This window comes from Haliotis rubra, unplaced genomic scaffold (assembly GCF_003918875.1).
Source record: "Haliotis rubra isolate DU_JTF1 unplaced genomic scaffold, ASM391887v1 Scf11, whole genome shotgun sequence".
In the NCBI taxonomy this organism is placed as follows: Eukaryota; Metazoa; Mollusca; class Gastropoda; order Lepetellida; family Haliotidae; genus Haliotis; species Haliotis rubra.
Window position 1 is genome coordinate 2,667,332 of NW_025765003.1, and position 144,179 is coordinate 2,811,510.

Genomic DNA, 144,179 nt, shown 5'->3' on the forward strand with positions numbered 1-144,179 from the left:
AGATCGTGCTTCGATGGACGCCAAAATGTCTGACCACTTCATTTTGGGCCAATCCAGTCTCCAGCATACCCACTGCACGGAGACGCTGATTTTCTTTAAGCTGTGGCATGACGTACGCGCAGATTATGTTGAAATAAACGTGTTTTCCAAAACATTCAGAGGCTAGAGAATAATCAACCGTTCTTCAATTTTCTGTCATCGGTTCCCATTTGTGCAGGTCGATGCTCATGCTGTTGACCACTGGATTGCGGCGTAAAACTAAACTCACTCATTCACTCTTCCATTTTCAATATCAGGTGTGTGAACTTCAGGTGTTAAAAAGCATGCAAAAAGTGAGTAAGTCAATTGTGCACAAAGTGCACGTGCCATCAAAGTTCTTGCAAAGTGCCTTGCTGCATGTTTATTTAGGGTTATTTTTATACATTTTCAAATAACTTTTATTTTATGCAATGCTATGTTATGCACAATTATATTTTCCCGTTAGTATGTCCTCACTCAAATCTGCTTTTTTTTCTTAATTTCAAAATCATATGAGGATTTAAAAAACTACATATTTAGGTCAAGAAATTCAATTTAGTTTAAAAATTCAGTTTGTATTCTCACTGTCGTTATGTAACTATAACATATGAAATATGTAAATGACAATATTAGCATTTTCTATTATATATTTTTTTATAGTGTGTCTTTAATTGATAAAGACGAGTATTTAAGTAACAAACTGTCTCTCTCAAAGTTCTTAGAGCTTGTCAGTGTCAGAAGTAGGATTATAACGATCAGGACATCTCAAAAGCAGGAATTTTATCTGAGTCAGTCCACTCTCCTTGAAGTCAGGTCTGACGATATCAAAACTGTTGCTGAACGAGTCGTGTGGGGCTATAGCCCGGGGGTAACAGCGTGGCTTGTCAGGGGTGGGACTGACGGCCTCTGAGATGGATGCCTTGTGTACTACGAGGCACACGCTGTAGTTCTATCACAAAGGCTTGTCCCATTAAGTCAAGAGGGAGCCGTAGGTAACGGGCGTATATGTGCATACCTTGATATAGGTGAGATTAGCTGGGAAATGGGGACGGAGAAGCCTGCCGACTCGAGCTCTGTGGATATGGGAGATTCTAACAGACGTAAGTGTTTATATTTACATATAAATAGGCAATCTACGTTTAAGTGTTTGTGTTTGTACATTGATCCCGTGATGAACAATCACATTGCATGGATGATGCTGTATGATAAATCGCAGATGAATCGGACAGTTTGTTGGCCAGGTTTTTTCAAACATGGGACATTCTCGATCTCTGTCCGTTTCTTTTATTTGAAGGCCTGAATGGTCTAGTATGTGTATATTTACCAACTACGTTTGAACTCTTCCTTTGTCCAAACTCTGAATCAACAACACAGCTACAGTGAGCATTTATATTGCCTCGGTTCAAAAAGCCGGAGTTGAATCGGAACATGTTTGTTCCGTCGTTTGAACTTCATAGGGTTTACGGGATGTATGCTCCGGTTTATTCTCAAACACCATATAAAGCCGTTATTCGTTCCGCCATAATCGTTCAGTCATTCGTTCAGCGTTCAGTTATTCGTCCAGCCATCATCGGTCAGTCTTTCGTACAGACATTCGTTCAGTTATTCGTTCAGCTATTCGTTCAGTCATTCGTGCAGTTATTCGTTCAGTTATTCGTTCAGTCATCATCGTTCAGTCATTTGTTTCAGTCATCATTCAACATCATTCTTCCACTGAATGTGTATATACTAGTACCACTACTGCATGTGAATATTTATCTTTTCATCGCTGATGCGGTTTAGGTATTCCTAAGTGAATCGGAAAGTACGTGTCTTTTCGAATTTGTGACCATCTTGACCTCTGTTTGAAGGTAAAAGGGAGACTTTCCCGTGTATTTAACCGCCCATGTGTGTCGTCGTTCATCCTTCAATCCTTGATTGTTGGTCAGCTCACAGTATATGTACACCTGTCAAAAATGGCTACATGCTCACGTGAATAAGGAGCACGGCGTTATTGAACACCGTAGTTAATGGGATAATCATCTTAGAACATAAATACAGGAAATACAAACTCTCATATTTACAATAACGCATCATGTATCATGTTGATATTTTCACAGTACATGCAGATGCTCGTTTGGAATGTTTAATAGCCTTCGGTATGTGCTTGCGGTAAAACAAGAATGACTGGTTTTCTGACCATGGAACGCAACCAAACCACATAAACCAAGTTCATTCAAGCAGAAATAGTCACGCAATATTATAGTGAAATAAATAGGGAATGTAAAGCCTTAAGTCGGATTTGCAAAGGATAAGTTGATAATAGACTCGTTAACTGACATCTGGATTAATGCAATTATATCTTACTTGATAATAAAATAACTACTTGAATGTGACCAAAATAAATTTTCATGAAGAAATTATTTATCGGGTCATAAACCTAAAACCCCAAACGCTTGTGTACATAAACATGGTACACTACCACGTTTTTAAAGAAATTAACATGTAGGTTGTCCATTACAAGTCGTAAATTATGCCTTGACACGACACCTGTCAAACGAAATAGCCACCTGCAAGATGGAAAAACAGACCAGTGTTTTATTACAGATGTTTGTGAATGAATATTGTTTTGTTTCCTTATGTATTTGTGAAGAATTAAATTCCGTGGTTAACGTATAATAAACAACGAGGTTAGCATATTATCTAAAGACCAATCGTTGTGTCCATGTACAAGTGTTGTGTTTACGCTTGCTCGCTTCAGGTTACTGATAAGTTCGGCCATAAATGCCTCGGTGCTTTATCGTTGTTGCCTCGGGCGCCGCTTAATGTCCATTTCAGAATGTGGGTGACAAGGACAGGGAAATAGAGTCCTTGTTTATAGAGTAGGAATCCAGCCTGGGTTATGTCGATTCATCGTCTGGGGCTTTGGGGTAGCCGAGTGGTTAAAGCGTTGGCTCGTCACGCTGAAGACCCAGGTTTGATTCCCCACATGGGTACAATGTGTGAAGCCCATTTCTGGTGTCCCCCGCCGTGATATTGCTGGAATATTGCTAAAAGCGGCGTAAAAAACATACTCACTTACTCACTTACATCGTGATGCTATTTTATCCTTATGAACAGAATCCTTATTGACACCACTCATAACGGCACTCGGCTTGAGTCGAACCACCAACATATCTATGCATATTTTCGATAATATCGAGGACTTCGTGTTAACGAGGTGTTACTAAACTGTATGAGAAAATTGAGAAATATTGCTTGTAATTAAATAGTTTACAATAGAAAATTAAAAGAATACAAAGAAGTAGTACTAAAATGCCGAGAAAAATAATGAATACATATACACTTGAAACTTGGATTCGACAAAATATTACAAACGTTATCAAACTGTAACTAGGCAAAAAAAAGTGGCCGAAACACTACAAAACTTAGGTCTAAAACTTAACTAGAATATCTGTATCAAATACATGACCAACTGATGACCGTTTTTGTTTGTTTCATCTTAAGCTGCCCTTTAACACGACTGTATTCCTTACGCACGTTGGTTCATGGGCGTCGTTGAGCATCCCCAAACCGAAACATTATTTTTATGAATTTCATAAAATTCAACCGCCTAAAGGGAAGTAGTGTGTCAAAACAAACCTATTTCATATCTCAATAAAAATATTTCCATTTCTTCACTTAAAAAATCCTTTTGCGAGAAACTATTAACATTGTTTTAGCAGTGACAGTCACGCCCTCGGGTCACGATGTCACATTCCTCAAGTCACGCTCAAGTTGTTGTGGTAAATTGTGACGGCACCGCCTGTTCCTCTGGACTGCGTCACATCTATCTCCCTCTGTCTTAAAGTATACACTGTGTAATCCTTCTCTGTCGTGGTCCAGTGAGGAACAGCGTGTGGCTCTTTCAAATGCATACCTGCCTAGGTTGAGATGTTTCTGTTGCCCGTTCGGCGACACGTGAAAAGTTAATGACTTATGGTTTTAAGACATCTTTTCCCGTAAGAGAACAGTTCCACTTCTGGTGTATGAGTATACGATTCAGAATTACCTTCTTCCTCATCATCGCCATCACCATATTACCTCCGTAACTTCGGGACCTCCTCCCTTATTAAACAGACACGCTGTGATATGAAGCGGCCTTAAACCAAACTCTCTTACTCTCTCGCTCATGACCATTGTCGTTCGCATCGACACCAAGAGCAGTGTAGACTGTAAAGGCACATGGAGAAAAGCTTTCATATTTTTGTCTGGTTTACGGATTGTGGGAGAACAAATTAGTTGGCAAAAAACCCCAAAGAAATCTTCTCTTCCAAGTCGTTATTCGTCACCGTTTCTTTGGTATTATTACACATTCTAAAGATAACGTTTAAACAAGTGTTAATCATTCCATTTTAAATAGTAAATTATATATATCAGTTACTATACATATACACGACATAAACATATATACGTACATTGATGGCTATAGTAAGTGATTTGTGGGTAACATTTCAAAAAGACATATCAATGGTTGGCGAACTCATTTTTGGTACAATCGTAAATTACATTGTTTAAAAATAGTCTGGCCTCATGTGGAAGAGTGCCTCAGTCACTACAAGCATGGTGACACGACCAATCAGTTAACACATTTGTATCAACCTGATGCACAGTATAGTATAGTAGCTCTAAAGACGGACACTAAGTCTGCCTCGGGCCCCTACGGGGTCTGCTAGCAGCAAGGCAATGCAAGAGATTATACGGTTCTTTATGTTGAGCGAGTTTGGTCTTACGCCGCTTTTAAATTAACGCCACATCCATCACGGTTTCATATACACCAGAAATGGGCTTCACACATTGTACCCATGTGGGGAATCGAACCCGGGTCTTCGGCGTCTTTATGTTGATGATGGGTTTGTCTTCTATTGGGAATTAACGCCATTATCATCAGTTTATATGTGACGGCGGTCTCTAAATGACTAGAGTGAGTGAGTGAGTTTAGTTTTACGCCGAACTCAGCAATATTCCAGCTATATGGCGGCGGTCTGTAAATAATCAAGTCTGGACCAGACAATCCAGTGATCAACAGCATGAGCATCGATCTGCGCAATTGGGAACCGATGACATGTGTCAACCAAGCCAGCGAGCCTGACCACCCGATCCCGTTAGTCGCCTCTTTACGACTGAAGGTACATTCTAGCCCGGACCTTCACGGGTCCTAAATGACTAGAAATTATGGTGATCTACAATATTATGAACATCGATTCACGCAACTGGAATACGATGACCAATTGAGTCAGCGAGCCTGACCCTCCGATCCTGTTAGTCGCCTCGACAAGCATGGATTGCTGAAGATAATGCTTACTACTGCGTTCAATATGCATGCTATATACACAGTTTTTCTCCACCTGGTGATATGTTGTATTCTTTCGATTCAAAGTCAAACAATCTCGGTCTTCGGGGAACATCTGAAAGATAGGTTGGTGCTGCTTTGTATACTGTTCTTCTATCTATTTCCATCAGTATTTGGGTCATCGAGATTTTCTGGTCTTATTTATCTTCCAAAACTCGCTTCCACAGGAGATAACGCTTTATTTGAATCATTCCAAGTTTCCTCTATGATATCGCTATCACTACAATGAAATTGCATAATAAATCATTGCAAACCCGTCGTCATCTGTTATTGCCTGAGGAAGTGGATACAGTGGATTTCAGCAATCGGTATCTTAAGTCAGCCCAGTGGTGAAGGTGTTTGCCCATCACGACTTTGGCATGAGTTCTATCAACCACATGCTTACACTTTACACTGCTGCAAGATTACCCACATATGACACCTGGTCTCCGGTAAGGTTGTACACAGGGCGCGTATAGCCGCCTTCAGCACAAATACCACCCCCAGATACACGGTCTCGCTATTCACCCAGGCACATACTCCATAGGCTCCGATAAAGCATTCAGTAGTAGATAACATTCCCGAACCAGGTCGATTATATTTGCTCCTCTGTATGGAGGAATGGATGCAAGCCTCCATTGTTGAAGTCACGACACACCCATATCTGCTACACAAGTAATACAAACCTACCTCGTCAGACACTGCCACCCGTCAATGCTTCATACACAGGTCGGACATACCCCAGAATGTAACGAATTCCTGTATGAATAACTATCTATGTTCAATATGTTTTCTTATAGGTTGCAGAGGTTCGAGTTAAGGATTAAGAATGTCGAGATACCTGAATGGTAATGGGAAGGTCGAGCTTGATCTTGGTTTCAGTACGATTTTTTAATCCTGTTTTGTTTTCCTCTCTATTTCGATATTCTATCGCATTTAGTCGGTTGTTTGATTCTGTAATCCTTAACTGTTTTTTATGTAGTCTGAATCTTGTTTGAGATCCTAATATGTAACTTTGTAATTACTTATGCTCCTCATGTACATTCATTGGTGAAAATTGTAATTTTAGTAAAAACTGCTTCTCATGTGGACATTCTTGAGAACACGTTGTAGATCTTAAGACAGTAACGGACAACCAGGCCCGACCCCCGGGGTATATCGTGAGGACCATACTATGGTTTATTGACCCCATAAATACAGCCAGTTAGTCAGGCGAAACGAAACAGGCGTTATGGCTTAGAAAGGTATCCAAGTGTGTATGTCACTTTTGAAATAAATCGGATTGATTTCAATTACTGTATAGCTGATATGTAATAAAATGTCGATATATGCAGACGAGGAAATCATGATAATTTTGTCAAAGAAAATGTTATAACCGTGAGAAACGAAGCTGAAAAAGCAATATTGATGAAAAATCTAATGCCTAGCTGCTTTATACAAAACCGCCACGATTGTACATGTTAGGGGACAATCAGATAAATGCTGAAGATGTTTTAACTGAATATCAAAAACATTTTCTGACTATTGCCAGAATGAATGACATGTACCATGGCCCAAAACCCTGTGAGAACATGTGGAACTGGGCGATCTGGGTCAAATAAGATGCAGCACGACTTGGACAGAACGAGTTACGACCCTTACAAGCAAAACACACACACACACACACACACACACACACACACACACACACACACACGCACGCACGCACGCACGCACACACACACACACACACACACACACACACACACACACACACACACTGGATCCTGCCTCCTATCATATTTAGTTTGTTCATCATTGACCTAAAATGCCAGATCATGCAAAAGATCAAAGCGCAGAAATTCTGCTGATTCCACAATTCAAGAGGAACGGGTTATTTTTTTTGATTATCAGGTAACAATACGGCCTTTGTATAAAGGTTGTTATCTATGATTCGTGTAACTATGGCAACCACTAGTCGTTACATTAACACTTATTATTGGCAAACAAACAATTATAAACTTGTGTGGGTCAGGGAGTCTTTATAAGGACATTTACAATTGGTCACCAGCACAGGAAAGAGAGGATCCTGCGGAAAGGGTGGACTGCTGAGTTCACTGCACGCCATCGTACCCCGACAGTGTGAAATATTACTCGTAATATTCAACCACAATCTGGTCCTGTCACGACTATTTAGTGTCCAATGTGATGTAACAAGAATCTCCATGGTTATGGTGTACAGCTGAGTGAGTTGGGTTTTATATCGCTTTTAGCAATATTCCAGCGGCGGGGGACACCTGAAACTGGCTTCACATGTTGTACCCATGTGGGAAATCGAACCCGGGTCTTCCGCGTGACGAGCGAACGCTTTAACCACTAGGCTATCCCACCGCCCCTGCAAAAACATGAAGAAAACTCACAAGTGTGGATTTGACCCCATTCAAGTCAACCTAATTGCTGTGCACGTGGAAGTCCATTCATGCACACTTCTTTAATAGCTACTGGGTTATATAAGCGATCAGCTGTTTCTGTGAAGTATATACAGGTGACACTTGCATGCACATCTACTGTCAATACAGAATATTACACACGTCAATGGGCAGGTCCAATCAACGTTCGTATATCCAAAAGTACTACATGGTGTAGCAAGACGGAACCACATGTCTGTGTCGTCATTGTGTATCATTCAATTCCAATCAACATTCTTCAAGTTATGATTTATAACTGTTACTCAGAACTGCATGACAACAAAGCATTGTGACGTAAGATGCACGTCTATGTCAGCTGGAGGTGTTGATGTACCTGTCAGATCAAACATCAACCGTCAAAGCTGATTGATCACCAAGCTCAATTAGTTCCAGTGAGTTAGTATGGTTTTTCGCCGTTCTTAGCCACATTCCAGCCAAAATCGCGACAGGGACGCTAGAAATAGGATTGACACATTGTCCCATGAGGAGAATCGAACCCGAGTCTTCGGCGTAAAGAACGAATGCTTTAGCCCTGCCTCGATAAAGAAATTATTGTTTAAATTTTCTTTTTAACTAAACATTTACACAAGTCAAAACATTGATTACACAACAGTCTCGTTTCCTGCTGACTGGGTTCCGTCCTATTGCGCAACCAGTCCAGAAATTTGAGACCAACTCATTCAACTTAACTTATATATATTAATCAGTTTTATTTGATACATCTAAGCAATTGTATATTGCAACACTACGCTCCTTCTTATCCTTGCAAACACGTCGTGCAGCGCGCTCTGTCGTACAGCGTGCTCTGACAAACGGACATGTGGAAATCGTGGAAATCTCAAAACAATGCACGACCGCTAGAAACGTTTGGCGGTCTGGTACGGACTAGATATTATATCAATCACATTGTACGTTACAAACATACACTTATAAAAGCGCAAAGAACACGTAACAGGTGTAACCAGTGAGTCAGGTGAATTGTGAATCATTGTATGACCTCTTCAAACAGGGGCAGTCTGTGACGTATTAGTTAACGACATGCTACCCAAACCTCAACATGATATATAGAAATACGATTTTTTTTTTAAACTTTAAAATTAAAATCAATTTGTAAATACCATTTTCAAACAAGGAAGTGGAATTTTGTGTAATCATAGTTGTTTGTAGTGTATATATCCTTTCACTTTCATACGACTGAAAAGTAGTTCATTGTCTGAATTGGTTAATGAGACTCATGTTTCGGTTTGGTTGCCGTTATTAGAATAAAAAATGAAATACAGACCATCTTAGGTGCAAAACACAACTAAACCATCGAATAAAAAATGTATTTGGTACATGTGTAGCTATGACATGGGTGTATGCTATATTTTTGTCAGTTTATGATTTTGGACCGGCGGCTTCCAGGGAATAATACACGCTGTCTTCAAATACATGATATAATTTACATAATAACATAATAACATAATGAACATAATAACTGATTTAATGTGGGAAAATATGGCAAACTAGCGATTCAAGTAAAGGTTTACATATACACAGTTTCAGAACAATTAATTAAATCATTTACGCTCCGTAACCGTATTAGGTACTGTGCGGTAGGGTAGTTCAGTGGTTAGGGTGTTGCCTCCCAAAGCACAGGTTCGAATGTGGTATGTCTCCGCCAATGAATCAGATAGTACACATCTATAATCTAATTAATCTATAATCGGTGTTGTAAAGGTGACATCGCTGTAATATTACCTCAAACAGAATCAGTCATAACTAAAACGGGTTTTTAAATTATTTTTTCAGGTCAGTTGTCTCCCGATGAACGAGGTTACGTAGCAGGGCAACATGGCAATACGTACATGTCTTATGACGTCGTCACGAATGAACAGTCGCCCAGATCGTCGCCACAACCTCTGGCCGTCACTGATTGGCCAGTCAGGCCATATCCAGACCTCTCACAGGAGCCGGTGTGGGTGGTGCCACCATACAGGGAACCGGTCATCATGGGGTATGGTCCTACGTGGGTGGCGCCTGACGGCTCCATGACAAAACTGTATGATGATGACTGGTCGGGAAGAAGACCGAAACGGGTAATAATACTTTGTATATAATAATAGCCACATAAAAAGTATTCTTGTTTCTCATTACTTTTTCAAAAAAATATGGGTCGGGCGAGCGGATTTATTTATGTCCAATACCCCTTGATTTCTGTGGACATTTACACCATTTCTCCGATAGAAAATCAAAACTTAGAAGTTTGAAAAATCCATGCACATTTTGAGAGTCAGAGTTGCATTTCTTCTTGTGTAAACAATAAAAGAATCTTATGGTCAGGTCGAATTTTTGGGTCGGGCGGTAATGTGAAACAATACTATTTTTATATATGGCCTATCTAATAAATTTTACATTTGGTTTTTACTTTATTACTGTGTCTATTACTATGATTACTGTTTGAGTATGTCACGAAACGTACAGTTGTGAGTAAACGAAACGGGCATACAGGTTTGATGACTGTACAATATCATCGTCGTTGTCGTCATCGTCGCCATATCATAATCGTCGTCGTTGATGGACATGAAGATGTCCGCAGTCGAAGTAATATCATATTTCTCTGTCTTATTGAAATCTGATCGTTAGCTTAAGAAATATAGATCTTGGTTAAAATCAGAGTGAGTGAATGAGTGTGGTTGGTTTTACGCCGCTTTTAGTAATATTCATGCAATATCACGGCGGGGGACACCATGGGGAATCGAAACCGGGTCTTCAGCGTGACGAGCGAACGTTTTAATCACGAGGCTACCCCACCGCCCCGTTAATATCAGAGGTCACGTCAGTTGGAGGGCGCATCTATTGGAGTTTAAAAAATACATATTGCTTCGGAATAAAAAGAAAAATTGATAATAATAATAATACTAATATTACTCGCATATGCACGCACACACACACGCACATCTCAATGTCCCTCACAAATCGCGTCCCCATTCACTCCTTCTTTGAAGCTGTGCCCCATTTATCAGATGTCAGAAATTCCTTCTTTCTCATCTCAAGGGTCGCCGGCGATTGATACGAAACCCGGAATCAGATGACGACCCCCCCACGATCGTGTTTACGCGAGGTTGTTGTCTATGTGGGCGGATTCGTCGTGCTCGCTGTCGCCCTTGCTGCTATCATCGCCCTTGTCTACACACAGAACTCATAGTGACTCCTGCTGCACGTGCTTGTATATATCACCTGTCCATCATTGTCATTGTCAATAGCGCACCTGTCAGCCTTCGTTTTGTTGAGACAGTTGATGTGACAATTTTTGACGTTTTTATTTTAGGAGATACAATTACTGTACTGTATTTTATGTCTTGGATTAATTCCTATTAAGTCTCGCTGACATTTTTTCATGTAATTAACTAACCTGCCTTTGTTTAAAAGAAGTTTATTATCATGAAAACCATTCATTGATGTTATAATCTCGTTGATAAGGTCTGTTTATTTAGGAACATTTCTTGGGTACAAGAACTGCCATAGCATTGCTAAATTGTTTTAAAGAGCACAATAGAGTTCTTATTCCAATTATAAAAGGTAAACTAAGGTACAAAAGAAAGTAAAACCAGAAAAGTGCTTTGGGGATTATTTTCCTCAAAGCAGTGGAAATTCCTTGCAAATGTCCTGATTACGCCAATATGAGTCCCCAACGTTCGTGGCCTGTCATCATCAAAACTCTTTTCAAAATATTTACGTTATTTTGGAGAAAAATATTTAAAAATCAAACGTATACTTTCTTTTGTACGTCAGTTTATGTAATCTGTAGTTAAAAATAGCAATGACATATTTGTACTAGAATCACGTCCAATGTATAAGTTATTGTTCGTGTTATCATTGCAAAATGGGGATAGTGTTGCCAGAGTTCGCCATGGCTGAATGGATGTGAACCGACTTTGGGCGGCAGTTTATTTGCTGGTACATAGCAGTACTTGGGATGTTTAATGGCCTTGAGGCATGTATCCAATGTGGTGTTTCGTCATGCATGTGAGAGAAGAACGCCAGAATAGGTACTGAGAAAATATGCATCGGTAACATCAATTGTAAATATCAGATGCATGTTATTGTGGTTTGATACCCCAGTGCCAACTCAGATCCGAAGCCACAGGGTAGAAAGTAATTTCAAATGAACACAGAATTAGCACATTTCCGTATTTGGTCTGTAGAAAATCCATCGAGGCGTGCGTAGGGGCAAGCAATGTAGTTTTGTATGCAATTATTCTGTCTGTAATATACAGGTGTTTGACTTAACAAGGTTGTGCTTTAGATGTCATGTTAATGTTATAATGTAAAATATTAAAGACAAATGTCAGTCGTTACAACCTTGTACGTTATGTCTAAACACGTGAAGATCCGTTTTAGAAGTGTTCTTCAAGAACCCACGCATGGCGTTAGTGGTGACGAACCGCATCTGGTGGTCAGGCAACACAAAAGCCATTAGTTACATCCGTGTATGTCTAAAACCGTGAAGATCTGTGTTAGAGTTCATCTTCAGAAACCCATGCTTGTCGTAAGAGAGTCTGGCCGTCAGGTTCGTTGACTTGGTTGATGCATGCCATCGCGATCGTATGAATGAGTGAGTGAGTTTGGTTTTACGCCGCTTTTAGCAATATTCCAATTTAGCAATATTACGGCGGGGGACACCAGAAATGGGCTTCACACATTGTACCCATGTGAGGAATCGAAACCGGGTCTTCGGCGCGACGAGCCAACGTGTTAACCACTAGGCTACCCCACCGCCCCTCCTCCGTATGAAAATTGCGTAGATCGATGTTTAAGATGTCAGTCACTATATTATCCCCAGAACTTATGTTTTCGCGTTGATTGCAATAAACTGTCGGTTTTTATTCTGAAAGCATTCATACATATCGAAACTTACCGAAAGGTTTATGTTAAAATGCATCAGGAATATGTATTGTAAAAGCCAGTGCGTAGTCACATGTCATACATTGTAAATCATGAATCAATATTTATACTTTGTCTTCTTGTTAAACATTGGGTGTTGATAGACAACTGAAAGTCATTGTATATTTTATGTATATAAATGATAATCCCTGTACAATGGGTTTAGCTCATTATGGTATTTGTACGTGCAAATGAGTATATGTATCTTAATTAAGAAATTAAAATATTTTAATATATTCCACAAATGAATGGTATTGTGATGTTTTATTTAGTTTGTGCATATGTTATCGTTGCAAACAAACATTTTTGGTGTTTCTTTCATAGTAGGTAGCATCAGTATTACACACACCCTCTCCCTGAGTGAGAATGGTTTTACGCCACTTTTAGCAATGTATACCATTTGGGGAATCGAACCCTGGATCTTCGGTGTGACGAGCGAACGCCTTAACCACTACGCTTCCACACCGCCCTTCACACCTCTGAACAAGCCCATGTATCTGGTATAGAATTTGCAGAACTTAAGATTCTTTCATATTACTGTAGTTAGTCCGCCATGTAATGTATTTGAGTATAACGCTTTAACTGTACTTCACCAGTATCACAGTGTATAGCCCGGCGTGGACCGAACGCCAGAAGGGATGCAGATTTTAGACGTGTTCGACTTGTGTGACAAATCTGTGCCAGACTAGTGAGTGAGAGCGGTTTACGCCGCTTTAAGCAATATTCCAGCAAGATCACGGCGGGGGACCCCAGAAACGGGCTTCACACATTGTACCCATGTGGGGAATCAAACCCGAGTCTTCGGCGTGACGAGCTAACGCTTTAACCACTAGGCTACCCCACCGCCCCTGTGCCAAACTTGGACACCTATGAACTTGAGGGTTCTCGGATTAAATACTTAAGGGTTAGAATTTGTCTTCAGCAACCTTTGCTTGTCGTAATAGGCGACTAACGGGTTCCGTGGTCAGGCTCACGTGGTGACTTGGTCAACACATGTCATCGTATCCCAACTGTGTAGATCGATGCTCATGATGTTGATCACTGGATTGTCTGGTTCAGTCTCGATTATTTTCAGACCGCCGCCATATTGCTGGAATATTGCTGAGTGCAGTGTTAAACAAACCAACCAACCAACACATCATAAGTCTTGAGTCTCAGGCTGAGGGTCACAACACAACACAGTACAGCGAACCGCATCCATCACCGAACAGTTGACACTTTGTTTTCAACATGGTAACCTTCCATTTACCTAAGACCGAACATGAGCGCATGAAAATCTTGTCATACACTATTATAATAAACAAATCACACTTTGTAAAATAAACTCTGTCAAAAAAAGAAACGCAACCCCTGTCCTCAGATATGAAAAATTCGTTTGAATGAAGTTATTGCTTCCAAACTAAATTTTATTCGAATGTATTGAAATTATACACGTAATTAATGAAGATTACCATCCAAACAACTGCATTTGTACGCATAAGTGTATTTTATTGCTTATTCCGTCACAACGCATGAAATGACCCTCATGGTGACTTCGCACAAAAAAAACACATGCAAATTCAATTTGACCAACGATCGCCCGAGAAGTGGAAGGCCAAGAATCACGACCCCCCTTCAAGATCGGTACATCCGGGTCCATCACCTGCGTAATCGGCATGCCCTACCAACCGTGACTGCCACACAAATACCAGGTTTGAGGAGAGTGTCAGCTCAAACGATTAGGAACCGTCTGAAAGAAGCGGGTTTACGTGCCTGTAGACCAGTTGTTGGACCTGTACTACGCCCCCTACATCTCCGCCGACGACTCAGGTGGTGCAACAACGTAAGGATATGGACTTTACAAAACTGGAGGCGCATCTGGTTTTCTGATGAATCCGTTTTCTTTTGCAACATCACGACGGAAGAAAACGTGTATAGGAGACGTCATAAACGTTTTGCGCACATCTGCGTCCGACAGGGGGACAGATTTGGCGGAGAAGCGTTATGGTTTGGGGATCCATCTCATACAACCAGAAATCAGACTTGGTGATCGTTGAAGGGAACCTGACAGCCCAACGTTACATCAACCACGTATTACAGCCTCACCTTCTCCCGATTATTGACCAACAGACACCGATTTTTCAACCAGACAACGCCCGGCCTCATACTGCACGTGCAACAATGAACTTTCTGCAGAATTCCAACGTCAATGTCTTGCCATAGCCCTCTAAATCACCAGACCTCAACCCTATTGAACACCTGTGGGATACTCTGGGTCGACGCGTACGTCAACGTCAGCCGCCGCCACAGACGCTGCAACAGCTCGGCGTTGCACTGCAGGAGTGGAGAGCCATTCCCTAGGAAAGAATCCGGCGTCTTATCCGTTCTTGTCCAAGGAGATGCCGTGCAGTGATTGCAGCTCGTGGTGCTCATACGAGATACTGAGAAAGACGCCCCCCTGGTGACAAACTGGTGTCTGTGAGATGACTTTTGAAATGACAATTTTAAACATGCCCATCTTGGTTATTATTCTGCCAAATTTCAGACTTCTGTCTTAAATAATAAAAATGCTGTGTCGTCTTAAAACTTCAGATCAAAATCTCTAAAATACAGGGGTTGCGTTTCTTTTTTGACAGAGTTTATTATAGAACGATGGTCATATTTATACATCTTCACAGTCTCTTAAATATATTTGCGTAATATATGCAAATTGGCTCCCTTAATGAGACGTCTATTTCAAACTTTGATCATTTACTAGCATGCATAAAACGTGGAAATACTTTCCATTCGTGTAGTGATGAACATCTGGTGAAAGTGAGTTTAGTTTTGGGCCGCTTTTAGCAATATTCCAGCAATATCACGGCGGGGGACACCAGAAATGGTCTTCACACATTGTACCTATGTCAGGAATCGAACCCGGGTCTTCAGTGTGACGAGCGAACGCTGTAACCACTAGACTACCCCATCGCCCCTCTGGTCACTGACATTTGCATACATTTCCGAAAAATACCCGGAATACGTTCGGATTACGTTCAGGCATAGGAAGCCTTTTACTTTCATAATGCAGCACTCGATCAGTTCGCAATGAAATGTGTATCAATTCCAATTAATTTTCCAGTCTGGCAGAATCTGCTTCATACGATAGAAAACGATTCATCGGATGAAAAATAACGTTGCTCCCGTATAATTTTATCGAGATACTATTTCATTTGCTGATGGTTATACACTGCATATGATTTTATACACTGCCGATCAAAGACAATATACACCTATGCTGATTTATACACTGCCGATCAAAAGACAATATACAACTATGCTCAGCGGGGGTGTAAGATAAAACTATTTTATGGCGAATTTAAATAGGGAAGTATTTCGGATATTTAAGTTCGCAATTGTTCGGCAACAGTTTTCAGGCTAGAAACATTTTGCTAACATCTGGGTCCAGTTTCAGAAAGCGACTGTCGTAGCTCCTTTACTGTAACATAGACTTACGACAGTCGTAGCGCTACGATAATTTTCTGAAACGGGGCCCTGTACTGTGTTGGTCAAATACAATTTCAAATATATACGTTCTTTTGTCTGTTAGTCTATATGGACAAGCTGTAAACTGACTGAATACCAATCCATGTCAGGTTTCACTGCGACACAAAAGCAGCCCTTAACGAGGATTTAAAACATCACGTGTCAAGGTATTCAAACCTTTGCCTTGCCGTTCCAAAATTTGCGTGCCTCATGGCCGATATTAACGACTACAATTCAATACCCAATGCATCATTATCAAACAGTGCTTTGCTATTTCATCTCTTTTTTTTCTTAGCGGTATTAGCTTAACGGGCGAGAACGCTATTCACCGAACTCAGTTCAAATAGGGTGTCGCTATTCACAAACACTGCAAAGGAGTACAGCCATGGCGGCCGTCACGGGTGACCAGGTCTCACGACAAGGTCAAAAGACGCTCATGCATAAACACGTAGTTTCAATGTTATGATAACAAGTGTTCATCCACCCGAATGTTTTGATCACGTGACGACCTGGTGACGTGGACCGAGGTTGACATCGTTGTCATCCCGTCATTGAAGACTGCGACGACTACGGAGGAGCACGGTGTGAGACATGGACGGTATTTTCGGCATTTAAGGTAAGATATATATTACTGAGAAGAGTTCCTGTAAATGCAAAGCAGCAGTGACGTTTATTTCACAAAATGATACCAAAACGTCATGCTTCAAATGTTCAATAGATTACCATGTATGTTAATTGACATAGTTTGTGAACTCGTACAACGGCTTTTCCCCATGCTAGATGTAGGTATTACAAATCGTACAAATACTATTTAACTGTGTCTTTCTATCAATTTACGAAGATTTATGCTGACTCATCTTCATCAAAATGGATAAAATCAACTTGGTCGTTTGTTAATCTTAAATGAAACTATCGGATTATTGTCTTTGCATAGCTGAATGTACAATGTTACTGTAATAATATTTTGTTATAAACAAATTTATCTCCAAAATTTATCAATAAATTTATCTCGAGTGACTGTCATCATTTTGCATGGAGAGGTATAACACCCTCTCTGAAACCCTTGTTAAAAAATAGACTGTGGAAATCATTGGGTCTGATAGGGAGTATATTGTCTTGACGGTCCAGTGTTGAAACAGGTGCCTGTGTTTAAATATTGTATTTCCAACCTACAGGTTTGGAATGGCATTTGCTCTCAAAACAGTATTGAAGCAATGTAGCAAATATGATATTTGGAAAGTCCTTTGACCTTTCACAAACGACATGGTGGCAAAGTGGTATTCGTCTATTCCTATAAAACGGGGCGATGGGGTAGCCCAGTGGTTAAAGCGTTCGCTCGACACGCCGAACACCCACATGGGTACAATGTGTGAAGCCAATTTCTGGTGTCCCCCGCCGTGATATTGCTGGAATATTGCTAAAAGCTGCGTAAAACCCGCTCGCTCACTCACTATCCATAGTGGGGTGGATGGTGGTACGGGGGATTATACCAACCAGGAACTGCTGTCAGGGAGTTCAATTCCCAGATTTTCCCTGATTATGATCCTTCCATTCACCAGAACGGTAACCGTTTAGCCGTTTTCTACCCATCAAGCTGACACGGTCTAGTATAACGGAAATACACTTCCAAGTGATGTACAACGTATCCGAAAGCCCCGGAAGAAATATATACCTGAACTCGGACAACATTCTACAAAACACATCACTAACCTGCAGAAACATCGACCAGTGTCTCTCGATGTCACCGAATATTTGTGTCATATCAAGAAATGTATACTGAGAGAAACAAAGAAAGGAACACAGGAAAATTCAAGTGTTCCTTTAATATTTTCCAGTGTTCATCACCAGCCTTGAATAGCGCTGTGGGAGGAAATCTGAAAATAAATAAAGGAACACTGCCATGAAGTGGTGTTCCGTTATTTGTTTCCCTCAGTCTACATTGATATCGATTTCAGCAAATATACCATGATCTCAAGAAATATACCTATCAATCAATCGTATCGTTGCACAACTGTATGTAACTGAGATACACAGACAAGGATGTTACTGACAGAAGGAACAATGAATACTGAACATTACACTGTCCAAACTCAGAAGTGTTCGCAATGGGGAATTGTGTTAATTTTCTGAATATAAAGTTCATTTCACCTCAGTAAACAAACAAATATTCCTACAGACAGAATCACTCCGTGTGCGCCAGATATTGCAACCGTTATTGTCATATTCCACCAACCTTTCAGCAGCAGATGCATGTTAGTTAGTATGAGCCGCTGGATCTGTATTACCAACAATCTTTGTATCCATTGTGGTATTATTGCAGCCTCGCTTCCGTTTCTCGAAATGACGTCACATCCGGCGGCATACGACGACGACTATCACGAGTCCGTATCAGTTCAAGCCCCTCGAGAATGGGCATCAGGTATGTCACTTGACATTGCTTGAAGCAAAACCATTTGATGTTTGGTGAAGCATTTGTTTCGTATGAACGAAATGAAAGAAAACGAGCATGTGTCAATGAACTTTTGTCAACTAGTGATGACTATAATTTTAGCGTATTCTGCTCCAACGATGGCACCCGTCAAAACACGCAGAAGCCAGTTGTTTGTCTAACAAATCATGAAAAGATATGGTACATTCACGAAATATGGAACATTAAAAAAAAACATTTATGAAAGCTTCGCAAAGGCCCTAAATATTGTAACCTATGAAAACCTATGCCAAATCATTCAAAAGGCTGCCCAAGAGCTGCTGGAATATTGCTCAGCAAAATGGGACAGTTGAGTGTATGATGATAATTATATATAATATTTAGAGAGATTTGATTGGCGTAAAGGGCAATACAGCTGTGGAAAACAGTAATGGTGTTCACGAAAGGCTCATCCCTTTTTCAGTCACTCAAAATCTTCTTTAAGTGGCATTTACAAGCTGGTATGAACTTTGTTTTAGGGGATACACAACTCCTTTGTTGCAGTAGATCCGACGTTTCGGTGTAGACGTTAACACCGTTATCACCTGCTTGTTAGCATCTACACCGAAACGTCGCAACTGTGGACGAAGTTGTCCATCCATAACAAAACGTTACTCTTTATATCAGGTTGCTTGATACCGGTGCTATCATCTACGCCGAAACGTCGCAACTATTGCAATAAAGAAATTGTCACCCCATGACAAACTTGTTCCTCTCTAAATCTTCACACGTAAATCTAAACATGAAACAGACGAGGCGGTCTCATTGGTTTCTTATATTTCAATTTCACTTGAGTATAGAGGAGCGATACTGCCTATATTGTATTTGAATACTGAAAATATATCCAGCACTATTTCGCATTTTCGTATTGAGTTGATGTCAGTGGGAGTGAGTGAGTGAGTTTAGTTTTACGCCGCACTCAGCACTATTCCAGCTGTATGGCGGCGATGTCAGTGGGTCAACTTATATTTATGACTATTATTTCATAATAATTATACTTTACTTTTAGTGTGATCTCATTGTATATATGAATACAGTAATCTATAGCGAGGCAGGAATATCATGTTTCAGCTTCCGGTAGAGCACATCCTTCTTCCGCTGGACCGCTACCATGGCGATATACCCGGGCGCACACCGTACACTCTGGTAGCAGTGCATGGGGCTTTAGGGTAACTATCTTAAATATATGTTCTGTCAATTAATTTTCAAACTTTTAAAACAAAAGCAATATATACTTTAGGAAATTCTTCATTTCTGGATTTTATTTCTGGATTTCTTCAACCATGAGGCATTTGTCATCATTCATGAAGTTATTAGAGGTCTGGGTCAATTGTTTAAAAGTATCATTCAGATTTATGGGAAAACAAGACTTCCTCATAGATAACAGCTGTGTAAAATCGGTCAATAGTAGGCTTACCCTTGGGCATCAGTTTGCCTTCCTTCTTGTTGTCTGTTTTTAATGCAAATGAATCTTAATTTTTGCTCGGATTGGAAAAATAACGGAATCTGGTCAGGACGTTTTCCTTAAGCTCTATGTGTATAAAAAATCTGATGTCGTTCAATAATGGTCAATGCCAATTTCCAATAATGTACCAGCCTTAACTAAAAATGTGTCACATGTGACCCTTGGGCGGTGGGGTAGCCTGGTAGTTAAAGCGTTCGCTCGTCACGCCGAAGGCCCGGGTTCGATTCCACACATGGGTACAATGTGTGAAGCCCATTTCTGGTGTGATATTTCTGGATATTGCTAAAAGTGGCATAAAACCAAACTCACTCACTCACTGTGTCACCTGGCTACGTATGACTTGGATTCCACAGGAACCGTACCTGCTGAGACGAGAAAACGACGCCGATGTGACGTCGACACACACCACCAGCTGCCTCCACGACGTCGTCATTGCCATCGGCATCATCACGCTCCTCTCTATCATCGCCCTGGCTTTCATTGCAACGGTCGGCCTCAATAACCAGGCGCCTGTCACGTGACACGTGAAGACCATTCTCCCATGTAGGGTGTTCTTAATGCCTGAATCTACCTGCTCAATGTGTTCAGTTATTCGGTGCCTACATTTTCTGTGTTTCAAAGTATGCTAACTGGTTGTATATGTCTATATTGTTCGATTAAAGCATTCTCTTTATCTCAAGTTCATTTATAATGCTTGAAGTTTTCACTGGAGTGATTGAGAAAGTTTAGTAAACCGCCGCTTTGAAAAAATGTCACGGCCTGTCAGCCTGGTATGTGACAAACACTATCGTAATGAAAATTTTAATACGAATTTTAATAAGCTTCTTCAATCGTTGTGATAACAATGTTGAGGTGAGGTAAAATTGGGTTTAACGTCGTGCTTGAGAATATTTCGCCCATATGACGACGTGCATGCGTGTGTATGTGTATGTGCGGCTGCTTGTACTAGCCCAGACTGAAGCTGGTTTTATAGTGCTAGCCCACTGAGATACCTTGCCGCAGTGAAGCATGAATATCCCACTCAGACACATTATACTGACTCCGAGCCGACCAGTCCTTAATGTACCCATTAATGCCGAGCGCCAGGCAGGGACCAACAAGTACCATATTTTAACGTCTTTTGGTATGATGCGGTCGGGGATCGAACCCGTGACCTTCCGCTCTCCGGGCGGACGCTCTAACCACTACACCCCGGAGGCGGCCTGATAACAATGGACTTGTGTATATGTGCAGACTTGGTTTCAGCCCTTTATGGTTGAAATAATGCCGACGTGAGTCTAACTCATTCAGTGACTGGTGTGTGACATTGAAGCCGGCGGTGATGCAGAGTTCAGTCGTTCACCACTTTGGTAAATCCCAGGAACCCGGTACAAGGCTGAAACGTTGTTGGCTAAAACGCTGAATAAGGAAAGACATGTTTCTGAAATGTTCAAACGAGTGCTGTTCACAGATAACACTCAGTGTTTCCTTACATGTCTAATTAATATTTAACATTTCCGGAACTACCAACAGTTTCATTTTCTTCTTTGTTGTTCAATTATAAGACAACAACAACAAGATTCGATAGTTATGTTATTTCAAATATGGCCCAGGTTTTGGACTGTTATGGAATCTGTTGGAGCGTAAGCCACAAAACGAGCAGAAAGATCAAGATTAAGCCGTTGAACCAGTCACAGGGGGCAACTCAGTGTGTGATGTTGTCATTGGTCGAATGCACAAACAGTGAAAAGGAAACTGAACTGGAATAAACGTATTCTAACCCAGTCAGCGGTCATTCAAAACCCGCCTGCTCTAAACGAACATGCCTCAAATGAACTCAAATGATTGTTATAGTAAGCGTCACTACATAAATCGTGCGATCTAATAACTTGGAAGAATTGGCATATCAAACAACACCACGTATAACTCCTGTCAGTTAACGTAGAATGAAATCTGCCCAAACCATGCCTCAGAACTATTCGTTATACAACATACATATTCATTCCTTGACCCACTTGGCATTTGGCATAACATGTGGTGACCATAAGTCTACTTAACAATCGATATTCAAAGCTTCAAGACAACTTGTCCAAAATGAAAGCCAGTGTTTACTATACTATTCACACTTTGCTAAGGATGAAATCATTGATTCAAGAGAAAACTATGATGCGGGGTCTAATTTGGGTTAAATATCTAAGCTTGTTGTCAGCATGGATCCCTGGTTTCTGTATGCCATTTCATCTTGTGGATCTCATACCTGCTATTGACAGGTGTTATGTACTTGTCAATGACTCCTTCCATGATTTGCAAAATGGTTGATTGGTGCCATGAATACCATTTTTGTGGTAACTCATGTATCAAGTGCATAAGGTTAGATTAAAGTGGCTGTTTGCCTAAAGAAGGGTTACTATATTATTATTTATCCAGTTTTAAATGCATACAATTTCAAATAATAAATCTATGTTTAAGTAAAGTTGGGAAGTTTTGTGATCCTTAGCAAAGTGTGAGTAGTATATGTGAAGTAGCTAAAGGCATCTCCAGGCGTACAATGGTGCTGCCCTTTGTATCTGATCTGTTTCTATATTAATATGAGCCCGAATGAGAACAAACTTTATGGATAAGAACCTATTCTTGTTCCGTTGTCAAGCAGGAATCTGTATAGAAACGACGCACTCACGAAATAAAAGAAGTTCTTATCCATAAACTTTGTTCCATATTGTACTTCTTTACCTCTAAAATGCCACTCAAAGAAGTTATGAACCAGAATTTCTGTACTGATCATGATTGACCAAATATAGCACACACAAGAATATAGCCAAAACGGTTTTGATGCATCGGTAAGTTGATATAGTTCAGTAATGGTCACATGGACACGTCCGTTCCACTGATTTACACATCTGAACTAGACTGAACAGACACCAGTGAAACACCCACTTCTGACAACAGACTATCCACACAACTGTATCACTAAAGAGAAAACTCCAGCTCTCCAATAGTCGTTGTTGGCCTTGTTTGGCACCAAACCGTGAACTGCTGTGACCCACATCAGATGGAAGTCCGAACTGTTTAACTTGAAGAAGAGGCCCACTCACAAACAACAATGCATCAAAACGACTGTTGAAACAGGTGCCCTCTCAAACAACAATTCACTCAAAACGACTATCGAAACACTCGTCAACCATGAACCAGTCCCAAGGGCCCTTCCTCTCACGAAGAACACCTATATTATCATGAACCAGCCCATTGTGCGAAATAGCCACTGGTCCGCTAGCCCGTGGGTGGTGAAAATCCAGTCGGGCCAGTAAATCTCCACAGTGACTGGTCCGACTGGCTAGTGAATTTTCAGGGGGTCATTTTGTAAATATGTCACTCTCTGCGACTTGTTAAGTTATAATACATTTTTAAATCATGCAAGATTATGGTCTGGTAAAAATGTTCATCATATTAGCAGCTTAATGACGACTAATTTGAGCATAAACAAAATATTTCAGACACGTGTTTTCATATTTCTTTTTGATTGTATTTTACATTTTTTGTAATCTTTGTTTAGTTTCTACATTCAAATGTCGGGCTAGTGAATTGTGTTGTGGGCTAGTAACTTTCAAGCATAGCTAGCCCGACTGGCGAGAAAAAATTGGAAACTATTTCGCACACTGAACCAGCCCTAAGCATCCATTCTCATATAAAACAACACCTCTTAATCATGAACCAGTCTCAAGAGCACAACCTCTCACGAAACAACACCTGGTAATAATGAACAAGTCACAAGAATGCATCCTCTCATAAGACAACACCTGTTAATTATGAACCAGTTCCAAGTGTCAGTCCTCTCACTGTGGCGATATAAGTCAGTGAAGCGGCTGTACAATATCCCCTGAAGTGTACATGGATAACGGTTCGGGACAGATCACATTCATAGCTACACCTTCACACACACTCGAGTTTGAATATATTATTAGTTCAAGTGTGTCCCACCTTACCACATATAAGTAGAACACCGCATGAATCATCACATTATAGTGAACGCTGTGTCATCGAGACTACCTCGCCTACTAGTACATGGATATAGTACATAGATATAGTACAAAAACATAACAATAAGTTCTTCACAATCCATAAAACATATGATTATTAAACTGAAATTTTGACATTTTAAAAAGCTTTGTAAAATCATAACCCATCATGTTCAGCTGTCAATTTAACACACCCGATCTGAAAGGAGATCACTGAACAGCAAGAATTACCTTTTGAGAAAACCGGTTCTACTACTCTGTCCAAACTGTTATAAAAAAAACCAGGGTAAAACTCTGCTATGTGACTGTCAGTTATTTATGAGCTTGCACAAACATAACTGTGAATCTCTGCAGACTACAGCTGGGTGTTTGCTAGTGTCTTGACATAAGTAAATACTCGGAGATTTCCGATGAAAGCCGAGTGATTCAATGCATTGTGGAGACAAAACCGAGGTAAAGGTCCACGTGCATGTTCGGTGTGATTGCACTTGCGACAAAAGTTCTTTCTTTACAAATAACTCTGTGTAACATTACAAACTGTGATTTGAATACGGCTATGCAGTATGTAACGATTTACGCTTTCGGTAAACAACCGAGAGATAACTGTTAAGGCTTTTAACTCCATACAACTGTAGCGTTGTCTGATACAGAGCCTGGTAGTAGACTCAGTGTAGACAATATGTATGTGGTCGTGGTCTCACCAAAGATGGAAACGTCTCATAAATATTTTCACTTATTGCTGTTCTCTCATATGTAGTTGGTACACAGTGACGTAACGAAAATTCGCCCGCGCGATATACACTCGCTTGCTCAAACGCATGACCAACCAACCAGTCACTCACTCATTCGCCATTCACGACAAATATACGTACATGTATAAGATAAAAATGAAAAATGTCAATATTTTGTGGATTTCTTCATGTATACATATAGTTTGTGAAAAATGTGTGTAAGGTGTAAAAATGTACAGACGTATTTATCTTTTATAAAGTAATGCACAAGATCGGTACTGTACTTTTATTCTAAACTAAACTAAACTAAACTAAACTGAAGTTAAGGGAACTGAACTAAACTACACTAAACTAAGAGATCAGTTCTGAACTAAACTACTTTAAACTAGAGTAACCTAAACTAAACTAAACTAAACTGAACTGAACTGAACTGAACTGAACAGAACTGAGCTGAGCTGAGCTGAGCTGAGCTGAGCTGACCTGAGCTGACCTGAACTGAACTAAACGTGACTGTCCTTTGGGGTCATTTCTGTACTTCAATTCCAAACTAAACTAAACTAAACTAAACGTGACTCTCCTTGAGATTGAATCCCAAACTCAAGTGCAGCAATATGCTTTCTAAGCAATGTCAGCATGTACCCGCTCCACCGCGACCATGACCCAGATACCCCTACCTTTCAACAAAGACTCTATCATACTCATGTAAACAGCCTATACAGACCAATAGACAGACTACAAGTCTGTACCGAGCCTCGTCTAGCGCAACAAAAGGGACGACAAAACAGGGGCTGCCAAAACAGCCACATATACACAGTATTGAGTCGAGGAGACTTCCCCTGATTGAAGTAATCTAGGCACATAGCATTGTGTAGCTGGGGTCTGTCACGTGGTGTCAGGGGTAAGGGGTATTGAGGGATGTCAGTTGGGAAGGAGTCTTGGTCGGGACAGGCTGCTGAAACAGAACCTCCGTGATGAATCGCATGTATGAACACTGTCGCCCGGGGATACGTGGAGAGGCCGTGGACGTGAGGGGTGAGTGGATGAGGGAGGTGTGGGTGGGGATTGGGTGGGGTAGGTAGGAAACGTGAGACAATAGTATACAATGCTAATGTAATGTGCATGTATAAGAAGGGAGCTGTGAAAGACAAGGATCAGGTTGAATCAGCTTTTGCGCATTAGATACAGGTGAGATAAGTAAGTAAGAATTAAGCTTACATGCCTGAAATATAAGTGAGATATTAGTATTAAGGTCTAATAACCTTGCGTGCAGTGATGCAAGTGAGATAAGTAAGTCTTAAGGTGAATTAAGGCTACATGCCTGAAATATAAGTGAGATATTAGTGTATGGTCTAATAACCTTGCGTGCAGTGATGCAAGTGAGATAAGTAAGTCTTAAGGTGAATTAAGGCTACATGCCTGAAATATAAGTGAGATATTAGTATAAGGTCTAATAACCTTGCATGCAGTGATGCAAGTGAGATAAGTAAGTCTTAAGGTGAATTAAGGCTACATGCCTGAAATATAAGTGAGATATTAGTATAAGGTCTAATAACCTTGCGTGCAGTGATGCAAGTGATATAAGTAAGTCTTAAGGTGAATTAAGGCTTAAGCTTACATGCCTGAAATATAAGTGAGATATTAGTATAAGGTCTAATAACCTTGCGAGCAGTGATGCAAGTGGGATAAGTAAGTCTTAAGGTGAATTAAGGCTACATGCCTGAAATATAAGTGAGATATTAGTATAAGGTCTAATAACCTTACGTGCAGTGATGCAAGTGAGATAAGTAAGTTTTAAGGTGAATTAAGGCTACATGCCTGAAATATAAGTGAGATATTAGTATAAGGTCTAATAACCTTGCATGCAGTGATGCAAGTGGGATAAGTAAGTCTTAAGGTGAATTAAGGCTACATGCCTGAAATATAAGTGAGATATTAGTATTAGGTCTAATAAACTTGCGTGCAGTGAAACGTGCCTGGGATACACTGAGATAGATATGTTTTAGGTGGAATAAACTTTCATGCGTGATATAAAAGTGGAGAGCATAGATCCATCCTCTAGACACCGGAGGTGGTGATTCAAGATGATTGTGTTAAGCCTTGTTTGACAGTGGTTAAAATGACACAAACAAGAAGCGATATTTCGGTGGCGATGTAGTTACTACATACATCAAGGTTGTGTTGCAGTGTTTCGGAGACTCTTTTCAGTATAGTGACGGATGCAATTTTGTAAAAACCATTTCTTTGCCCGGCAATTTATGCTATACCACTAGTGAACATACCGCCTTTGTAAAACCTTGTGATGCTATGTGACTAAACTTAGAGCAAAAGAAGAGTCATTGTTACCATGACGTCAGAATGGAATGACATCACAAATCGACTACCACTGAACCTGGTTACCTGTACGTGTTTTAACTCAAGTGAGTGAGTTTAGTTTTACGCCACACTCAGCAATATTCCAGCAATATGGCGGCGGTCTGTAATAATCTAGTCTGGACCAAACAATCCAGTGATCAACAGCATGAGCATCAATCTGCGCAATTGGGATACGATGACATGTGTCAACCAAGTCAGCGAGCCAGGCCACCCGATCCCGTTAGTCGCATCTTACGACAAGCGTGGGTTACTTTCTAACCCTGATCTTCACGGGTCTATAACTCAAGACAATGGGTAGTACTGTTAAATAATTGAAAGCCAGGGAGCTTCAAACGTTTATATTCGAGTTGATATATGTGACATTGACACTCCGGTATGATTGTTTTTATCAATTAACGTCAGTCCAGGCGGTGGGGTATCCAAGTAGTTACTGGAAACAAGGACAAGTTGGACCGGCGCAGAGAACGAGTTTACCAGAAGTAAGCGGTGCACGGCAATCAGCTAACCCATTTGGTTTGTGAAAGGTAGAGCAGATGTTGGCTAGTGCACGTGCATTACATGACGATGAAATTGATTACGCGCGTAGCTGCACACGCCTTGCTCGTAAGACTCTCACGTCGGTGTAGCAAGTTACACTACACTTGATCGCGGACAACCTGGGGCCCCTTCGCTAAGAATGGCAAGCGCCAGTGTGCGGCACTCATACATGCTAACACAGGTCAATTGTCAGGTCGGTGCTCAACTTACCCTTGTTTGCCAGTAGAGCGTTCGCTCGTCACGCCAAAGACCCGGGTTCGATTTCCCACATGGGGGACAATGTGAGAAGCCCATGGCCATTGCTGTGACCCCGCCGTGATGTTGCTAGCATATTGCTAAAGGCTGCATAAAACCTTACCCACTCACTACAACCAATCCATCACAAAAGAAAGCCTTATTCGTGAATGTATAAAGCTTCAGTGTACACATTTGTACTCCGTATGACCCTCATACCAGGGCAATTGTATTCTCTGCGTGTTGTGTCGTATCTATGTTTACATTTATACCCCATGTTGCGTCCTACACGGTCCTCCCCTATATCTCAATGTTCTACAACAGTGGTTTTACTATAAGGGAACACGATTACCTACAGTTCTCACAAAGGATATCGCTGTTTTATCGTATTTTGGCATACTTGGTACTTGGTTTCTTTATACCCAATTTCTATACCACTCGTCAACCGTAAGCACTATCGACACGTTTCATCAAGAGTAATTCGAATGCTTTTGTGAACATTTCACTGTGTAGTAATAGCCAAATAATTATCCAACGCCCGGTAATGATAAAAGAGTGAATGTATTTCACGCTGCTATAAGCAATATTAGGGTCATATCACTAGGGGGATTAAAAAATGGACTTCAAGCGCATCTAACCCGCATCTAATCGAACGCAGAATTGTGGACGCTTTATCTGCTAAACTGCTCCAGAAAGTCCCAGTAACTGACACAGAAGTTTCCTCATTTTCTTAGTATATCACCCTGAGCTTGTAGACGAACTCTTAATCTATGTATTTTTGATAGAAATAAATAACAACAAATGGAAGAAGTCTGCGAGTAGGGAGATTCATAGGAAAATCTAGACTTGCTTTATTTAGTGTTTTTGCATTACAGTAAAGACTGGGTGGAAGGGAATTACGGTTCTGGGCCTGTAAGCCCACTCCGTCGTCAAATGGTACGGGTTCGAGTGCTGTTATTTTATTAACCGTCTAAATCCTGTTGCGTCCGAATATATTAAGCATTTATAATTTAGTTGCGATTACAATTAGAAGGAGGTTTCCCTGTCCATAGCATCCTACGTTTTTCTTAAAACTTATCATTTATATCCCATTGTCCATTGTGCTAAATAGCATGGATCTAGTCCCTGCAAGGGCATTTCATACCTAAATGAAGACAATTGCCTGGGTACACGAGGATGGGATTTGGTGTCAATACTATTTACCGGGCTAATTCCGCCCGAAAATATCCAAGTCCTGTGCATCCATATATTTTCAATGACACCAACTGTTAGCAAACGTGATAGCTGTGAATGCGGACTAAATTTACGAAAACTACCAACATCGTTTTTAGGCCATGTAGCAGGCTCTTTATATGCTTGTATTGTTTGACCCTGGGTGTGCCATCATTAAATACCTCAGTTTTGAGGGAATGACTGAGCGTGGACTGGTGGCATGTTTGGGGGCGCGGACTCACTATGTACACAGTTTAAAGAGTGTGTGCAGTGGATTGACTGAAACTAGTACTCACTGACTCAAAGAAGTCATTATTGATACGTATTTGGTTGACATAGCGAGCTCGCTTATTACAAACTGACACATCGAACGGGGTTTTCACGACCATTTGCTGTGTATTATAGTCGAAATGCGAATGCGAAGTAGGGTTATAACGAACAACAATTTGTGATCTTGTTGAATTCGGCACACACCGTAGTTTACTGTATTTCGTGACAACAGAAGTACTGACATGCGACGATGGGCTGTAAACGGTGAATGAGTTTAGTTTTCCGCCGCATTCAGCAATATTCCAGCTATATGGCGGCGGTCTGTAAACAATCGAGTCTTGACCAGACAATCCAGTGATCAACAACATGAGCATCGATCTGCGCAACTGGGAACAGATGACGTGTGTCAACCAAGTCAGCGAGCCTGACAACCCGATCCCGTTAGTCGCCTGTTACGACAAGCATGGGTTACTGAAGATCAATATTCTAACCCGGACCTTCACGGATACGATACATGTACTGTAAGTAATGTAGTAGAGCAGTGACGATTGTTTAAACCTCAGCATATTGAATAACGTCAGCTGTGAGAATAACGGGACTCCTCTGTGCGTGGGTTACAGGTAGCGGGTTAACGGGTGTGACGTATGTGGCGTGGCGTGCTAAGGATGGACTAGGAATAGAGAGAAGAGTTCTAAAGACAGAAATACTTAACGGTGTAGAGTAGTGGGTAAACAACATGATGTAACGTGCTAGTTTGCTTGATCCTAATGACACTGATTAATCTCTGCCCTAACCATCGTTGCTTGAGCGCGCTCGGTGCGTCTAAGTAAAATACAAACTTTGCAAACACTTGAAAACATTTAACTGTAAAGAAATACCAGTGTGCAGATAAGTGGATATTTATGCTGCAGTTGAGTCTGTGTACATATTATACATAGGTCTGGCTGTATATGAAATAAGTGTTACATTCGGTAATCATTGTACATTGTGATTCATCATTTATAATCTGGGGGAGTGTGGGGGTGTATCGCAGATTTTGTAAGAGAATTGTTTATGTTTTCACAAAGCATGTCTTTAAAGGAGACATGTCCAGCGAACAGTGAGGTAGAGGCCCTTTAAAACAAGAAATGAGTTATTTTATGTATATTTTTCTCATGCTATTTTGTTGTAAAACGGGTACACGTAGTCTGTTCTTGAGGCGCACGGCTGACAAGACGTATAGAATAAGAACAATTTACTGCAGAAATATATCCTTTGATATTGACAGAACCATGCTGTTTGTATCAAAATGATGTAGTTTTTCAAACCTGTCTAGTGAATTTTTTAGAGGTATAGAAACATGTAAAAAGTATGATGGAAAGTCAAACGAAAATATCATGGGACAATCATGGCAAAACTTGCCTCATTTGCTTTAGGGTTCAACACTTGTCTCACATTATACAAACGCATTTTGATGTAAAAACTTACGTTTCAGCTAATACAACGACATCGTGTTTATCCCACATTTGAAATTTTGGTTCGGTTTGGTTCCAATTTCAAAATAACCTTTCAAATATCCAGGTCACATTTCTTTTTAATACGTAGACTGACTCTCACACGAAGACCTCCTAAATGTGTCACTTGTTTTTCAGTCTGTTGTTTTTATGCAGTAAAAGAAGTTTCAGTGAATTTTCACAGCATGTTTCCTCTTTGTTTTAGCAATGATGCGGGCCTGTAGAACGGGAGAACAACCTCCGTCTGGGCTATGGAAGTTTTCTGGTGTGGTCTTGGAGATTGCCTTCTTCAAGGACGAGAAGGTGGCGGGAGGTGGCACCGACAGCGTGGGAGACTACTACATCTCGGGTACGTGGGGAGGTGCGGGTGTGAAGTTCGTCATCCACTACACAGGCAAATACGATGTCACCTACAACGGGAAATATGCTGACAGCAAGATCACAGGTACGTGTGTCAAGAGCCAAGGGGGTTCCAGTTCACCCTTTGAGTTGATATATTGTGGAAAGGATGCAAAGGTCACTCCGAAGCCTGGTCAGTGGTCAGGACACCTCTGTCGAGCTGGAGTCACTCAGATGTTCAGTATAGACTTTGAATTTGGAGATCCTCCGTACAAGTTTATAACTGGACGTGGCAAAGATGAGAATGGCAACTTCCGAATCAAAGGACGCCTTGAAGGACGAGGGATTCGTCTGATACGTCACAACGTCGTCTACTACGGCCTGATGAACGAATCGGGAACAGAGGTTGTTGGGATGTTCCTGGATTCAGGTGGATGTTGGGTGGAAGGAAGATTCGTCCTGAAGATCGGTGGAGGCAGTGTTGTTCCTTCTGGAGGAGGAGCTTCTGATCAACCAACTAGTGGAGTCTGGTTCTGGTTCCTGAGTGGCCGCCCTGAGTATCGCTGCTACCTTCAGCTGATGTTTGTGACTGGGAAGGTGTCTGGTAATGGCAGAGACGAGACTGGATACTTCACCTTGACAGGGACATGGAGCGGACCCAAAATCACCTTCACGAAGAGCACAACCTCGGTAACATACACCGGCACCATCACTCCAGGAGCCAACGTCATCAGTGGCCAAAACCCAGATGGTGGAACATTCGACATTGCTTTCTTCATGGAATTTGAACTCCCAGAATTCCCCTACCAGTTTCCAAACAAAGATGTTTCCAGTGGGCAGCAATGTGCCATGAAGCTCTTCCAGGAGATACAGATCTGGTTGTCAAGGAGACGCACGCTTATCCAAGAGTTCCGCATCCTTATCCAAAAGATTGAACAAGCACAATCTGGAAGCCTTTCTGTCCAGTTTCCAGGGGATATTGTGGACGTCAATGAGCTGATAACCGTCGCGATTAGTCTGTTGGCGTTGCTGAGTGGAGGTGGAGCTGCATCTGCTCTGTTGCTGAGATTTGGCCGAAAGACTGACATGGTTTCCTTCACAAGCGATGCATTTAAAGGCGCATCAAAGATCCTGGAAGCATACAAGTCAGCTGCGGACGCTGAGACGTTGAAGGACTTGGTCGAGGAGGATGTCATCTCCTCCAGAATCATTTACTATCTTATCGACACTCTCTGGGACATCTCTGGAGTACTGAACACCCAGTGCAAGGTTGACATATCAGTGAAGAGGATTGCGAAAGGTTTCCTGTTCCAAGCAGCTACAGGAATTGATATCATCAGTTTCGCCTTCCCTGATGAATATGCAGCTCCTCTATTGACAGCTCCTGAGTTTGATCATGGAAAGTTAGGTGAAATAGAATCAGCTTTACTAGAATGTATTGGGAAAATCACCGAGATGAACAAAGACGCCACGGGCAGGGTTGGAGGGTCTGTTGGAGTTGCAATCAAATTAAAAGACATACAAGAAGCCCTGGAGGACCTGGATGATGCATCACCCTCTGTCTTCAGGAAATGCCTGGATAGATGCATCGTTGTTCTGGAACAGAAGATGGACATATATGTCTCTCTGCAAAAGAAGACCGAGACATATTTTGAAGAGCGGGAGACTATCAGCTCTAAATTGTCTGTGGAGACGGTGATAACTGTAGAGTTTATCAATGAAGTAATATCTGTCCTTAAAGACTTTAACCCACAATGGTGTCAAGCTGTGGAAGAAAAAGGCCTTCAGGAAGTATTTGCGTTAACCATGACCAAAGTCTTTCCCGCAATCAGACAGAAGACAAACATGATGATGAGCAGCTATCGGCCTGGTGGTTCGGACGCGCCAGTTGACATACTCGACATTGTTATTGTCGGTGAAGCAGCTGTAGGTCTACCTGCTTTCAAGAGAGATCTGTTGTTCCCTGTTCCAACTCTACAGGATGTTGTACTCTACCAACCATACGGCTCTACCATAAACCAATCAACAATACTTGGCATTGCGTCCGGCTCTATTAGACCAGGATGCCGACAGACGTCATCCAGTGTCGACCTACCGCAATCCTGGAACTCCCTACTTTCTGGACAAACTGAATTGATTCCATCAATCTACCTTGACCAGGCTGTTATTGACGAAGTCACATTCACTGAGCTTAAGGATCTTCTTCAGCAGTTCCCAGAGGATGTCCAGAGAAACCGCATCATCATCCCCTTCTTCACCTCCTCGGAAGCGGACTCTCTGCCCCCAGTTCCTCTCTGGTTGTTGACCTCGGCCTGCTCTGTGGCGGGGATGGTCAGCGGGGTCAATGTCCGCGTCCATCTCGCCACCAGCCTCACCGCCCCGGACCCCACCCCAGAGTTACAGACGCTGTGTCAAAGCCAGTACAGCTTCGCCCAGACGGCCATGACCTGTGACGTCGCTCAGCTCCACCTCGAGGGCGTCAACACCAACTGGCTCAATCACTTTATGCAGAGTGAAACTCTCTCGAGCTTTTTCTCAAGTAAGTTGTACAGCACATGCTATTTAAAACTCGCTGACAAAAGAAACTTGGCTCATTATTTTGTCTTGTGTCCATATTCTTTGGTGCTTTGTGATTTATAAATACATGTATATGTACAGACGTACGTATGTGCGTGCGTGCGTGCTTTTATTAGGCAAAATTTTATCATTTGCACTGTAATGCATTTATAGGCTCAGTCTCTTTTGTCAGTGAGTATACTCTTCAGCTTCTCTAACAATGCTTCATATGTTGAATTTTCGAAGCGTCCGTTAAATACTCTGCTACTCTTACCTATCCAAAGTTATGTGTTGATACATGGCATTCTATTGCGTAATCGTACACGCATATTTCAATCAATCATAATTAACGACGATTCATTTTTTTTGCATATAACAACATTGAGTAATCTGTCTGTATATCGCTACGCATGTTTCAGACATTTGTACATGTTTATAACAGGCTCTACCACTCGCACAAGCAACATGTCGTTCGAAGGAGGCGTGATCCGGATAACAACTACTACTACAACGACCTATCAAGGGTAGATAACTCAACGGTAATGGGAGAATCAGCAACTGACAATCTCGTTCTTACCACGCGTAAAATGGAATGCAATGCCTTTGTAATTTTAGACAGTGATGTTTTGATACGTAGAAAATAGTCCATCTATGCCTTGACTGAGAACGATCACTTAGTCTTCAAGTGGAGGAGGCTGGGTTTGTTTTGTTTTTGTCGTTGTTGTTTCTCTGAAGGGAAATGTACCTGGGCCAGATTTTCGAAGCTCTCTTAGCGCCAGGATCGTCGTAAGTGCCATACATTAATAATAACTTACGACTATCTTAGCGCTAAGAGAGCTTCGAAACTCTAGGCCCTAGAATAAGACATACTTCCTGGACATGTCCCGCAAATGGCCGGCTTTTTTCTCTTTGAGAGTAGTTTTTGTTTCAATCCGTGACTGAAAACATATCCAACGTCCCCGGCTGACGCCAATGAGTGAGTGAGTAAGTTGTGTTTTACGCCGCTTTTAGCAATATTCCAGCAATATGACTGCAGGGGACACCAGAAATGGGCGTGACACATTGTACCCATATGGGGAATCGAACCAGAGGCTTCGGCGTGACCAGCGAACGCTGTAATCATTCTGAAGCTGTAGAAATGGACCTTCAGAGACCTCTCGCTTTCCAAGATTAATTTGCGTGTCTCAAGCCTTTCCACAAAACAAGTTTTTACCCTTGCCATTCAAGCCTTGCTTGCTAAGGTATGGGTATAGTCGTGTTTCACTCGAACGACTTAACGCAGTGACTGGGATGCAGTGCTATTTTTAGACGACTTCTGCTGAGCGTTTCATGTTGCCGCGATTTCCGCGTTACTTGACGCTGTGTAATCTCAGAAAGCAGTTTACAGAGCGAAATGCGGCAGTACGCATCCTAATTTATCAATTTGTACCTGTTAGGGATGATCGACGGGGTTGTCCCTTACGGCAGACAACTTTGTGAAGACATTGATTATAAGAAACAGCGATCTGATTGGATATCGCATATTCATTAAAATGGACATAGCTCGTGTTCTACACAGGATGGCGGCACGAAAACGAGGCTTGAAATACCTAGGGTGAAAACGAGGCTTCGATAGAGACAAGTGGATTCTCTTGCCGCTGGAAGATTTTATGATAATTAATCTGGCTGCATCCCTTCTCCAGAGTGTCTATGTGTTCCACCTCCAATGTGTCAGTGAAGTCGATACTGTAAGGAAATAGTTTCATCAAGGTCAAGGTCGACAGAGAGACGTATTCATAATGGCAGCAACTTTCAGACTGAATCTGTAACGTTCAACTTGTTTTGTATTATTTACCGATGTTGGTTTACATGTAGTTATATGTTTACAAAATATTGCTTGTTTTAATATATACATCCAACTTAATGTAGATTTAGATTTACATTATACTGCTTTTGTTTAATGTATACTAGTAATTCTACTGGAATAAATATTGTAATACAATACCCTCAGTTTGTGTGTTTCTTGTACGCCCATCCACACGTAATTGTATATAAACTGACGCATAAAAGAAAGTACACACCTGGTGCTGTGGGATTATTGTTTTAAAAAACAACAACGTAAAGTCCCAAACATTGTTGTCAAAACACCACAGATATATTCTACAAAAGTTGTGCGTGGGGTTACACATATCGAGGTCATGCCTGCAGAGCGGCAGGCTGGGAGTTCGATTCTCGGCCGCTTCAGACCAACCCACTTTAAAGTAGTACTTGTTGTTACCCTGGCTGGAGCTAAAATAATTAATTTATAAAACAAGGACTGGTTGACTCAGCATCAGTATACCGGGTCTGAGTTGGGTATTCATCTTAAAACTGCGACATGATGTGCCAGTGGGCTTGCACAAAGTATAGCGGCATTAGTCCACACGCGCGCACACGCACCCACACGCCCACACACGCATTCGCATGCACGTCGTTATGTAAGTGCAATAACCTTGAACAAGACGTTAAACCTTACCTAACCTCACCTCACCTAACCTCACGTACGGGATGTTACGTGGAACGTCATTTCTATCGACACTGTATCATTATTACGACGAATTATTACGACGACATTATTACACAGAATATATTCGTATGACAAAGAATACAGACGTGTTGACACCCATCAAATTCATTGATGTGAGCGAGCTTTCTCTTTGCTCACGATGCATTCCCGTCCCGTCTTTGAAACTACTTGACCGCCTCCGTGGTGTAGTGGTTAGAGCGTCCGCCCGGAGAGCGGAAGGTCGCGGGTTCGATCCCCGACCGCGTCATACCAAATGACGTTACAATATGGTACTTGTTGGTCCCTGCCTGGCGCTCAGCATTAATGGGTACAAAAAGGACTGGTCGGCTCGGAGTCAGTATAATGTGTCTGAGTGGGGTATTCCTGCTTCACTGCGGCATGGTATCTGAGTGGGCTAGCACTATAAAACCAGCTTCAGTCTGGGCTAGTACAAGCAGCCGCACATACACATACACACGCATGCACGTCGTCATATGAGCGAAATATTCTCAAGCACGACGTTAAACCCAATTTCACCTCACCTCACCTTTGAAACTACTGCATAGCTACTACTGCATGGCGAAGTGAACGCGTCTATTGATTCCTGATACAGTAGGGAGCAGGATCTCAGACGGTAACAGAACTAGGTGTGAAATCAACAATCAAGAAAGAGATGGGATGTAATTAACAATTGTATTCCAAAATTAACTTGGTTTGGAAATTTATACAAATCACAACACATGTATTACAGTGGCAGTACAGGCAATATAATATAAATGCAGGGGTTATAGCAATAAAGACACTGATGGTAATATTCATCTCACCACAATAGTCAAGCTTCCACAATAGGCCCAGAAGGAGTATCCACGGTAAGAATTACCTCCACACAATTGCTGGTCTTCTTGTAACTTGACATGTTTTTGTGAGATGATATGCGAGAGTTAGCTTCCTTTATATACCATAGAGAAATATAGCACAAGTCTAAATATACCTCACGATTGACCCTAACTGACTATACACGTATACAATTTTTGCCAATGTGGGCACCACGTGTCACTCACTCATAACCACATAAGGAAAATGGATAACATGTATTAAATGGATGCCTTAATAAACATCTACTGCTTTTATTAAAGGTTCACCATAGTTTATTTATATTTGCCCTTCGACTCATATTGTTTCTGTGGTTGATACATACATGCATACTAATGTCTTTCCTGGTGTTTATCTATGTCATATCAGTCCTGGACTAATGTCTTTCCTGGTGTTTATCTATGTCATATCAGTCCTGGACTAATGTCTTTCCTGGTGTTTATCTATGTCATATCAGTCCTGGACTAATGTCTTTCCTGGTGTTTATCTATGTCATATCAGTCCTGGACTAATGTCTTTCCTGGTGTTTATCTATGTCATATCAGTCCTGGACTAATGTCTTTCCTGGTGTTTATCTATGTCATATCAGTCCTGGACTAATGTCTTTCCTGGTGTTTATCTATGTCATATCAGTCCTGGACTAATGTCTTTCCTGGTGTTTATCTATGTCATATCAGTCCTGGACTAATGTCTTTCCTGGTGTTTATCTATCCTTCACCAATGTCATATCAGTCCTGGACTACTGTCTTCTTCCTGGTGTTTATCTATGTCATATCAGTCCTGGACTAATGTCTTCCCTGGTGTTTATCTATGTCATATCAGTCCTGGACTAATGTCTTTCCTGGTGTTTATCTATGTCATATCAGTCCTGGACTAATGTCTTTCCTGGTGTTTATCTATGTCATATCAGTCCTGGACTAATGTCTTCCCTGGTGTTTATCTATGTCATATCAGTCCTGGACTAATGTCCTTCCTGGTGTTTATCTATGTCATATCAGTCCTGGACTAATGTCTTTCCTGGTGTTTATCTATGTTATCTATCTATGTCATATCAGTCCTGGACTAATGTCTTTCCTGGTGTTTATCTATGTCATATCAGTCCTGGACTAATGTCTTTCCTGGTGTTTATCTATGTCAAAACAATCCTGGACTAATGTCTTTCCTGGTGTTTATCTATGTCATACCAGTCCCTGGACTTTATCTATGTCTTAATCCTGGTGTTTATCTATGTGAAACCAGTCCTGGACTAATGTCTTTCCTGGTGTTTATCTATGTCATATCAGTCCTGGACTAATGTCTATCCTGGTGTTTATCTATGTCATATCAGTCCTGGACTAATGTTATCTCAGGTGTTTATCTATGTCATATCAGTCCTGTACTAATGTCTTTCCTGGTGTTTATCTATGTCATACCAGTCCTGGACTAATGTCTTTCCTGGTGTTTATCTATGTCATACCAGTCCTGGACTAATGTCTTTCCTGGTGTTTATCTATGTCTAACCAGTCCTGGACTAATGTCTTTCCTGGTGTTTATCTATGTCAAACAATCCTGGACTAATGTCTTTCCTGGTGTTTATCTATGTCATACCAGTCCTGGACTAATGTCTTTCCTGGTGTTTATCTATGTCATATCAGTCCTGGACTAATGTCTTTCCTGGTGTTTATCTATGTCATATCAGTCCTGGACTAATGTCTTTCCTGGTGTTTATCTATGTCATACCAGTCCTGGACTAATGTCTTTCCTGGTGTTTATCTATGTCATATCAGTCCTGGACTAATGTCTTTCCTGGTGTTTATCTATGTCATATCAGTCCTGTACTAATGTCTTTCCTGGTGTTTATCTATGTCATACCAGTCCTGGACTAATGTCTTTCCTGGTGTTTATCTATGTCATACCAGTCCTGGACTAATGTCTTTCCTGGTGTTTATCTATGTCATATCAGTCCTGGACTAATGTCTTTCCTGGTGTTTATCTATGTCATACCAGTCCTGGACTAATGTCTTTCCTGGTGTTTATCTATGTCATATCAGTCCTGGACTAATGTCTTTCCTGGTGTTTATCTATATCATACCAGTCCTTGACTAATGTCTTTCCTGGTGTTTATCTATGTCATATCAGTCCTGGACTAATGTCTTTCCTGGTGTTTATCTATATCATACCAGTCCTTGACTAATGTCTTTCCTGGTGTTTATCTGTGTCATATCAGTCCTGGACTAATGTCTTTCCTGGTGTTTATCTATGTCAAAACAATCCTGGACTAATGTCTTTCCTGGTGTTTATCTATGTCATACCAGTCCTGGACTAATGTCTTTCCTGGTGTTTATCTATGTCATACCAGTCCTGGAACTAATGTCTTTCCTGGTGTTTATCTATGTCATACCAGTCCTGGACTAATGTCTTCCCTGGTGTTTATCTATGTCATATCAGTCCTGGACTAATGTTATCTCAGGTGTTTATCTATGTCATATCAGCCATGGTCCAATATCAGCACTGTGGTTTATATATGTCATATCAGTCCTGGACTAATGTCATCTCTGGTGTTTACATATGTCATATCATCCATGGTCTAATATCATCACTGTGGTTTATATATGTCATATCATCCATGGTGTAATATCATCAATGTGGTTTACATATGTCATATCATCCATGGTCTAATATCATCACTGTGGTTTATATTTGTCATATCAGTCATGGTCTAATATCATCACTGTGGTTTATATATGTCACATCAGACATGGTCTAATATCATCACTGTGATTTATATATGTCACATCTGACATGGTTTAATATCGTTACTGTGTATATATGTCATATAAGCCATGGTCTAATATCACCACTGTGGTTTATATATGTCACATCAGACATGGTCTAATATCATCACTGTGGTTTATATATGTCACATCAGACATGGTCTAATATCATCATTGTGGTTTATATATGTCATATCAACCTTGGTCTAATATCGTTACTGTGTATATATGTCATATCATCCATGGTCTAATATCATCACTGTGGTTTATATATGTCACATCAGACATGGTCTAATATCATCACTGTGGTTTATATATGTCACATCAGACATGGTCTAATATCATCACTGTGGTTTATATATGTCATATCAACCATGGTCTAATATCGTTACTGTGTATATATGTCACATCAGAGATGGTCTAATATCATCACTGTGGTTTATATATGTCACATCAGAGATGGTCTAATATCATCACTGTGGTTTATATATGTCACATCAGACATGGTCTATTATCATCACTGTGGTTTATATATGTCACATCAGAGATGGTCTAATATCATCACTGTGGTTTATATATGTCACATCAAACATGGTCTAATATCATCACTGTGGTTTATATATGTCACATCAGACATGGTCTAATATCGTTACTGTGTATATATGTCATATCATCCATGGTCTAATATCATCAATGTGGTTTATATATGTCACATCAGAGATGGTCTAATATCATCACTGTGGTTTATATATGTCACATCAGACATGGTCTAATATCATCACCTTGGTTTACATATGTCACATCAGACATGGTCTAATATCATCACCTTGGTTTACATAGGTCATGTCAGTCCTTGACTAATGTCTTATCTGTGGTTTAGATCTACGACATCGTACTTCATTAATTACCTGTGTGTGTATGTGTCAGATCAGTCCTGGGATGATATCACCTCAGTGGTATATATGTATTATTCCGGTTGGGAAAGTATTAATATTTCATATCATATAACCCTGATTGTCCATATATAATAATAATAATAATAATGAATTTATATAGCGCATTAATCCATGCTCAATGCATGCTCTAAGCGCACATATGTGTGGGTATTAAGAGTCATTCTAGAAAGGCAGTATTAAATAAGTAGGTTTTTAGCTGAGATTGGAAGAAGGCAAGAGTTGAAGACTGTCTGAGATTGAGTGGGAGATTGTTCAACAATATAATCTCAGATGAGTCTTCTTTGAAGTAAGGTCTATTTTTACGGCTTAGCGGATCTCTGGTTCACGGTCAGAAGAGAAAGAGGCTTGCTTCACACCAGGGCCAGGACGAGGACACAGAGGAGGACAATGCTGCTGAGGACAAATGCTGCTATGATGACTACGGTCTGGATGCGACTTCGTCGACGTTTTGACTTATCCAATGCAGCTTTCATCTGAAATGATCGAATATATTCTTCACACATCTTACGCTGCAACCAAATGCCGACTGAAAATGTTGGGGACAATATGCAACTTCATGAAAGCACGCAAACACACACGCACGCACGCACTCACATAATCGAATAACCATTTCTAGTTCGTTTCATCTCAGCAACCAACATGGGTGTATACTTTCGTTTGTCAGGCGGTTTACGTTGTACGAATATGCCCCCAAACAATTCCACAAGACAAAATGGACACAAGAAAGACAAAAGAAAAATTCTTATAGAAAGATGGACAACTGACTGTTTTGCTGTGTCGATTAGCTGTTTCGCCAGTCACAAAAGAGTTCCGAATGCAATATTCCGGCGACGAACTAATCGTCTCCCTGAGTCCAATCGAAAATTCACCGTCGATATATTTTAAAGGTGACGTAGAATAGTTGTTCTTCGCGTGATAACTCTGTCCATTCTCTGTGAACACACACATGGATTCCTGCTCATCGGAATCATCGGAATACAGAGAACATGCCGCATCCGAGTCCAAGTCTTCACAGGCACAATGCGAGATCACACGTGGTTCGGCGAGATCACCACACGAGGAACCAGCATCCATCTGCTGATTCCTATCAAACACATCATCCTTGAACTTATCCCTGTAGTCCATCATCTTGATCACCTCCAGATCATGAATCTGGCTGATTTCAACACTAGTTCGCCATCTAGTAGCCTCCCTTATATAGAGAACTGTAGGTTCTATTTAAAACCAGACCAGGAGTCCTTAAGCAATGAGGAAGTTCTACGTCTTTGTTCACTTATACTCCGATGCGTCGAGCGGTAATCACCTTCACAATACACTCTTAGGTCTGTTGATTCGTGCAAAGACAGACCTAACAATATTTTCAAAAGCCCTTGACACTTTATGAGTTATTTCAGTGACAAACCCATTTGTGGTCCATTCAGTTTTATTCCACAAGGAAGTTAGATCTGCCCCGTGTGTTGTGTTGGTCATACGATCCACCACATATGTTTCAGCTATGTGATATCAGATCATTAGCTTGGGTGTCGGACGCTATTGTTGGAGGGCGACTGAGCATATCGTACACTTCTACAGCACACATAAAAAATATGTCCGCCCACGCATGATTTATTATTGTGGTTTTAGAATTTTGAAGACTATTTCGTTTTTTAGACAGCTAAAAATGATGAATCATAAGACCTCTTTTTTTCAAACTTCAAATGCACCTTGTATTTTGTATGATTGTCGACAGTTTGCCAATCGTTTTTTTTTATTTGTTGTTTGTTTTTTGTTGTTCAATACCACACTCAGAAATATTCCTGCTATGCGACGTCGTTCTGTAAATTATCGAGTGTTTTACCTGACAATCACGTGATCAACATCATACTCATCGATTTTAGGATACGATGACAGTGTTAATCAAGCCAGTGAGCCTGACCACCCGATCCCGTTTGTCACCTCTTATGATAAGAATGGGTTGCTAAACACCTGTCATAACCAGAATCTTCAGGGACACGCATATCGTCGCTACTTAACTGAAAAATACGCTTGTCTGAAACATAAAATGGTAGAAAATAAGTTGCTGTTGTTTTGTTGCATGTATTTACACCATAACTTACCAGACATGCAAACAGTAGATGCAGACACATGCCAGACATACAACCACTACATATAGAACCATGCCAGACATACAACCACTAGTTACAGAACCATGGCAGGCAGAAAACCACTACATATAGAACCATGCCAGACATACAACCACTAGTTACAGAACCATACCAGGAAGAAAACCACTACATATAAAACCATGCCAGACATACAACCACTAGTTACAGAACCATACCAGACAGAAAACCACTACATACAGAACCATGCCAGACATACAACCACTACATATAGAACCATACCAGACATACAACCACTACATATAGAACCATACCAGACATAAAACCACTCGTTACAGAACCATGCCAGACATACAACCACTAGTTACAGAACCATACCAGGCAGAAAACCACCACATATAGAACCATACCAGACATACAACCACTACATATAGAACCATGCCAGAGATACAACCACTAGTTACAGAACCATGCCAGACATACAACCACTAGTTACAGAACCATACCAGGCAGAAAACCACCACATATAGAACCATACCAGACATACAACCACTACATATAGAACCATGCCAGAGATACAACCACTAGTTACAGAACCATGCCAGACATACAACCACTAGTTACAGAACCATACCAGACAGAAAACCAGTACATATAGAACCATGCCAGACATACAACCAGTACATATAGAACCATATCAGGCAGAAAACCAGTACATATAGAACCATACCAGACAGAAAACCACTACATATAGAACCATGCCAGAGATACAACCACTAGTTACAGAACCATGCCAGACATACAACCACTACATATAAAACCATGCCAGAGATACAACCACTAGTTACAGATCCATACCAGGCAGAAAACCACTACATATAGAACCATACCAGACATACAACCACTACATATAAAACCATACCAGACATACAACCACTAGTTACAGAACCATACCAGGCAGAAAACCACTACATATAGAACCATGCCAGACATACAACCACTAGTTACAGATCCATACCAGACAAACAACCACTAGTTACAGAACTATACCAGGCAGAAAACCACTACATATAGAACCATACCAGGCAGAAAACCAGTACATATAGAACCATGCCAGACATACAACCTCTACATATAGAACCATACCAGGCAGAAAACCAGTACATATAGAACTATGCCAGACATACAACCTCTACATATAAAACCATACCAGACATACAACCACTAGTTACAGAACCATACCAGGCAGAAAACCACTACATATAGAACCATACCAGACATACAACCACTAGTTACAGAACCATGCCAGAGATACAACCACTAGTTACAGAACCATAGCAGACAGACAGCTAGTAGTTACAGAACTATGCCAGGCAAAAATGAATAAAGTAATGCCGGAAATGCTTGGAAAATGCTTTTTGGCTTCAATATCAATATGATGAATTTGACACAAGATAAAAGTACAAATATGATACATGTACGACTCTACCTAGTTGGATATTAAAGCTCAGATGAAAAAATGCACTTGAGGGGTGACTTCACAGGAGGAAATTGTGACGTTTTAACAACATTTGTAAATATTGTAAGTACAAACTGTAGTTTTGAAATACAGACTATAATTCTTCATATAGTCTCAACTAATTGAATTACATGAATGATTGGAAATAGTTTTGTTTTTTTAACACCTATATGAGAAAAGATGGAACTCTTGTAGCAGTTATATTCAAAATAATTACATACAAACGTCTTAATTCAAATTGCATAGATAATCTTGTTCACCCGTAGAAGTTTCACTTCGTGTATGAGCACTGAACTGGCAACATGCGACTTGATATCTCTGCAGAACAATTAATTTCGAATTTATACCAGTATTTCATACTAGAGAAACAAAGGGAGAAACCTCTCGTCAGCTATGACAGGGTTTACTATAGAATGTGTAAAGCCCTTAATTTGACATATAGTCAGGTGTACAAAGTTGTAAACAAATCAGTTACCTCAGGGGTCGTGTCAAAATCAAAACCAGGTAGGAAACACAAACTGGATAGCTTTGATAAGGGTGTCATACGCCGTGCAGTTTATTAACTGTATGAACGCAAAGTCCCACCGACGTGTGCTAAAATACAAGACGAGATCAAAGATACAATAAATGTCTCGAAAACAACACTTATTGTAGCTCTGGTAGAAATGAGGTTCAGGTACACCAAAAGGGGAGATGACAGAGCTGTGTTTAGAGAAAAGTACTCAATCCTATCCATGCGATCGGCTTATCTCAGAACAGTTGAAGAGTACCGCAATTTGGGTTTTCAAATTATATACCTTGATGAAACCTGGTGTAATAAAAATCACTCAACCGGCTTCCTTCAGATTGTTCTAAGGCACCAGTGTTACCATCAGGCAAAGGTAGACGCCTGATCATCTTGCATGCTGATACCCGTAGCAAGGAACTGATTTGGGGTTGCGACTCTGTTTTTGAGGCCAAGAAATCTGATGGTGATTACCATAGCGAAATGAATGGGCAGGTATTTTTGTATTGGTTCGAACATCAGCTTTTACCGCAGCTGGACGAACCAAGCGTTATCATTTTGGATAACGCCAGTTGCCATAACCTGCGTGTCCCTGGTACCATCACACCCACCACGAGCAAACCCTAGGCTCAGTTGCTGGATTTTCTCACTTCCTGTAACGTGCCTTACAGACAATCAGAAACAAATCCCCAGCTCATGGACAAAAATCCGACAGCACGAAAAGTCAATCCAGTACATCACTGACGAACTAGCTGCAAAACAAGGCCACATAGTTCTGCGTATACCAGTACGGCACTGTGAGCTCAATCCCATCGAGCTGATCTGGGGTAACTGTGAGAGTTGTTTTGCTCGCAATAATACCACATTTAAGCTTTCAGACGTTAAAGAGCTTGTGTATGCTTCTTTTGCGAGAATTACCCCAGAAGTGTGGCAGGCTGAAGACCGCGTTCTTCAAATCGAAGGCGAATACCGTCTGCGGGACGGCGTTAACGTCAGCCGAGTTGCACCTGTTGTAATTCCTCTAGAGTCCTCAACCAGCAGGAATACTGACACTTGATATTTTGAGACGGTCCCTGACATGCGCTGCCTGTGAGTTACATGAACGCTGTCACCCTGTCTGCCTGCCAGGTGGGCCGCAGTATTGTTTTTCGATAAGTATAACTTTTTCGATATTTTACGAGTAATCATTATGATTAGGGAATGGTACATCGTGATTACTCATATGTCATATTAGGTCGAGATGGAATAAATGATTATATATGAATTTTGAATTTGAAATATCAACCATTGTCAAATAATTGCCAAAAAACATTTTCCAAGCATTTCTGGCCTTACTTTAGTTACAGAACTATACCAGAGAGACAACCACTAGATACAGAACCATACCAAACAGACAACCACTAGATATAGAACCAGGTCAGACAGACAACCACTAGATACAGAACAATACCAGACAGACAACCACTAGATACAGAACCATACCAAACAGACAACCACTAGATACAGAACCATACCAAACAGACAACCACTAGATACAGAACCATACCAAACAGACAACCACTAGATACAGAACCAGGTCAGACAGACAACCACTAGATACAGAACCATACCAAACAGACAACCACTAGATACAGAACCATACCAAACAGACAACCACTAGATACAGAACCATACCAAACAGACAACCACTAGATACAGAACCATGCCAAACAGACAACCACTAGATACAGAACCAGGTCAGACAGACAACCACTAGATACAGAACCATACCAAACAGACAACCACTAGATACAGAACCATGTCAAACAGACAACCACTAGATATAGAACCAGGTCAGACAGACAACCACTAGATACAGAACCATGTCAGACAGACAACCACTAGATACAGAACCATGTCAAACAGACAACCACTAGATACAGAACCAGGTCAGACAGACAACTACTAGATACAGAACCATGCCAAACAGACAACCACTAGATACAGAACCATAACAAACAGGCAACCACTAGATACAGAACCAGGTCAGACAGACAACCACTAGATACAGAACCATACCAAAGACAGACAACCACTAGATACAGAACCATACAGAACCATACCAAACAGACAACCACTAGATACAGAACCATACCAAACAGACAACCACTAGATACAGAACCATACCAAACAGACAACCACTAGATACAGAACCATACCAAACAGACAACCACTAGATACAGAACCATACCAAACTAGACAGACCACTAGATACAGAACCATACCAAACAGACAACCACTAGATACAGAACCATACCAAACAGACAACCACTAGATACAGAACCATACCAAACAGAACAACCACTAGATACAGAACCATACCAAACAGACAACCACTAGATACAGAACCATACCAGACAGGCAGACCACTAGATACAGAACCATACCAAACAGACAAACCACTAGATACAGAACCATACCAAACAGACAACCACTAGATACAGAACCATACCAAACAGACAACCACTAGATACAGAACCATACCAAACAGACAACCACTAGATACAGAACCATACCACGGAGACAACCACTAGATACAGAACCATACCAAACAGACAACCACTAGATACAGAACCAGGTCAGACAGAATCACCACTAGATACAGAACCATACCACAACAGACAACCACTAGATACAGAACCATACCAAACAGACAACCACTAGATACAGAACCATGCCAAACAGACAACCACTAGATACAGAACCAGGTCAGACAGACAACCACTAGATACAGAACCATGTCAAACAGACAACCACTAGATACAGAACCATACCAAACAGACAACCACAGACCAGACAACAACTAGATACAGAACCAGGTCAGGCAGACAACCACTAGATACAGAACCATGTCAAACAGACAACCACTAGATACAGAACCAGGTCAGACAGACAACTACTAGATACGGAACCATGCCAAACAGACAACCACTAGATACAGAACCATGACAACCGGCAACCACTAGATACAGAACCAGGTCAGACAGACAACCACTAGATACAGAACCATACCAAAAAGACAACCACTAGATACAGAACCATGTCAAACAGACAACCACTAGATATAGAACCATACCAAACAGACAACCACTAATACAGAACTATACCAAACAGACAACCACTAGATACGGAACCATACCAAACAGACAACCACTAGATATAGAACCAGGTCAGACAGACAACCACTAGATACAGAATCATACCAAACAGACAACCACTAGATACAGAAACATACCACACAGACAACCACTAGATACAGAACCATACCAAACAGACAACCACTAGATACAGAACCATACCAAACAGACAACCACTAGATACAGAACCATACCAAACAGACAACCACTAGATACAGAACCAGGTCAGACAGACAACCACTAGATACAGAACCATACCAAACAGACAACCACTAGATACAGAGCCATACCAAACAGACAACCATTCCAAACAGACAACCACTAGATACAGAACCATACCAAACAGACAACTACTAGATACAGAACCATGTCAAACAGACAACCACTATATACAGAACCAGGTCAGACAGACAACCACTAGATACAGAACCATACCAAACAGACAACCACTAGATATAGAACCATACCAAACAGACAACCACTAGATACAGAACCAGGTCAGACAGACAACCACTAGATACAGAACCATACCAAACAGACAACCACTAGATACAGAGCCATACCAAACAGACAACCACTAGATACAGAACCATACCAAACAGACAACCACTAGATACAGAACCATGTCAAACAGACAACCACTAGATACAGAACCAGGTCAGACAGACAACCACTAGATACAGAACCATACCAAACAGACAACCACTAGATATAGAACCATACCAAACAGACAACCACTAATACAGAACTATACCAAACAGACAACCACTAGATACGGAACCATACCAAACAGACAACCACTAGATATAGAACCAGGTCAGACAGACAACCACTAGATACAGAATCATACCAAACAGACAACCACTAGATACAGAACCATACCAAACAGACAACCACTAGATACAGAACCAGGTCAGACAGACAACCACTAGATACAGAACCATACCAAACAGAACAACCACTAGATACAGATACAGAACAGATACCAAACAGACAACCACTAGATACAGAACCATACCAAACAGACAACTACTAGATACAGAACCATGTCAAACAGACAACCACTATATACAGAACCAGGTCAGACAGACAACCACTAGATACAGAACCATACCAAACAGACAACCACTAGATACAGAACCAGGTCAGACAGACAACCACTAGATACAGAACCATACCAAACAGACAACCACTAGATACAGAACCATGTCAAACAGACAACCACTAGATACAGAACCATACCAAACAGACAACCACTAGATACAGAACCATACCCAAACAGACAGATTCAAACCAACCACTAGATACAGAACCATACCAAACAGACAACCACTAGATACAGAACCATACCAAACAGACAACCACTAGATACAGAACCATGTCAAACAGACAACCACTAGATACAGAACCATGTCAAACAGACAACCACTAGATACAGAACCAGGTCAGACAGACAACCACTAGATACAGAACCATACCAAACAGACAACCACTAGATACAGAACCAGGTCAGACAGACAACCACTAGATACAGAACCAGGTCAGACAGACAACCACTAGATACAGAACCATACCAAACAGACAACCACTAGATACAGAGCCATACCAAACAGACAACCATTCCAAACAGACAACCACTAGATACAGAACCATGTCAAACAGACAACTACTAGATACAGAACCATACCAAACAGACAACCACTATATACAGAACCAGGTCAGACAGACAACCACTAGATACAGAACCATACCAAACAGACAACCACTAGATACAGAACCATGCCAGACAGACAACCACTAGATACAGAACCATACCAGACAGACAACCACTAGATACAGAACCATACCACACAGACAACCACTAGATACAGAACCAGGTCAGACCAAACAGACAACCACTAGATACAGAACCATACCAAACAGACAACCACTAGATACAGAACCATACCAAACAGACAACCACTATATACAGAACCATGTCAAACAGACAACCACTAGATACAGAACCATGTCAAACAGACAACCACTATATACAGAACCAGGTCAGACAGACAACCACTAGATACAGAACCATACCAAACAGACAACCACTAGATACAGAACCAGGTCAGACAGACAACCACTAGATACAGAACCAGGTCAGACAGACAACTACTAGATACAGAACCATACCAAACAGACAACCACTAGATATAGAACCATACCAAACAGACAACCATTCCAAACAGACAACCACTAGATACAGAACCATACCAAACAGACAACTACTAGATACAGAACCATACCAAACAGACAACCATTCCAAACAGACAACCACTAGATACAGAACCATACCAAACAGACAACCACTAGATACAGAACAATGACAAACAGACAACGACTAGATACAAAACACTTTCTTGGCGGCAAATTGGGTGGCATATTAGTGAATGTGTTTCTATGTCACTTCCAAGACTTCGGTTGGAATCACAACTTATAAATACATGAGCATGCGTTCCTGATGTTCCCCACCGTGCTGTTGTTGTAAATATCGCAAGTGAGCAAGTGGATTTTGAACTCCATTATAACAAAAGTCCAGCATGGTAAATTAATGTCAGAGGAAAGGCCATTTGGAAAGTATCATAAATGTATAACCAGTTTGGTGACAACGAAACTAATATCTATGTGGCATGAGTAAGTAATCTGTTTCAGCGCCACAGACGATTTGTCATCTGTGTGCTGGAATTGTCCTGTAAGGGAGATTATGCTTTGTATTCTAGTGTTTAAAGTGTTCGCTCGTCACGCTGAAGGCCCGGGTTCGATTCTCCACATGGGTTCAGTGTGTGAAGCCCATTTCTGGTGTGCCCCGCCGTGATATTGCTGGAATATGGCTCAAAGCGGCGTAAAACCCAACTCACTCACTCATAATTGTATTCGGATATAACTTGAATTCTTGGAAAACAGTTATCTAAGTTACTTGTTGATGCATCTACGTTGTACAAACAAACGGCTACAAATCACCCTCTATGAAAGCATCATCTGTGAAGGCAGCCCCTGTGAAACCACCCTTTAAAACCTACAGGAACCCAATAGCGCCCGGAGTACATCGGCACAATAGCGCCCGGAGTAGATCGACACAATAGCGCCCGGAAGTACATCGGCACAATTCATCGACACAATAGCGCCCGGAGTACATCGGCACAATGGGAGTAATCGGCACAATAGCGCCCGGAGTACATCGGCACAATAGCGCCCGGAGTAGATCGGCACAATTCCAGCGTTTCACAACATGCGTTTTGAGCATGATTTTTCCCGCAATGGTACACCCTTGTCACAGCTGTCGAGAAACAGAATGCCACAAGGTGAGAATTGAACCCGGAGTGAACGCTTCAACCAGTGGGCCAACCGTGATACATGATAGTGCATAAGATAACATGCTCGTCTTTGACGCTGTCATTGAGAATCGTGTTTGGTTAGATGTAGAACCGTGATACCTTTAATGGGCTCAATGTGAAATATATTTACAACAGTAACCACATGAACCCCCTATCTCAAACCACACGATAGGGGGTACACTGAGGTCAAAACACCAGATACATTGGTCTGATTCACAGGACATTGAACTTCCTTGATCGAACACACCTAAGTTAAATATAACTTGAAATCTAAATACATGAACTACCCATGGCATTGGGTTTCGTCGGCCGATCAGGTCACGCATACATTTTGCATAACTGTTGTAATCATTGTATTTTTGTTCATTTATTCGCGGGTGCAAATTTTCACGGTTGAATCCGTAAAGCATAAAAAAAGTGGAAATATGTTGTTGGTTTGTTTTTGTTTCTTCGTTTTAATTTCACGGTTTGTTTGTTTTTCAAATAATCATGTCCCGCGAAATTAGTGTTTGTGAATACAAATTATGCTATGAGCCCCACGTTATGCATTGCGTGCACACGGCGCTCGTTCAATTCAGGGGCGATGGGGTAGCTTAGTGGTTAAAGCGTTCGCTCGTCACGCCGACGGCCCGGGTTCGATTCCCCACATGGGTACAATGTGTGAGGCCCATTTCTGGTGTCCCCGCCGTCATATTGCTGGAATATTGCTAAAAGCGGCGTAAAACTAAACTCACACACTCATTCAATTCAGGCTCTCTTGCAGGCAGTGAGTGAATATTACTAAACGCCGCATCAGCAGTTTGGCAGCTATTCGCAGTGACAGCAATTTAGTAACCTTATTGATCCAATGAATAGATGACTCAAGACTTATAGTACTTTTCTAATCATTAGTTTTATTAGTACAAGATGTAAATAACAAATAAATGAAATATAAAGATCGGGATTTACAACGGGACATGCAACATAAAATATGCATAAAATAATTTTTTATATCGGTATGATTATGATGAGTATATTCCTCATCCTCTTGCAGCATCTACACATGTTTACATAGAATACAAACAATCATTATCATCTCCACACGGCTGAGACACTGACTTCCACATGTTCCATATCAACTCACTTTCATCAATAATTATAGCATTACATAGCGGTGTAAACATACTATCAAACATTTTAAAATATGAGACAAAATCAGTTATTATCATAATGCAAACAAATATACATTTTCATCGTGAGGTTTTTCATTTCAATCAATTTTCTATAAAAATAACATCAACAGTTCTTGGGGAACACTAGTCAGTGGGTATGGTCGGACACCGTTTTAGCCATATACCAGCCATGTCATGGCGGGGACACCAAAATTCAATCCCTGTACACATGTGGGAATCGAACCCGGGTCTTCGGTGCGACGGGCGAACGCTTTAACCACTAGGCCACCCTCAGTCCCTGTCGCCATATAGCTGTTCAAAATATTGCTGAGTGCGGCGTACAACTAAACTCACTCACTCACCCCACAACCCCTCTTGGGGTAAGAACGATAACTGATGCTCTCACATCTCTCACTACAACAGAACCATACAACAATACAACTTCATGCAGTGAAATAATACAACATGTACATGTATTTTCTTCTGTCGTATTTGAACATGAAATCAATATTACTGCGCTTTAAGAGAGTTTAAAAGATACCGAAAGCTTCGACTAATACTGGTGTAAAACAGTCCGAAATACCGCGTTGTTGACTTTCATATTGATGTCACTATTCAACCGTTATGCTGAATCATGGCATTCTCTATAAATTGTTAACCAGGTTAAAACGATTTCATACTTTTGCGATTAAATACCGTTCGTTTCCGAATAGTTTTGATGTCATAGTTTCTGATTACGTTATTTGTGATACAAATATGTTTTTGTTTTGAGAGAAATATATGAGTTATTACGCCAGTAGTAGATAATAACAATTGGCGCTTTATAATGGTGGAACCTATCCCTATCAGCCGCTGATGTTACAATATCGATCTGCAAAGTTTGATTAGTCTATTGATAAATTATTTTTGAATATTATAGTTTCCGAGTATAAATAAACAAAACAAACATGTTATTGAAGGTAGTACTTGATGCGTGTGCGTGTGCATGTGTACACGCGTGTGTGCTTAAGAGTATGCATGGCCGTATGTCTAACACTGTTAGAGCGAAGAGAATGGTTAAATGATATACACGTTTGTTCAGTGAACTGATACAAACACTAAGCTCAGATTGTTCGTAGCGCACCACAATTCTAAGTTTTGATGGATTTCCATTAAAACACGGAAGCAACAAAAAACATTCAAAACAGCAACTAAAAGATACAGGCCAGTGTAATATCCCGGGTAACGTACGCGTATCTATGTCTCAACGTAGCGTACATCCTGGTTGAAACAAGGATGGTTATTTGATTTATAGCACATGTGTTAGGCCCACACACGGTGAACAGCAGCTTCCCTCGTGATAGCGCAAGGGAGACAACTCCTGTAGCCCTCGTCGTCATATTTTGTAAACAAGACACTTGGGGCTCAACGAGGTTGTTACACTAAAAGTGTTTCCCCAAAATACTTGAAAATTGAAAATAACACATATATACTTCACTTCAATAACCTTCTGAAGAAACCGTACCCATTCGTTCCATTATTTCCCACGCCTAAAGTATTCACCGAAGTAGTTGACTGAGACATTCAATACATCTTATGGCTTGTGTCAACTTCATTATGGCGTCATCCTATTCACAGTCCACTTCACACGTCTGGTATTCCATTTTGGAGGATCTAGTTCAATCCAGTTCAATCTGGTTTCGTGTCACAATAACTAATCCCAACAAGGCACTTCTGGATCTTAACCAGATTACACTTGACGCAGAACTTCTTAACGGGAGACCCAGGTTAGGTCATGTGGAAGTCCTAGATAACTGGCTTGTACTATATAAAACCAAGCCGTTTGTCTGCAAACTCAACTTCTACACGGAATCATATGTAACAGTAATATTCTCCCGTGAAACCCCTGTTAGAAATTGTCTTCAGGAACCCATGCATGTCATAAGAGGCTATAAGAAAATTTGGCGGTCAAATTTGCTAACTTATTGAGGCATTGACGACTTATTGATGTCAATACACTAAACTACGGTTATAACGAACTGCGGTTATAACGAATTCAAAGGGAGCACTGATAGTAGTTCGTTATAACCGTAGTTCGTTATACGCATTTCGGCTAACATGTACAAGTGACCGGGGCTCAAAAAAATGTTCGAATTGTCCAAACGTTCGTTATAAACATGTTCGTTAGAAACGTAGTTTACTTGATTGTCTGGTCAACACTCGATTATTTGCAGACCGCCCGCATGTAGTAGGAATATTTTTAGTGAGGCGTTAAACGTCAATTAGTTACTGAATCCTGACATACTTAGTTACTAATATACTGACAATGACTTAGTTTGGTACAAGGTATTTATCAACACGCATAATCCCAGCACGAAACTGTCACTATAGTCTTCCTTTAATTAATCTATAACTTCTTTGAGTGGCATTTTAGAAGTTGGGAAGTACAAACTTGCTTGACAACGGTACAAGAATCTGTATCGAAACGTCGCACTCACGGATACAAAGAAGTTGTTATCCATGAAGTGTGTTCTATATTGTAATTAATCTATGTAAACATTTCGCCAATGGTCTGTACTTACTTCTAGAAAGTTACATATTACATTATCACGTCTGCTTGATCATGAACAGAACTCGCGAGGCACTCGGTGAGCTGGCATTGTTTGAACTTGTTTGAGAGGCAAGTTTGCAGACCATTCGAAGCGCAGAGCTTTGCAGAGAGTATCCCAGTCAAAATCCATGTGATTCCATGGATGTAATATCGTTTGTGTAGACCATTCGAAGCCCAGACCTCTGCAGAAAGTGTCCCAGTTAAAATCGGTGTGGTAGCTGAAAAGGCGTTTTTGTAGACCATTCAAAACGCGGACTTCTGCAGAGAGTACCCCAGTTAAGATGCCAGTCAGAATAAACATCCGTATTGCCACATGCCACGAGCATTATGGCGTTGATGTAGTCACGTGTCACGTTTTCGTCTGGGTGTTTATGTTCCTCCATATTCCTATATAAATAATGTAACCTAGCAACAGAATCACTGCCCCAGCAATGACCCAGCACAGCGAACGGTAGAACTTGCGTCGACAGTCATTCTGTTGGTATGGTCGGATGCTGGTTTGATTCTGGGAAAATTAAAAGAAAAGATTCAGTACCTCAACATCGCTAAAAAACATCGGCTATATATTAACGTCATTTACATTTGAATAGTTAAAAGGTGGATTTCAGGATTGCCTGTGTTATTTGCAACAAGAGCAACAGTGACCAAACGTCTGCTTTTTTCATCCTTATAATATCCATAAAATGATTATAATTTGGTTTAAGCTTATCATTTCTGTCCTACAAATGTACCAAAGATGCGTTTTCCGTTTCAGTCTTACAAATGGCCTAAATATAACGTGATTGTTTCAGTCCTACAAATGGCCTAAAGGTAACGTGATTGTTTCAGTCCTGCAAATGGCCTAAAGATATCGTGATTGTTTCAGTCCTGCAAATGGCCTAAAGATAACGTGATTGTTTCAGTCCTGCAAATGGCCTAAAGATAACGTGATTGTTTCAGTCCTGCAAACGGCCTAAAGATAACGTGATTGTTTCAGTCCTGCAAATGGCCTACAGATAATGTGATTGTTTCAGTCCTGCAAACGGCCTAAAGATAACGTGATTGTTTCAGTCCTGCAAACGGCCTAAAGATAACGTGATTGTTTCAGTCCTGCAAACGGCCTAAAGATAACGTGATTGTTTCAGTCCTGCAAATGGCCTAAAGATAACGTGATTGTTTCAGTCTTACAAACGGCCTAAAGATAACGTGATTGTTTCAGTCCTGCAAATGGCCTAAAGATAACGTGATTGTTTCAGTCCTACAAATGGCCTAAAGATAACGTGATTGTTTCAGTCCTACAGATGGCCTAAAGATAACGTGATTGTTTCAGTCCTGCAAACGGCCTAAAGATAACGTGATTGTTTCAGTCCTACAAACGCCTAAAGGAAAGGTCAAAAGAACATGAGTGGGTGTGAGAGAGCTGCGTATCACGCCGTTGTTGTCAGTATTTCACTTATATCACTGTGTACCAGTGTAATGTGGATTAAAAACCTGAAGTAAACAGATATTAGGCAGGAAATTATTTGTTGAACCCGTCAAGCACTGATATGATGCCAAAATCCAATTGTGGCAAGTATGATCCGGGGCCAAGATCATAGGTCATGGTCAAAACCCTGCGCTGTGAATTACTCCTGACACGGTTAACACAGCCTGAACACCCGTGTCCAAACAAGTGTTCTCATATTGTGCCAGAATTGTGACTACAGTGCAATTCAGAAGCTGCCGGTTTACAGGGGGGTTGTTTATACAGGTTTGCAGTGCACGTAAAGCAGCGGTTAATGGTCTCACCGGCGGATACGTGGGGACCACCACGTTAGGAGGAAGAGGCGTGGTGAAGTTTTGTTCTAGATGATCAACTCTGGGATCCGATAATGACTGCTCATATGTAGGGGGCTCGCCAGAACTCTTGACAGCGTCTTCATACGACGGTAACGTAAAGATGGTGAAAACCTGCGGTGAAGGGAGATCGGAAGTTGGAGTGCCTGAGGTCATTTTCTGAAACAGTGAGAGAGTGGGTGTGTTGATAGCGAGAACAGATTACCACCATGTCATAAATATGAGACGTCAATACTAGGTAATATATCAGCAAGATTCGATTGTCTGACTGACTCCATCGGGTATGCAAAGCGGACCAAAAATTCCATATTTGTTTGTTGTTTAACTCCGCACTCAGCAATATTCCAGTTATATGGCACCTGTGTGTAAATAATCTGGTTTGAACCAGACAATCCAGTGATCAAACATCCTGAGCGCATCTATCTAAACAATAGATGTCATGTCATAGATGACATGTGTCAACCAAGTCAGCGAGCCTGACCACCCGATCCCGTTAGTTGCCTCCGACGACAAGTATGGGTTGCTGTAATCGTGATCTTCGCGGTTTGAGAAAGTATATGAATGGATCACTGAAAATAACTGTTTGATATTATGCAAAGCCTTCATATGGGCATTACTACGTTAATTGTTTGATCAAAGAACTAGGTATGAGTTACAGCTGCCAAAAACATTCATCCTGGTAGTATCTCCTGGCTTGGCTCTTTAACGTGAAGACACATGTCGATTACTCTTACGGCGCGCTTAGGCTGGATTTACACTACGTCCGCATTTTTTGACGCATGCGTTACCGAGTGCGTTTTTTCCAATACACTAGGTGCGATCATCTGCGATATAAGACGGATGAATATCAGATGGAGGAAAAATCCTAGTAGTTTCTGTGCATGAGGAAGAGAACAGAACACGGAGATGCTGGGTACATCCCTTAAACCAACAAAGATTACTTGAAAGAGCATATAATCGTCTTATAAGGGAATTATTAGGGAATTAAATAACATCAATCTTTTATATATATAATGTGTTTTCGAAAATACTGAACTAAAAGTATGTAGAAAATATTTACTTTCATACCAACATTGTTCTCTCATACACTCAGGCATTACAAATTCCACATATATAGAATTTGAGCAGTACTGACTTCCCTGGGGAACATAGTTCTGAGGGTTCTGTTGGCGTGAACCAAATTGAGCCTCATGAAATATCTGGGCAATTTTATATTTCATAAGACTTTTATAAGCATCTTGAAGAAGCTTGTTCTGAGAATGAAATTTATCAAAGGTTTGTCATATTATTGTATATGTTATGCACAGACAGGCGCAGAAACACATTATAAATAATGTCTCATCAAAAACACAGCCTGTGTGCAATTGGAATCGCGTATTTTTATCGAAAGATGAGGAAATAACCTTACCTGATTGACAACGTGTTGGGGAATACCTAATTGGAATGACGTCATCAGGGGAATTCCTCATGCGAGTTCATTTGCGTTGCGTCAAAAATAGGAGGCCTACCTATCTAAATCGCTTCGGATCGCAACGCATGCAAAATTCGCACCTAGTGTACTGTCTAAATGGAAAATGGACTGCTTGCGTTTTTTCGGACGCAACGCATGACGCAACGCAGAGAAAATCGGACGTAGTGTAAATCCAGCCTAAATAGCAATATTCCAGCAATATCACGGCGGGGAACACCAGAAATGGGCTTCACACATTGTGCCCATGTGGGGAATCGAACCCGGCGTGACGAGTAAACGCTTTAACCACTGTGCTACCCCACCGCACCAGGTTTAACTTAAGCTTCCGGTATTACGATGATCTGTTATCGTTAAATAGCAATCAAATAGCCTATACCTTTCCACTGATAAACTCACGCAACCTGAAATAGAGGACACCAGTGAGTCTGGTTCACGTGTTTCGTATTTATATCTATACATAAAAATGCACCACAAGCTCTTTCATGACAAAAGGGATTACAAAGACTTTCTCTTTATGTCGAGCAATATTCCAACAGCTCCAGCCTTTGGTGTTTACATTTCCCAACCTTTCAGGTGCAACCGAGCATCAAACATTTTTCCATCATGATATTGAAAAACGTCATTGAAGGTGTACGATGAAGGATACATTCAAGGCATCAGTTTAAGCTTTCAAAACATTATATGGTAGATATGTCGGCATTTCCAAGTTTAACGCATCAATGATAAAAATGATGCCCTATGCAATCCCAACTTTGACTTATATCGTACGTTCCCATGTTTTCCAGGTGAACAACAGACTAGTCTCTGTATTTGCCAATGAAGGATGCCACGGCGGGGCAACAAGATACGCTACGCTTTTCGCGAACATCTGCTTCTCATGAAGTGAGTTTAGGATGGATCTTTGTAAAATTTGACAGGCAAATGTGAAATCATCTCTGCTCTGCGCACATAATTTCAGTTCAAATTTCCAAACACTATGTAACTAATGACATCACATTTATCAACTTACGTATGGTTCCACAATGCACAATCCCATAGGCCTCCATGTTAAAGGAGTTCACGGCACTGTACATACGTTGATTAACTTGTCGCCATTCGATAAATAAGCAACGGAAAATTAAACAGAAATTAGATGAATCATCACAAATGTGCAAAATTTGACTTGGATCTTACGAAAATTAAATTCATGAAAATTATTTATGCTACACTAAATTAGCATGTAGGTGTATGGAAATTACGTCAAGTGTCCGAACATTTCTGGCACGAGTCTGCATAATAATTATTTAATAGTGATTCATTTACAAAGAATTGGAAAGGATTATTCGGTTAAAGTTTCAAGTGAAATATTTACAGTTGAATCGTGAAATGTTACTTGTGTCATTGATGTGGTGCTCAGCCATTGTGTCCGGGTGAGATATTCTAGTTTACTTCGTAATGTAAACGCCATTTTTCTTGTTTGACTCAAAGTACCTAGTAATCCACATGTTCAATGAATCGAATTATTCGAATATAAATAATACAAATTTCTATCAGAACATAAATCTCAGCCGTGTTCTCTACAACAGCCCGGGGCGGTGGGGTAGCCTAGTGGTTAAGGCGTTCGCTCGTCACGCCGAAGACCCAGGTTCGATTCCCAACATGGGTGCAATGTGTGAAGCCCATTTCTGGTGTCCCCCGCCGTGATATTGCTGGAATATTGCTAAAAGCGGCGTAAAACCATATTCACTCACTCACTATAACAGTCCCCTTTCCATTCGTTTGTTATTTAACGCCGCACTCCGCAATATTCAGACTAGCTGTCTGTACACAGTTGAACCTGGAGAGACAATATAGTGACTAATGGCATGAGCATCGATCTACGTATCATGTTACGATGGCATGCATCAGCAAAGTGACATTACCAGTGTAGCGTAACCAGCTATCGATTATTATGCCCGTTATGAGAATATTAATGAATATAAATCAATATTAGAGGAAGTAAACATTGATCTTTTCGACAACTTCATGTTTTGAACTAATTACAGAACTTACACGTTTGTATTGAGGCCTCAATACATCATGTAAATTCATTGTGTTTGTAGAGATACGATGTTAAAAATATGCGTGAATGGTGAGAGACGACATTGCGTAAATACCATACCATACTACAGATGAGCACCTTCAAATACATGATTTTTATAAATATGATTTTGTATATACCATTATACACATACTGTAAAGAAACGCTTGTTGACTGACGGGGTGATTTGCAACGTCGTTATCATAAATGGGATGTCTGACATATAGTTCGTGAAATCTCCGAGGACGAGCTGGAGACTGAAATCACAAGGATATAACTTTCCAACGTCACTCATCCGTTATGAAGAAGACCAGAAAGAAAGCATTCTTTCGCTGAGGGTATTTCTGGGTCTCGTGCACCTATAGAAGACGAACTGTAACAGCATCCATCGCCATGCATCCATTCATTCATATTGTGCCATTGCATTTATTCATATTTTGCCATTGCGAAATAACAGACCCACTTTAGCAAGCCTTGATTCGCAAGCTAACAGGCTCGACTAGAGCTAGTATCTGAATTAATAATTTGATAGTAACCCATTTGAATTGAAAAGGAGCCCAGTAAGTGGGAAATTCAGAACCTGAGGGAATCTAGACTTGCTAAATTTAGACTTTAGAATTGCGAGGAGGGCTAGGCAGTCGGAAAAAGAATGGTCAAGGACTGTGAGACAGATTAGGTTAAAGGCACTGTATACCTGTAGACTTTATAAAAACTATTCTCTCTCTCTCTCTCTCTCTCTCTCTCTCTCTCTCTATCTCTCTATATATATATATATATATATATATATATATATATCGTAATATTGCTTAAATATTCCTAAATTGGGGGTAAACCCACTCACTCACTCACGCACGCACCCGCCGCGATATATTGCTGGAATATTCTAAATAGCTCACTGCCTAAGTGATTATTATTGAGTAGATATACAACACGTGTTACATATCATGTCAACACATTACTTTTCAACGAACCTTTAACGATTTATGAAAATGTATACGCCAAATGTTACAAGCGCCACAGTAACACACGGCGTTGCGGAATCATCAAATGAAACGTCCATACCTGTAACACGCATGTTTCACAATTGCTAAGATAAGCAACAATCTAATATCATGTTGACTCGCCTAGGCATTGCATGGGGAAATAAAATGCAACTAAAGGAGTCCCATATATGTCCTCAAGAGCATCGTAAATCTTATAGTTAGTCACAGCAGATCAAGCAGCAACGAAATGACTAAAATAGTCTTGTCAATGGCATATGGGGTATCTTTTACAAGATCAACAACATAGCGAATGAAAGAACGCACGTTCTATCTGTCTCTTTTGTAAGACTTTGGATTCACTAGTCATGATACACGCACGAAATTATGTAAAGAATACACGCAAGTACAAACGACAAACTTATGTAAACTCTGAAGGATTAAATTCCCGCAAACCTCAAGAGAAAAATATTTTCTATACCTACTATTATCCATTAAGAAATGTCTCAGCATCCAGAATATAGAATATCTCTCGCGTTTTCCATGGTATATACGTGGTATTCCATTGCTCAACAGGGTTTAACAGACCTGCCACGTGTTATAAAATGTAACTCGGTAACTTGTAACATTAACTGGGTCTGCAGTTCATAAACAACATTCGTCAAAACAATGACAGATCTTGTCAATAGCGGTAACTAGGTCAGCACTGGATATCAAACACATCATGAATCTGAATACGTGATGCAAAATTGTAGAATCTGGCTGTGTGGAAATCGCATAAATCTGTTGATATAAGGTCAAATCTGTTGAAACAAGGTCACAACAACTGTAAATTGTATACAAAATATTGCAGGCAGGGAAATACAACGCAGGTGTTTTGCATCGTTAAACTCTAGAATACTGACAATGTATTCGTCATCATGTTTCGTAAGATGTTATTTACCTCAAGTTACGAATAATTGGCACTGTTGAATATTGCAAGTCACGAGTGAGAACATGTGACGCACGAACTCACCACCTTGTGTGTAGAACGAGTCACTTCCGTCCTATCAGTAGGTGTACGACGCGGGGGTATCATCCGTCCTTATCTTTTTAGCCATGGTTCCTACATTTTCGATGCCGCGTCAACATGCGTGGACGGCGATGTCTGTGACGGTGTATATCGTCACAGCTACCGAGGACAACACAGATACTAGTCACGGGTGTGGCGTGTCGCCTTCAGCCGGCGGACGAGTCAATACTTATGGATTTATCTGGAGCGTGTGGTTGTCGCTATTGTATTTATACCCAGTCTCGCGAGTCACGTGTGATCAGCTACCGTGAACAGACGTTGTGTTATATACACATTTTGTTTACCTGTCTATTTATAGGATGTTCTGGATTTTTGCAGTGTCACTTAGGGAACAAGTGTCTATTATTCAGTGGACGTATGGGATTTTTGTGTGATGGGGTGAACTTTTTCTTTCGGTTATCGCTACAAATTATTCATGTTTTTCTATGTTGAAACCATGGCACCCTGTCTTCCAGAACGGTATGCCCAGTGAACAGTTTATATTTTTTGTGCATCCCGAGGCACAATAACACCTGTAGCAGTGCATCACAGTATAAAATATGAATGTCTGCTTTATTGATCGTGTATTCACAGGTTTCAGGCGAGAATTCATTCAAGACAGACTTGTAGAACACACAATCCTATTTCAGTTAGTTGATGAGTAATTGCATCCATCTTGTAATTGATTTGTTTATGCTAATGCTATTAATAGCAGCTCCCTCTTATTGATTGCGACATAACCCCCACATAACTGCTCTTATATCTGAACAGTTGGTTGCTAGGATTTTTAAAAGTGTTATTATCAAACTGGTCGATATTAACACAAGGAACAATGGTTTTAGAATCGTGCAACCGTAACTCCTTGTCAAGAGCTTGTAAATAATGGCATCTTTGACGGCATTGTCATTGATCACTAAGCATTGTTTCCTAGCTGTGCATAGGTCTGCGGGCAGTGACGGGTGTCTCATGTCTCATTTACATCTATTATGTAAAGACGCTAGACTAACATACTTCTCCATGAACACGCTTGACCTGGTAATCATAAAGGCACGTGAGTGAGTGAGTGAGTGAGTGAGTGCCTATTTAGGAATATTCCAGCAATATCACGGCGGGTCATATACTTATGTGAAGTAGCATATACATGTAAGAAATGTGCGTGCGTGCGTGCGTGCGTGCGTGCGTGCGTGCGTGCGTGCGTGCGTGCGTGCGTGCGTAAAACATCCATTTGCAGATAAACCACAGTAATGTGAAGAATCCATATCTTTTCTGTTGGGACATATCAACCCAAAAGTATTCGTTGAACTGAAAACTAATATTCCTCTTAGACATTGTATGTTTTTAATTTGAAAAACGTAATGCAGAACTAACACATATTGTCATTGAAAATGATGCAATGAACAAGTTTCTTATCTTGGTGCTGTCAATGACCCAAGCCTTATTTCTCAGGATTTACTTGAAGACATTATATACCATCTTGGTTCAAGAACATGCATGCCCACTTTCCGAAAAATCACTCGGTTCAGTTACATCACTGTGTTGGTAGCTGATTGTGTAAAGTGACAGCTGCGTGTTTGTTATGACTGTATATGTCACGTATGGACAAGATTCTGTGTGAACTGTGTGATCTCTGTTCCAGTTACATAACGGCGTGGCAACGTAATGTGGGATTCAAAAACATGTGAGTGAGTGAGTGAGTGAGTTTAGTTTTACGCCGCACCCAGCAATATTCCAGCTATATAGCGGCGGCCTGTAAATCGAGTCTGGACCAGACAATCCAGTGACCAACAGCATGAGCATCGATCTACGTAGTAGGGATACGATGACATGTGTCAACCAAGTCAGCGAGCCTGACCACCCGATCCCGTTAGTCGCCTCTTACGACAAGCCTGGGTTACTGAAGATCAGTTCTAACCCGGGTCCTCACGGGTTGAAAAAGTCGAAAGTGATGCCGATCTGAGATGTTGACCACTTGGTGAAATCCACAAGCACGAATATGGTGTTGGCCAACCTAGAAACAAACCACTTCAACAAATCTTTATTACCTGAGGAGGCCACAGGCCCATGTACATATCACTATATATATATTACTATACATATTATCATATATATTCCAGACAGGTATGAAGGCGTGAAATAAACAAAGGAAACAATTTCTTAAACTACATATCAGTTACCTGTCTACCTGCAAAGATGACCTTACACCCCCAATAAAATATGTTAGCATCATATATATGTATAGCTGGACTGAAATCTTTAGAATTTTATTACCGGAATTCGAACTTACCATCACAGGTGTCTCGCGTGCCCAAGTGACGGGAGCGCCCTAAACAGTAAATATACCACTCACACTTTGCTAAGGGTCACAAAACTTCACAACAAAAATTCCTTTCTTTAGGCAAACAGTCACTTTAATCTAACCTTATGCACTTGATACATGAATAACCATCAAAATGGTTTTCATGGCACCAATCAACCATTTTGCAAATCATTGAACGAGTCATTGATCATGACAAGTACACCTGTCAATAGCAGGTATGGGTTCCACAAGATGAAATGACATACTGAAACCTAGGATCCATGCTTACAATAGATATTTGAACCACATTTGACCCCACATCATAGTTTTCTGTTGAACCCATGATTTGATCCTTAGCAAAGTGTGAATAGTATATACGATTACTAAGATTGATGAGATATGTGGTTTATGAACGTGTACCACATTGAATTATCCTACTCAAAGATGTGTCAGGTTCATACAACACTGACAGGTTTACAACCTCTATCTCCAGACCTGAAATGAAAGCTCACTTTCATTGCCCGGTACTTGAATTTAAATAATGTTGCGCCTACGGCTAATGATGCAAAGAAACCACAGCTTACTATGAAACCATATCTGCTTGTTTGTTGTTTACGCCGAACAAAGCAATTTTTAAACTACACGAAGACGGTCTGTAAATAGTCCAGTCTGGACCAGACAATGCAGTGATTGACATCTGGATCTTCGATTGGGATACGATTACACGCCTGACAAGGGATCCTGACCACCCAATCTCGGATCTTCACGTGTCACGAAATCTTTTAATCCAGTAGGTGTAGCGGATTGTTTGATGAACTCAAGGTACAGGGTACACTTTGAACCGCTCCATGTCTTTGTTGAATATTGCATTAATGTATTTGAAACTGAAACACAACACATTCATCTGTATGTCTCTCCCGTTTTTGGAAATTATTTTCCAGCTAAACATAAGTACACTTATGTGTGTCACTTGTTTGTGTAACTGATCAGCCTTGACCCTGGGGTCTCATGACAATTTCAAGTTTCATTTTTTAACGGCGTTGTGAATTTATGGTATGTGTACCACGTGACGTACTTGCCTGAGGGACCAGTCATTAAAGTTATTCTGTTAGAGGCTGGGGGGTACACGAAATCTCTACTTAATTAGAGTCTATCGTATGATTACGACTTTATCATTGTCATGTCTTTCTGAATCACTTTCACACGCATGCAAAGTAACGATACGCCACAAACACTTGCAAAGGCAAGGCAAGTGTTCACATGAAAACACACGGTAACATTTGGTACAAGTGAAAATGGGAAATAACAGAAAAAACTTGCAATATCTTTTTGTTACCAATGCGTCAGATTTGGATATAACCTCTATGTTAATTTGTTCAAAGCTTGGAGATTTGACAGTGTGTGGTATAACTCCTTGTATCCTTTGAAAGATGTGGCCTCTTGCATATTCCTCCTCTTCCCCATCCTTGATACATTGTCTGTCGACGCTCTGTGTCACTTTCTATGCATCCGTCAAGGGGACATAACCACATGAAAACAACTACTGAATTAACTTGTAAACGACGAATCCAGTCACTATTACGATAACACAGCACACGATCGGGCAGAGAGAGCGATAGACTTTCCTGCGCCAGTCTTCCCGGAGGACTCGAGGCCGATTTAATGCGTTCTGAAAAAGGAAGTTGCATCAGAAACAATGCAATGCTATGACATGCACCAATCGAGTCAGCGAGCCTGACCACCCGACCCAGTTAGTCAGCTCGAACGACAAGCATGGGTTTCTGGAGATCAATTCTAACCTGGATATTCAAAATGCCTCGTATCATGTAAACGAAAGAAAGTTACACACCAGAGCCTAGATTTTCGAAGCTCTCTTAGAGCTAAGATAGTCGTAAGTTAATGTTAAGGTATGGCACTTACGACTATCTTAGCGCTAAGAGAGCTTCGAAAATCTAGGCCCAGATGATTTTGGATTATTCACAAACATTTTGTTGACAGAACAATCACAGATATCGTACCCAGTTGTACCCTTACCAGTCTCTCGCTTCCAAACACTTTTCAATATATTTACGTCGTTTCTTGGAAAATAAGTGGGGTGAGTACTTTCTTTTGTACGTCAGTATATTACCTCTCTCGCTCGCTCCAAAGGTCATTGGCCTCCAGTTTAACACTATTTTTACCAAGTTATTTTCCCTTTATTTCCCACATGAATAGATGTATAACTAAGATAATTAATATATTGAAAATCATGTAGAACGTATTAGCGATTTCATGACTGATCAACACGCCGATATTTATGTCAATACAACGACAGAAGAACGTTCCAAGACAAATCAATACATGGAAAGGATCAATACAGACAGAGTGAAAATATTTACGAAAGAAAATAAATAAAGGAAACCTTACGGTGGACATGCGCTACACCGCAAGGGAAGAATCCGGGACTGTCCCTTATCTGTCTCAAAGACCCTATGCAAGAGGATATATTCAAAAGGAGTCCAACTGAAGTATAAGTGGTTGGGCAATTGTAGATTGCTAAAGCTATGGAAATAAATAACTGTTCTTGGCTTCTTTTGGATAATAAATTTTATTAGTAGTAATTTGTTTTGTAGATCTATGTTTTTCAATCAGATAACTGTATTTCAAGGACAAAATGCCAGTCTACCTTGATCCCTTCCTGAGGCAATGAACTGATGACCTGATGAACTGACCGTTATAGTTTAAGGTTACTTTTTCATTTCATAATGGAAGGTATGCTTGTAGTAAAAAATTCTATTTTATAATATAATGTCGGTTTTATTCTTTAGTTTTTTTATTTTCATGATGTTGACAGATTATATATTTTTGAAAAGCTTACGAAGAGTGCTTTCGTTTGGTATGCTGCTTCAAGCGAAAGAAAAGCAAAACAAGCGTATCATATACAAGTTCCAGAGAGACGGTACCTCACTGGCCTATACTGTGTCACCTGAGGCGCCGCAATTCGCTGTGCAGAGTTGCGGCCCTTGGGCATGAAGTGATAGAACTAAACTAATCCCCAAAGCAGCGTTAAACTCGCTCACTCACTCACTCACTCACTGAATCATTTACTCCCTAACCTATGCTTTATACAGAATTATTATATACTAACTTTATTTCGTTAGTTTCTAGGATAGTTTTTTTAGTATAAACAGCTTAAAACATTTCTGTTACCATTTGAGTTCAGCTGGACTTACCAGACTAAAATGAAAATATGCAAATTAATATTTCAGTGGACTTAATGTGTTGGTTGCCATCTACTGATCATGTGCAGACATTACACAACATACATATGCCATGGGGCGTGCAAGGACAATGATCCCTGTTTTGATAAAATTCAAGATAGAAACTTTAGCCTACGTTAGAATATATGGCGGCCTGAATATATAGTCTCCTCACCTGTTCAAGTGTTATTTGAACTAGAACGAACTATGAACAGTGTAAGCGAATCGTTTCGGTTAAACGCAGATTTAACAATACTTGAGTCATATTGAGTGAGTGAATGAGTGAGTGAGCGAGTTTAGTTTTACGCGGCACTGAGCAATATTCCAGCAACATAGTCTCGGTCTGTAAATAATCGAGTCTGGACCAGACAATCCAGCGATCAACAGCATGAACATCGATCTAAGCAATTGGGACTTAAGTCATATCTCAGATTATCAACTTTATGTGGGAGAAAACCCCGAAGTAAAGCCGGTTCTGTACGTTCAGACCCGTGAAGATCCGGCTTAGAATCTTCAGTAACCCATGCTTGTCGTAAGAGGCGACTAACGGGATCGGGTGGTCAGGCTCGCTGACTTGGCTAGACACATGTCATCGGTTCCCAATTGCGCAGATCGATGCTCATGCTGTTGATCACTGGATTGTCTGGTCCAGACTCGATTATTGACAGACCGCCGCCATATAGATGGAATATATTGCTGAGTGCGGCGTAAAACTCAACTCACTCAACTCACTCCCATCCTCATGTTCATGGTTTCGGTGAAACCCAGGTATGGTGCAGGTAAACCAAGAAACATAATCAGGGCAAACCCATCATCCTCGCACACCAAATGGACACAACTTTTCACAGTGAGGGAGTGGGTTAGTTTAGTTTTACGCCGCACTGAGCAATATTCTAGCTATATGGCGCGGTCTGTAAATAATCGAGTCTGGACCAGACAATCCAGTGATCATATATTAGCCATATCTCAGGGTATCAACTTCATGTGGGAGAAAAACCCGAAGTAAAGCCGGTTCTTTACGTTCAAGGTTTCGGTGAAACCCAGGTATGGCGCTGATAAACCAAGAAACATAATCAAAGCAAACCCATGATCCTCGCACACCAAAGGGGCACAACTCTTCATAGAACTGCGGCACCATAGGAGTGTAATTTACAACGTGCTTATGTGAAGGTATATGTAATCACGCGTGATGGAGCTCGAACGGTAACGGTTCGTTCCAGATGAACTTCCCTTATATACACAAGGAGCTTAGTTAAGCACCCCCTGACATATCTTACGATTGAATGAGCCCCCATCTTAACCCTTTGGAGCATATCTGGGACATGATTGGTCGTCGTGTGCAACAAAGGGATCCTTCTGTACAGACCCTGGCCCAGTTGGAAGCTGCTTTACACGAGGAATGGCGTAGACTGCCCATTCAGAGGATCAGGAGGCTGACAGGGGGTATGAGGAGGAGAGTGCTGGCTGTCATACAGTCACGTGGAGGTTACTCTGGTATTTACTTTGAATTGTGTAAGACACGCAAAATGACACTTTGAATGTTCACATTCACCAATAAATTCAACATTAAACATTCCAGGGCCATACTTGAAAAGACATGGTTTTGTATGTAACTTATGTGTGTTTTTAAAATAAGCAATTATCATCATAAAATCAAAATGGATTCCAATCATTTTGTCGTTTATTATGAGTCAAAGGAACATACGGGTCAGAAAAACTCATGTTTTTCCATCGTGGTCACCACGATAAGTTTTATGTATGTGTTGAAAACCTATCATTGCAACAATACTATACAGGTTGTGCTTAATTAAGTTTTTTGTGTACATGTGTATATACCGCCTCCGTGGTGTAGTGGTTGGAGCGTCCGCCCGGAGAGCAGAAGGTCGCGGGTTCGATCACCGACCGCGTCATACCAAAAGACGTTAAAATATGGTACTTGTTGGTCCCTGCCTGGCGCTCGGCATTAATGGGTACAACAAGGACTGGTCGGCTCGGAGTCAGTATAATGTGTCTGAGTGGGGTATTCATGCTTCACTGCGGCGTGGTATCTCAGTGGGCTAGCACTATAAAACCAGCTTAAGTCTGGGCTAGTACAAGCAGCCACACATATACATACACACGCATGCACGTCGTCATATGAGCGAAATATTCTCAAGCACGACGTTAAACCCACTTTCACCTCACCCTCACCTCACCTCACCTCACCTCACCCTCACCCTCACCTCACCTCCACCTCACCTCACCTCACCCTCACCTCACCTCACCTCACCTCACCTCACCCTCACCTCACCTCACCTCACCTCACCTCCACCTCACCCCTCACCTCACCTCACCTCACCTCACCTCACCTCACCCTCACCTCACCTCACCTCACCTCACCTCCTCACCTCACCTCACCTCACCTCACCTCACCCTCACCTCACCTCACCTCACCTCACCTCACCTCACCCTCACCTCACCTGACCTCACCTCACCTTCAGAGGCTCCTGGGACGTCAAAGTGACAGAACTCGATTTGTTGGCGCCTTCGGTGACTTCGACTTTCAACAGGGTTGGACCTGCTTGAGTAAATTCATATATCTTGCACCTTCACCTAATGTCATTTTTTCGGGATAGGTCAAAACGAACATAGACCATTGTTCTACAAATTTACATAGTAACGTTTTCCGATCATTTGTTTACCTACATCGAAATCCCTTGCATGTTGATATTGCGTTCAGAAGCACTTTTTGTATGAGTAATCGTTTTTAATTTATTTTGATTTCTGAAAATCCAAGATAAAACAAAACACCCTAGTGAGTGAGTGAGTGAGTTTTACGCCGCACTCAGCAATATTCCAGCTATATGGCAGCGGTCTGTAAATAATCCAGTCTGGACCAGGCAATCCAGTGATCAACAACATGAGCATCGATCTGCGCAATTGGGAACCAATGACATGTGTCAACCAAGTCAGCGAGCCTTACCACCCGATCCCGTAAAACACCATACACCAACGGTTGGTTGAATAGGAAAATCTCATACCGACGTTGGAGGCAATTAGAAACATCATATACATACGGTTGGAAGAATAGAAACATCATAAAGAATCATATATAGAACAAAAGAATACAAGGTCTTAACTATCCTCAGAAACAAAGTAAGTATTGTGTAAAGGTAAAAGTAGCTGTGAAAACTTTATGAATGGATCGGTGAAAATCACTGTTGACACCGGGTGTTCGCGAATAGGGTAATCTTGTCCTGCTCTACAGCTAACACTCGCCATTCATTAAATCAGAACATGTCATGTTTTGACGGCTGATTGAACATAAACATCATATACCAAGGAATTCTAATCATGTGGATTAACAAAGCCGTCGGTTTGAGTGAGTGAGTTTAGTTTTACGTGGCTTTTAGCAATATTCCAGCAATATCACGGCGGGGGACACCAGAAATGGGCTTCACACATTGCACCCATGTAAGGAATCGAACCCGGTCTTCGGCTTTAACGCTCCACAAGATGTTGGAGACATCGTAGTAAGGTGTTAATAGCCAAATAAGGGAGAACGGACGGCTCAATCTTCTGAGGCGCCGCAATACGCTGTGCAGATTTGCGTCCCTTGGGTCCGCAAGAAGCTTTAATCGTGGGTCTAAATCCAGGTTCGCGCTCGTATTATGTTTATGTTGCTATTTCCACGATTAATGTGGGCTTTTCTGCGTTTTTCTGCACAGTGGGCAAGTTTTCTCTGGTAGGCCTGGCGCTGATTTATGTTTCTAGGTGTGGCCGTACTTGAGGGTTTGTACCTGTGAAGATCCGGGTTAGAATTGGTCTTCAGCAACCCATGCTTGTCGTAAGAGGGGACTAACAGGATCGGGTGGTCAAGCTCGTTGACCTGGCTGAAACATATCATCGATTCCCATTTGTGGAAAATGGCACTCATGATGTCTGGTCCAGACTGGATTATTTTCAAACCGCCGTCATATCACTGGAATATTGCTGAGTGTGGCGTTAAACAACAAATAAACAAAAAAGCATTGAGTCCAGACGTCAAACGCCTGCATTATTTCCTTCCATGTGAAGACGACACGCCGTGACACGACTGGGACAATTTCCTAAGCGGCGCTAAAACCAAGTCACTTCATCCAAATAAAGTAAACTTTAGTCTAACCACTAAGTGATTGAATGAGTTTAGTTTTATGCCGCTTTTGGCAATATTCCAGCTATATCACGGCGGGGGACACCAGAAATGGGCTTCACGCATTAAACCGTTGTGAGGAATCGAACCCGGATATTCGGTGTGACGGGCGAACGCTTTAACCACAAGGCTACTCTACCACCCCGTATAACCATTGACGTGTACCAGTTGAAATGTTGAATTGCTGAGAAAATCACAATGGAATGTATTTGCAGTGATTTTAAGAGAAAACAGAGGTCTATAATGATTTCACAATTTCTGAAGAAATAAACGCTGGGTGAAACATCTTACCTGATCTATAGATGGCTCCAGCGTACCAAGCAAACACCATCCCTGACAAGAGCTTGTTAAAGTGGTTGCCCTTGGATTATCTCCCCTTGATATGCAGGGTATTTCAGGCATCGATCTCGGGGCCTTGTATTGATTCCGATTGTGGTAATAATCATTTTTTCAATATTACTCATGAATTATATAGATTTCTCAGTACGGCAAAAAAGTTTGTTTTCGTAACTCCACATTTTTTTACTATTAAAAGTGATTATAGTCCGTTTGTATCCAAATGAGAACGATGAATTGCAAAACAACTCGGGAATAGTCTAGTATATGTGGGCGGTGGGGTAGCCTAATGGTTAAAGCGTTGGCTCGTCACGCCGAAGACCCGGGTTCGAATCCCCACATGGGTACAATGTGTGAAGCCCATTTCTGGTGTCCCCCGCCGTGATGTTGCTGGAATATTGCTAAAAGCAGCGTAAAACCAAACTCAGTCAGTCTAGTATATGTCAATGAATACCCTGTACCCAAACAATAGCTGATGTTTCATTGATTTTAGACCGAACACAAGTTGACATCTTTTACGGAGGGGGACAAAACCGTAGGAGAAACAGCACAAACACGTACTGCACGTACTACAGTACAGGTCATGCCATTAAAAGAGGGGGTCGTGTCATAAACATTTTATTCGTAATCCGAGTCGCTCATGTCACAGTCCTCTTCTTCAAAATTGCATGGGGGCGGTGAGGTAGCCTAGCGGTTAAAGCGTTCGCTCGTCACGCTGAAGACGCTGGTTCGATTCCCCACACGGGTTCAATGTGTGAAGCCCATTTCTGGTGTCCCCCCGCCGTGATGGTCACAACTATAGGTGGGACTGTTGCTTGCTCAAGTCAACCACGTTGATAGTATCTCGACTCTATTTCGTCGACGCAACGCTGCCATGTCTCCACTGTTACCCGACCAAGAGATTCATTTACTAGCTTTTCAACATGCCGCAATATAAAAGTCGTATTCAGTCGTCCAACGTCAGCTTTGACGGTGCCCATATCAGCTGTATGGGCTCAGATCGCCATGGTAAGGGGAAAGTCGTAAGATGGCGTGAGCTGGACCTTTGAAATTGTCAGTCATATACAGGGGCTTTTGTTTGTCAGATTTGATGATTTCATAGAGGTGTGGTTTTGTAGTCCTGGAAAAAAGGTCATGTTCATCCGCTGCAGCAACGTCACCATAACTCTTTTAATTCTCGACGTCGGGACCTTGCTCTCCTCTATCCATGATAATAAGGAACTTGATAGGCAATGTAGGGACCAATCTATTTTTCACCCACCAAAAAAACACTTTTCCATGGTAATTCCTGCCCTTAGTCTTGGTGCGAAGGACGAAGTCACAGCATGGGAGAAAACACAATTAGCGTGGATAAAGATATGTCTTTTACCTTTTCTCCTTGGTAACTTTATCCCAGATTTCTCATTCCCACTGGGTACCCACTGAATGCTGGCTGTGTGAGGATCGTTTACCAACGTCTCATCAATCGAAACAGGCTCATTCTTCACGTTTCTGCCTTCTTCGAAGATAACGATTTCGGAGACGAACGCTGTCAGATCATTCGCACACCTGAGTTGTATGTTTACCTCTAGTCTATTTGTATCTGATGAAGTTAAACCTTGCTCAGTTTCAGGGTATTTCTAGAAGAGTCTAAGTGACAATCCTATTTTCAGAATACAGTTTAACAATTGCACGTCTGACTGTATTTTCTGAAATCTGTGTAATTTACCAATCCTACATGATTTTGATATGTTCCCCATATGCTTGGCCAAATTCTGGAGTCCCGGGAAAGGACATTTTCCATTTTTCCAGTCTGTTAGGAGACACACCAAGAGCTTTAGAAGTTCGTTTCAAATATTTATTGATGACATAAAATAGCTTTCCTATTTCTGTTCAGACACCTTAAAATCAGATGAGTAGGGCATCTTGTCAATCGAAAACCATCTATATTATGAAGCACTGCAGTACGTGTTTGATGCTGCTTCCTCCTGCCATCATCCCTAAACCCCAACCCCCTCATATCATACATCACCATCATCCCCTACAGTCCCACCCCTACATCACCATCATCCCCTACAGTCCCACCCCCTACATCATCATCATCCCTACAGTCCCACCCCTACATCACCATCATCCCTACAGTCCACCCCCCTACTTCACCATCATCCCTACAGTCCCACCCCTACATCACCACCATCCCCTACAGTCCCACCCCTACATCACCATCATCCCTACAGTTCCACCCCTACATCACCATCATCCCTACAGTCCCACCCCCTACATCACCATCATCCCTACAGTCCCACCCCCTACATCACCATCATCCCTACAGTCCCACCCCCTACATCACCATCATCCCTACAGTCCCACCCCCTACATCACCACCATCATCCCTACAGTCCCACCCCCTACATCACCACCACCAGTCATCCCTACAGTCCCACCCCCCCTACAGCACCATACATCACCATCATCCCTACAGTTCCCACCCCCAGTACATCACCATCATCCCAACAGTCTCACCCCCCCTACATCACCATCATCATCCCTACAGTCCCACCCCCTACATCATCATCCCCTACAGTCCCACCTCCTACATCACCACCATCCCTACAGTCCCATCCCCTACATCACCATCATCCCTACAGTCCCATCCCCTACATCACCATCATCCCTACAGTCCCACCCCTACATCACCATCATCCCTACAGTCCCACCCTACATCACCATCATCCCTCCCATCCCCTACATCACCATCATCACCATCATCCACAGTCCCACCCCCAAAATCATCACTATTACACCAGTTTGAATGCAAATCCAATGTTTTGTTATATTATAATTCTTTCTAAACATTCCACTTAAATATGTCATGATACCCAAAGTATTTAAAAAGTCAACAGGTGAAAACTAAAGATATTATGAGTATTTTCGTTGAAATAAATTTCATTTGAACAAAAAATATTCAACAACATACAAATAACACCAAGTCACTAGTCTGATAAATCAAAATAGAAAATTATATAGATTAAAACCTATTGCTTGAATAACCAGAAAGTGACTGCTAATTGAAAACAAAACCCATTTTTAAGGATTTCGCCATCATGTTTTCCAAAACCTGTTCTTCTCTGTCAAAACAAACAAACCATGTGTGTGGTAAATACATGCCAGATAAAATCCAACAAAACACAGACAAATTAACTAACAATCTTTATTTTAAAAATCCAACATAAGGAATTCATTATTATCCAACGAACACAGTATTAACACAACATGTAACCTTGTTACCAAAGTAGGAGGAGAGAGCTAACAACTAACCTCAATCACAGCCTTGTCTCTATTCCTCCCGGCAGTAACAGGACATTTATTATTGTGCCTAAAGTGACAGTCAGTATTGTTACTATTTGTTTTCTGTTTCATATATGTCATCCAAACTCATCATTAGCCAGAAAAATATATTTAAAAAAACATACTTTGTAAGCTTAGGTTTTGGCAGCAGTGTGTTCGTTATTGAGAATCTGGTTACATGGATATTTTAGCAATAATTTTCCAAAAAATAAACTGAGTCATGATGACTTGGCCATATTCACACTGAATAAATAACACAAAAATAAAGGTGATAAATAATACTTCTAAAAAATACTTCTAAAAACATTTATGGTCCACTGTTTGTTCTATTCTAAATAAAATTTTCATCTATAAATGCATTTCTCCCCTTTTTGGCAGTTACAATAGTAGTTTCTTTAAACATATACATGCATTACTCCCATTTGGAGAACATCACAAAATATTGACATTAAGTCAAGGTTAGTCGAAAAAGAAGGGGTGAATAATGATTTAGTATGGCGGTAGAGAGGCTACTTAAATATTAAGCACACTAATGTCAATAATACATGAATAATACATTAAATACCTCTCAGATCTTTCCAATCCATAAACAGATGGAATGAATTATCATTCAACAATTTTAAACATAAAATATGACCTGGAAAAAAAAAATCTTCAAAAAATTCAAAAATTCGAAAATGCATAGTCAGCATGTGAAAGAAATTGCTGAATTACTCCAACAGGTCAAAATGACAAATTCTTAATCAAAATAAATAAAAGAAATGAATTATTGCTGAAGTTTACATTTTGTGAATTCTATCAAATTTAATTCAATCAATAAACAATGATCCATCATTCAACACAAAGGAATGGCTTTAGCAATATTCTTGCAAATTTACAAGTTAGCCACCAGAAATGGGCTTCACATGTTTCACTAATGTTGTGACTTGCATTTGGACCTTTCACATGACAAGCTAACACTTTAACCACCCAGTAATCCCTTTACCAACAATTGGAAAGACTCCTTTCAGTGATATTTTACATATCTATTGTCCCGCTGTATCAAATGAAACTATGCTTGTCATTGTTTTTACAGTGACACTCAATAAAACCACATCCATCTGTTACATTTCCTGCTAGTGTTATTAATATTGAATGCTTTGTTTGTCAAAACATATCCGAGAAAAGCAAAAATATGTTCAAATACACACATCTGATCAGTGTATGAAATAAGCCAAAAATCCAGCCAGACATCAGGGCTGGTAACTTCAAAATGTTACCAGCCCAAAATGGATTTAACCAGACCAAATATGGTGAATTTACTCTGATGTATGGAGCATCTAAAAATTTTACCAGACCATTGGGCTGGCAAGCTGTAAATTTAGACCGTCCGTCAGAAATCTAGACCGTCTCAGGTGGTCGGACAGGCCTTATTTCATACTCTGATCTGATATTAACACAAGTATAAAATATATGATCACCAGCACACCACTGTTAGTACCTGATTGTAACAACATCAGTCAGATGTCAGTTAAACATGTCACAGTAAGCCATATTGCAGGTCAGGTTCACACAAACATGATTCACACAAGGTCAATATTCTCTGTTTCATATAATACCTGATTTCAAGCTGTCATGTTGAAAAGTAATACTGGCTTGATTTGGTGGCCCCATAATTGGGCTGAATGAGTGGGCATGGGGACGCATCAACCACAATCCCAGGACATCAGACAGTACATTACAGCTTGCATCAAGGAGGCCATATGGAGGAAGTCATTTTACAAGACCAAATGGTCAGGCTACAAACTATAAAAGTCTTTACCACTGGCTTATATCAATGATCCTTACCAATGTCAAAGGACCATAACATGGAGTAATAATAAAGGTCCATACCACTGGCTTATATCAAAGGACCATACCACTGGCATATGTGAAAAATCCACACCACTGGCTTACGTACCATACTACTAGAAAAGGACCATGACACTGGATTAACCAAACGGCCATACTACTAGTGTATGTCAAAAGACCATACCACTGGCTTAGCCAAACGGCCATACTATTCGCTTATGTCAAAGGACCATACCACTGGCTTAGCCAAACGGCCATACTATTAGCTTATGTCAAAGGACCATACCACTGGCTTAGCCAAACGGCCATACTACTAGTTTATGTCAAAGGACCATACCACCAATTTATATCAAAGGATATGTCATAGGACCATATATAGGCTTCTATCACAGGACTGACTGACTGACTGAGTATTGTTTTACGCCGCTTTTAACAATATTCCAGCAATATCACTGCAGGGGACACCAGAAATGGGCTTCACAAATTGTACCCATGTGGGGAAATCCAACCCGGGCCTTCGGCATGACGAGCGAACACTTTAACCACAAGGCTACCCCACCGCCCCTTCTATCAAAGGACTGTAACACTGACATATTTCAAAGAACTACAGCAGGGCTCATGTAAAGGATCGTACCACTTGCTCTAAATGCCATTTGCTAAATGCTAAATTCTAAATGCATATTTCAAGTGACCATACCCTTTAGCTCAAATCAAAGTTTATAAATTGAAGGCCACACCAAAGGATTTTTGTCAAGGGGTCCTATACCACAGGATTCATATCACTTGGCCGATATCACAGGGCTCAAATCACATATTGACCAATGGGTATTTGCTCAGATCTATCAAAAAAGGCATCTGTGTGTCATGTGAACATCTTGTGGTACATACAAACATCTGATCAGGATAAACCAATTTACATGGTACATTTCAAAGACAAATAACTGGACAGAAAGAAACAGGAAAATAACATTAAACACAAATGAAAATGCTACTGATATCCAGCAATCAACCTATGAGTTAGATCGGTTTAGAGCCCCTTTTAACAGTACTCCAGTTATATCACAGCACATCAGTTCAGTGTCGGAGAGGCCGAAGTGATATCGGTCTTCTATGTTCCAACCTTTGGTGAAACTGAAACCCACAGCACTCATACGGTACTGACAAATCCAGAAACATAATCTCAATGATCTAGGATTCGAACCCTCAATCAACCTGTCTCTGATGTGCCAAAATGACTCAATACTGCACATTGAACTACGGCAACTTACACAATCGAGCCATCTGTGACTTCAATCGCCTCAAACTCAGCACTTGTCAGGGATAGTCTTTAAGACAAATAGCAAAAAACAAGGAAGGTAAATAGGTATTTCAAACATAACAGCATTTGATGAAAACATTTCTCCATTCTACTCATCTCATTTCTTCTTTTAGCATAACCATGCTGTTGATCACTGGATTATCTTGTCCAGATTTGATTATTTACAGATCGCTGCCATATAGCTGGAATATTGCTGAATTGGGCGTAAAATGACACTCACTCACTCACTCTTCTGGGATACAAGTCAGCTGAAACTAGTCACACAATTAAGTCTACAATGCTTGGAAGAAACGGACAGAAGCATGTCACACCATTCAAAGAACTGGCAGAACCCATCAACCTGGCAGCATGTTGGAACTACATCGCCCACTCCTCATCCACTCATCATCAACAATACTATCATCCTATTCACTAATCATACACCTTAGCTAGATTATGCACTGCTTGAACATTTCCGTCAGACTGCAATAAATATTTCAAAAAGTAAATCAAACAGTAACATATTTTTATACTAAAAAAAATATTCAAGAACACCCAATTGTTTTCATATTACTATGCAGGGGTGGAAATAACTTTAAAATTGCTAGTGTACTCCGGTACAGTGGCACATGTAAAATCACTTGCCCTGATAATTTTTCCACTATACCAGCTGTTTTCTTGATTTTTTACATAAAGAACATAATTAACATTGGAAAGTCAACTGGAAACCGATACAGTGTGATATACAAATTTGCTGGCCCGACAGAAAAAAATACTGGACTCGGGCGTCGGGCAATGGGTTATTTCCACCCCTGCTATGGTTAATTTGACATGACCTGATAGATTAAATAAGGTATTCAGAAAAAATCTGGTGGTTATTTTTAAATTGTGAGTATAAATGTTTAGACATTTTCCTTGCTCATGGACAGGTCAGTGCAAATCCATTGCTAGACAGTGTATGAACTCCCAAACATCGACTCACTACTTTTTCACCCAGCCCCCAAAACAAGTAAATGTTTTAGCTGTCCATATGAAGCATCAGATTAGAGGACAAAAAAATAATGAATATTTGTCAAAATATGTTAAAATATATCAAAATATATCATACCTGTAAGTGGAAGAGTGCACTCTTGAATCAGTGTGGGATGCTTGTGTTTGGCACTGGCCAACATCTGTCTGTGTAATATCAATGCCCTTCTGTAGAAAACATTGTATATGTCCCAGTCAAAGAGTAAACTTAGCCAATTTGTAAAATGACTGAAATTTACAGTTATTTGGCAAAATGACCAATTCACTCAGCCGTTTTATAATATTTCAGTAATTTTGCAAACAAACTAAATTTAATCACTGACTGTAACATAAATACATGACACATTTTTATGGATAACAACTTCTTTTATTCTTTATACAATGTCTCAGAGCTAATTCTTCCTCCTTCATCTGGTGAATAAAAACATGTCATGTATTATGCTCATCCAACTTCTAAATGCCTTTAAAGAACAACTGTAACATACACAATGCAACAATGGTTGGACAGGTTGGCATGGGAAAGAACTTTCAAGTTTCAAAACATTCATCTTTGTCATAAAAACTGTATAAATGCACATTGATTGAGCAAATATATTTGTGCAGGTGTTAATATTAGTAATGTTAAGCATGTCAAGTGGGCAATATTTCATATTTCAATATAACTGGCAATTGCTTATCAGTACTGCACTGGGCCATTTCAATTTAAACATATTCTTTCCACAGCAGAGTGAGTTGCCCCTTTCATGATCATTTCAGCAATACTCCTCTAAAGTATATCACAAGTGGTGAAGAATAAAATATCAAGTAGGATTAGAATAGTTCTATCATCATGTTATTGGTTTTGGACACTTTAAGAACATCCGACGTTTTCTTGCTAATCGCATGCTTACCGGAAAACAGGTCACCAACTTACAAAAGACAATATTACCTGACAATTAAACAGCTGTAGCACTTTACTGATATAAAACATCCTTATGAGAATCTTTAACTCGTCACAGCCTTAAACCCATGAGGGTGAATGAATGTCCAGAATGTTATGCCATATCAAAGGGGATACCAATGGGTTTGTGAGTTCTGTTGGGACAAAATCCGATTACTAGTATATGATTATACAAGCAAACACCTTACCCACGGCCCTTACATGTGTACAAGTTCGAGACAGTGATATGGCTTAATCCTGCTTTGAACAGCACAGACATATGAAGATCGTCCATGACAAAAAATACACTAAAAAAATCTCCTGTACTTCTAAATATCAGGAATATTTTACATGGCGATATACCCCAAAAAGCATGTGTTAAAATTGATGCCAACAGAATATTTATTAGAATGGATAACGGCCAGTGTGACCGAAGTTCATCTCACACCAACAGTTCACACACAATGGCTCCACTGAGACTCCACTCAGTTACTGTTAGCTTGCTTCTTTTCCAGCTTCTTGATCTCTTCTTCAAAAGTCAAAGGTTTTTCGGTTTCTAATTTCGAGCTCCAGTTCCAATCAAGAAAAGGATCTGGAGTAGTATTATGTCCAAACCTATCAAGATAGTAAGGCCTGTGAGTTGAATATAATGTTTTTAGAAAGTCACTATCTTTTTTAGCATTGTCAATTTCTTTTAAAATTGCTGGATCAACAGTAGGATAGTCAAACTTGAATGTTGGTTCCTGGTTGGTTGAGCCATTAGAGGAAGACGGATAGTGGCGGAGCACGGACGCTGCGATGAGACCCGCCACAACAAACACTCCCATTACTGCTCCCAGCAAACAAACTGACCACTTCTTCCTGGCTGCAGTTTGTGACCGAGGGTCAGACGGTGAAGTTCCACGTCCAGAACTATCTCTACTGGGTTGTGACCGGTTCTGAAATAAATATTGAAAAAATTAATTGAGTGAGTGAGAGACTGAGTTTAGTTTTGGGCCGCTTTTAGCAATATTCCAGCAATATCACGGCGGTGAACAGCAGAAATGGGCCTCACACATTGTACACATGTAGGGAATCGAACCCGGGTCTTCGGCAAGAAGAGCAAATGCCTTAACGACTAGGCTACCCCACCGCCCCCATGCAATTTTGAAGAAGAGGACTGTGACATGAGCGATTCGGATTACGACTAAAATGTTTATGACACGACCCCCTTTTTTAATGGCATGACCTGTACTGTAGTACGGGTTCAGGCTCATAACGCCGACCTTTCGACCAAACTTTACGGTTGAGTGAAATATAAAGGTCGACGTCCTGAGACTAGTTTCATTTTGCCAATTAATAATGGATTACGAGGACAATGATTCATCGGCAAAATTGAATCAGGAACTAAACACAACATTGATTAGCATTAATACAAAAGGAACAGGACATTCGATATGATGATGCTTAAAATACTGCATATCGAAGATAAATACAAATACCATTATCGGTGAATGCAGAAAAATATGTAAAGATCAGTGTAGGATCCGTGTTCATGTCTTTAATCACTTATATCCCCAGTCTCTTCTATTTACAGGCAAGGATCTGTTCCTATCATAGACCCCATGGGATCAGCTATTGAATATTGGATTCGTACCTCCAGTACAAACCAGGCCATTATCAATGCTGAAGACAAGCAAGAGCTGTATTATTCAGAGGGGGAATAGGTTTACAACAGATCAGACATGAGGGTGAGGTGAGGTGATATTGGGTTTAACGTCGTGCTTGAGAATATTTCGCTCATATGACGACATGCATGCGTGTGTATGTGCGGCTGCTGTACTAGCCCAGACTTAAGCTGGTTTTATAGTGCTAGCCCACTGAGATACCATGCCGCAGTGAAGCATGAATATCCCACTCAGACACATTATACTGACTCCGAGCCGACCAGTCCTTGTTGTACCCAGTAATGCTGAGTGCTAGGCAGGGACCAACAAGTACCATATTTTAACGTCTCTTGGTATGACGCGGGCCGGGGAACGAACCTGCGACCTTCTGCTTTCCAGGTGTACACTCTAACCACTATACCATGGAGGCGGTGACTGATATATAAATATCAAGTCCAGACCAGACAATTTTATGAACAACTCTTTTCACAGCTATCCACCAAGTCACAGAGTCGGACTACTCAATCCAGGAAGTAGCCCCTGACTTCCAACACAGGTTGATGAGTGCATGTTCTAATTTGTAAACACCATGTTCATTATAACAGCCCCTCAGAAGGCAGCTTGGTTTAATGTTCCCATGCAGGGAGCTGAGAATGAAATTAAAAGAGCACACAACTATTGGCTAGGGTGACAAAAAAATATGAGCCCTTTTATCATGCTTCATTGGATAATATATAAATACACCCTATTCTTATAGTTATTAAACAATGTATATATATTACAAATATTTTATGAATACAATTTAACAACAACCCAACATTATCTACCTGTGAAGTGGATTGATGTAAAAGCCTGGGTTGCCTCCCTTGCCTAGGGTGATCAGCCCTTTCTATACTAACAATAATAAGTCCAGTGAGGTCATTAGTGCTCTGCACTTCGGGCTGATCAGAAGGGAGATAATTGCTGGGGTACACATCATCCTTAGTAGCCTCAGTGTAAGAAGGTGGAGGTTCATCATTGCTTGCAATTTCGACTCTGGGGATCTCTGGAGCAGGTGACTGTACAGCTTCCTCGTATGATGGTGGTGAAATTGGAGCGTCAAAAGGAAGTGACGAAGCAGCCATATTGGAAGATCTTGACGGATGATTAAGCATATGTCAGTGTTGAACTAGTACGTCCTTGTGCTTTGAGGTGCTGGAAGCTCTCATCAGATCATCACCCTGCAACAAACACAAAGGTTATAAACTTTGTATACTTTGTACACTGACTCAAAGCCAACCTGCCCTTGTTGTGTCCCCTTAATGCCTAGTTACAGGCAAGGCAACAGCAAGAACCAACTCTTGAAGTCTTTCGCTACATAGCAAGAGAACAAAACACCAACCCTCATGCCTCATGTGAATCTCACCCTTCACACATTGTACCCTGTGGGAAAACGAACCTTGGTCTTTGGCATGATGAATGAATACCCTTAACCTTGGATGAAAACCAAAGACTGCACTTATACTGCTTCTACCTTGGGTGTTTACACTAAAACCTTTAGCCCGTTTGACTTCTTTTGAGAGCGATAAATTGCTCACAAACACAAAATCTAATAATTACAACAAAACCAAATTTTGCACAGTCACATGAAATCGACAGACCAACTCTGATGATTTGTCTCATAATTTTGGACACCCGAATAAAAAAAGTTGTTTAACAAACGATCATTATTTTGTTGTCACTTTTCGCTATTTCTTACGAGGGAGGACCACTTGCAGGTAAATGTTACACTGACCAAAAAAATAATAAAGTTAATCTTTATTTCCTGACTGCTTTACCTGTGTGGATTAGCAAAGAGACACCTAAATTAATCAAACAAACCTCACCCACAGAGTTTCACTGGGTGAATGTTAATAGTTATCTTTATATGTATGTGTGTGTGTGCGTGCACACTGAAGACAAATATAGAAACATTAATATTGTCAGTCCAGTTTAAGCTGAAACTTCTAAGAAACCGACCAGCTCCCATAGTCTGTTACCAAACAGTATGTCATGCATGTAGAATCTGCTTCAAATGACTCGCGGTCTGCATATGTCACAGTGTTATACACGTTACCTGGAATACTGCTGGCGAAGAAATGAAACATTGCATACTAGTGGTGGTCCAATTAATTTAAATAATCGAAGATTTGTCGCAGTCACTAAACGGCCAAGCAATCGATCATGTTTTCTCATAATCGAACACAAACAATTATGGAATACTTGTTTGCATCTTTGATTATTTCAATTAATCGGACCACCACTAGTCACGTATAAGACTATATTTATGAATTATTAAAGATGAAGTTAATTGATGACGATACATGTACATTTTGTAAAACCGCTTCAGAAGATATATCATGTTTTCTTTGAATGTCAATTTGTTCAGAACTTTTGGCTAAATTTGAAGAATTCCTTAATAATAACCTCCAAACCAATTTGACACTTTCTAAATTCATTACTATGTTTGGACTGCACTAAAACAACCAGGCAGTAAATCACATGTTACTATTTGCCAAAAGATGTATCTATACTTCAAGCCTTAAACAGCAAGATATATCCTTTGCAGAATTTCTTATGGTGCTTAAGGACATATGCTATATTGAAAGGTTTATTGCAATGAAAAATAATAAATTTAGTTATTTTACTTGGAATTGGCTTCACTTAGAAACCCTACTCTGACATTTTAATCTATTTAGCACACATCAATTTGGCTTACTAAAACTAATGTGTCCAATACAGTTATAACACTTTCATCTTGCTCCTGTATATATCTACACCCTCGTATGTGCATACAATTTTGTATATTAACTTGATGATGCAACTGCCAACACATGTCACCTTTTGCCTGTACATGCTACTTGAAATGGAATAATAGAAGATAAAAAATAATTTAAAAATACCATATTCATGAATGAAACGAGTGAATGGTTTGGTATCAAACGAGCAAAAGCAAATTAGATGCCAATACCATTCCTGTGTTTCATAAATATGGTATTACATGGGGCATCGTATAGTGTTATATTTATTACTCACCCAACATTAGCAAAATAAATCTCAGAATTCAACTCACAGAACGATTGCATGTGTAATAACATTGTAGACTTATTAAGTAGTGATATCTTCAACGGGTGAGTAATAAAACCGATTCTCATACATGTAGTGCATATCATATCTGACATATATGGTTATCCCAATCAAAAGTAGAGTACATTTCAAACAAAATGACTAATATTAGAGAATAATTTTCATGGTAAAGCTTCACAGACTTCAATAGGTGAGGATTTTTTCACTGGAAATCCTACATAAGCAAGCAATGTGAGCACTAGAGAGCATGGCTGTATCAGACCAAACTTCTGCCATTGTATTTCGCTACCTGACTGAGATATCAAGCTGCTATCAACATCGAGCCAACCTGTCCAACTTGTGGTGAGGGGAGGTAAAAATCCATAAATGATAGTTCTATAATATAATGCATTCTTATCATTTCTGATTTACTTCCAGCATGTGAGGGCTATGTTTCCAAACCAGTTCCTAATGCCTTAATTATGTTACAAATTGCAAAAGAATAAAACTGATGAAAACTGTAAAATATTGTCTCATTTAAATGGGACTTGGTACGAAATCTTATGACCATTAAAGTTTACACTAGTCTTCTGTCATAGTTATAAAGAACAAAAGATATTTTTAAGGCTGTGTGCTTCACCCAATGTGTGTCAAGGGAGAGAATGAACAGGGATATGGTGTGGGTCCGGGATGGGGCGTTGGGTCAGGGTGGGGTGGGGCGGGTGAGTGGGAGTAATCAGCAAACGGAAAGAGTTCCTTCCGTTCCCCCAACCCTAAACCTAACTCTAACCCTAACTTAAATTTTGGACTGTTAGTCATTTTGTGAGTTCTCTAGTAATTGTTGTGTTAAGTTTTGTTAATAATTTTAGTATATTTATAAATATTTTTTTTATATTTGGGATGGGGGAACGAGAGGAACACTTAAAGCTGAACAACATAGACAATTATGTATCCTTTTTTCTTTATAATCTGATTGATCGTTCAGGGCCAAGAAACTGAACATTTGGTGTTTTGGGACCTCAAGTTTTATACTATTGCCTAGACTATTGCTTAGTCCCTGAATATAAGTTTGATAGTAACAAACAAGCCCATTTAAATTGACAAGGAGCCCTAGGGAGACCAGAGATTCAGAACCTGAGGAATTCTAGACTTGCTTTATTTAGGGCTTTAGCACTGCTGAGAGGGCTCGACAGCTGGGAAAATAATGTGGTTCAGGGACTGTGAGACAGACTAACTGTTGCGTCACATAGTGATTGTAAACTCTTGTATTTTGGATAATCTTATCTTTCATAAGTTAGTGACATGTTTTACAAGTGTTCATGTTATAATCGAGACAACAACGGATGTTCTTTCGTGTCCGAAAACAATAACACGAGGACACATTGTTGACAAACACTGACACGGGTCGGCCATTGCCAAATGACACTGACAGTGACAGCAGATACGTATTCCCACAAACAATTGCGAAAACCGTTTGTCGAAATATTTATGAAATCAGTTATAGTGTAAGAAACATAATAAGTATTCATATATGGGGGTTGGAAGATGAGAACTGTTCATTTGACCTACATATATTTACCTCACATTCAGACGCCTGTTCACAAACACTTGAAACAGCCCCCGGCCCACTTCGCGAACGTTTGTGCACGAAGTGTTTGACAACTTCAGACAAGTGTTTTAAGAACAATTTCACCAAGAAATAGATTAATATCTGAGCTTTCGGCTTTTACCTACCTTAAGGTTCAATTAATGGTGACAAATTCATGACACAAGTTGAGAAAAAACTACCACAAACAGAACACAAACTATGAGATCGTATGCGAAAACTCGTCGAATCGGAATACACACCATTAGCAGTTACCTCCCTTTCAATATTATGCATCATGGAAAGGTTGCATATCACTCGAGTTATGACGCACACACGGTACAGGCGGGTTGCCTTCGAAAACGGAGGAGACGTGACGAATTTCTTTTCATATGCTAATATTACTGCGTATCTACTTGTCACGAAATCTCACGAAGACACAAATGTGTTTCATGGTTTGTTTGTTTAAAATGGGTCAGATGTTTTGGTGCTGACTTCAGTCAGCCATAGAACAAGAATTGATGCTGCAGTTTATGGCCCATAAATGAAAATATATGTCATGAGACAAGGTGTTGATTTCACACACGTGACGTTTCAAAGACACCTTGAGGGCTGAGTCATTTGTTTACATTCATCGTTGAAGATATTTCATGACAAGGGTATTTCGTTTCTTTTCAACAATGTATTCTTTTCTTCATTCGCGTTGAACAATTACAGAACATTTTTCGGGATATCGTTATAAAAAATATCGTCATCACTAACTTTTCTTTATTATATATTGGTCTTCAGTAACCCATGCTTGTCGTTATATCTAGAGGCGACGGACGGGATTGGATTGTCAGGCTCGCAGACTTGCTTGACTCATGTAATTTTATCCCATTTGTAGAGATCGATTCTCATGCTGTCGATCACTGGATTGTCTGGCCCAGACTCGATTATATACAGACTGCCGCAAAGAAGCTGGAATATTGCAGAGAGCGGCGTCAAACAACAAACAATCTATGTAGATACACGTTCAGCGTTGACAAGAAAATAATTTTGCCCATGTTTGAACCGAAATGAATATTTAAACAATGACATTTAAAGAAAACTATGACAACATATACCGAGAGTCTCGTAGAAAAGCCACTATCTTCTGAAAGCTATGTCGTTTTCTTTGTTATGTCTATTTGAGCAGGTTATAACTTACTGCCTTAAATTCAGCTTGTGACGTGTGGCTGACTGACTGAGTATGGTTTTACGCCGCTTTTAGCAATATCACGGCGGGGGACACCAGAAATTGGCTTCACACATTGTACCCATGTGGGGATTCGAACCCGGGTCTTCGGCGTGACGAGCCAACGCTTTAACCACTAGGCTACCCCACCATCCGTAAAATGTGGCGTCCAAGGCAGGAAGTGACAGTGTTTTGACTTGAACATGATGGCTTGGAGATATAATGTGCACTTTCCGACATAATGCGTGTTTGGCATACGGGCCCGCCAGGACATTTAGTGTAATTTAGTGTTCGATCGAAAGAGGGGCGAATTTACCGAAGATATATCAACCTGAAGGGGCGTTACCTGAAGGGGCGTTAGGGTTGCATAATTAAATTTATATGAATTTGAATTTTGGAAATTAGCCAGAAGTAGGGGGAGCTGAACTGTGAGGTTGTTTGGTTGATGTTTGTTTTGTTTCTTTTTATGTTTTTTTCCAGATTATGTGGTTTGGCTTGTTTTTATATATGAATTTATATTGGTACCAGTTGGTAATGTGGGATTGTGTGTTCTAGCGGGGTTTTTTCTTTCGCTAATTAACATAATGGGGCTACCTAATTAACCTTTATTGGTTCATGCTGAATCGGTTATCTCCCCTAGATCAGACAGTCATTCTTTAGACAGCTTAAAACAACAACATTTACGGTCTAATGCACAGCAATCGAGAAAGCTGTTACCTTTGATCAGGGATACTCTACTACCTTATAGAGTCTCCCTGCTTTGATAGAGAAATGGAAGAACTCAAGTGTAACGGTTGGTTCATTTGCAGATGCCGCCCTCACGGTTTATTGTGTGTGTATATATAGAGATGTTGGGTTTTGTAAATACATGCTCATTTTTTTGTGTCTAACATTTTGCAATCAACAGACATCATAACATGTCACGTGTACAAGTATCACGTCTGCCTGTCTGTGTAATTACATAATGTGACAGAGACCGAACTCGGGCCATAAATCAATGCGTTTTGTTTATGGTGTCAGAGACGGTATGTGGTCTCTGATGGTGTATAGCCTGATAGGTGTTAAGTTCAAATTGCATGTGGTCAGTGATCGCAGTTGTGTATTGAATATTGTCATTAGCAGACAGGCAGGCAGACATATAGGTGTCAATAAAACAGACATTGAGTTTTGTCTGTGACAACGACATATCTATATCACAGTTAGAAATTCTGTCGACGCTAAATAATGACATTGCTTTTAAGTATCGAACTGAGAAAGTGACTCGGTAAGAAGAACGTGTGGTGAAACAGACAAATGAAATTATATAAACAGTTAAATCGGTAATCTACTGTAATAACATATAACAAACTCGCGCCTGTGAAATATCAACAAAACATTAGAAAAATAGCTCACACCAAAGCCTTCACCGAATATTCACCGGACAACCCGCTTCCAAGCGCCGCGAACCTATTTCACTGCGCATGTGCTATGAGCGCAGCCCAGCTGTTGAAACCACTTCAATTCCCCCAAGCGCTGGGGGTAAGTTAGTGAATCGTTTGAACTACGATTTCGCGCGTTTTTTTTCATCGCGTTATTTTTCAACTTTATAAGTTGAATTTGCATTTTTGATGATTTGTTTCGGTAAGTCCATACCGAAAGGTATCAGAATCTGCAAAGTTGTGTTTTACGTTGCATGTGACCTTTAAGTATTTCAATTGAGAAAGGGAACACAACCACATTGACATATGTATGTATATAATTTATTCATATGATAGCATCATGTTGTCATGGTAATGAAATGTTCATACATTGTATGTTCATCTCTATTCATATATGTCAATTACAATTAGGTGGTAAATGTTATGCTCTTTTTCGTAGATTTCTTAAAGCTTAAGCTTTTGACTCGGTAAATAGAAATAAACTACAGAATCTTTCACGAATGCATGATTTGAGTAGGAAAATGAATAAACAAGTACATCTAGTGTTATGGTTTATGGTGAATGTGGTAGATTCCCGATGCACATGCTTTTCAAGTTAAGGCTATCAAATACTGGTTAAGATTGTTGAACATGCCTGCACATAGATTTCCCAAAATGTGTTACAATATGATGATAGTTTATGACAATAATGGAAAAAATAATTGGGTAACGAATATAAAAAACATTGCTGTTTAAAACTGGTTTTGGTAACGCATGGTATGACCAAAACGTTAGCTGCTACCCTAATATGTCCCCCGCCGCAACGCGGAAGGGGAACTATGTATTCAGCGGCGTCCTTCCGTACGTCCGACCGTCCGTACGCCCCGAGTCTTGTTAACGCGATATCTCATGAACTGTTGTACCCAATGTCTTCAAATTTGCTGACAGCCCACATTGGGGGATTACCCAGACACGAGTTGATTTTTCAAACTCTTGGGTGACATTGGCCTTAACTGGGGAATGAAGGTCACCATGACGACACTTTGACCGTTTTCCAAACTTATTTAAACGCCATATCTCATAAAACATAGCACCCAATGTTTTCAATTATGTCGACAGCCTACATTGGGTGATTATGCACTGTATATCTGTATGTAAAGTAAAGAGTTGCATTCTCACGTATTTGATGTTCATCTCATGATTTATTTATTGAAACTGGACTTTTTACTAATATTAATCGACAAGAGAGACTATGTTTGTCCGCTGTACTCAGATCTTAGAAGAAAATATTTACCAAATCATTTTTATAGATATCCAAACGTTATTAAATTTATATCATTACTAACAAGTAGAAACATTTAAATACTTCAGAATTTACCAATGTTTATATTCCATGCAACATTGCAAAGAAAGAAAAATAATAATCATCACAATATGTTTATTTTAATTGTAAGTGAATATTGGCCAATTTCAAGTTGGTTGATATGACATGTTAGATAATATGTTCAAGCTCTTACAGCACTGTTAAATTACCAAATCATCATCATTACAGCACTGTTAATGTTTTTTCGAATACAAATAAAAAGCAACACGTCTTCATAGAAATATCTGTTACGATAACATGTTCCCCCATAACACAAACGAGCCTGTCTACTCACAAATGAAGCATTTTCTTAAAAAATATTCCGACAAAGAGTTACACATGCTTCACTTCATGTGTTGACCGAACACTTTATGTCTTTAAATGTAAAATGTCACAAAAAGTATTCCTGAAAATACGCCGTGAAAGGGAGGCCAAAGCCACAGTGCCGGATAGTCGGTATACGCTTTGCCCCAGGCCGATACTCGTGAAGATCCGGGTTAGAATTGGTCTTCAACAACCCATGCTTATCGCAAGAGGCGACTAACGGGATCGGGTGGTCAGGCTCGCCCACTTGGTTGGCACATGTCATCGTATCCCAATTGCGTAGATCGATGCCCGTGATGTTGATCACTGGATTGTCTGGTCCAGACTCGATTATTTACAGACCACCGCCATATAGCTGGAATACTGGAGTTCGGCGAACCAACCAACCCAGGCCGAAGTGTTCGAGTTGACTGGGGCCGGACTGTCAAAATTAACCTAAACCGCAACAAATCTGTTTACATCTGATATCTAGAATTACATCATTCCAACTCTTTATTGCGTGACATTTAATCATACTTTAAACACACTTATCCGTTAGAGCGAAACTCCTATAATGTATTTGATTGAACCCATTTTGTTTCGTTTGTTTTGTACGATTTGGCTCGGGCTGCTTAAAACAACATCTCTCTCTCTCTGAATGTTCAACAATTCATCACTGAGACTGCTAACATTCAAGCAAACATTGGGGATTTAGAGAATCAACATTGTATTAATTAATAATGGGTCCATTAACACCTCAGGGAAGAAATACTATAAAAATCCCTATTGATACCAAAACTTAATCATCTTTTTGCAACGATACCAACCCCGGCAAATGCTATTATTAATAACTTTCAGGCAAAATGTTTCTAATTTATATGGAATGATAAACCAGACAAAGTTAAAAGGGAAAGAATTATTTGCAATATTCCAGATGGTGGTATTAAAGTTCCTAGTATAATAGATTATACAGTACAACCAGAAATTATTGAGAATTTAAAGATTGTAATCTTTTTATTTTCCACTCATTACTCACGTATTAAATGTGAATATTAGCAGAACATAACTCCAGATTCAAAGACAGGTGAACAGTTAGTATTTTGTCAAGTCACCAGGGGCAGAAATGCAGGCTTTAATGCGGCGGGGCATACTACTGATCAAAGAAGTTAGAAAGTCGTGGTCCATGCTGTCCCAATATCGGACCACCTCTTCTTTCATTTCAGCAATATTTGTCAGATTTTTCTTATTGACACTTTCCTTCATAAGTCCCCAAACATTTCTATTTGATTTAGGTCAGGGCTACAGCTTGGCCAATCTAATAATGTCATATTTTGGGTCCGAAACCAGGCCTGGGAATGCTTTGAACGATGTTTTGGGTCGTTGTCCTGCTGGAAAATCAAAAAATTTCCATAGAACAAGTGAATGCAAATGACCCTCGAGAATATCTGTGTACCACTCACTGTTCATATTCCCTTCAAATACACAGAGGGGCGTTGCCCCTAACACAGATATGCCACCCCACACGTTAAATTTCGAACTGTACTTTGGGCGCTGATACAAAGGTTTTTCAGTTTGTTTGGTCCAGAATTTCTGTGTATTAGGAAACAGTCTCACAGAACTTTCATCTGAGAAAATCACATTGTCCCAGTCAAAATTTCTATGCTGTAAGCACCAGTTCAACCTTCGCTCCTTTTGTTCAGGTTTCATGATCGGTGATGGAATTTCTGCCAACCCATTGCATGCAGCTCAGTTCTAATTGTCTCCTTACAGACAGCCACAGTTCCTCTATCAATCATATCCAGCCTTAAGGTTTCTAAACTCCTTCGTTTGTTTTTAGAAACAAGAATACCAAGCCGCCTCCTGTAACCGACAGTCAATTTTCTGGGCCTACCTGTGCCTCCCTGGTGCTCAATGCCATATCCATTTGCAATATTTGCAACACGATAAACAGTGGACAAAGGGATGCCTGTTCTACTTGAAATCACTTTAGCTGATCTGACGTCCTTGTTATACTCTAAAATCAACTTCTCTTAATCATCCATACTGAGGATCACTGAAAATGTCGTCTGCTAGCAAGTAAACAAAGGGGGATAACTCTTCACAAACTAATGAAAAAGGATTAACGGAGTTGTCTCTCTTGAATGAAACCAAGCACTTGATAGCTGGTCAAGGTTGTTTAAACTAGAAATCCAATTAAACATATTCCTAAAATTCTCAATAATTTCTGGTCATACTATATATGCTCAAAAACTTTCTTGGGGTAAAAGACTTTTGAATTTACAAAATAGTTATGTTACCTTTCTCTATGAATCAAATGTCATACCCAGTAACATTTTTTAAATGGATGCAGTGTATATTAAAGATTATGTATTATCAAAAATTAGTAATACATTTTGGAGAGATGTTCTTCTTGCGTGGAGTGTATACCTTGGTAAAGTTGGGAAAACTCGATCAGATATTTATTCTCAGTATATATGGTACAATGACAATGTAAAAATAGACAATAAGTCCATATTGTTTAGGAAATGGTATGAAGCGGGAATAAAATTTATAAATGACTTTGTCAACTCTGAAGGCAAACTTGTATCTGTTTGGAGTTCAGAAATATGTATAATATTAAATTCAACCCACTATTTTTTTATGGACTTAGAAATGCTTTGAAGGTTTATTTGAACAAACATGTTGAAGAAAGTGCTTTGCCATTAAGTCAGCCGATTTTACCATTTAATATCTGTCATATCAAAGTGGGTGTAGAGGGATCTAAACACTTCTATAACGTATTATTAGACTCTAAGTTTATTGCAACTTCAGCTAACGTAAAATGGGATAAAGATATGACTGATGGTCCTGAAGCTTTAAATTGAAGAAATACAAACGAAATACCATTTAGATGTACAGATAGTACTCATTTACGGTGGCTCCAGTACAGAGTAATAAATAGAGTCCTTCCTGTTGAAAAATATCTTTTCAAGAATGGATATAAACAGTCCCCAGCGTGTAAATGTAAAGAATTAGATTGTGATATCAGCCACCTATTCTGGTATTGTAAACATGTCAACTCTTTATGGACTGATATTCAACATTGGATAAATAATGTCGCAGAAACTAGAATATCTTTCAATATAGAAAATGTTATTTTGAGATTTCCTACTAAAATGTAAAACAGACAACAAATGAAAATATAACAATTTTATTATTTCTAAATCTTACAACACAACACAAACAGATTGTCTGTATGGAATATCACATAACATACAGCAAAGTGATCAGTGAAGTAACAGATTTGTAACACAATGTCATGGAATACAAGATGAGTTACTTGCGGTTTACATCCAATCACTCACTAACTCATCAATTAAGTCTCTCAAGGCTATATTCATTGAATGTCCTTCATCATGTACAAAAATGCTTGGGTCAAATCTTTAATTTCTGCAAAGAATCATTCAAACACACAGTCATATACAGCCATTCTGATTAATTGGTACTGGATGACCTGGTCATCAACAATCAATAACCAAGTCATCAATGATCAATGACCTGGTCATCAACGATCAAGGACCTGGTCATCAACAATAGATAACCAAGTCATCAACAATCAATGACCTGTTCATCGACAATCAATGACCTAGTCATCAATCAATGACGATCAATGACCTGGTCATCAATGAATCGATCAATAACCTGGTCATCAACAATCAATGACCTAGTCATCAACAATCAATGACCTAGTCATCAACAATCAATGACCTAGTCATCAACGATCAATGACCTGATCATCAACAATCCATGCCCTGGTCATCAAACAATCAATGCCCTATAGTATGAGCTAGCTGGAGGGACTGTTGTGAGAAGTGTCGGACCTCCGTGCACAGTTCAGGATCCTTTCACCCCTCTGATCATGGATTCCAACTGGTCCCACTGCTCCTTGGTCACCTGTACCAGCGGGCTGAACATCCCTGACGAGGCCGGGTACTCACCCCCATTCAGTCTCACCACCTGCAACAGGGTTCGTACAGATTACCAGCCACCAAATTTAAGGCGTTTCATGGGTCTTTAGGCCCAATCAACAATTTTAACTGAAGAAACTGACTGACTGAGTTTGGTTTTACGCCGCTTTTAGCAATATTCCAGCAATATCACTACGGGGGACACCAGAAATGGGCTTCACTCATTGTACCCATGTGGGGATTCGAACCCGGGTCTTCGGCGTGACGAGCCAACGCTTTAACCACTAGGCTACCCCACCGCCCCTTAACTGTAGAAACACATCTAACACATAAGTAGTAGAATACACAAAAGGTTGGTCAAATGTGGGACCGACCATCAGAGGGAAATTACTCTTAGCTACATCACTGTACTGGAAAAGTTTTGCTTCCTCATGGAGATTAATTACCACACATTGGCATTGTAAGGTATTTTTAATGCATTAGTTTCCTGTAACTTGGCAAGTCGGAAGGGCAAATCACTTACAAATAAGGTTTTTTCAAGGTTTAAATGAATTTGGGGCCTTTTTAGGGTAAAACACTTAGATTTCAGGATTTTTCATGCCCGTGTGAACACTGCTCCACCATACAGCAACCCTACAAGTGGTCAGTGTCTCCACCATACAGCAACCCTACAAGTGGTCAGTGTCTCTACCATACAGCAACCCTACAAGTGGTCAGTGTCTCCACCATACAGCAACCCTACAAGTGGTCAGTGTCTCCACCATACAGCAACCCTACAAGTGGTCAGTGTCTCCACCATACAGCAACCCTACAAGTGGTCAGTGTCTCCACCATACAGCAACCCTACAAGTGGTCAGTGTCTCCACCATACAGCAACCCTACAAGTGGTCAGTGTCTCCACCATACAGCAACCCTACAAGTGGTCAGTGTCTCCACCATACAGCAACCCTACAAGTGGTCAGTGTCCCCACCATACAGCAACCCTACAAGTGGTCAGTGTCTCCACCATACAGCAACCCTACAAGTGGTCAACCCTAGTGTCTCCACCATACAGCAACCCTACAAGTGGTCAGTGTCTCCACCATACTGCAACCCTACAAGTGGTCAGTGTCTCCACCATACAGCAACCCTACAAGTGGTCAGTGTCTCCACCATACAGCAACCCTACAAGTGGTCAGTGTCTCCACCATACAGCAACCCTACAAGTGGTCAGTGTCTCCACCATACAGCAACCCTACAAGTGGTCAGTGAGTTACCTGTCCAGTGATCCAGCTGGCATAGTCGCTGACCAGGTATGCAGCCAAGTTGGCTAGTTCAGGCACTTGCCCAAGGCGTCCAGCAGGGATACGATGCACAAACTTCTGTACAAACTGACCAGTCGGGTCAAGGCGACTGAATGCTCCCTGAAACACAAAGTTTGGTTGTCTTCTTATATATGACTGAAAAAACACATTAACATTGCACCAACAACTTATGTTATTTCTTTCTTTATGGGGGCAGTGGGGTAGCCCAGTGGTTAAAGCATTTGCTCGTCACTCAACTTACCGGGTTCGATTCCCACATGGGTACAATGTGTGAAGCCCGTATCTGGTGTCCCCCACCGTGATATTGCTGGAATATTCCTAAAAGACCTCAAACTCAGCCAGAAATCTGGGAATCATCTTCCAGTCCAACATGTCCCTAGATGAATATGTCAAGTCCCTCTGCAAGTCATGTTTCTTTCACATCTACAACATCGGCAAGATCCGCAACTTTCTAGACACCGAGACAACAAAGCTCCTAATCCAAACACTTGTAATCTCAAAGCTGGACTATTGCAACTCACTCTTTTTTTGCAACACGGCATCTTCAACACTTTCTAAATTGCAGAAAATTCAAAGCGCGAGCAGCTCGTGTGGTCTCTCTAACCCATCAGCCATGACCATATATATCGCCAGTTCTGAAATCCCTTCACTGGCTTCCAGTGTAAATTACAGGATCTACTTCAAGATTCTGCTACTGACTCATAACTGCCTCTCACGATGACCAGTCCTGTGACTACCTTCGGCCAGCTTGTACATCTGCATGTAACCACCAGAGCTCTTAGATCAAAGATGCGTTAAAGACTAACACAGCCAAGCACTAAAACATCAATGGGTGATAGAGCCTTTTCTGTAGCAGCACCAGCTCTGTGGAACAATCTTCCAGTCACCCTCAAGACGAACTGAGTCACATTCACAATTCAAGAACTTGCTCAAAACCTACTGCTTCAAGATGGCTTCTGAATAGAACTCTTTTCACACTTATTGTGTTTTTAACGATGTTATGCAGCGCCGTTGAGCATCTATGATGGAAACTAGGCTATATACAAAAGCCAATTATTATTATTATTATTATTAAAGGGGCATAAACCACACTCACTCACTCTTTTCAGATTTTACAGTCAAACCTCCTTTTGGTTAGGTCAGCAAAATGAAACATAATGAAGAAAGCGATTCAGATTTGTTGTTAACATCCTGTTTTGTGAACAAAATATGCTTCATTTCCAGTGGCGGTGTATGCACATGTCGAGTAGCTAACGTCAGGCGTAACACACCTCGTCGGGCTTAGCAGTGCCCTCCTCTTACACGTCATGCACAACGTCCGGGTAAAGCCAAAAAGGCGTTATACGCCCGGCTTAACGGATTCACGTCAAAGGCAGCGTGGTATTTTTACAGATTTTCGAGCGTTTTTAAACCACGGTAAAGTAGCGAGAAACAACCCGCAGTACATCCCTTTCAGCCGTAATCATGGAAAGCCAAAGAAAACCGAGAAAACCCAACTTTACCGATGGATCCTGATGGAGAAATAACATGGACTTTCAAAATGGGCTTCACCATAAATGTTGCCATTTTTGACACATTACGAAATCCGCGATTCACAGCGTTATTTGGTGTATGTTTTGAAATGTTCAAATCGGATAATTACTACTCAGAAGTATTGAATTTCAAAATAGCATATTAATGATCACTGATATCAGGTTTTCATGAAATCACTGCAATGATAATTCTGAAATACACTTACGAGCGCCCGAAAGTCGCTTTCCGTCATATTGGATAATGTTTACAAAATCCGCGCTTCGCGGAGGCGGTATTGAGGCGCTATTGCATCATTATATATCACATTCAGCTGCGACAAATGCATCACTGAATTCCCCATACATTTAAGAATCAAATTACAAATGGTCTTTGTCACCAATATCAACTGTCTTGATAAAATGAAGCGAAAGATATTGGGTGTGAAAGTCCAAACAAGCGCTGTGCTGGAAAGTAGCAAGCTTGTAAAGAAAAGAAAAGTTCGATTTTACACTACTTAGCATTTTCTGAAATTTTCCTCGACATTCAGCCCGTCTATTCATTGCTTGCAATGGCTCATTAGCTTTAGAATATGCATGGAAAGAGTATGCAGAGGCAAGAAATGGGAAATTAAAACAGATACAATGCAATCATTTGATATTTCATAAGAAATTATCGCCGAGTTTCCGTGCAGCGTGATCGCCATGACTGGCCTTAAAATCAATGCAGAGCGACAAAGGTAATTATCAGCATTTCTGGCTTCTTCTCTTACTTACAATGAAAGCGATAAAACATATAACAATACACATATAGTCAGAATAATTCTGATTACTTATATCTCATATTTATGTACAAAGCGATCCCTGAATCAAGGGAAGGGTCCACATAAAATCCTCTGTACCCTTGTCAGTGAGGCCGCCATTTTATAAGAAGTCAGTTGGCAGTAGTGATGTCATACGTCAACATTGTTGTACATGTTAGGCAATTTCTTTGAGGTGAAGGTCGGTTGAACAAGAGTACACACAATCGCCCTATCCTTCCGATTACACTTTCAGTATTATGATGTATATTTTTGCATATCGTTCAGATATTTTTTTTCATCAAACTAATTTCAGTATATACATTTAGCCTTGTTCAATACCATATTATAACGTGGATATAGGGTAGGCGTTTTATTCTTTATAAGTTTTGATTGTTTGAATAATATTTACATAAGAAATTGACACATTTAGTGTAGTACACCATATTTCAAACCTTTACACAAGTATTAGAAGATCACACGTAGCCATAACTGCAAAATATTTGGGTGTTGTGAAATATTATTTTTGATTTACGCTAAATTGGTGCCAAACAGGTGGCTTGTGTTGCTCAAAATAAGATCACATGAGTCAAACCGTCCTAATTGTTGATATATTCAGGACACTATTTAATTGGTAAAATCATTCATTTTATGTTTTGCTAAAGAGAGTTAAATTCTGACATAGAAGCTTCTAGACCTTTTATACAATTAATGGCATTTAGGTAAGATACTAATCAGCAAACCAATGTCGTCTTTTTTCTGACTTCTCGCGAAAATGCATAAAACAAGCCATGATGTCAACTAAAATGTTGTATTATTATCAGCAATTTCAGTACATTTGAAGATATGGCTAGTACTCTGAGTAATAACGATGCAAAATTAGTCAAAATACATCTACACAAACAGGAGAATATGGGAATCTAAGAACTAACTTACATATCGGATAGGGCCATCCAAATCGCTATTCTGCTTTCTCAAGTAAGTACATTGCCATCTTTTCTTATAGATTATGAAACTACCAAAACGCGTATCCGCTCACATTGGGGAACTTTGTAATGGAATAGGTTGGTTCACCGTGGAACACAACATAACGGAATATAGCATCCGTGATCCACAACAACTTTTCTCCAAGTGATCTGAGTTACATTGACCTAGTGTTAAGCATAGCCGGAGTTATATGCCCCTTATCTTTATATCGCGGTATGACCTCTCTGTCGTCGGGTTGACGTCATAGAAGAAAATCCATTTTTGACACTTATTGCAGTCATTTGTAATGTTGAGCGTGTAACGTTATGCATTAGCACATAAACCCAATTCATATACACTTATATCGCTTCAGATATCAGGCTGTATTTTATTTGCTCACACTTTCTGTAAAGATGCCAAATTAAAAATCAGAGCAGAGTGCTTTTATCGGTGCCACGACAAAAGCTGAGAAATTGACAGTTTTTAACGCCGTAACAAAATGTTAGACAACATTCTCAAACCGCCCGAGGAAGTCTTACTTATATTTATACCAAACGGATAGGAAATTAAATATCGACATTTCTGTGTAATTTTATAGCCGTGATGCAGATCCAGGACCACCAGAGCTGCTAATTCTCGCTACAACGTTCACTTTTTCAAACCTTTTGAAAATGTGCGCCTGATAAAAACTCGGCATCCAGTGCCGCCATTTCAGGGCTACATGCAGCTACGCGCCAGCTGGGTAGGTGGCGTAAATATAGAAGCCTTCGACTGGCGTAACTTTAACTACATCTAATATGTGCATACCGGTTTCACGTTACGTCCGAGGTAGCACATTTTACTTTACGCCGGACTAGAATTTCGCCCGACATGTGGATACGGCCACAGGTGAGTTATTTTCACTACTCATTCAGCGTGTGAAATAGTTTCCAAATTTTGCTAGCCAATCCGATTAGCTTGCCTGAAAGCTACAAGCCCAGAAAATAATTCACTAAGCCCAAAATTTGAATGTAGAAACTAAGCAAAAGATTACAAAAAGGTAAAACACCATCATTTATCAGGCCGTAATCTTGCATGATTCAAAAGTGTATTATAACTTGACAAGTCGGAGACAGTGATATATTTTAAATATTACCCCATGAAAAATCACTAGCCAGTCGGGCCAGTGACTGTGGTGATTTACTGGCCCGACTGTTTTTTTACTAGCCAAGGGCTGGCGGGCCAAAGGCTATTTTGCACACTGTACTCATTACTGTTCATTTGGCACAATGTATAACCAATTATTCCAAAAGGTTCCACCCAAGAGTAAAGCAAACACTGCAACTCGAATGAGTGAGTGGGTGGTGAATTTGATGGTTTGGTGGGTGGGACAATGAGCAGGTATGGTTGGGCGGTTGGACGAGTGGTTTGGTTTTGAGTGGTTTAGGTGTGTGAAAGAGTTTTGTTTAATGCTACAGCAGCCATATCTCATGAACAACATCTACAATAGCCATGTCATACTGCGAATCTATACAAATTCTGGAAGCTGGAGGGGTAGCCTACAGGAAGTATTTCTTATCTCAACAATCACTTGGGTTTGATTCCCATTTCTTTGTGTCACCCATGGGATATTTCTGGAATATTATTACCACAAAGGTCTAAAATAATTTCCGAATCAGTCATCAGCCAAGTCACAGAGTTTGACTAGCTAATCTATTACGTCATCTCTCGCTACCAGCTCGGAAGACATTTTAACTGACAGGGTCTAAACAGGTGAAAAGCTGTGAACTTACCTTTGTCTCAATAGCTCCTGGAGACAGGCAGTTGAATCTGAATCCATATCTTGCCCATTCAGCAGCGAGAGATCTGTGGAACACAACACAAGAGAAATTGGTTCAAGAACTTTTGTTTTTCGCAGAAAACTCAAACATGCTCTTTAAATGGAGGTGTTGAATATCCACATGATGACCAAATGGTCAGGTGTACTGACATTTGAAAACTGTCATTAACGTATGTCTTCTTTATCTATTGTTGTCATTGTTATTGTTTTTGCAGTTATTTATTACAATGTTCAATGTATCAAGCTTGTTTATTGTTTTCAGAAAACTGACTGACTGAGTTTGGTTTTACGCCGCTTTTAGCAATATTCCAGCAATATTACGGCGGGGGACACCAGAAATGGGCTTCACTCATTGTACCCATGTGGGGATTCGAACCTGGGTCTTCGGCGTGACGAGCCAACGCTTTATCCACTAGACTACCCCACCGCCCTTTCAGAAAACACACAATCTATTATCAAAGGCTTATGTACTTGTACTGTTGTTTTATATTTTTAAATTTCTTTATTATAAGAATCCTTTTGCAAGTACACAGGCGAGGCGGTGGGGTAGGAAGTGGGGCAGAAGTGGCAGGAGCAGGTTAGGGCAGGGTTGTTACATTAGCTGAACTGGCTACACCAATAAGAATTTTACTGGGGCTTTGGCTTGGTGGTTCAAGTTGCAAACTGAGTGAGTGAGTGAGTGAGTTGAGTTTCACGCCACTTTTAGCAATATTCCAGCAATATCACAACAGGGCACACCAGAAATGGTCGTCTCACATTGTGCCCATATGGGGAATCTAACCTGGGTCTTCAGCATGGTTGCATACTGAAACCTCATGTTAAAATATCAACTTACTTTGTGAGTGCTTCAACGCCTGACTTGGCAGCAGCGCTTGGTGCAACAAAACCAGAACCTGTCTCTGCATAATCGGTGGATATGGACAAAAAGGCAGCACCTGCAAGAGTGTTCTCATCATCAGCATCTTTTCCCACCCTGCATCTTTTCTGAATCTTAGGTCGGACAAATAATCTTTTATTTTCTCACTTTACCACTAGCAGAGTGAAAAAAAAACACAACTAGAAAATAATATATTTAAATTATACTGTATTGGTCTATTATGCTATCTTTTGGATATGAAAATAAAGAGGTACAATACAATGTGTATAATTTTACATTATTGCATTGAATACAATGTTAACATTCATTGATAGAATACCTCGTAATTAAGGAAATTAAGAACTTTACAAACATCACCATTTTCAACAAAATAAAAATTCTCCCAATTTTCTTTCTGAGAGCCCTTATTTGGAATCCTAGAAAAATCCCTGAAAATACTTGATGTCTCAAAACATTATCTGGGGACCTGTTAACCACAGCGGCAATGTTGCTTTACCTTTCCCTGCCTCTATCAGACGCTTCCCTGCTTGCAATGTGACGTTGGCTGTGCCATTCAGAACAATATCAACCACAGTCTTCCATGCATTGTTTGATAATCTCTCCGTAGGCGAGATGAAGTTTCCAGCAGCATTGTTGACAATGATCGTGGGTAGGTCAAACTCAGATGTGATGTTGTCCAGGGCTTGTTTTACAGCATCCTCACTCCTCACATCTGCAGATATCGGAAGAACCTGGTACACAAATGAAATAATAATAATAATAATAATAATAATGCTGAATATTTATAACGTGCCTTTCCAGGCTTCATATCCTGCTCAAAGCTCACAATCAGATCATTATTACCCCAGATAACCCCATGCTGCCTGTGAGGCGCTAGAACGTTAATAGTCACATGTCACATCCCACCAGGTACCCATTTTCTGCTGGGTGAACAGAGGCAATTTTCAACAAACTCACTAATGATGGAGTTGAAACATATTAATTTTAAATGTGGTTCCGACAATGTAGCATTGTTAATTCACTGACACCATTACAGCCTAGATATACCGTTATGCGGGGAAATTTTAGAGGTATCTAATTTTTCGAGGTTTTCGAGGTTAGAAGCGCAACCTCGAAAATATTATATCCATGAATTTTTCGAACTTCAAACCTTTGGGTTAGATTTCCTATCGATAAGCATTTCAACTGCTAGCAACCAATGACTTCCTGACATGTGTATTAACTCTTTAATGCCTGTCTACAACTAATCTTATCGTTCAGTGACCCTGAACGGCCTGAATGAACAAACAACAGAAATCGCGGTGTCCGAGATTATTTAATTGTGTTGTAATTGTTGGTCCAGAATAACATGCATTATAAAATATAGGTAATTCACTCCAGTGTATTACATGTGAAGTCAAACCAACTGTCAATACACTCGATGTCACTCTCTGGCCAAACCGGACCATCGGCGATGCCAGGTTTGATGAATCGCATCTTTAAAGGGGAGTTGTTTACACAAACATCCTGGGGCTGTAAAGGCATCCGTGCTGTTGGTCAGTTTCGCTTAAAGAGGTCAACTTGTCAGCTTTCTAACAACAACATAGTTTCAGCAGAGACCCATCATACATGCTTATAGTTAGTTGTTAAAACAACAATATCGTCTGAGAAAAATGGGCGTCATGTTTGAACACTGCCCGACCAGAGTGTTTCATGGGTAATTTATCACAACAAAGGAACAAAGGGTTGTGTTTATTACTATTATTTCTGCCATGGACTGGTATACTGGTAGTTATAACAGTCAGGCGGCAGTTATCACTGGCTACTTGTCGATAGTTCACTGAGTATTAATCCGGTAAAGTCATGTTTCTGGGCACTTTCTTCTAACCTCGAAATTAAAATTGTCTAAAATATTTATATATTTTAGGCCCCAAACTCTCGAAATTTAAATCACCTCGAAAAGCTGTGGGGTCTCAAACCTCGAAATTTTAAATTACCTCGAAAATTTCCGGTATACGGTACATGCCAGATGCAAGGTTGAACCATCAGTAGCTTTTTCAGATATCTTTAATAAAGTACTAAGTACTTCTTATTCATTGCAGATAAAGTCACGAAACATACACATATAAAGAGGGGTATGCTCATGAGAGTTATCTCCCTTAGCAGTTGAAAAAATTATTGTTCTGGAATTCATTTAATAGTATGGAAAAGTAACTAAAGTAACCTTGAACCAAAATCTTCACTTTTAGCAACGTTGATAGATAACGTTGTTGATATTACTGCTATAGTTCACTTCACTAACATTAAGTGAGTGAGTGAGTGAGTGTGTGAGTTTAGTTTTGCGCGCGCTCAGCAATATTCCAGCTATATGGCGGTCTGTAAATAATCGAGTATGGACCAGACAATCCAGTGATCAACAGCATGAGCATCGATCTGCGCGAAGTGGGGAACCGATGACATGTGTCAACCAAGTCAGAGAGCCTGGACCACCCGATCCGTTAGTCCACTTAACTAACATTAAGAATTTTGTTTGTTGACACAATGAGAAATATTCCAGCTATATGATGGCACTAAGCAAATAATCAAATTTGCACCAGAAGAGATCAAGACCATTGATCTATGCAAATGAGACACAACGACATGCATCAACCAAGTCATCAGGCCTGACAAACCAGCAGTCTGTAAATAATTGAGTCTGGACCAGACAATCCAGTGATCAACAGCATGAGCATCGATCTACACAATTGGGATGCGATGACTTGCATCAACCAAGTCATCAGGCCTGACAACCGGCAGTCTGTAAATAATTGAGTCTGGACCAGACAATCCAGTGATCAACAGCATGAGCATCGATCTACACAATTGGGATGCGATGACTTGCATCAACCAAGTCATCAGGCCTGACAACCGGCAGTCTGTAAATAATTGAGTCTGGACCAGACAATCCAGTGATCAACAGCATGAGCATCGATCTACACAATTGGGATACTGATGACTTGCATCAACCAAGTCATCAGGCCTGACAACCGGCAGTCTGTAAATAATTGAGTCTGGACCAGACAATCCAGTGATCAACAGCATGAGCATCGATCTACACAATTGGGATACGATGACTTGCATCAACCATGTCATCCGGCCTGACAACCGGCAGTCTGTAAATAATTGAGTCTGGACCAGACAATCCAGTGATCAACAGCATGAGCATCGATCTACACAATTGGGATACGATGACTTGTATCAACCAAGTCATCAGGCCTGACAACCGGCGTCTGTAAATAATTGAGTCTGGACCAGACAATCCAGTGATCAACAGCATGAGCATCTATCTACGCAATTGGGATATGATGACATGTTTCAATCAAGTCAGCAAGCCAGACCACCGGATCCCGTTAGGCGCCTCTTACAACAAGCATGAGTTAATGAAGACCAGTTCTATCCCGGATCTTCACAGGTATTATTTTTAAGAAGTCGGCTGGTATGATTATACATTTGCTGTATAAAAATATGTGTCAAGTGACAACAGTCCTGTTTTAACACATCAGTAAATCTACTGAGAAAATAAAGGCACAAACAACAAAACATAGATTAAACATCAAATAGTCAACAATAGAGTGTTAAATTAGAAACAATCAGTGTGCTCATCAATTTTTTTACCAAAGTTTGAATTTGACATCAGTTAAACTGAAAACGGGTATCGTTGAATCTTCCTTTAAACTATAACATCACTGACTGTAACATTGTCAGAGATTTATATTGGAACTAAGGGTTTTACTTAAAAGCAAAATTATTTATCTATTTACTTACTAACCTATAAAAATAAGATGAACATTTTATCCATATGTGGTCAAAACATTTCAAAAAGTCAAATTCTAATAGTTTTACATTGAGAAAAACTGTTAGTGATTTACATATTTACCTCCATATTAAAGCATGTAGTTTGCATCATATGTTATAAAAGTTCATCTAGTGCAATAGACTGCTTACTAACCTCATTCCTTATTCAGTTGGAAAGTTGGACTAAATCACAAGATTTTCCAAATATCATACAAAACATTACACTGAATACAGATCAGGGACATCCTTAGTGAAAATATTGTTTGCATTTATCATGCATTTACATAACAATTATTCCTCAATTAGTTACCTTATTTCCAGTTATGCCAGTTATTTCTGTTGCTGTTTGTTGCAGTGGCTCCATTTTTCTGGAAATCCATTACCACAAAACATGTTAAAGTATTAAGTGTGAGTGAGTCTTGTTTTATGCTGCAATATTCCAGCAATATTCCAGCAATATCACCATGGGGACACTAGAAATATAAATTATTATGAACAAGCACTACATATAAACAATAACACAATAGGTACAAAATGAGACAAATTTCTGTGCTGACATCACAAGCACAATGATGAGTAGTGTCCAACATAAAACAGCAAAGTTCCAAATCAAACTCTCGATATATTTCCTCCGAACAGCACATTCCACTCATAGTCGGAACACAAGCAGTCAGAAAATGAGTGAGTGAGTTTAGTTTTAGGCCGCACTCAGCAATATTCCAGCTATATGGCGGCGGTCTGTAAATAATCGAGTCTGAACCAGACAATCCAGTGATCAACAGCACAAGCAACGATCTGGGAACAGATGACATGTGTCAACCAAGTCAGCGAGCCTGACCACCCTATCCCGTTAGTCGCCTCTTACGACAAGCATGGGTTACTTAAGGCCAATATTATGGGTCAGTCAGAAAATGAGACAACCAGAGTGTGAGTATGGTTTTACGACGCTTTTAGCACTATTCCAGCAACGGCGGGGAACACCAGAAATGGGCTTCACACATTGTACCCATGTGGGGAATCAAACCTGGGTCTTCGACATGACGAGTGAATGCTTTAACAACTGGGCTACCCCTGCTCCTTAAAGAAGAGAGTAGAAATACATACAGAATATGGCCAAGAAAATAAGCTTTGTGCTTTCTAAAACACAACAATAGATATATCATCAGCACAAAATACAGTCGAGCACCGTAGTCTCCATATTCATGGGACAAGAAAAAATATATCGTGTTATCCAAACTTCGAGACATCTGACGAGGGCATATCATCACATATCACTATGAAAGAAAACAAAACAAAAGTTACCAGCATGCTTTGATTCAAAACTATAATCCGTTATCAGTAGTGTTTAGTCGTAACAGTGAGTACTTCCTCATTAATTCCTTCTGAATTAATCCTAATTAAATAACAAACACTGACACATTCAACTAGTCTGTCTCACAGTCCCTGAACCATAATATTTTATTTATAATGCTTAGACCTCTCTGCAATGCTAAAGCCCTAAATGAAGCAAGTCTAGATTTCCTCAGGTTCTGAATCTCTGGTCTCACTGGGGCTCCTTTTCAATGTAAATGGGTTTATTTGCTACTATCAAAATTATATGTATTCAGGGACTAAACGTTAGTCTAACCTTCAACTCAAATAGCCCTAATTAGTTTTCACTACCGCATCCCTTTTATTAATTCTGCACCATGTGTTAACGTGTGGAAACAACCTCAGTTCAGAGGGATTTACTTGCCCATGAAAGGTAAGTGAATATCGAGTTTGTTTGTAAATATTGAGTTAAAAGGGTAATTTTGCTTGTTGGGACCATGAAATTATATCGAGATATCCGAAATATTGAGACATCCTTATTGAGTTAAAAGAGCTTGAATAATGATACATTATGAAGGATTTAGCCGGGACCGAGATGTTATATCGAGACAACCGAGATATTGAGTTATCAGAGTTTGACACACAGTGCTCGACTGTAGTGTCCCGTGGTTGTAAACTGAGTTAGAGGTGTTGGCAACTGACCAAAAATATCAGCTTTGTGCTTTCAAAAATACAAGAATTTATCATTTATCTGCATAAAAATATTGTTCCTTGGTTGTAAATTGAGTTAGTAGTTTCAGCAACTCACCTGCCTGAAATGGCCACTCTGGCGCCAAGTTGAGACAAACACAATGCCATGCCCTTTCCCAGACCGGTTCCTCCACCTGTGATGAATGCAGTCTTGCCTTCAAATGTACCTGGAGGCAACATAGGAGTGGAGACAGGCGGGAAGTGTTTTGCATGTTCCAAGGGCTTGTAACTGCTGTGGCGAACATGCCTGCATTTACCCTAGAAAAGTAAGAAAATGTTCTGTACTTTACCTGAAGGACTGACAAAAAGCTTAATTGTGGATAAATATGTTTGACAATATAGTATGTATGACGTCTTGAATAAAACAAGATCATGTTCATAAACCAAACCCTGCTACTCTGCAAATCCTATTCTCAGTAGAAATCAAACAGGCATTCAGAACATGGCATTTCTTTCTTCATTCTGGAGTGAGTGAGTCAGTCAGTTTAGTTTTACGCCACACTCAGCAATATTCCAGCTATATGGCGGCGGTCTGTAAATAATCCAGTCTGGACCAGACAATCCAGTGATCAACCCCATGAGCATCGATCTGCGCAATTGGGAACCAATGACATGTGTCAACCAAGTCAGCAAGTCTGACCACCCGATCCCGTTAGTCGCCTCTTACGACAAGCATAGTCGCCTTTTGTGGCAAGCATGTGTTGCTGAAGACCTATTCTACCCCGGATCTTCACGAGTCTCTTCATTCTGGAATTGCACACATATCTCTAATGATGGATGTGGCAAAGAAAAATTACAAAGTAACATTTGATCCAAACAAACGTTCACCACAGCCAGTAATGTCATTGAGCTAAAACACTAAAGATCTGCGGACTGTGCTATTCATATTGAAATGACAGTTAAAGATCTAAGTAAAATTAGGAAAGTAGAAACATAAAATTGGGCATATCTATATTGATTTGTTTTGATCACGAGCTGAAAGCTTAGCTGTCAGTCCAAATTATAACCCATTCTAAATTTAATCACAAAGTGTGAATGTCAAGCATGTGTTTTAGCATTTCAGTGGGAATAGTCAGCTCAGTTCTGTTAGTGTCATGTGGATGACGAATCTCAATTTACCAGCTTCATCTGACACAGTGACAGACTAAGAAGGGAGTTCATCTAATTTGCAAACTTTTAAAAACAAGACCACTTTGCCCTCTTCTTTAATAGGCTCAAAACTTTTTAAACTTTGTAGATTGTTCATCACAAGATATAGCTAACCTTCTGTGGTGGTTTCTAATCGTGAGGGCCGTAAAGGGTGCTTGATAGGGGTAGAGTACAAAGGTCGAGTTTGGCGTAACATTCCACAGCCCAATTGCCAAATCGCAGAGGCACAACCTACAGCTAGCCGAGAGCCGCATAAGCTGCTCCCGGTACAATGCATGGTGAGAGTCACTGCTGATCCGGAGATTGAACAAGTGCTATTACAGGTGCATGATAATTTCGGTGCGATATCGTTGAATCGCTAATACCACGAAATCAGGTGACGGTACTGAATCGGTTATGCAATGACAGCCGTCAAGAATTTGATATATTCATCACATGTCTATGGTTATTTAAAACCCTCCCGAATCCAATCACTTTCCTTCGCAACAGTCGAACAACTGCAATTTTTAACCGTACGTTTTGGTACACTGCCCTTATCACCGGTCTCCAACACTTATCCATGAGCGCAGACATTTTGAAATAGCCCGGATGAATACACGGGGGAGATTCCATTTACAATACTCACAGAGATTGCTTAGTTGCAATAAAAACGCACTCATGTCCCATATGGGCTGTCAAAAATAATTCACCACATATGAATTAGTTTGTTTTTCACTTTTCTGATACTTTATTAGCAATCAAACGCTTTTGAACATTATCAAAATTTGGTTACGTTTGGTATTGACTGGTCCCTGTGATTAAGGTAAAGGACGCATAATATAAAGTTAACCTGCAAAAGAGAGAGATAGTGCTGACCTTTGTAACGACACAGGACAAGATGATACGGAGCTTCCTAACAAAAAGGCCAGTGGTACGTTGACTCAACTGCTTAGTCATGTAACTGCCACTGTGTTATTATCCAGTATTTTAAAATAATTATTCAACAATTGTCGGCGGTTTTACCACGAGATCCGAGGTCGAGCTAAGTTGAAGGTTAGGGTCATTATTTGGAACAGTTTCCATAAACAGTGTTAGTGAGCTGTGAGACAGACACTTAGAGCATACATGTATGGAACTAAATATGCTGTAAGGCCTTCAGAGATCACATTTGTCGGTTCAGTAAGACCAGAATCTATCTCACCATTTCCAATTCAACCCCTAAGAGAAAGACAACTTTATACCTTTATATACCGTATATTGGATCTGTAATATACACCAGTGTAAGTAAAATAAGTGTTTCCACTTAAAATCATACATTTGATAAATAGTCTCATTTGGTGAGGGAAATAGGTGGCACAGAGGTCAGGTTGTGGGTGGAATAGAAATAAGGCGCCTATAGTTCGAATCCCTGAGTTATTTGTTTATGTTTTTAGGTTTGACAGCACCATTCCCAGTGTGTGAGAGTTTTGGTAAATAACTAATACATGCAATACATCCTCCTACATGAGGGACCCGTGAAGATCCGGGGTAGAATAGGTCTTCAGCAACCCATGTGCTTGCCATAAAAGGCGACTATGCTTGTCGTAAGAAGCGACTAATGGGATCGGGTGGTCAGTTTCGCTGACTTGGTTGACACATGTCATCGGTTCCCAATTGCGGAGATCGATGCTCATGCTGTTGATCACTGGATTGTCTGGTCCAGACTCGATTATTTACAGACTGCCGTCATATAGCTGGGATATTGCGGAGTGCGGCGTAAAACTAAACTCACTCACTCACTCCTACATGAGGACCGCCTCCATGGTGTAGTGGTTAGAGCTGGTCCGCTCGGAGAGCGGAAGGTCGCTGGTTCGATCCCCGACCGCGTCATACCAAAAGACGTTAAAATATGGTACTTGTTGGTCCCTGCCTGGCGCTCGGCATTAATGGTTACAAGGACTGGTCGGCTCGGAGTCAATATAATGCGTCTGAGTTGGGTATTCATGCTTCACAGCGGCATGGTATCTCAGTGGGCTAGCACTATAAAACCAGCTTAAGTCTGGGCTAGTACAAGCAGACGCACATACACATACACACACGTGCACGTCGTCATATGAGCGAAATATTCTCAAGCTCGATGTTAACCCAATTTCACCTAACCTCACCTCCTCCTACATGAAGTTGTCATGCCATTATTGCAACTGAAATACTGTTCAAAACAACATAAGCCTAAACTCTCTCACATACAGTAAACAATAATACAATGAAATAACAGTGCCTCTGAATTACTTTACCAGACATTTCTTCTTTCATGATCTCTCACAATTTGTTTTTCATAGATATGGAGATTTGCGGTATCAAGTCATCCCCGATGTTGTCTGAATACTGAGGCTCCACCCGAGCTGACACGAGGAGAGAAAAATCTCATAGATGCTCTCAGGGTTAAGTTCCCTGGGTCGACCTCAGTACAGGTTGCCGATATATCAGGTAGGTTAGTCTTGTCAAAATGGTTACATTGTAACTATGCAAATTTCATTGCCTAAAATTTATTAAATTTATTGATTGTTGTTTAACGTTGCACTCAGCAATATTCCAACTATATTGCGGGAGTCTGCAAGTAATTGAACCTGGACCAGACAATCCAGTGATGAACAGCATGAGCATCATTCTATGCAATTGGGATACAATGACATGTGTCAACCAAGTCAGTGAGCCTGACTACCCGATCTTAAGACAAGCATGGGTTGCTGAAGACCAATTCTAACCCGGATCTTCACGGATGGCTTCAAACAATAACAATAATTGAGCCAGTATTGGTGGAGTTGTGTTCAATCAACATGATCAATGCTGCATTATATCACTAAAACTCACTCCATTTTGTTATTCACTCAGTTTGTGTACATGTGTCCGTGGTATCAGATAGTTGTGCAGGGGTGGAAATAACTTTAAAATTGCTATCACTTCCCTGACAATTTTTCCACTACACCGGCCAATTTCTGTTGTTGATTTTTTAAATAAACAACATAATTAACATTGGAAAGTCAACTGGACACCGGTACAGCGTGATATACAAATTTGCTTGCCCGACAGAAAAAAACACTGGACTGGGCCGTCGGGCAATGGGTTATTTCCACCCATGTTGTGTTATTTTTTTATTGCTATACACAAATATTGCACTCAATGATATTTTAGTTTGTCAAAGTATTTATTTTAGGCTTTAGCCAATTTCTGGTGTCCTCCAATGTGATATTGCTGGAATATTGCAGCGTAAAACTTAACTCATTCACTCACTATTGAATTTCTTGAATTGCTAACAGTATGAAGATGCATTCCATAAAGCTAATATAAAATGCTAATGGCTTAAAGTTCTTGACTGAACAGTTTGTTACCTTGTGGCTTTCTGTGTAAACCTGTACATTTGTTTATTTTTTGTGACTTTTCAGAAATGTTTTGCCTATTGTATTGTAGGTGTCTTGCTATCTTAGCTTAAGAGACATACTATCTTTAAGTGAGACATAATGACAGGTTTTATATTTGTAAAACCTGCACAGGGTTTGTACATTCTGATTGTAAGACAAAGTTCTGCAGTTAAATTGTATAAACAGCATGTTTGATATGCATCTAATGATGATTATGTTACCAAAGTTTGTTATTGGTTTTGAATGTACCCTGACATATGATTAGTATTTATTTTCTAACTGAGCCATGGGGACAGGTGATGTTCAGTCTTACAGGTGACTTGCTTCAGTCAGCCGTCGTCAAGTATGTTTCAGCCAGAGACCATATACCGATATGTATATGGTCTCTGGTTTCAGCGCATGATTATGATATTGTTTCACAATAAGGTATCCCAGTTGTTGTTATAAATTGTTTTTATTCATTTTTTCTGGTATTTCTTGCATTTTTAAGGTGTGTAACTGTAAGTTAGTTAAAACACTGTTTAATCTTTTCACCAACATTTTCAACTGAAATCCAAATCTTTAAAAAGTACACTTAACCAATTTGCATGACTCAATTTAAGGAACTTGACTTATATTGCAGCAAGTCCATTTTGATTTGACAACTGAATTGAACTATATTTCTCTCAAGGCTACATACATAGCATGATGAGCTCGAGGGTTTACAGAGGTCACTACATAAAGTAATGGCGACATGAAGTCTATTTAATATTGCTTATTATACAGTGACTAAAGGTTAACAATTTAATCAAATCTGAGACATATTTACTTTGAAATAAATATATCATTTTAATACAGATAGTCTCTTGATGTACAGTGTTGGTAGTAGTTTCTTTTCTCAGATCGTTGAAATAATTACAACAGGTGGCACAAATCTAAACCAGGTTGCAGCCTGGTCCTGTAAATGCATTGAAATTAGGGCTGACCTGTGTATTGGCAAATAAATTATATTGCTATATATTACGATTCTGGTACCTGTGTTTTGATATATATTGCGACATAAATTGGGAGCCTAAGTGTTTGACAGTGAGTGACATCGTTTGTACATGCAGAGCCTATTTTCCACACACTAAAGCCATAAAATATACTTAATGGTTTTGATAACAGAAATTTCGAATTCAGATTTGATTTTTAGGGATTGTAACTTTCTTTTTTATATAAAATGTATTGTATGTAAATTATGCTGTGTTGTCAATTAATTACAATGGAAAACTTCAGTGTGAATGAAAGTCTGTAAATTTTAACTTTAACCATATAGATAATCACAAAACTTCATACATACTTTATTGCCCAATATACCAGTTCTGAGAAAAAATCTTAGCAATACGTATCGTGATACCTGTATACCAGTAATACCATGCAGTCCTAACTGAAATTGAAAGATATTCTTCTCCCAGTGTCACATAAATTAATGCCACACTGCTACAGAACATAATGGGAACATACACATAATGTTGGGGTTCCCACAGTTGGATGACTCAAACACTGGAAATTATGACAAATTACTCGTAGCACAGGTATTAATGATGTAATTTGGAAATACACTTAAGAAGCATTGAGCGTGTTCTGAGGTTGAGCTTGTCTGTGAACAAGTGAGAGTTGAATATAAATTTGAATTCATTTTTACATAGCCTTGCATTTATTCATAATAGGTTGAATTGGTGCATGTGGTGTATAACTAACTCAAGCCTTGATGTATGCTCATAGATTCTACCATTCTCTTCCCACAGAGGTTACTTGTCATTTCTTCCTACGAACCTCTGTTCTAATATGGCCCTTTCATGGTGCGAGTGTTCAGGATTCGTGATTGGTTGCAATCAGATTTAGTTGTGCAATCAGCGACGTTGTTTCAAAAGTGATCATTCGCAAGGCCTCGGTTATTTCCGTATGGTTCAGGAAAACTAGAACCTCTTTCCCTGTGCGATGCGCAAACGTTTCTTATAGACAAAACTCAGTCATGTAAATGGCGGATCAATGGCGTCTCCATCGCCCTCGTTGACAACGGACAAGCTAGCCATTAAATGTCTTGTGTGTCACATCAACACACGTTCCTGGCAGAGGAGGGATATTTGTGACCCAACATTTGCTTGTATTAGTCAAGTTGATGTAACACGTGTTCTGATCGGACAGAAAGAAGGGAGATAATTCGTGTTGCGATTTTATGCTGCTAGGGGATTTTATGAGAACCGGGAAATATGACCGTATTAGAACAGAGGTTGGTAGGAAGAAATGACAAGTAACCTCTGTGGGAAGAGAATGAGATTCTACCAGTGAAGCTCTGGATTAGATTTGGTCTTCAACAACCCATGTTTGTCGTAAGAGAGGACTAATGGGATCAGGTGGTCTGGCTCACTGATTTGGTTGACACGTCATCATATCTCAATTGCGTAGATCGATGCTCATGCTGTTGATCACTAGATTGTCTGGTCCAGTGTGCACTGAGTGCAGCATTAAACAACAAACAAACCAAGCTAATGGATTCTGCATTTTGAAATAGCTATGTGGTCAGATACAGTTTTAAGTTTTGTCCTCAACAGGTGGGTGTGGAGCTATGTATCAGATATCGATAGAAGCCAGTGAGTTCACAGGAAAGTCCACACTGCAACAACAGAGGATGGTGTACAAGGTAAGTCTGCAAATTGTCAGTACATGCATGCATGGGCACGGTAGGCAAGCTGGCTAAAGCGCCAGGCTGGTGATTCAGCAAGCTTGAGATATCGGGATCGAGTCCACCTGTGACCGTGTCTAAAAACTTGGAGTCAGCTTTGTGTGCAGACTCTTTCAGTGTTGTAACATCCCCTAGTGTACAGTACACAACCCTGTGCACTTAAAAGAACCCACGAATCCGTTGGTATATGACCAGATGGTGGCCACATGTATATGTGCAAACACCTAGTTGCGGGTACAGCAATGTGCAGTAAACTTGAACAAAGTACTGTGACTATGTGTCCCAGTCCACCCAGCTGTGAATGGGTACCTCAAAAGGATGAGAAAGCCGCAATAACTCGGTGCACCTAGTGGCTGCAAGAGTTGTATGATCCCCAGGGAGTTGAGATTGATATTACGATGTGCCGTTGAGAGTGACATCCAATGATCGAGGGAAAATACCAGCGCCTTGAACATGTACTAGTTACGTACGTGGATATGTGTGCTATATAAATATCCTATAATAATAATGCACGCACGCGCGCACGCGCGCACGCGCACGCACGCACGCACACACACACACACACATTTGTATAGCGCCAATATCCAGCTCAGTTGCTCAAAGGCGCTTTGTAAAGTGACATTCTATCATTTCCTGGTCGTGACATACTTGTATGATAGTACAACTCTGACTATATCATGAGAATTAGTCTGTCTCACAGCCCTAAACCACATTGTTTTCCCTACTGCCTAGCCCACCCTGCAATGCCAAAGCCCTAAATGAAGCAAGTCTAGATTTCCTCAGGTTCTGAATCTCCCATCTCACTGGGGCTCCTTTTCAATTTAAATGGGTTTGTTTGTTACTATCAAAAATATATATCGGGTTAGAATTGGTCTTCAGTAACCCATGTTTGTCATAAGAGGTGCCTAATGGGATTGGGTGGTCAGGCTCTCTGACTTGATTTACACGTCATTGTATCCCATTTGTGTAGAACGATGCTCATGCTGTTGATCACTGTATTGTCTGGTCCAGATTGGATTGTATACAGACTACTGTTGGGAATTGGTTAAAATCTCATAATTGATGATTGGTCCGTTACAACCGATCAATCATCGAAAATAATTGGTTAGCATCATTTATCAAATGTTCCTGTTGTCTTTGTAAAAAATAAAGAAAAACATGTAGTAATTTGTGGGGTTTTTTTGCAAATTAAACAAAATCCATTTGCAAATTTTGCATATTTAAAGGATTATTAGTATGTTAGGAACACAGATTTCCTGGTTCTTTAAGATAAATTCAATCATGACTTGGTACGAGCTTGTGCTTATGAAACGTAAATTTAATGACACAGACAAAAGCAACCTTGTGAAAAATATTGTTGATGCAAACAAGTGTTCCAAGATTGGTTGCGTTCGATTATGAGAAAACATGTTCGATTGCTTGGTCGTTTAGTCACTGCGACCAATCTTCGATTATTTCAATTAATCGGACCTCCACTAATACAGACCGCCGCCATATAGCTGGAATATTGCTGAATGCAGCGTCAAACAACAAACCAAAGCAACATTATCATTGCAAATTGAAAACAGTCAGGCAACATTAAATTGTTGAAAGTTATTTGTGAAATCCTTCTGGGTTTATTCATAAGTGGTCTCGAAAATGAACTGGAAATATGTTTAAGGCCTAACATGTAACTTCTTTGAGTGGCGTTTTAGAAGCTGGGAAGTACAAAATTGACAAACTTTATGGATAAGAACTTCTTTGTTACGAAAGTGCGACATTTCGATACAGATTCTTGTACCATTGGACATGATCTAACACATGATCTAACAGTAACACATGAAAACTCTCCCATAATGTTTTCACAAATATTCTTTATTTTGTTTTGTTCCAGGCTCTGTCAGAAGAAATAAAGGAAATGCATGGACTGCAGATAAAGACCAAGCCGTCAAACTCTTCATAGAGATGTTGTGTACAGTTGTTTGTTATATATGTACAGACTCTTGCCTTATGTTAACAGACTGTGGCTTAGGTTGTACAGACTGCGGCATATAGAGAAATGAGATTTGGATCTGAAATCGAACATTTAATGTTTTATTCTTTGGAGTTGGATCAGAAAAAAAACAAATGAATCTCTAAACATATTATGGGAAAAATGGCAAATTTATAATATTTTGTGTGATATTGTTTGTTACACAGCTCTTTGCCAGGTAGTATGGCATGGTACTGCCCGCTTTAATCTGTATTTACTTCGACCTCTTCAGATATTTTAGATGCCAACCATATATTAGTGTTTTCTGGAACCATTTTCATCTGTTCCTCTTCAATTTCTCTTTATTTCTCTTTTATTTATGACGTGGTGTGGGACGTAAATCATTTTGCCACAATTGTTGTGACAGTGGAACATTAGAGACTGATATTCAGAGGGGCATAACTCTCGTGGACTTAAAGCTATTGTTTTAAGTAGCTTGTTATTTAAAATAATACCATTATTCAGGACAGTCTGTTTCCACTTCATAGATAAAAAATAGCATATTCTCAAAACAATTTGATGAAGAGATTTCTTTGTGATAATAATAGTTGAACTCTCCTTGTGATTTCATAGTCAAAGATCTCAAACTATCAAGATGGATTCGTACTACTCGTCAAACTTTAGAGTACGGTTCCATATGCATTGGCTACTAACCATCTAAAGTCTTCCAATTTATCTAAAGGGTAATAAAGTATGTATATGTGTGCCTGAATGCAGGTAAAAGCTATATTATGTTAAATCATCATCACCCCCAAGCCATAAATTATGAACAGTCACTAAATCCAATCTGTTCATGGATCATTTTAGAGCCATGAGTATTCCTAGGTAGAACAGTTCCCCAGCTATAGTCCGTTTGGCTCAAAAACGGACCGATGAATTTCAATCTAACTTGAAAACTTATAAACATAAAATACTCAATGAAACACTGATCATAATGAACACGTCAGACCAACTCTGAGAGGTGTTTGCAGAATTTATGTCCTAAAAATAAAAAGTTGTTTAACAAACTATCATTAAAATATCGACACAGTTCACTATTTGTTACGAGGGAGGAGTGCAGAGAAAGGGATGCATCACAGGTGTCCTGGAGAGTTCTCACATCACGAGGTTTTCCTAGTCCAGCAGACCCGTGAAGATCCGGGTTAGAATATTGGCCTTCAGTAACCCATGCTTGTCGTAAGAGGTGACTAACGGGATCGGGTGGTCAGGCTCGCTGACTTGATTGACACATGTCATCGGTTCCCAATTGCGCAGATCGATGCTCATGCTGTTGATCACTGGATTGTCTGGTCCAGACTCGATTATTTAAGATCGCCGTCATATAGCTGGAATATTGCTGAGTGCAGCGTAAAACTCAACTCACTCACTCACTGCCAGTCAAGCCGAGTGGTGACTTGGTCTTCGGGGCGATGACCCGGTAATACATGGACCTATATGCAGCATGGTTTGTGCTGACTGATACTTGCAGAGATGACAAAAACCCATTGTGAACATGCGGGTTCAGGAAAACAGACAACTTATTGCAAGATCCTATGAAAACTTGTGCCATGTTTACTGGGAATGTTGTGAAACTAAGAAGTTTTGGAATGATCTTCAAATTTGGATTAACTCCCATTTGATAAAAAAAGTTAATTTGACAAAGATTTTTGGTGTATTTTGGTTCCTTAAGTAAAACCCATTACTTAATCATGTAATCATTTCAGCAAAAAGACATATTTATGTCTCTTCTTTGACAAACAACATTCCAAAATGCAAGAACTTTATAAAGACTTTAGAAGATATTTTTTTCTGTTGAAAGCTTCATTGCCAAAAGGAAGAATGAAATGAAGAAATTTGCAAATAAATGGCATCCATTATTCCCAGTATTCAAACCTGACCTGTGTATGCAGCAACCGCTTTTGTAAAATCTTGATCGGTTTCCCCTTTTGAAAAATATCTTTGTTTTAGCTATGTATTGATTAATTAGTTAACATATTTGTAGGTGCACTGATGTAACATTGGGAACATATATTATAGGGTGGATATATGACGGGGATTGACGCAACATACAACACAATAAGTCGGATGTGGCGCAATATACAATACACATTGGATGTGACATAAGACAGCATGATATGTCAGATGTGGCACTATATACAACACGATATGTCAGATCTGGCACTATATACAACATGATATGTTAGATGTGGCACTATATACAACACATGTTAGATAAGACCTATATACAACATGTCAGATAAGACAACTATATACAACATGAAAGGTCGGACGTGACTCTATATACAACATGGTATGTTAGATGTGGCGCTATATACAACATATGTTAGATAAGACCTATGTACAACATGTCAGATAAGGCAACTGTATACAACATGAAAGGTCGGACGTGACTCTATATACAACATGGTATGTTAGATGTGGCGCTATATACAACACATGTTAGATAAGACCTATATACAACATGTCAGATAAGACAACTATGTACAACATGATAGGTTGGACGTGACTCTATATACAACATGGTATGTCAGATGTGGCGCTATATACAACATATGTTAGATAAGACCTATGTACAACATGTCAGATAAGACAACTATATACAACATGATAGGTCGGACGTGACTCTATATACAACATGGTATGTTAGATGTGCAACTATATACAACATGTAAGATAAGACCTATATACAACATGTCAGATAAGACAACTATATACAACATGATAGGTCGGACGTGACTCTATATACAACATGGTATGTTAGATGTGGCGCTATATACAACATATGTTAGATAAGACCTATATACAACATGTCAGATAAGACAACTATATACAACATGATAGGTCGGACGTGACTCTATATACAACATGGTATGTCAGATGTGGCGCTATATACAACATATGTTAGATAAGACCTATATACAACATGTCAGATAAGACAACTATATACAACACGATAGGTCGGACGTGACTCTATATACAACATGGTATGTCGGGTGTTGCACTATATACAACGTGATATGTTAGATGTAGCTCTATGTACAACATGGTATGTTAGATGTGGCCCTATATACAACATATGTTAGATAAGGCCTATATACAACATGTCAGATAAGACAACTATGTACAACACGATAGGTCGGACGTGACTCTATATACAACATGGTATGTCAGATGTGGCGCTATATACAACATATGTTAGATAAGACCTATATACAATATATGTCAGATAAGACAACTATGTACAACATGATAGGTCGGACGTGACTATATATACAACATGGTATGTCGGGTTTTGCACTATATACAACATGATATGTTAGATGTAGCTCTATGTACAACATGGTATGTTGGGTGTGGCGCTATATGCAACATAATTATGTCAGAGGAGTATGCATTATACAACATGATAGATCAGATGTGATGCAATATACAATGAGATACAAGGGATGTGATGCAATATGCAGCATGATATGTCAGATGTGGTGCTTTAAACAATATGACATGTCGTATGTGATGCTATATACAGCATGACATGTTGGATATGACGCTATATGTAGCATGATATTTCGGATGTGGCGCTATGTACAACATATGTCGGATGTAACTCCATATACTATACGATATGTCTGATATGGCGCTATATACAACATTGTATGCTTGGTACTGCGCTATATACAGCATGATATGTCGGAGGTGCCGCAATATACAATACGATATGTTGGATGTGACGCAATATACAATACGATATGTTGGATGTGACGCAATATACAGCAGGAAAGATCAGATGTGGCACTATATACAATATGATATGTCAGATATGGTGCTATATACAACATAATAGGTCGTATGATATGCTATAAATTACCACACTCGGTCTCATTACATACGAATTATACGAAACTCGTGGCCTTCCTGTGGTCAGATACCATAAGAAGGACACTCGTTTCGTATAATTCGTATGTAATGAGACCAAGTGTAGTATTCTCTATGCATATAGCGTCATATCAGACATAGCATATTGTATATGGGGTAACATCCAACATACGCTGTATATTGCGCAACATCCAACATAAGTTGTATATAGTGTCATATCCGAAATATCGTATTTTATTTATTACCCACGTCTTACATGCATTAAATTGACAAAATAGCGTATTTGTCTTTATTACCCACGTGGTCAACGTATGGGTAGTTGCATACTAATCTCGTACGTCACACGTGTGTCGTATCGTGTGTGTACGTTCGTTTTAATGAACTTTGATCTTCTTCTTCTTCGGTTAGGTGCTTTGGAGGTCGCCTTCGCCTGTTGGCATTTCGGCAGACCTATAAATTTTGATATCAGTCTGGATGCTGGAGGGGTTCGCACCGGATCAGTGTTAGGAGCTTATTCTTGTCGCACAGTTTTGATCAATAACCCTTCAACCCCTGCCTTTGGTGTCTTTATTACCCACGTGGTCAACGTATGGGTAGTTGCATACTAATCTCGTACGTCACACGAGTGTCGTATCGAGTTGACCTGTGTCGTAACGACTTGACCTGAAATTCTAACGATTTGATTGGATAACCGATGACCTCTCAATTAGGTCACATTCTGACGTAACTATGTCAGTTGTCATCGCCTCGTACAGCCTCCTACATTAAACTTCTCCGTAGCACCCCGTTTCTTGGTTTGCAGTTGCTTCATTCGGCTAACATCACTGGTGGAAACTTTGCGTTTATGTTTTTTCGACGGATATAATGTCTCAGTTCGACTCACAATTAAACAGCGACACGGCAACGTTCGCAATATTTACATTCCCACAATGCATATAAGTTGAAGAATGAATGAATTCACGTGTTTGTTATGAATGAACAAGTAGTTCCGTCACAACGTGACCTAACTGAGAGGTCATCGGTTATCCAATCAAATCGTTAGAATCTCAGGTCAAGTCGTTACGACACAGGTCAACGCGATACGACACTCGTGTGACGTACGAGATTAGTATGCAACTACCCATACCTTGACCACGTGGGTAATAAATCACTGTATGCTGCATGTTGCGCTATGTAAAACATGATATGTTGGATGTGGCATACATACAACACCCTATAAAGGCTGATATTTTCAGATACCACAGGAAGGACACTCGTTTCGTATAATTCGTATGTAATGAGACCTCGTGTAGTATTCTCTATGGTCTAACTATGTTACATCCTGGTATGTTGGATATCTGATTATGTTTCATGTATTTGTATATGTCATTATGTAAGGACCGTTTATGATGGAAGACTTAGGTTTCATGAAAAAAAAACCCCAAAAACAAACTTATTGCAAGATCCACAATTTAACGGAAGCGACATAAAATCAGTCGCTACACCGAGGAAAATGTTTCGATTGGTTTGGCAAAGCGCAATTTACATTTAATGCACCTTAAATCTTTGAATACGTTTCTTGAACACACACATCCACCAACCCTCTGCAGAAACTTCTGGTTACCCTACGCACCGTAAATACATAAGGGTCTGGCCTACAGATTCTGCATGCGTGACATTCTGTCCGGTAGCAAACAATGGGAGCTTCTTGTCTCTTTTATAAGATTCAGCTTAAACCGGATTGACAACATAAAGTTTTTCAAACTGTATTTGTCTTCTGTCCCTTTAAGAGAATGTCAGTATATTATTGTCAGGTATATTAACTTTATTATGCTTTGTTTCAGTGCAACATATCCCTCGGTTTGATACAAATATGTTGCCATGGTAACACATTGTCTGTCCTGATGTTCTGATGGTTATTGCTTCTGTAATCGTACCACATCCCAACTCAACTCAACTATTTCGTCACTACATGGCTGGAATAATGCCGATGTGACGTAAAACCCAACTCAACTATCAACTATCAACTCACCATCAGCTCCCCTAGGAAGATACCTAAGATATAACACCCACACAAGCAATTTGTAGATGAGCAGTCGTTAGAAAAAGGTCTAGGTCACCACCAGCTCTCTCTAGAAAGAAACCCAATATATAACACCCACACAAGCAATTTGTTGATGAGTGTGGTATGTTTCTATAGGCATGTGTCATAACGTAAACGAATCAATGTTCAGTGGTCCCAAAACTAAGCCAGTTACGCAATATAGACACCTATACTCATAATGTCTGAGCCTGAGAATAACAAACGACCACAGGAACTTTATAATAGATTGTTAGTAACTGTACATGGTCGGTTAAAGATATATCCATTGTCTAACGAAATAGGAGCCTTCTTTCCGGCTTATCTATGACGTCACTTACGTCCACCTTTTTCAAGTTCGTTGACATCATGAACGGAAGTTTGAGAATGTCTCCTCTGAATAAATACGAAAGAGGGTAATTGTTAGGGCGGGTGATAAGTAAGATGTGGGTGAAGGTTATTCAAAGATACTGACAATACTTAGCTCAATGAATCACTGTGACAGATATCGATCGAAAGGAATGATGGAAAGCTGGTTCAAGATGGCAACTGTCACGTCATGCCTTTCAAATGAAAATTCACTTGTTTGGGTGTGTGTTGCGATTGTACGTTGTCAGCATACGATGAAACTAGAGTTGTGACGATATATTGTACTATCGATAATCGGGATACTTTTTCAGACAATAAATATATCGATACTTTTTTCCGTATCGTGATATGTATCGTTGACCTTAAAATCGTGAATTTTCACCAGGAATTGACGGTTATGTCAAAATTTACACTGTTTCTTGTTTTCAAAATACACTTTTTAAAAGAAAATAACTAAAGATAGCATATCGTGATATGCATCGTATCGAATCGTATCGTTCCATGATATCGCGATACGTATCGTATCGTGATAATTTCTGTATCGTCACACCTCTAGATGAAACCACTGTTCATTCAAAACAGGGCGGTGGGGTAGCCTAGTGGTTAAAGCGTTGGCTCGTCACACCGAAGACCCGGGTTCGAATCCCGACATGGGCACAATGTGTGAAGCCCATTTCTGTTGTCCCCCGCCGTGATGTTGCTGGAATATTGCTAAAAGCGGCGTAAAACCAAACTCAGTCAGTCAGTCAGTCAGTCAAAACGTTCCAAACATTTGTTCGCGTATACTAGTATGCGTGAGTGTATTTACATACGACCGGAAATGGTCAATAATTCTAGGACGTCAGGGTTGTTTTGAAAGGAAGGCAACTCGTTTTGAAAGGAAGGCAACTCGTTAATTCATGTATTTCTCACGAATGTTTATGATCAGACAATACGTGTTGAGTTATGCTAACTTTATATATTTGATACGCTCACGATTTGATATTTTAAAGCATGGGTTCTCTTTAATTGATCCTTGACTTGTGTTCTTGACCACAGGTGCCCCCCACATTTCATGATATCCGCTCATTCTGCCAGTCGCAGACTGAGCCACATGGAACATTCTACATGGAGTTTTAGGAGCTCGAGACAGGCTACTAGTTTCACGGCATTCATCAGAGGGCGGTGGGGTAGCCTAGTGGTTAAGGGTTCGCTGGTTAAGCGTTCGCTTGTCACGCCGAGAACCCGGGTTCGATTCCCCACATGGGTTCAATTTTTCGAAGCCTATTCTGGTCTCTCTTCCCCGCTTCCCACCCGCTTAGAATATTGCTAAAAACGGTGTAAAACTAAATTCACTCACTCACTCACGGCATCCATCACGTTGTGGACGACGTGTTCCCAGTCTGCTCACAAATACAACGCAAGAGGATTTTTATCTACTATTGTACTGCAAATAATGAAAACAACCCCAACCCCACCCAACACACACACACACACAACCCCTCTCTGATGATTGGCATATATTTTCATGACCCTTCGCGTCCTTGTACACTGCATTTATGAATTTCAAAAGCACTTAATATTTCATCATAGATGTACGTCTATTTACTTTAAAACAACCATTTTTATGTTAGCCTTAAGGGCAACATTTTGTTTTATAATGTGTTTCACGTGGCCACTGTGGTCGAAAGTCTGGACGGCCGTCGGTTTACAATTTTATTTTTTACAAAAATCTAAAACAAATCTAGATTCGTTCACATCAGAAAAGGGTACGAAAAACACCTGTAACTTTGATTCTGCTTTATTTTGCCTATTCAGGTAGGGAGATGGGGAATCTGCGTATGGAAAAGAACACAAGGCCTGTCTTACAAAACTCATTCATTCTGGTATCTTTGGTATTTACACGTGCCCTCTACCTGCAGCCTTCATTCCAGCACTGGCCGCCTCCGTGGTGTAGTGGTTAGAGCGTCCGCCCGGAGAGCGGAAGGTCGCGGGTTCGATCCCAGACCGCGTCATACCAAAAGACGTTAAAATATGGTACTTGTTGGTCCCTGCCTGGCGCTCGGCATTAATGGGTACAACAAGGACTGGTCGGCTCGGAGTCAGTATAATGTGTCTGAGTGGGGTATTCTTGCTTCACTGCGGCATGGTATCTCAGTGGGCTAGCACTATAAAACCAGCTTCAGTCTGGGCTAGTACAAGCAGCTGCACGTACACATACACACGCATGCACGTCGTCATATCAGCGAAATATTCTCCAGCGCGACGTTAAACCCAATTTCACCTCACCTCACCTCATTCCAGAACTGACACAGGTAGCAAGCAATGGAATGAACAGTTCGTAGGGCCCGAGTTCGAATCTGCGGAAAGTTTTTTTTATTACCGGGTTGGTGGACAATTTACAGTCGGTCAGGCGATTAGAAACATAAAAATAAAAAACCCGGTCCCCTAATAGTCAAGAGCCGATCGCACGAAGGGATTCTATTGTCTTGCACTAATCATTCATACTGAAGAATACTTTATTCTGAGCAAATCCAGACATGTTTTCCTGTGAAAACAATTAAGATTCTGATGTTAAACTATTTTAGTGAATGGGTTTGAGTAAAGCTGTTATGTTTGTAGTGATTTCAGTTTGTGTGGAATTAAGAGCATCCACTTATCTGTAACAGTGTCTGTAAATAGCATGCATTGATGCCGTCATTAACAAGGGTTCAGTTAAAACGGGAATCATGGTTAGATCCGGAACATGAAAATATCATAAAGCAACAAGATTCAGTTGCGAGAGCGTAACTAACTCTGGAATATTTCTGAAATATTCATGTAATCGTATCCCAATAGTGTTGGTCGATGCTGATGATGCCAAGCCCTTGGTTGTCCGATTCACACTTAATTACTCACCCACGGCCGTCATACAGCTGGAATATTGCTGAGTACCACGTGACAGGTCGTAACTCCACAGATTGTCGTTATATTGCGGTGATGTTGAAAACTGTGATATAAACAACACGAGTGTTGATCGCAGATTGGTTTCTCACGGTTTGCAATGTGAACTAAATCAGGTCAGTTCTGACGCACACGGGGTGTTAATATCCTAAATGAAGGCGTGTAGCGTGATGAGTTGTTTGACGTTCACTGTTAACATGTGTGATATCCTGTCGTGACAATCTAAACACAAATAGTACGCACGTCATAAAACAATGGCTGACTGACTGAGTTTAGTGTTACGCCGCTTTTAGCAATATTCCAGCAATATCACGGCGGGGGACACCAGAAATGGGCTTAACACATTGTGCCCATGTGGGGAATCGAACCTGGGTCTTCGGCGTGACGAGCCAACGCTTTAACCACTAGGCTACCCCACCGCCCCCATAAAACAATGGCCTTGAAGCACATGCATAGAGAAAGTGGGTAATGCCTGTTTTTGTACCCATTCGTCACCACTCGCCCCTTTCCCTAACTTCCAGGAATTCGGCTTGCCCCGGACTGACACCAGTGGGTTTACCAATGGTTTTGACCATATATCCGCAGCCTACTTTGTTTGTTTGTTGCTTAACGCCACACTCAGCAATATTCCAGTTATATGGTAGCGGTCTGTAAATAATAGAGTAAGGACCGAACAATCCAGTGATCCACAGCATGAGCATCGACATACGCAATTAGGATACGATGACATGTGGCAACCAAGTCCGCGACGATGACCACCCGATCCCGTTAGTCGCCTCTTACGACAAGCGTGGGTTGCTGAAGATCAATTCTAACACGGATCTTCACAGGTGCAATGATAATGTGAAAGACACAATAAACCAAAAATCTTCATTTTGATGATAAAATAAAAATAGAATAACACAATCGACTTTGGTGTGATCTAATGGAAGATAGGTTTGACTGGATGAAGTCGTCCTGATGAAGTTGAAATATTGCTGACTGCTCCCTTAAACTACTCCAACTCACCAATCCACCCACCAAATACAATATTGCCATTGAATGTGTACTACAATTGAATTGTACTGCCATGGGCGCCACCTTATTTTGTACCGCCATTGTGATTTATTCGCAGTAAGTTGTATTGTCTTGTAAACTCAGTTGATTCTAAAATACAATTGTTAATTGTATAGCATTTCCTTCTTGTATGTTGGTGTCACGCCGAATTCTTTCTCAAATAATTTTTTTATTACATGTAATTGTTTAATTTGGAAATCGACACATTACACAATTAAATATAAGAGACACGAGATTAAATCCTCAATGAAACATCCCCGCAATATTTAACATTATGCCAGTTAATTGATTGTGTATGTTTTGGATTGTACTGTGATCAGACTGACTGAGTTTAGTTTTACGCCGCTTTTAGCAATATTCCAGCAATATCACGGCGGGGGACACCAGAAATGGGCTTAACACATTGTGCCCATGTGGGGAATCGAACCTGGGTCTTCGGCGTGACGAGCCAACGCTTTAACCACTAGGCTACCCCACCGCCCCCATAAAACAATGGCCTTGAAGCACATGCATAGAGAAAGTGGGTAATGCCTGTTTTTGTACCCATTCGTCACCACTCGCCCCTTTCCCTAACTTCCAGGAATTCGGCTTGCCCCGGACTGACACCAGTGGGTTACCAATGGTTTTGACCATATATCCGCAGCCTACTTTGTTTGTTTGTTGCTTAACGCCACACTCAGCAATATTCCAGTTATATGGTAGCGGTCTGTAAATAATAGAGTAAGGACAGACAATCCAGTGATCCACAGCATGAGCATCGACATACGCAATTAGGATACGATGACATGTGGCAACCAAGTCCGCGACGATGACCACCCGATCCCGTTAGTCGCCTCTTACGACAAGCGTGGGTTGCTGAAGATCAATTCTAACACGGATCTTCACAGGTGCAATGATAATGTGAAAGACACAATAAACCAAAAAAGTCTTCATTTTGATGATAAAATAAAAATAGAATAACACAATCGACTTTGGTGTGATCTAATGGAAGATAGGTTTGACTGGATGAAGTCGTCCTGATGAAGTTGAAATATTGCTGACTGCTCCCTTAAACTACTCCAACTCACCAATCCACCCACCAAATACAATATTGCCATTGAATGTGTACTACAATTGAATTGTACTGCCATGGGCGCCACCTTATTTTGTACCGCCATTGTGATTTATTCGCAGTAAGTTGTATTGTCTTGTAAACTCAGTTGATTCTAAAATACAATTGTTAATTGTATAGCATTTCCTTCTTGTATGTTGGTGTCACGCCGAATTCTTTCTCAAATAATTTTTTTATTACATGTAATTGTTTAATTTGGAAATCGACACATTACACAATTAAATATAAGAGACACGAGATTAAATCCTCAATGAAACATCCCCGCAATATTTAACATTATGCCAGTTAATTGATTGTGTATGTTTTGGATTGTACTGTGATCAGAGTGAGTGAGTTTAGTTTTACGCCGCTTTTAGCAATATTCCAGCAATATCACGGCGGGGGACACCAGAAATGGGCTTCGCAAATTGTACCCATATGAGGAATCGAACCCGGGTCTTGGGCGTGACGAGCAAACACCTTAACCACTAGGCTTCCCCTACTGTGATGAGAACAGAATGGAGTCAATGCAAATTTAATTTGATGCACAATTTTTAAGATATCACAGCAGCTACAGACGACAAGGGAGGTAAGTCGGGAAATGATGATTCACCAACTAATCAGGAAGTTGCCCAGAATAAAAACTATATAGGTTGCAGTGCTTAATGTCAAGATTCTCGATCTCATACGATGTATGATTTAATATACTTTGTGGTTAATTTGTTGTCTGTAAGTTTACTTGTTATTCCAGCTATATGATGGCGGTCTGTAAATAAACGAGTCTGGGCCAGACAATCCAGTGACTGACATCATGAGCATCGACCTACGACGACATGCACCAAACACGTCAACAAACTAGAAACCACCAATTGTTATTGTCAGATTGCATTAAATTCTAAACAAATACCCATAACATTACCCATCAAGCATCTGACACCATTACTTTGCATTGATAAACCAAGAGCGAAGAATAAACGGGTTAAATTGTACTGTTCATTTGAACAGTATGTATGTCTTAGTTTCATGCCTATGTGGTATTGACAGGTTTGTGCAGTGGTAAGATGTAAATGTGTTACTGAAACCTATCTCTGCCTTAGTAAGTTGAATGTGTTACTGAAACCTCTCTTAGCCTTAGTAAGGTAAATGTGTTACTGAAACCTCCCTGTGCCTTAGTAAGGTAAATGTGTTACTGAAACCCCTGTGTGCCTTAGTAAGGTAAATGTGTTACTGAAACCTATCTCTGCTCAAGTAAGGTAAATGTGTTACTGAAACCTCTATGTGCCTTAGTAAGGTAAATGTGTTACTGAAACCTCTGTCTGCCTTAGTAAGATAAATGTGTTACTGAAACCTCTGTGTGCCTTAGTAAGGTAAATGTGTTACTGAAACCTCTGTGTGCCTTAGTAAGGTAAATGTGTTACTGAAACCTCTGTGTGCCTTAGTAAGGTAAATGTATTAGTGAAACCTCTCTGTGCTTTAGTAAGATAAAGGTGTTACTTAAACCTCTGTGTGCCTTAGTAAGGTAAATGTATTAGTGAAACCTCTCTGTGCCTTAGTAAGGTAAATGTGTTACTGAAACCTCTATGTGCCTTAGTAAGATGGCAATGTGTTACTGAAACCTCTCTGTGCTTAAGTAAGGTAAATGTGTTACTGAAACCTCTATGTGCCTTAGCAAGATGTAAATGTGTTCTTGACCTGTGTGGTACTGAAATCTGTGTATGCCTTGGTTTGAAACCTGTGTGGTACTGACATGTTTGTATGCCTTGGTTTGATACCCGTGTGGCACTTACATGTTTGTATGCCTAGGTTTGATACCTGTGAAGCACTTACATGTTTGTATGCCTTGGTTTGATACCTGTGTGGTACTGACATGTTTGTATGACTTAGTATGATACCTGTGTGGTACTGAAATGTTTGTATGCCTTGGTTTGATACCTGTGTGGTACTGACATGTTTGTATGCCTTGGTTTGATACCTGTGTGGTACTGAAATGTTTGTATGCCTTGGTTTGATACCTGTGTGGAACTGAAATATTTGTATGCCTTGGTTTGATACCTCTGTGAAACAAATGTTTGTATGCCTTGGTTTGATACCTGTGTTGTACTGAAATGTTTGTATGCCTTGGTTTGATACTAGTGTGGGACTGAAATGCTTGTATGCCTTGGTTTGATACCTGTGTGGAACTGAAATATTTGTATGCCTGGGTTTGATACCTGTGTGGTGTTAAAATGTTTGTATGCCTTGGTTTGATACCTGTGTGCTATTGACATGTCTGTGTGCGCGTGTGTGTGTGTGTATTGACGTGTTTGTGTCTTGTGTGTGTGTGCGTGTGTATTAGTAAAATGTAAATATGTTATGGAAAAGTTTGTGTCTTAGTTAGATGTATATGTGTTAACGATGTGTGTGTGTGTGTGTGTGTGTGTGTGTGTGTGTGTGTGTGTGTGTGTGTGTGTGTGTGTGTGTGTGTGTGTGTGTGTGTGTAAAGTATAAATGTGTAATTGACATGTTGGGGTCAGTAAAGTATTTGTGTCCTGTGTCAGTTACTTGTACGACATTCATGTTCCTCCATGCAACTGAGGGGTGTAGTGTCAGAGCTGTGAGATTGAGAACAAGTCGGTCGATAGAAAGGAAGCAAACACTCGATATACCGACATTGTTCACATTCAGAGTGACATTAGGATTGTCAATACCAGAGACCATATAATAGATATGGTCTCTGTCAATACAAACCTTTGACATTGTAAACATCCGCCCCTTATGCTCCGTATAAAAAAATAATGTGTTTTGCAGGTGTTTATAGAAACGACCTGTGACTACTCTTCTGAACTTTCAAACCCACATGCTTCTGTCTACCCGGATGTTTGACATGATAGGCACGCCCGTGTGGCATTTTCCTCGTCACGTGACTTTCCACGACGTTGTTTTTAAGAACCAAAACGTCTTAGGTGTTCCTGAACGGCACGGGGACGTATGTAGGGAGGCACGTATTCCTGTGAACAGCGAACAGGTCACGAGTCAGGCCAGAAGAATCCTTTAACTAACTACTCATAAGTAAAAAGCCCTTGGTGCTCGGATGGCTTGTTTTGTACCTATCAGTTAAACAACACATGCAACTATCTTCTTTAATTCATTATCGCGATAGTTCGTGATTCTATTTCTTGAACAACGCACTCTGCAATGTGTGTCATTGTTAAATGTAAAATGTTTTTTTAGACTCGAATTTCTTGTTTTTGTCTTTTGAAGTATTAGAAGACATGCAGCTATATGATTTGGGATTTATAATCGCGATAGTGTGTGACTCTTTTTCAAGTGGCGAGGACTATAATTTCGTTCACTGGACTATTACATGTAAGAACGCAGTGTGGTGGTCGTCGTGACGTCTGTCTGTATAAATATCGTCATGGTAACAGATTAGACCGAGATATGTTGAAATGATAAATTAAATAATTTTTTTAATAAAAATCCATTTATCACTGTTTTACCGTTATGTAGCTTCTGACGTCAATTACACTGTTCTGTGATTCACCATAGATGCCTTACTTTCTACATCTTCGTTGGTAGCAATGTTCTATGGGATTGCTGCTAAATTATTTTCGATTATATGCCGAAACAGATTCCATGGATATGCAAAATAGTGATGAATATTCTATGAATCCGTCACTAAACATCAATGATGACAAAGGTGTTTTCAAAGAGGGTATTAATATCTTGTTTCACGCGAAGCACCCGTCGGTCACACAATTTGCCGCAAAGTGTAACTGTAGCCTAACGCCAGATCCGGTAATACCCCTAGTATTCGACGACTGTCTGTAAGCTGCTGGCAAGACGGGATCAGAAAATCCTGTGATTTTCATTTTGAAGTTTTTATAGTGTGTGTTCGGTTCAATGTGAGTCAGTTACATTTTTGCTTTGTGAATACAAGAGCACATATCAGGCTAATTAATAATTTTATACACTGACACCTTCCTGCTGTGGAACCCTACGCTAAACCACAGGATGCTGACAAATGACTTCGCTGGAATGAGCTGCCTCGATTGAGTGAATGAGATGAGTTTTTTACGCCACTTTTAGCATAGCACCAGCAATATCAGGGCGGACTGTTATCAAACAGGGAAAAAACTGTTCTCAAACAGGGAAACGGGTCTGGTGCATCGATTTCATGAAAGACAACCTTAACCACTGAGTTACCCTACCGCGGCAGTTCACCCCGTTATCCATCTGATGGTGTTGGTTCAGTGAAAGGAAACGTGTGGGTCAAATCTTAGGTGGCCCCTGAGCGCGACAGCCAATCACCTCACACCTCCCCAGCTGTACCTCACCCCTCCCTAGCTGTGCCTCGCACCTCCCCAGCTGTACCTCACACCTCCCCACCTGTACCTCTCCCCTCCCTAGCTGTGCCTCACACCTCCCCACCTGTACCTCACACCTCCCCACCTGTACCTCTCCCCTCCCTAGCTGTGCCTCACACCTCCCCACCTGTACCTCACACCTCCCCAGCTGTACCTCTACCCTTCCCACCTGTACCTCACCCCTTCCCACCTGTACCTCACACCTCCTCACACCTCCACACCTGTACCTCACACCTCCACACCTGTACCTCACACCTCCCCACCTGTACCTCACACCTCCCCACCTGTACCTCACCCCTCCCTAGCTGTGCCTCACACCTCCCCACCTGTACCTCACACCTCCACAGCTGTACCTAACACCTCTCAACCTGTACCTCACACCTCCCCAGCTGTACCTCCCCCCTCCCCTACTGTACCTCACACCTCCCCAGCTGTACCTCACACCTACCCACCTGTACCTCACACCTCCCTAGCTGTGCCTCACGAAGTATTATCTTCAAACGCTCACTGGCTCAGCTTCATTTCCCGAAAATCTAGCTCAGTTCCAAGAAAACCACCCACCACTATATCCTCTTACTGTTTACCGTGGGATGTCCGGGCTAGTGCACAGTAGTTGTTGAACAGGATGGTCGCTACCGAAGCCCTTCATCAGTTCATTGCTGAATATCCGTCTATATGTGACTACTGGGTACCATAACAGCCAGTGGGCTGTAGGATCCGGATATCTGAATGTCTTAGTACCAATGAAATAAGGTTACAAAATTACATTTGTACTTATTCATCCTTGATCATTATGCACGGGAGACAGCTATTGGCTGGATTTTAAGCTCCTGTACAAGAAGTGCTTTTTGTTCCTCAAAGGCTAGTTTATTATTAGGTGTCTCATCTCCTGTATACTCAATATGGAAGTGTTCTGACATGCCATTGGATGATAATGAAGGTCAAGGTCATTCAGCGTGAACATGGCGTCCGAAAAGCTTAAATACCTTTGAACGACCCTCCACTGTTTACATAACTTATAATTTAGTTTCATTCAAGAGTATCGTAAGCATGGTTGTAAAGTTTCAACTTTAAAGATTCAGGATCTAAACAAAACCTAGGGGTGTTGGAAAACAAAATGACGATCCCAATGAAACAACTAACTTTTTGTTTTCGATCTGAAATCTGTATTAGATAGATAGATAGATAGATAGATAAAATATATCTATGAATATAATATAAGTATCTGTAGGTAAATCAAGGGAGCATGAGGTTGGCGCGTGAATGGGTACCCGATAGGAGGACATGAAAATAAGTTTGTTGACTTTGTAGACTCTCAGACTACTTCGGTTGCATTCCTCCCAGGAAGTCATTTTGTTTATGTTTCCTACTTACGATAGGGACGTAAGTTGTTTATGTTTCCAACTTACGATAGGGACGTAAGTTGTTTATGTTTCCAACCTACGATAGGGACATAAGTTGTTTGTTTCCAACTTACGATAGGGTCATAAGTTGTTTTTGTTTCCAACTTACGATAGGGACGTAAGTTGATGTAACACATTCTGAAAATTTTGCAAATTAATTATGATTAATATTTCAGCAACTGGAAATATATGTCTTCCCACACTTTGATGACGTCCGAATATGTTTGTTGACTTTCATGTATGAACAATTTTTCCATAATGATTCATTTGGAAGTTTTGACAAAGTTTATCGAAGAAAAAGATGCAGTTAACTAGTCGTAGTATACACAGCAAGAGGCAGTGTGAGTGAGTGAGTGAGTGTGGTTTACGGCACTGGAAACAATAATCCAGCAATATCATGGCCAGGGACACCAGAAATGGGCTTCACACATAGTATACATGTTGGGAATCGAACCCGGGTCTTCGTTGTGATGAGCAAACGTTTTAACCACTAGGCCCCCACCGCTCCGAAATTGACTATAGAAGCTGCTCTAAACAATTGTGTCCCAGAATACAGCCTACTCGCACAGGAAAATGCCATCCAAGCGCCAGATGGTGATACATATAAATTTACATCACCGCAAATATTGGCAATGCCATTTTCTATTCGCCAACGGCAATATATTTGTACTCGACGACCGTTTAGTATTGTATTAGAAATATTCAATAAACAACAGCTGTGGCAGATCGCAGATTTGTTTAGTAAGTTTAACATTCTGAATTAAATCAGGTGAGTTCTGACGCACACTGGGTGTTTATATCTTGGACCCTGGAGTACACGTGGTGTAGTGTGGTGCACTGTTTGACATCATGTGTGATATCCTCTCGTGAACTCTTGTGTGATATCCTGTCGTGAACTCATGTGTGATATCCTGTCGTCACATCATGTGCGATATCCTGTCGCCACACCATGTGTGTTATCCTGTCGTCACATCATGTGTGTTATCCTGTCGTCACATCATGTGTGTTATCCTGTCGTCACATCATGTGTGAAATCGTGTCGTCACATCATGTGTGTTATCCTGTCATCACATCATGTGTGAAATCGTGTCGTCACATCATGTGTGATATCCTGTCATCACATCATGTGTGTTATCCTGTCGTAAACTTATGTGTGATATCCTGTCGTCACATCATGTGTGATATCCTGTAGTCACATCATGTGTGATATCCTGTCGTGACATTCTTATTATAGTGCGTGCATCATAAAACAATGACCGTGAAGCACATACTTAAAGGAAGTTGGCAATGTCCGGTTTTGACCCATTGGTCACCACTCGCACCTTTCCCTTATCTCCAAGACTTCGTCTTGTCCCGGAATAGTGAGTGAGTGAGGTGATATATATTGTCACCCCGGCAGTATTTCAGCCATATCGTGACTAAAACAAGTTATACTGATTGTTTGATCGGCATTCTGGAAGTTGGTGAGTCAATACTAAAGCATACAATTTCATGGATAACAACATGTTGTTCATTACTACAATCAAGTATAGCTAAGATGGATAGAATTATCATGAAAACGCCTATATGTTATCAGAAATGAGCGGGTCACTGTTATAAGGGTAACACTATTTTTCAGGGCATTATCAGGGCATTGCAGAAGCCCGAGGTCTTTCATTAACTGCCCGACAAAGGACATGTCATCGTGTCCCAATTGCGCAGATCGATGCTCATGCTGTTGATCACTGGATTGTCTGGTCCAGACTCGATTATTTTCAGACCGTCGCCATATAGCTGGAATATTGCTGAGTGTGGCGTTAAACAACAAACAAAATGCATAAGATAAGCAAATATTCAAATGAATGAGTTAAGTTTTACGCCGGCTTTTAGCAGAAATGGGCTTCACACATTGTGCCAATGTGGGGAATCGAACCCGGGTCTTCGGCGTGATAAGCGAACGCGTTAACCACTAGCCCCTATATTCAAATGATAGTCTGATGCTGGGTATTAAATTCCGGTTACACACTGCTGTTTGCGAAAAGAAAGAGGTTATAATTATACTCAGCAGCAAAAACAAACGTCAGTACGAATTCAAAATTAGATAGGCACTGTAATCCAATCATTACAGAAATTGACATAATAAGCGGATCAAAAACTTTGTGTACAATATCTTGACATATCAATGAATAACTCAGCACAATTTCAAGACAATACGTGAACGTTTGCAGTCCATTCAGACTCTTGACTTGAGTATCTAGTGTGACCACCACGAGCGGCAATAACGGCAGCACAGCGTCTATTCATGGAGTGCACCAATCGACTGATGAAGGTCATTGACACCTGGAACCACACTCTGAGAAAGGCCTGGCGCAATAAATCGGCTGTGTTCGGCATTGGTATGACATCATTCAGTCTCCTCTGAATTCAATTGGGTTTAAATAAGGACTAAGGGCTGGCCACTGCATAATGTTGACACCGTTCTGCTGTAGGAAATCCCGTGTAGCTTTGGCAGTACGGACCCAGGCGTTATCATGCTGGAAAATATTGTTCCGGTGACGTGCGAAATGTGGTACAATGTGAGGTCTGAGAGCTTGGTCGATGTATTGCACCGCTGTGATGCCGCCTCCTCTTCCTGGACCAAGGTTCTGGAACACCACATGACCCACTCTCTGGTTCAGGCTTATTCCACCCCATACCATGATGCTTGGGTGTCCTCCCATTTGTGAGAACTACCAGTTGTGAGACTCATTAATTAATGGTTCAGTGCACACAGGTGGTGCTTCCCCATCCCTACGATGAAAGTGGGAACAGCCCTGTTGCTGAAGAGTACCCGCAGGAGGCATAGTTCATTAATGAGTTAATTAACACAGAAGACATTGTTCGTTGAAGAGCATTTATTGTTTTCAATAGTTACTGAAATATTGAAAAAGATTTTCGTGAACTGGTGATATATTCTACTTGTTGAAGGGCTGCCATAATGGTGATCGGAAAGAGCAGTCAAAGGTTAATAAATACATTTGGATTAATTATAGTTACAACAGTTATTGCTAGATATTTCAAACACGTAAATCTGAGTAGGTAAATTAATTTCTCTTTCAAATGATCACGAAGTTACCTACACAAAATGTTTACTTTTTAAAGCCATTTATCTGAGTAGGTTAATTACTTTATCTTTTAGAGTTTCATTAAGTTACCTCCACAAGATTCAGTTAAATAGCTAATCCATATATAGCTGGGGTTAATCCATTCTATCAGATAGGGGAGTAAGGTGTGTTTTCTTTGCTAAGAACCTACTCCACTGTCTCACAACTTGGAGTCTCACAATTGGGAGTTCTCACAAATGGGAGTAGACCGATGCTTGCACCTCCCCATGAGTCCCTTTCCATATCACATTAGTCTTAGCAACGCTGGCCACGTCGTCGCCATATTCTTGTTCTGCCATCTGCAGTTGATACGCAGTACTGACTCTCATCTGTGAACAGAACAGTTCTCCATTGCCTGTATCGCCAGTTTTGGTGTTGTAGGGCAAACTGTAGACGTCCATGCCGATGACGAGGGGTGAGGATAGGTCCAAGGTAAGGTCTACGGCAATGGAGGTCCCCGCTGTTAGAAGGGATTCTGTACATGCTGTCGCACAACATGGCGGTCTTGTCGTCTTGTGGTAACCCTTGGTCTGCCAGTACGGGGGAGATCATTTGTGGTGTTGGTGGCCCGGAAATGTTGCTGCAGCCTGTAGATGGTCCGAACGTTGACCTGGAATTGATTGACAACGGCTTGTGCAGTGTGGCCATCTTCAACATGTGCATGTTTCAACCAGGTTTAGGGGTGCATTTTATAGGGCTGGTCCTTGTGAACAGCACGTGCAGCATGAGTTGCATGAAAAACATGGAGAACACCGTACCATCTCCGAGGTCAGGTTGCGTTTTTGAGACCATTTACCTGGGTTCGATCCTGAGTTTGGGAAGGAATGTTTTTGCTCAGGTTAAGTTGGAGATGTTGTCAAATATATACAATCAAACATTCAATGAGTTAACAGTTATACGTTTCTGCAAAGGAAAATTCCAAACTGACGTTTCTTTTGCTGCCTAGTATATTATGACATGTTCCAGGTATACGCATAAAGTATAGCGAACACATTATCACCACATCGTGTGTTTACTGATCGAGTTTCCTTTGAAATGGTGACAAAATCTGTTTCTAATGTGTTATAAAATCACTCTCCAACAGTAATGGTACCGGGTGTTCGCAAATAGGTGAGCGTGCCATACCCTTTGGCAACTGGAACAAACGCATGCAAACGCAAGTCAAGTGTCCACCTGAGGAAAGAAATACAGGAACCTTTAGTACAGGGGCTCCTTTCACGAAGCAATCTTTACTAAGGCTAACCTTAACTCCCATTCTTTAACATTGCACTAAGGTTACCTTAGTGACTTACGATCACCTTAGTGTTTTGTGAAAGGAGGCCCAGGTCAACAAACGGAACTATATCACAACATTTTGTTTACTGATGTGTCAGGTTTACAAATACCGCCACATGTCAACCATCAACTGTTTTGAAAACATTACTAAGACCTTCAATGTCGCATGCCTGATTCAACAACTGTTGTTCTCTTTATATAAACACATAATGTTCTATAATACCTCGAATAGTGTGAGATATAGACACCAAAGGCAGGGGTTGACGGGTTATTGCTGAAAACTGTGCGACAAGAATAAGCTCCTAACACTGATCCGGTGCGAACCCCTCCAGCATCCACCCCCACCCCGACCTGAGGTGAGACCGGAGAGTGACAGCCAATCACAGCGAAGTATTATTTTCAATCGCTCAGCTTCATTTCCCGAAAATCTAGCTCAGTTCCAAGAAACGATCGATTATATCCTCTTACTGTTTACGGTGGGATATCCGGGCTAGTGCACAGTAATTCTTGTACAGGATGGTCGCTACCGAAGCCCTTTATCAGTTCATTGCTGAATATCCGTCTATATCTAACTACTGGGTACCATAAACAGCCAGTGGGCTGTAGGATCCGGATATCTGAATGTCTTAGTACCAATGAAATATAGTTACAAATTATTGAATTATTGAATTAGGTGAAGGTTGAATTATATAACCTGATCATAACTGAAGGGTATTTCAGGTATATTCATGACTGTATGAAATGTCACGGATGTTTTGACGACAATTCACTATTCAAATGTCTTGCTATTTAGTTTCATTCTGGAGTATTGGAAGCTTGGTGGTAAGCGAAGTTTCAACATATTTTGATCTTCACCTGTTTGGATGGCCTTGAAGGTCAAGGTCGCCTGATATGTACTAAAGCTCAAGACTGATATCACAATGTATAGGTCTGCCGAAATGCCAACAGGCGAAGGCGACCTCCAAAGCACCTAACCGAAGAAGAAGAAGATCAAAGTTCATTAAACCGAACGTACATAATACTGTTTTTTATGATAATGAGATGCATAGAGGTATGTCAAAGTTGATGTGCGATGCGTATGTGTGAAGTCATTTGTCACCAAATGTCAAGTTAAATGGTTAAAGGTACATCTGCTTGATGGGAATATTAAAGGCATTCAGTAAACGTAGAGATGTGGATGTTTCTAATTAGAACTTTTGGTTAAAGATTTAAAATATGAACAAAAGAAGGAAATGGTCTAGGAAAACATGACGGTCCCAATGAAACAACTACCTGTTTTTTTAAGTATTAAGATAAGTATTAAAAAAATAGCCTTCTTTGAAGTAAGCTATAAGTATTTGTAGGTAAGTCTAGCGGCATGATGCTACAAGGTCCTGTGAACAGCGCACAAATCAATTCACACTGACGGCGGAGAAAATGGATAATGTTATGTATCCCATATCACTTTATTGATATATATGTCCGGCGTTGTCATCGTGTTACACAGATGAAGATCATATATTGCACAAACCAGTCTCATTTCATACTCCATTTTCTATGGAATCCTGGAAGGGACATTGTCGCGTTGTCGCCCTCTCAAAAACAAGCAAAATGAGGCAATATTAACCAAAGCGCGACAATGCGACAATGTGACAACGCGACAATTTTTTTCAAGGTCAAAATATGTCGCGTTGTCACATTGTCGCATTGTCGCGCTTTGGTTAAATTTGCCTCATTTTGCTTGTTTTTTGAGAGGGCGACAACGCGACAATGCGACAGCGCGACAATGTCCCTTCCAGTATTCCATAATTTTCCGTTAACATTACACTCAATACGCACTTACTTGAAGCAGTAATAGATACTAATCGTTTAATGAGGTATAAACGTATAAACTCATGTGCACACTGTGTAAATCTGTCCGGGAGTTTATTTAGAGATACATTAGTTGCATCCGTTTCATGTGTAATGAGATGTTCAAGGACGTGTCGAAACATCACACCATCATTTTACATGAAGGGAGATGCAGGGAGCAGGCAGGGATGTGTTGGTGCGCTGGCTGCACTACACAACTACACTCCTCCGACCAATCCAGTGTAAGGTGGCCCAGCTTCACTTGCTGGTGGTCCATAGCTCGTGTTCTAATTTTATTAAATGTCATGGATTTATTCACCTAGATGTTATCTCTACAAAGCCTACAAATATTTGTTGAATGTTGAAAAGTACTTATGTTGTGATTTATCCTCACACGTAAGAACTGCTATTTCCAGATTTAGATGTTCAAATTTTAAAATTGCCATAGAGCGAGTGAGTGAGTATGGTTTAACGCCGTTTTTAGCAATATTCCAGCAATATCACGGCGGGGAACACCAGAAATGGGTTTCACACATTGTACCCATGTGGGGAATCGAACCCGGGTCTTCGGCGTGACGAGCGGACGCTTTAACCACTAGGCTACCCCACCGCCCCAAAAATTGCCATAGAAACAGGAAGATACACTAATACTGACAGACATCTAAGGCTGTGTATACAATGTAAAAAGAATAATGTAAATATTATTGAGGACGAATGTCATATTTTGCTAGAATGTGCACTATATGATGATATTAGAAACAAATACCTTATTGATACTTTAAAGAAACCATATAACCATATGTCTGTTGTTAATATTTTAAAAGATTCTAACACAAGTACTCTATATAATGTTGGACATTTCCTATCATGCGGGGCGGTGGGGTAGCCTAGTGGTTAAAGCGTCCGCTCGTCACGCCGAAGACCCAGGTTCGAATCCCCACATGGGTACAATGTGTGAAGCCCATTTCTGGTGTCTCCCGCCGTGATATTGCTGGAATATTGCTAAAAGTGGCGTAAAACCATACTCACTAACTCACTCCTCTATCATGCAGAGAAACCATATAACCATATGTCTGTTGTTAATATTTTAAAAGATTCTAACAAAAGTATTCTATGTAATGGTGGAAATTTCCTCTATCATGCAGAGAAAAGGATCAACTTAAAATGCTCAGTAACTGAAATCTTATGATGTTTGTATTTTGGGCCTGAGGCCCCTTTACTGAATACAAATTGTCTGTCTGTCTGAAATATTGCCGACGTGATGTAAAATTTTCACTCACTCACTCACTTTCTCCGGTCAGTGGACAAGTGTACTCTCGGATGTCACTCTCAATATGCCTTCAAAGCTATTAATGAGGCGCTTGAAGGATAATTGTCTCATCCCACCGGGTCCCCATTCACTGCTGGGTGATAGAGTCGTTTGCGTCCCTGACTATCCGGGTAAGAATTGGTCTTCAGCAACCCGTGCTTGTCGTAAGAGGCGACTAATGGGATCAGGTGGTCAGGCTCGCTGATTTGGATGACACATGTCATCGTATCCCAATTGCGTGGATCGATGCTCAGGCTGTTGGTCACTGGATTGTCTGGTCCAGACTCGATTATTTACAGACCGCCGCCATATATTGGATTATTGCTGATTGCGGCGTTAAACAACATAGAAAAGATAAAAACATTCATTTTACGTGACACGTCCTTCGGTCTGGGGCAAGATGGAAGCTCAAGAAATTCTAAAAGGTCAAGCTTGCACCGCCACACATTAAGGTGAGGAATGTTGTGTAAATTTGTTTGAGCACCGGTACGCTATGCCGGATAGCCACAAGATGACATTCTCGGCAACTTATAATAAAAATTAAATGTTACTGTGACCATGTTTTTATCATGTTGTGATTCTTATTTCAGAAAATCATTTCTCAGAGCTCCCCCTTTCATTCTTTGAATAACTATGGGGCCACGTATTTTAGTATTTAAAAGAGATGCATTAACATACAGTGGGTGGTATATTGGAAATTGCTTTTTAGCCAAGATGTGTTATGATTATGAAATTCTTTGTAGCTGTTGTGTTCAAGGGGCGGTGGGATAGCCTAGTGGCTAATGCGTTCGCTCGTCACGCTGAAGGCCCGGGTTCGATTCCAACATGGGTACCATGTGTGAAGCCAATTTCTGGTATCCCCTGCCTTGATGTTGCTGGACTATTGGTAAAAGTGGCGTAAGACTAAACTCACTCACTCACTGTTGTGTTCACTGAACATTGCCATGGATACGAACAAACATAAGCCTATATAGGAAACGTTTGCAGGAATGCGTTGCTAAAGAATGTGCATTGTTTCCTCCTTCCTAAGTAGAATGTATGGTGAAATTAAGATCCTTACAGTGCACACCGCGTCACTTTGTCTGTCTGTCGAGGCACACAATGTACAATTGCCAGTCCCGAAAGGGGATATCAGGTCGTTGAACCAAGGTTGAGATTCTCAGCTTTCTTGAACGATCTAGACATGGCCCAGTTTTACAAAACGACCCCTGTTCTAAAACGGTCGTAAACCAGTGTTAACTGCCATGAAGCTAGGTTCCCTTCTTGAAATGTGACCAAGGTTTTAATAGTGTAAGATCACACACAGTAGGGCGGTTCGTTTGCTCATCGCCTATCTCG

At 40.4% G+C, this 144,179-nt stretch overlaps 9 protein-coding genes across 16 annotated transcripts; 5 read left to right on the forward strand and 4 right to left on the reverse strand.

Moving 5' to 3' along the window:
• The first annotated feature begins 835 nt into the window (after positions 1-835).
• LOC124285661 lies at positions 836-11,554 on the forward strand. The gene is made up of 3 exons (XM_046721935.1): positions 836-1,118; positions 9,607-9,893; positions 10,852-11,554. The coding sequence occupies exons 1-3, from the start codon at positions 1,061-1,063 to the stop codon at positions 11,173-11,175; spliced, it is 669 nt and encodes a 222-aa protein (XP_046577891.1). The 5' UTR covers positions 836-1,060; the 3' UTR covers positions 11,176-11,554.
• Positions 11,555-16,655: 5,101 nt separating this feature from the next.
• Positions 16,656-20,847, forward strand: LOC124285669. The gene is made up of 4 exons (XM_046721946.1): positions 16,656-16,858; positions 18,563-18,661; positions 19,781-19,878; positions 20,528-20,847. The coding sequence occupies exons 2-4, from the start codon at positions 18,583-18,585 to the stop codon at positions 20,693-20,695; spliced, it is 345 nt and encodes a 114-aa protein (XP_046577902.1). The 5' UTR covers positions 16,656-16,858; positions 18,563-18,582; the 3' UTR covers positions 20,696-20,847.
• Positions 20,848-25,786: 4,939 nt separating this feature from the next.
• Positions 25,787-35,894, forward strand: LOC124284502. Its single transcript, XM_046720577.1, has 3 exons — positions 25,787-25,929; positions 31,222-33,894; positions 34,354-35,894. The coding sequence occupies exons 1-3, from the start codon at positions 25,869-25,871 to the stop codon at positions 34,437-34,439; spliced, it is 2,820 nt and encodes a 939-aa protein (XP_046576533.1). The 5' UTR covers positions 25,787-25,868; the 3' UTR covers positions 34,440-35,894.
• Positions 35,895-41,275: 5,381 nt separating this feature from the next.
• Positions 41,276-42,815, reverse strand: LOC124284506. The gene is made up of 2 exons (XM_046720592.1): positions 41,783-42,815; positions 41,276-41,490 (listed from the first exon to the last, which is right to left on the reverse strand). The coding sequence occupies exons 1-2, from the start codon at positions 42,143-42,145 to the stop codon at positions 41,368-41,370; spliced, it is 486 nt and encodes a 161-aa protein (XP_046576548.1). The 5' UTR covers positions 42,146-42,815; the 3' UTR covers positions 41,276-41,367.
• Positions 42,816-55,591: 12,776 nt separating this feature from the next.
• LOC124284515 lies at positions 55,592-63,025 on the reverse strand. 2 transcript variants are annotated; one of them, XM_046720608.1, is made up of 3 exons: positions 62,778-63,025; positions 57,202-57,408; positions 55,592-55,939 (listed from the first exon to the last, which is right to left on the reverse strand). In XM_046720608.1, the coding sequence occupies exons 1-3, from the start codon at positions 62,835-62,837 to the stop codon at positions 55,784-55,786; spliced, it is 423 nt and encodes a 140-aa protein (XP_046576564.1). In that variant the 5' UTR covers positions 62,838-63,025; the 3' UTR covers positions 55,592-55,783. The 2 variants fall into 2 exon arrangements, with proteins under 2 accessions (XP_046576564.1, XP_046576559.1); XM_046720603.1 differs by having other exon boundaries at positions 62,775-63,024.
• An 11,757-nt stretch (positions 63,026-74,782) lies between these two features.
• Positions 74,783-76,566, forward strand: LOC124285471 (extensin-1-like). Its single transcript, XM_046721713.1, has 2 exons — positions 74,783-75,541; positions 76,558-76,566. Exons 1-2 carry the CDS (start codon positions 74,783-74,785, stop codon positions 76,564-76,566), a joined length of 768 nt encoding a protein of 255 aa, XP_046577669.1.
• A 4,585-nt stretch (positions 76,567-81,151) lies between these two features.
• Positions 81,152-87,862, reverse strand: LOC124284534. 2 transcript variants are annotated; one of them, XM_046720620.1, is made up of 3 exons: positions 87,833-87,862; positions 83,728-84,120; positions 81,152-82,192 (listed from the first exon to the last, which is right to left on the reverse strand). In XM_046720620.1, exons 2-3 carry the CDS (start codon positions 84,052-84,054, stop codon positions 81,740-81,742), a joined length of 780 nt encoding a protein of 259 aa, XP_046576576.1. In that variant the 5' UTR covers positions 84,055-84,120; positions 87,833-87,862; the 3' UTR covers positions 81,152-81,739. The 2 variants fall into 2 exon arrangements, with proteins under 2 accessions (XP_046576576.1, XP_046576570.1); XM_046720614.1 differs by lacking the exon at positions 87,833-87,862 and adding an exon at positions 87,719-87,826.
• A 7,160-nt stretch (positions 87,863-95,022) lies between these two features.
• Positions 95,023-110,729, reverse strand: LOC124284549 (2,4-dienoyl-CoA reductase [(3E)-enoyl-CoA-producing], mitochondrial-like). Of its 5 annotated transcripts, none has more exons than XM_046720658.1 (9): positions 110,609-110,729; positions 109,002-109,201; positions 107,193-107,250; positions 103,566-103,800; positions 103,028-103,127; positions 102,146-102,218; positions 97,052-97,198; positions 95,530-95,844; positions 95,023-95,341 (listed from the first exon to the last, which is right to left on the reverse strand). In XM_046720658.1, the coding sequence occupies exons 1-8, from the start codon at positions 110,702-110,704 to the stop codon at positions 95,722-95,724; spliced, it is 1,032 nt and encodes a 343-aa protein (XP_046576614.1). In that variant the 5' UTR covers positions 110,705-110,729; the 3' UTR covers positions 95,023-95,341; positions 95,530-95,721. The 5 variants fall into 5 exon arrangements, with proteins under 5 accessions (XP_046576614.1, XP_046576597.1, XP_046576589.1 ...); XM_046720641.1 differs by having other exon boundaries at positions 95,023-95,451; XM_046720633.1 differs by having other exon boundaries at positions 95,023-95,473.
• Positions 110,730-110,880: 151 nt separating this feature from the next.
• Positions 110,881-118,327, forward strand: LOC124284578 (bolA-like protein 3). 2 transcript variants are annotated; one of them, XM_046720674.1, is made up of 4 exons: positions 110,881-111,002; positions 112,390-112,537; positions 116,046-116,134; positions 118,050-118,327. In XM_046720674.1, exons 1-4 carry the CDS (start codon positions 110,970-110,972, stop codon positions 118,116-118,118), a joined length of 339 nt encoding a protein of 112 aa, XP_046576630.1. In that variant the 5' UTR covers positions 110,881-110,969; the 3' UTR covers positions 118,119-118,327. The 2 variants fall into 2 exon arrangements, with proteins under 2 accessions (XP_046576630.1, XP_046576639.1); XM_046720683.1 differs by lacking the exon at positions 110,881-111,002 and adding an exon at positions 111,182-111,217.
• Positions 118,328-144,179: the final 25,852 nt, after the last annotated feature.

Excerpts from the sequence above, each read along its gene's own strand:
- LOC124284515 (XM_046720603.1), bottom strand. The coding sequence starts at position 62,837 with ATGATACCCCCGCGTCGTACACCTACTGATAGGACGGAAGTGACTCGT. Across the intron at positions 57,409-62,774 it reads CTCGTTCTACACACAAGGTG|AAAATGACCTCAGGCACTCC; the intron begins GTGAGTTCGTGC and ends TCACTGTTTCAG. Across the intron at positions 55,940-57,201 it reads TGGTCCCCACGTATCCGCCG|AATCAAACCAGCATCCGACC; the intron begins GTGAGACCATTA and ends TAATTTTCCCAG.
- LOC124285471 (XM_046721713.1), top strand. The coding sequence starts at position 74,783 with ATGAAGCACTGCAGTACGTGTTTGATGCTGCTTCCTCCTGCCATCATC.
- LOC124284578 (XM_046720674.1), top strand. The coding sequence starts at position 110,970 with ATGATACGGAGCTTCCTAACAAAAAGGCCAGTG. Across the intron at positions 111,003-112,389 it reads TCCTAACAAAAAGGCCAGTG|ATATGGAGATTTGCGGTATC; the intron begins GTACGTTGACTC and ends TGTTTTTCATAG. Across the intron at positions 112,538-116,045 it reads ACAGGTTGCCGATATATCAG|GTGGGTGTGGAGCTATGTAT; the intron begins GTAGGTTAGTCT and ends TGTCCTCAACAG.
- LOC124285669 (XM_046721946.1), top strand. The coding sequence starts at position 18,583 with ATGACGTCACATCCGGCGGCATACGACGACGACTATCACGAGTCCGTA. Across the intron at positions 18,662-19,780 it reads CCCTCGAGAATGGGCATCAG|CTTCCGGTAGAGCACATCCT; the intron begins GTATGTCACTTG and ends ATCATGTTTCAG. Across the intron at positions 19,879-20,527 it reads GCAGTGCATGGGGCTTTAGG|GAACCGTACCTGCTGAGACG; the intron begins GTAACTATCTTA and ends TGGATTCCACAG.
- LOC124284506 (XM_046720592.1), bottom strand. The coding sequence starts at position 42,145 with ATGATGGACTACAGGGATAAGTTCAAGGATGATGTGTTTGATAGGAAT. Across the intron at positions 41,491-41,782 it reads CTAATCGACACAGCAAAACA|ATGAAAGCTGCATTGGATAA; the intron begins GTCAGTTGTCCA and ends CGATCATTTCAG.
- LOC124284549 (XM_046720658.1), bottom strand. The coding sequence starts at position 110,704 with ATGGAATCTCCCCCGTGTATTCATCCGGGCTATTTCAAAATGTCTGCG. Across the intron at positions 109,202-110,608 it reads TAAGGGCAGTGTACCAAAAC|GGTAAATGCAGGCATGTTCG; the intron begins GTACGGTTAAAA and ends TTACTTTTCTAG. Across the intron at positions 103,128-103,565 it reads TCTGATAGAGGCAGGGAAAG|GTGCTGCCTTTTTGTCCATA; the intron begins GTAAAGCAACAT and ends ACACTCTTGCAG.
- LOC124284502 (XM_046720577.1), top strand. The coding sequence starts at position 25,869 with ATGAATCGCATGTATGAACACTGTCGCCCGGGGATACGTGGAGAGGCC. Across the intron at positions 25,930-31,221 it reads AGAGGCCGTGGACGTGAGGG|CAATGATGCGGGCCTGTAGA; the intron begins GTGAGTGGATGA and ends TCTTTGTTTTAG. Across the intron at positions 33,895-34,353 it reads TCTCTCGAGCTTTTTCTCAA|GCTCTACCACTCGCACAAGC; the intron begins GTAAGTTGTACA and ends TGTTTATAACAG.
- LOC124285661 (XM_046721935.1), top strand. The coding sequence starts at position 1,061 with ATGGGGACGGAGAAGCCTGCCGACTCGAGCTCTGTGGATATGGGAGAT. Across the intron at positions 1,119-9,606 it reads TATGGGAGATTCTAACAGAC|GTCAGTTGTCTCCCGATGAA; the intron begins GTAAGTGTTTAT and ends TTATTTTTTCAG. Across the intron at positions 9,894-10,851 it reads CGGGAAGAAGACCGAAACGG|GGTCGCCGGCGATTGATACG; the intron begins GTAATAATACTT and ends TCTCATCTCAAG.
- LOC124284534 (XM_046720620.1), bottom strand. The coding sequence starts at position 84,054 with ATGCTTAATCATCCGTCAAGATCTTCCAATATGGCTGCTTCGTCACTT. Across the intron at positions 82,193-83,727 it reads TACATCAATCCACTTCACAG|AACCGGTCACAACCCAGTAG; the intron begins GTAGATAATGTT and ends TATTTATTTCAG.